The sequence below is a fragment of the Salarias fasciatus genome, chromosome 9, assembly GCF_902148845.1.
Source record: "Salarias fasciatus chromosome 9, fSalaFa1.1, whole genome shotgun sequence".
NCBI lineage: Eukaryota > Metazoa > Chordata > Actinopteri > Blenniiformes > Blenniidae > Salarias > Salarias fasciatus.
In genome coordinates this window covers 17,281,438-17,403,333 of record NC_043753.1, presented here as the reverse complement: position 1 = coordinate 17,403,333, position 121,896 = coordinate 17,281,438, and the positions used below count along the sequence as shown (strand labels likewise).

The 121,896-nt window shown below is 42.9% G+C and overlaps 5 protein-coding genes across 9 annotated transcripts; 2 read left to right on the top strand and 3 right to left on the bottom strand.

Annotated features, from left to right (window-relative positions):
• Window positions 1–1,675: 1,675 nt before the first annotated feature.
• dnajb6b (DnaJ heat shock protein family (Hsp40) member B6b) lies at window positions 1,676–26,584 on the bottom strand. Of its 4 annotated transcripts, none has more exons than XM_030099430.1 (10): window positions 26,430–26,584; window positions 18,911–19,045; window positions 16,446–16,555; window positions 15,633–15,704; window positions 15,232–15,336; window positions 12,073–12,207; window positions 11,685–11,841; window positions 11,519–11,589; window positions 4,246–4,398; window positions 1,676–2,612 (listed from the first exon to the last, which is right to left on the bottom strand). In XM_030099430.1, the coding sequence occupies exons 2-10, from the start codon at window positions 18,973–18,975 to the stop codon at window positions 2,503–2,505; spliced, it is 978 nt and encodes a 325-aa protein (XP_029955290.1). In that variant the 5' UTR covers window positions 18,976–19,045; window positions 26,430–26,584; the 3' UTR covers window positions 1,676–2,502. The 4 variants fall into 4 exon arrangements, with proteins under 4 accessions (XP_029955290.1, XP_029955288.1, XP_029955289.1 ...); XM_030099428.1 differs by having other exon boundaries at window positions 12,073–12,210; window positions 26,430–26,583; XM_030099429.1 differs by having other exon boundaries at window positions 12,073–12,210; window positions 15,232–15,333; window positions 26,430–26,583.
• A 3,972-nt stretch (window positions 26,585–30,556) lies between these two features.
• Window positions 30,557–57,286, bottom strand: ube3c (ubiquitin protein ligase E3C). The gene is made up of 24 exons (XM_030099427.1): window positions 57,165–57,286; window positions 56,482–56,592; window positions 54,357–54,410; window positions 53,884–53,958; window positions 52,670–52,816; window positions 52,446–52,561; window positions 52,182–52,339; window positions 50,949–51,102; window positions 49,522–49,742; window positions 49,146–49,297; window positions 48,860–49,047; window positions 46,011–46,097; window positions 45,716–45,873; window positions 45,349–45,575; window positions 43,377–43,481; window positions 42,496–42,583; window positions 40,972–41,069; window positions 40,042–40,174; window positions 37,845–38,092; window positions 35,120–35,332; window positions 33,565–33,753; window positions 33,428–33,494; window positions 33,189–33,319; window positions 30,557–31,595 (listed from the first exon to the last, which is right to left on the bottom strand). The coding sequence occupies exons 2-24, from the start codon at window positions 56,545–56,547 to the stop codon at window positions 31,425–31,427; spliced, it is 3,246 nt and encodes a 1,081-aa protein (XP_029955287.1). The 5' UTR covers window positions 56,548–56,592; window positions 57,165–57,286; the 3' UTR covers window positions 30,557–31,424.
• Window positions 57,287–62,432: 5,146 nt separating this feature from the next.
• Window positions 62,433–64,856, top strand: mnx1 (motor neuron and pancreas homeobox 1). The gene is made up of 3 exons (XM_030099850.1): window positions 62,433–62,946; window positions 63,888–64,048; window positions 64,569–64,856. The coding sequence occupies exons 1-3, from the start codon at window positions 62,433–62,435 to the stop codon at window positions 64,854–64,856; spliced, it is 963 nt and encodes a 320-aa protein (XP_029955710.1).
• A 2,456-nt stretch (window positions 64,857–67,312) lies between these two features.
• On the bottom strand, window positions 67,313–72,532 carry nom1 (nucleolar protein with MIF4G domain 1). Its single transcript, XM_030099968.1, has 11 exons — window positions 71,618–72,532; window positions 71,421–71,527; window positions 71,033–71,228; window positions 70,516–70,842; window positions 70,309–70,419; window positions 69,847–70,017; window positions 69,166–69,287; window positions 68,929–69,061; window positions 68,280–68,411; window positions 68,088–68,197; window positions 67,313–67,708 (listed from the first exon to the last, which is right to left on the bottom strand). The coding sequence occupies exons 1-11, from the start codon at window positions 72,530–72,532 to the stop codon at window positions 67,531–67,533; spliced, it is 2,502 nt and encodes an 833-aa protein (XP_029955828.1). The 3' UTR covers window positions 67,313–67,530.
• Window positions 72,533–72,784: 252 nt separating this feature from the next.
• On the top strand, window positions 72,785–104,063 carry lmbr1 (limb development membrane protein 1). Of its 2 annotated transcripts, none has more exons than XM_030099571.1 (17): window positions 72,785–73,026; window positions 76,970–77,042; window positions 78,718–78,757; window positions 80,054–80,193; window positions 81,130–81,233; window positions 88,246–88,372; window positions 88,527–88,595; window positions 88,724–88,788; window positions 89,090–89,162; window positions 92,438–92,527; window positions 93,882–93,958; window positions 94,451–94,528; window positions 97,142–97,215; window positions 97,465–97,555; window positions 98,237–98,303; window positions 100,741–100,902; window positions 101,370–104,063. In XM_030099571.1, exons 1-17 carry the CDS (start codon window positions 72,964–72,966, stop codon window positions 101,453–101,455), a joined length of 1,479 nt encoding a protein of 492 aa, XP_029955431.1. In that variant the 5' UTR covers window positions 72,785–72,963; the 3' UTR covers window positions 101,456–104,063. The 2 variants fall into 2 exon arrangements, with proteins under 2 accessions (XP_029955431.1, XP_029955430.1); XM_030099570.1 differs by having other exon boundaries at window positions 78,697–78,757.
• The last annotated feature ends 17,833 nt before the right edge of the window (window positions 104,064–121,896 follow it).

The following is a 121,896-nucleotide window of genomic DNA, read 5'->3' as shown; positions in this document are numbered from 1 at the left end:
ACGCACTTTCACACTTTTTTTTTTTTTTTTTCTGTGATGACTTTGGGAGGAGGAGAGCTGTAAAAATTTTAAGGCAGTGGAGGGAGATGGGCCACTGCCTCGCTGCTGTTTAATTAAACCCTTAGAGACCGCCGGCTGCATGGGAACAAGGGCTAAATGAGTTGCTGGGTCATGTGCATGCGTTCCGCCGCATGAATAATACAAAACACTGCAGGCTCGTTGAAAATAATCCCAGAATACGGCTGCTTGCGGGGTTTTGGAAATCCGGGGTGCCTTCTTGATCCTTGCCTCTGCTGTGTTTCCAAGTGCGATGCGGAGCAGATCAGGTGTCCTGACAACACCGGAGACAGCGCTGCTCTAAATTCTGAGGTGTTCAACAACATTTTGACCGTGCTGCCTCGGCAGAACCTTCCCCCACCAGCCTCTCTCCTGTATCTGCAGAGTCACTGGACGAAACCAAGGAGTGATTTTATATGTAGGATTTATATCTGAGCCGTTACCAGCATCACTCCGCCGCGATCGTCACATCTGTCGGTTCTGCGCCGTGGAGGTGAAGTCCTGTCCAAGTCTGACTGATATGACGTCTGTCTCAAACAGTCCCAGCAGTGACAAGTGATTCAGGAGGGAGTCAGCCGCGGTGCATTACCCAAGATGCACCAGACAGATTGGGCCGAGCGGTCGTATCTGGAAAGCGAACGTTTTGTCAAGTCTGTGTGAAGAACTTTACAGATTTTACCCGTACGGCTTGCAAATCAGCACCAGTGTGCGGGAGCTCGTCGAGTGGATGTAAAAGCACATTTTCACGGTGATCCAGAAGCCTCTTTTAACCTCACAAACATTTGAAAATGTGACGAGTTGGACTCTTTGTTCAGGCACCGAGGAAAACTCTGTTCAGCAAAATAGCCTCAATTATTTTATACAGTGATCAAGTTGTTTTTATTTTGATTGAGTGTGAATCTTTTTTTTTTTTCTTTACATGGCCGTTTTTAAAACTAATAAATCATTTCAAGTGTTTTGATGACCAGCCTTCATAACCTCTCGCACTTTAACAGGACCAACATGTTCCATATGTTGACAAATCAGCATAATGTATATTTGATATTTTATACTTGAATTGACTGAGTTTAATTGTTATTCATACTTAAACACCCCAGAAGTTTGATTCAAAGAGTTGAGAGGAGTTTATGAGACGGTCATAGACACGAAAGTTTAGTTATTCTTTACTTTCAGAGTTTATTCCACAGTTTGCTGAACAGCTCAGTCGCCTTATTTTAGTTTTGTCAAGAATATGGGAAGAAAAACTGGATTCATGCTGTGGAGGGAGACATGGGGCCAAACTGAGGATTACAAGTTTAAACTTTCACAAGTTTTTTTGCTCCTCTTAAGTCATTTAAGCCTTTTAAAGTCTTTCTGGTCATTTTTTTGGTTTTCTTTCAGTTTTGCTCCTCTGATTAATTCAAACAGTCTTTGCTGCTCAATGTTTTCCAGAATAAAAACAGCTCTAAACAGCTCACATCTACTGGAACATCTTAGTTCAGTGCTGCTTTTTTTATGAAGATGTTCTTGTTTGCGACTGATCTAATAAACCACAACAATCGACACGAACGTCCTCTTGGTTGTTCTCCAGGAGGAAACGCTTGATGCTACCATGCTGGACCACAAAGAGGGAGATGACTTTCTTTGAGTATTTAATAGTAAGAGTCCATAAAAAATGAACATTTCCTCATTTTCACTCCCACTCATCATGACAACAATCTGTCAAGGACAAACCAGACAAACGAAAAGCGACGTTTTGTTTCAATCGTTTACAAAAAAGAAAAACACCCGATGAAGTTAATGTGTTGCTGAAACTACTCGATACAAAGAGCCCTGCGGCAAAAGAAGCTGAGGATGGCTCGGAGTAGAGGTGAAAGCAACTTTTCACCTGTTGGAAGTCGAGGTGAAACAACAGAGGAGGTTATTAAGAATTCATGTAGGAGCGAGCAAAAAAAAAAGAAAGAAAAAAAAACATGTTGATGAATGAATCTCTTGTGCGACCGTGTATCGTTTTACTCTCACATTCCCCGCTCCTGCGTCTACCTCCTTGTGCGGCGTGAAAGGAGAATTCAGTGAATGGTTCGGCCTTCGCGTATTCTCACATGCTGCAGCGTTTTTCGCGTTTATTGGAAACAAGGCTGCCGCGATAACTCCGCCTTTCAAACACAAGAATACTCTTTCAAAGCACGCTGTGAGAAGTAGAGAAGTCCAATGAGGGATTAATTTGAAGTTGTGAATGCTGGCTGTACATGCACAGAGCCCTTCCACCATAAATACAGCAATAACAGCAGGTGAGCTGCGTCTCTGGGAGCGAGATCTCCGTTTGGCCCTCAGAAGCAGGCGGGAGCTGTGTTTTCGTTCTGCGGGCCGATTACAGGGGGGAGATGACGGAGCAGCGGCGAGGCCGTGGGGCCAAAGCGAAGAGGAACTAATGCCACATGTGATCACTGGCTCTCCTGCGTGATTTTAAAAAAAGGTACCAAGTCCACCGAACCGGTTGTAAAGCCGAGGAGCTCGTTTCTTTTTGGACTCGGCTTCCTTTAGCCACAGTTTCTTCCTCTTGGTGTCCAAGTGTCCTTCAAAAGAAAAGCAGTCGTTAGTATCATAGTGTGAAATCACTGTGTTTTGATTTATTCATGTTGGAGCAGTTTTGATAAGGAGAAACTTTTCACTATGCAGTTTTTAATGTTCTCCACTAATTTCCCTTTCGAGAAAAAAAAAACAAAAAAAACAGGCTGTTTCTCGTCAGTCTCTGGAACAGAAGTGAAAAGAATATTGGAAATGAGTTCCAAGTACAACTGCTGTTACATTGATTGAATTTTACTCAATTACAAGTGAAAGTGCTGTTTAAAAAAGCGGAAAGTGCTTGTTTCTAGTGGCATTTTAAATGAATTTAATTACACTGTCCAGAACAGCCTTTTGATTTAATTCACCAATTTACAAATCGCATAATAATGACTCAAAGAGAATTCGTTTTTGGAAAGAAACGTAGATAGAAAAGCTGGGATTTTTTGGAAAGTATAAGTTAGTTCTGTGCTTTAGACTGTATGGTTTTAAAATATCAATGACTCTTTTCACTGGGCGGTCGATCCCGACTTCAATCAGGAGGCACTAATTCAGCGAGTCTAATTTAACACCATGCTCTTTAGCCTTGTTTGTCAGCCATTAAGAGCTGTTTTCCTCTGTATTAAAAGTTGGATGATTGATCTGAGGTGGCTGACATGATTTCGCTTCGCTTAAAAGGCAGCGCGCGCTTTCTAAACCCCCAAAACTCTTGGTGTGTTTGCATGCACTGTGCAGACATGACGTGCATGTCAACAAGGCAACAAACTGAAGTCAGAAACAGGAAAAAAAAGAAAGAAAAAGAAACCAGGGTACAGTAGAGTCTGGTTAAAACCGGCTCCAAGAAAAGAAACGGCACTGTTATTCAGACTGACTAATCGAAAAACACAAAGGTATCAACATGGTGCACTGAGGAGTTTATGCTGCGGAAGCAAGAGTCTCTAAATTGGATGAAAAGAGCAAAATAATGAAAAACTAGCCACCGAAATATCCCCTTCATGATGTCTGTTCAACACTGATGTGAGAGTTTTTTTTATTTATTTATTTAAATTAACGATCAAACAGAAAGACATCCGCAGGTGTTTCTAAAGTTAGGGGTGACTATGTGAGAGCGCGGCGTCACTCTTTGCTCATATTTCCAACCTCTTGAGGTCACTAAGCGGCGCTAATTTAAAAGCACTCCCCTCTCTGAGGGCACATATTTGACTAGTTTGTATCATTATCTCAGAACCAGAATTAGGGCCTTTTGTTTGCCGCCCGGTCGAAGCTTTGCCCGGCGAAATTAAAGGTTCCCTCCTTAACTAAGAAAGCGGCTATTACAAAGTGCTCAGAGACTGTGTGCTGCAGATAATTGCTTGGCTTTTGTGCCTGACTTCCCGACCCCGCGACGGAAAACAGAGGGCGGACGGTGACCTCTGGTCGTTACGGCGACGTAGAACAGAGCTGCCTAATGAACATCTCTGTCCTCTGTGTTTACATCTGCCAATCAAACACGCCGCTCTTTGTCGCCGCGCTTTGTGCGGCCGTCAGACACAAAAGCAGACCATTAGCTGCGCTTATTAGCACTCTACTCTTTAAAGTGGGGGGGGGGGGGGGGAAATCTGCCTGCTGGTAATTAATCAGCCCGGTGGTGGCGGGTGGGCGGACCTCTCGTTAGGCTCTGCAGGCCCAGCTCCTCCTCTTCCTCGGCGGGGTTCTGAGCCGAGCTCCTCAGGTAGCGCTGGTGCAGGCCGAAGCCGGGCAGAGCGTTCTGTCGGCGGCGACGGAACTCCTCCTCCAGGGGTTCTTCGCCGGCGATGTCTGCGGGGTGCAGGCAGACCAGAGTGGGAATGAGTCACACCTCACATTCGCTCTGTCTGGATGGATCGCCTGAGGTGCTCAAATAAACACTTTTTTTTCTTTTTTTTTCTTTTTTTTTTTGCCCCCTTCCATGTAGCCTCTGTGAATTTAAGCCTTTTGACATGAGATGTTTGGTGGAAAAAAAAAAAAAAAGAAGAAAAAAGGCAGCTGAAAGGAAAACATATTGCCTCCTGATGCCCTTGGCAGTGTGGAGACAATCAGACAGGAAAAAATAGATACACACATCTATTACGGCAAGTTGAGCATGAGTCCAAAAGGTATATTGATGTAACCGGGAAGAAACAACAAAGATGATATAAAGCAAAGAGGTTCAAAGACGGCCTCGGGCTGCACAGACCTGCACCCCGCGTTTCAAAAGCCAAACATATATTTCATTCATATTTCATCTCCCCGACTTTATTGTGATTAGTCATGTAAATAAAATGAGATTTGGTTATTCTTTTCTCGAGGTAATTTACATTTATATTGAATTAGTGGCGGGCAGGGTGTGGGCGGGGGGTGAGGGCCGGGCTGGGGCGGGGTGGGGGGTGGGGGGGGGGGCTTATTATGCCGGGAGATTACAGGCAGATCTCATCGCCATTGTGTTGTGTAATTAAGGCAGCGGCGAGGAGAAGAAAGGAGGCCAGATGCTCGTCGTGCTCAACCTGGTCCCATTTAGTGGAGGAACTGCAGCAGGATTTTTAAAAAAAAAAAAAAGAAGAAAAAAAAAAATCCCCGGAAGTGTCCGGTCAGGAGCGCGTCAGGAGTCTGCAGAGCGAACGCCGCCTCCTGCACGAGCACGCCATCGTCAGCGCTGCCTCCTGGTCTCCTGTGTGACTCAGATGTGTTTCTAGCTGGAGAGCTTTAGAGTCTTTCAGGTGGAGCTCGAGGGGTTTGAGGCAATCAAAGACGACTCCAACAAAGACATCACTTGATTTTAATTTTCTTTGAACGGGCGTCTTATTACAGCAGGTCACCCGTTTTGACCCCGGCCCGGTTCCTTTGTCACCGGCGCTTTCTGATTGGGTTAAGCTTGAAATCTTGAGTAATTTCGCAAAAGTTTCTTATTCTTAAGAAAGAAAAAAAAGTCTATTTCAGATAATTTACACTCTCTCAACTCAAAACTTACTTTTCTTAGATGCGTTCCTCAGATTTGAGCATTTGTGCTTCAAGAGACTGAAAGTCAACTTTCTTAAACAGAGCTCCCTTTTAACTCGCAGCGCTGACCCCACAAGGAGAAACCAGCTCCCTGCGGACCTCCAGGCCAACAGGACAATTGGTGGTTGTATTTTCAGGGCTGCAGCAGGAGGGGGAAGGGATGGGGAGGGGAAAAAAAAAAAAAACTAATCCTAACCTGCATTCATTCTGTGATCCTATCAGGTGAAGTTAGATGGCTGGATTAAGACAAAATGCTTGTGACTTCAAGGTTGTTGTGCTTTGTTCCAGCCTCTTTTACTCCCCACGATCAATATTTGCATCTATTACAGGTCCAGTTACCTGGGCGATAAGACTCCTGCTATCAAGTTCCATAATCCATCAGCAGTTAATCGTTCAGCAGAAAAACAATATCAAGGCGCAGTGATGATAATGAGATTTCTTAATGCTCATCCAGGCAGCCTTTTATTTTCTGGATCAGAGACTTGATTTGAGTTGCTGGATGCTTCCGTGTGCAGCGGTTGTCTTGAGGGTCATTTTCCTCCAGGCCGAACAATCCTGTGTCTACATGGTAAAAGCCACAACGCTTAGAGTCTTTTTTAACACCAACTTTAAATGATCAAACTCATGAATGCCCCTTGACGGGTTAGAATAGCTGCTTTAGTAGGATTATCGGACATGACGCGACACTGAACTTAGCATCAGGTTGTGGAGAGATGCTGCAGCGAGAGCGAGCCGCTGAAATCACCTGAGCATTAAAGTCATACGATGGTGAGGTGGTAAAGACACGAATGCAGCAGAGATCCTGTCGTCTGAGGAAGCAACAGGTTTTAGTCAACATTAGTCTGACGATTTCAGGTTGTTTAACAATATTTTAATCTACTTCTTTTCATTAGAATAAAAGCTGATTTTTTTTTAATTATTATTGTATTATATGTAGCAATACTGGACAGAATAACAGCAAAAGACCACAATGCAAACACAAAGGCCAGAACGGAACTTCTCAGCAGTCGGAGGAACAGGCTTTGTTTCCAGGGGACAATATTTTCTGACGGAACCAAAGCAGACCCAAACCATGAGCACACAGATAACATGATGACAATTTCAGCACAGTGACTAACGCTGCTAATGCGGATTTCTGAAAATATATTACAACAACGTTTTACTTAAGTTTCATCAAAGTCTCCTGTAATCAAAATAGTCCGTCAGAAAACATTGTCCCCGGGAAACAAAGCCTGTTCGTCCCACGGCTGCACACTTCAGTTGTGGCTTTTTGCTGTTGTGTTTGGTTTTGTCCTTTCTGGGCCACCATAGCTTTGACCTTAGCTCAGCAATATATAGAAAATGGTTGAAACTCTGGTCAACACAATAATGTAGAACACACACACACACACACGGGTTAACACCTGTACACACTTGGACTTAAACGCTACGTGTGGCAGGCTTGAAGCAGGTTGGAAGCTTTGCTTGTCGACCAGAAAACCCCAAATAAATCACTGCTCAGAGAGAGGCTAACCCGACATGACAACTACAACTGTGGACCAGATTATTTTCAACAGTCCACCTTCCCCGGGTTCAAGACATCTGCTGCGGTGCTGATGAGACTCTGCTGAGCACACACAGATACAGCCGGCGTCCTTGTTCAGACACGGCCAGAGAGAAACTGGCAGCTTATCTTTGCCATCGCTCATAAAGTGGCCGGTGGCTCTGAGCCGAGCTGAGGTTTGGCGCTAAGCTGTCAAGAGGACGAGGCGGCGGAGGGAGAGGGAGAGGCAGAGGGAGATTAAAACCGGATGCTGCATCCAGCCAACAGGAAGCCATCTTTCACAACATGAAAAAAAAAAAAAAGAAAAAAAAAACTCGGGGACAGGAAATCACAGTGCTGTGTCATATTGGAGGAGACGGATGGAGGGGACGAGGGGCCAGACTTTATTGAACAAGCTGTTCTGTGGCCGTCTGCACAAATAAAGAGCTGATTTTATCCTGTTACAATCCACACAAAAAAAGTGTGATCTCAGTTAGATTGAATATTTTAATGCTTGATTTCACTAAATCAGATTTTTTTCCCCACTAAAATAATCAGGTATTGATGCCAGGCCTGCATGTGTCCTCTTTGGTTTAGGTATGATTGTAATACTATAGGTTTGTGTGCTTAAAGAATGATCATTCAGTCAAATAATGTCAGACAGTCATGTGTTTCCAAACAGTGACATCTAGTGGACACATGCACACGTTTCAGTGTCAGGTTAGAAACCATCCCATGCAGGTCGATGCTAAAAGATCACGTTATTATTTAGGAAGTTTCTGACTGGTGAGAAAATTTTAATGCAACTTTGAGAACCAACTGTGCTCATAAATGATTAAAGTCCTCATCATAGAGACAGAAATGTATCCAATTGCATGTATTCTTTAGAGCTCTTTCTCATACTGAGCATGTATTTCTCTGCACAATCCTCTACATGGCCCTTTTCTTGTTCTTTTCTTCCACAGAGCGCAGCACACAGCTGTGATGTATTTGTTTTTCCATTTCCTAAAGCTGTGCTGCATTACCTGATGCAGCAGTTGGACTGAAGCCTAAAGCTAATTGTTTTGTCAGTTATTTTTACATGTCCAAGAAATAAGCCTACAGATTTGTCAAAATAAGTTGCTTCCAGTTACAAACAAAAAGGAAAAACATGAAATCTGTTGAACGTATTGAGATACTCAATATTTCAGTATAGATGATGCATCATATTTGCATTGTAAATTTCTATAAAATTCCAGAGCCACATTTTAAGCCCTTTGAAGATGTGCAAACTGATTCCATAAATAGTACAGTATCTACTTTGCAAACAACCACACCACCTTACAAAACCTCAGTTTATCTGCGACACATTTGTCACTTGAACTTTTACTTTCTTTCTTCTGACATTTCCAGTGCAATCAAATATTTCAGAATTAATCAATCTCTAATAACACCATGTCAAAAAAAAAAACAAAAAAAACACACTGGATTGTCTGAAGGTGTTCAATTATCCAGAAGAGCCATTCTCATTCATTCCAACACAAAGTGGAGTTTCCAACATGAGGAATATTTATTCTGAACAATTCTAATCAAATAATTGTTTTTGATTCTGTATAAATCATCATGCTTAATCTGATTCGGAGATGTTTATTAACTCCAAAGAAAAAGGGCTGAGTAATGTGTCCTCTGTTATAGTTCTGTAATATCTTTTATGCATTTGGTTCAATGTGATGTTGTCGTAGATTAGGAAGAAACAGCCAAAGCTTTTAATCTTCATAAGATGTATCTTCAAACAGAGCAGGGCTTAAACCTGGATCTCCAGTATTAAAATCAATTTAACTGAACAATCATTGATAATTCCACTAATTTTGACAGGAACTTGTTACAGTAACTAATTACTGAAATGAATATAGTAATCACTGAAATGAAAGAAAGTTTTACAGTTTGTCTTGTTCAGCACTCTTAGTTTCAGCTGCAGCCAGTTACGGTTTCTCTTAAATCCTGTTGACTGAAGGAGGTCCACGTTACTCCAAATATCAAATATTTGATAAGCAACAGAAAAGGCTGTGCGAATGTGAATTAGTCTTTAGACTAAGTCACACAGAGCCAATGTGTATCAACAACTCTACAAAAATGCAGCGATGAACACATTATTTGAGCTGAAAGTCTCTGATCCTGTTACCAAATTATAAAGCAATCAGAACATTAGTGAGTGACCTGTTCCTCCAGGAGAGGGAGCTCTTGCACCATAAACTCAGATCTTGCTCGTGCAACATTCACAGGTGCACATGTTCTGCTCATCTCTGTAATAACTAATTTTTACAGATTCATTCGATGACTTTTACCAGTGAAGTAAGAAAAATGGTTAATAGTAAGACATTTATGCATGCAGGTCATATTATATTGATGTGTAATAACTCCTCTCTCCTCTAAGTGCATTCTCAGTGCGTAGGTAGACTCTGGCGCTCACAGGCTCGAGAGGCTTCCAGGGGGTTGAGGCTTGGTAAGAAACAGATTGGATCAGAGCTGCAGTGTCACCTAGCAACAGGACTGCGCAGCCGCAGCTTCAGCCAGCGGAGCTGCGCAGGGAGATGCAGGGACTGAGCGAGTCGGCCGGCAGACGAGGCGTCCTTCGTGTCACCGGAACGCGGGCGACCCGTTTGACCTTCGCCGCCGTCAAGAGCTGCTGCCGCTGCCGCTGGCGTCTCGTATTGCCTCTGAAGGCCTCACCCTGCCCTCCCTCCTCAGTCCCCCACTCCTGATGTGTCTCTCACCAAAATATGCAGCGGGGCTTGTGTAAATAAACTAGCCCCGAGCACATTCCTCAAGAAACACACACACACACACACACACTCCTCTCTGTGCAGGGTGACCTCTGAGTCAACCGCAATCACATAAACGACCCACTCCGACGGTCTCTAACCAATCTGCGATCTTTTTTTCTGTCCGAGATGTGTAAGAGTTCAGAATGGAGCGTGTCTGTAAAGCTGACTCAGTTCCAGGGCGTATTCGCAGGACGGTGAATGATCACCACGCTTAAAGCCTTTCACCAGCGTTCAAGATGGGAGGGGTGGCGAGAGAAACGAGCATGATGAAGGGTGCAGGAATCCTTGAGAAGGGCGTTTTCATTCTCACCTGGTTTGGGAAGGTAACGCTCACCTACCACAGGAAAAAAGGAAAGAAGAAAAAAAGCACCTAGGGGTTCGAGGAAAGATGTGCTTCTCAGATGAGGACTGAGTGTGCTTCTCTCAAGATCTCTGAGATAAAGGACAGAATAACTCAGCGGCTCCTCACACACGTTCCCGGTGGACTTCAGCCGGTGCGACCGCGCCCTGCAGCGAGCCGCCCTCATCGAGGCGTTAGTGGGTTAAAACACACACGTGAGTCGAATGATGGGCAGTGAGAGTACAAACCAAGCAGCCGCTGTGTTCTCTGTTTTATTGCCGTTGTCGTGAAGCGGGTTTAAAACTGTGATCAGGCACGAGCACACACCCCACACACACACAGTGAGAGGATCCAGGAAGCCAAAAGAAACACCACACAGACACCGGGTGACTGCTGCAGCACTTCCACCAGGATCCACACGTTTATTGACCAAATCCGCACTTTTATTGGTTCTGCTTTGTTCTGTTCTTTGTACAAAGACTGAAAAAAATTCCCCCTGTGTGTCCGGTAACAGTGTAAGGTGTTGTGGGTTTATATAGTTTAATTTGCTGATACAGTTACAGTGAAAACCAACAAAAGCAGCCTCCTCCAATCAGCAGTCATGCATACACAAACCAAACATGGTGTGTTATTTCCAAAAACACAAACAAAAGTTAAAAAAAAAAAAGAGCACATTGTTATCATTAATTTATTAATAATCAATGACATTCTTTAATACACACGCATGAACATGGGAACAGGTTAGCGAAGTGGAGTTCAAGTTAAAAACTTTAGGATGAGATGATCAGGCATTTCTCATTCGCTTGTTAAATCAGTCAAACTAAAGGAGCGTGACATGCCGAAGTCCAATGTACAGCATCTTCTTATCCTGCTACAACAGACACAATATTCACCCTAAAGAGAAGATCCAAAATATGAAGCACATACCCAGCTTTGTGCTTATAGCAGAAGTTAAAAGTACAATTCATTTACTTTGGGCAAAAACAGGAGAAAAAAAAAAAAGAAGAAAAAAAACTAAGCCAGCAAAAGTTGGTCCCCCCCAAAAAAACATAATGGAATAAATACAAGTATACAAATACTGAGAGAATGTCTCTGGCCTCCGTCACAGCTAAGCTAAAATGAGAGAAATTGTTCTTTGGAACGAGATGCAGGAGGACAGAGAGGAGAGACCGACCGCCGGAGGGTTTCCCCGGAGGCAAAATTCAATGTGGCGACAAGACATCTACTTGTTATCCAGTCTTAGCTGCTGCTCCTTACCATTCACTGTTAGAGACTTTAACTGGCCGTCCTCCACCACCTCCACCCGCTCCTGGCCGTTCTCCACAATCCTGACGGAGGCAGAAAGAGAGGGGAGGCTCATTAGCAGTCGCTCCGATTCCAGCAGCCGTACTGGCGTGGAGGATTCCTCCACGGTTTCAGGTACCGTTTTGTGGTGATTTTTCTGCCGTTGATGAATTTGGTGGAGGTCGACACGGATTTGAAGTTGCCCATTCCTCCTCCTCCGCCGCCGCTGCCGCCGCCGCCGAAAGACGAGAAGGAGGTGAATCCTCCTCCGCCCATATCTCCAAATGTGTTAAAACCTGTCAAAGAGTTCAAGAAGGATTGATGAACGGAAAACTGTTGGTAAAAATGTTCATATCCAGAAGGTGTGGACTCTCAGAAAGAATAGAGAAATGATTATTCTGCGAGGTTTGGGAAGTTCTCACAGCTTCTTCTCCAGACATTCCTGTCCAGAATGAACTCTGCTCGACACATCTTTCTGCTCTTGCAAAGTCTCTGCATCCACTTGCACACACTAGAGATGTACCAACCTGAATCAAAACCTGAGAGACTGGATCCAAATGCTGGAAAGCTACCGAAACCGAAGAGCGAGCCCCCCATCCTGCTCCGGCTCGGCCCCCTCTGACGACTGCGGCCGCCCATGAAGACATCCTCGAAGGGGTCGTCCGCTGCAAAGGGAATTACAGCTCTGTCAGGTCTCACATTTAACAAGAGACAACGTCCTACTTCCACTTAGAGAAAACGTGTTTTCTAATTCTGCTTCTTCAGGTTTTCTCCTCATTGGATGGGCAGGAAGTCTGCAGCGAGATTTTAGGTTTTGCTTTTGCCAACATCGATGGCTGCTTCTGAAAGAGGGACGTACCTGACAGGAGAGAGAAACCGATAGTGGCTGCCAGAAGCAGTTAATCATTTCTAAAGCAATCGTAACCCTGAAATGACGGCGCACCAGCGACTTCTTAACATCCTTAGAGCCCCGGTGGACACGGCACTAATTGTGTTCCGCCAATCTGAGTCGCATGGTAAGAAAGGGCCAGATAAAGGAAGACTGTTCCTTCAAGCTCGGCTTCGCTTCCTTCCCTCTGACAGGAGGCTCAAAATAAAACCCTCCTGCAAACGCAGTTAAGTGTGTTACAGTCCATTTAGCTAGACGGAGACCTTGGAGGAGACGACTGAGCTCTAACAAAGCTGTCAGGGAGACAAAGGGCAAAGGAGGAGGCAGAAGAGTGGAAGTGCTGAGCAACACTGTTAAAATACTTCAACTGAGCCGTAAATCTTGATACATTTCCACCAGACGGAGCAAAAAGAGCTGCGATATTACTAAAGAACACTCATTATGGGAACTGGTTCAGCTGGTTCAGCTGCTAAAATGACAACACGGCCCGTTTGGTTCCATTCATTTCCCTTTGGTTTGCAATAAGACACATGGGACATTTCATATATGAACTTTGAAAATTAAATATTTGTTCATTTTATGGTCAAGCAAAATTTGTTTGAGTTAGAAAATTGTTTTTTTGCAAAAATCTGGGGGAACCTGAAGTTTGATGCAGGATAACATCATAACATTAATTAGTCAGTTTATTGATAAGTTTGTCAGCTACTGGGTCCAGATGAGAAACACAAGCGTAGCAGTGTGTGAAGCAGTGTGTGGAGGAGCTCCGGTATTCGGCTGGACTCCTGCTGTCGCTCCAGAGTGTAAAACAGTCCGCTGATGTCAGCTTCAAATTCGTTTCTTCGCATGCTCATTTGAGAGTTGCTGTTCTTGGAAGACCGCTCGGCCCTCGTCGCTGTGTGACCCCCAAAGCCCCCCCCTCCTCCCCTCCCCTGGAGGCTCTGAGGTGGCCGAGTGACAGATCCACCGCACCAGCTGCCACGCACTCCCACAGATTTCACCAAGTATCTGCTCCCTCGACCACCGGTTTTTCAGTAAAACTGAAGTGTTTGTTTCGGAGAAATCCCTTTTATATCCTGCTGACACAAACAGGACGAGACGGATGACTTGATGTATTCAGTTGCATGCCAATCACGCTTGAATAAGGTTGCCCCCCAGTCAAAATAGAAGCTGAACTTTAGTCTTCCGCTCAGTGGTGCTGACAGCTTCATGGTTCCGCCTTTTCTTTTTTACTCTCGCTGTTTACTGAAAAGAGTCGTCGGCAGCAGCTGAGCTCCAGCCCTTTGTCTCCTTCACGTTAATAAACGCAACAATATTCCATGCTCCCAAATGTTCCACTCACGCCATGAAAACAGTTCCAAGTACCGTTTCCTATCTGTAATCGCCGAACTTAACAAGTCACCAAATTAGATTGAGGATTTTCAGTGTGTGTGTGTGTGTCACTGACACACACACACACACGTTATTACATCTGCTTTTGTTTTAATACGGAAGCTATTTTTGAAAGCATTCCAGTTGAGTGATGCAGACGCTCAAATCCATCCTCCGCCTGCGTCTGAGCTCCATATTTAGAGCTACACGGGGTGAACTGCACATGCCTTCCAATCAGCCTTTCGCTGAACCCAGACGGCCCGGGACAGGCATTAAACCTGTATTAGTGAAATACGTCTGACACGGCTACCAACGCTGTTCAGCACCAAAAGACACCGTCACATCAGCAGAGGATCGGCTCTGAGACTAAGAATCCCTCTTTATACAGTGGTGGTGGTTTATTCTGTGCTTCAGTTTCATTTCGAGTTTTATTGTCTTGTCGTGCAGCTTCCAAACATCCTGTCTTGAAACCCAAACAGATAAGACACGACCACACCGACAACATAATCCCTTTGTGTGTCCATCACAGCATTTCAAGCAGGAAAAGTGGAGACAGACAGAGATTCGCTGCCAAAGATATTACCAAATAAAACAGACAAGAGGGGGATTGGACGACAAAGATGAGCTTATTGAATGTGAAAGCTGCGACAGGGAAGCTGGTAACCACAGTGTCTGAAAGTGAAAAAGATAACGGCAAAGCAGGTTTAGAGCCGACACACATTCCTCATTCACACGTTACGTTAGAGGTTCTGTTTAAAGTTATCAGCTCAGAGAACAGAAACAGCGGCAGACACGTCCTTCATACAGTTACTTATCTTTCTCCTTTTAATTACCCAAAATGGCTGAATCAGCATCAAAATGTTCACTTTTTTTGTACATTTCCTTAAGTCTTCCTCCTTACCGTATATATATGAACCTTTCCTCACTCTAGATGTTGGCTGAAGCACTTTTCATGCACCAAAATATTTTTTCTATTATTACACCATTGCTACAGAACTGATGAAAGGCATTATGCAAAAAGAAAGTTCCCCAAATAAAAGGTTTGAACCCCTGTCAACAGCACGGCTGCGTCATGGAGCCGACAGCCAGCGGTGTTCTCCTCCATGTGACATTTGGAGGCAGAGCGCCTCCTGAGGTGAGCAGCGTGTCGCGCCTGTGGGGTATTAGCGCCGAGCTTTACAGCAGACCTCCTGAGTCCAGCTCTTCACCTTCCATATTCCTACACAGTGGGGCCTCTCGGCTAATGAGCAGGCCAGACTAAACACACGACAAATGGATTTAGAAAGTAGAAAAGTAAACTGTTCTTTACGTTTTTGTGCATTTTCAGACCGTGTGCATATTTTATACACTGAAATGGAGAAGCTGAGAATGGCTTTTGCATGCAGGCAACACGCGACGGCATATCTCACCAATGAGACGAGAGACCTACCAAAAAAATCTGCAAAAGGATCTCTGCCACCAAAGAATTCCCTGAAAACGTCCTCGGGATTACGGAATGTGAAACTGCCTCCGCCGAAGTGGTCGTAATAGCCTCCTGTGATTCATTACAGGGGAGAGAAAGAAAGAAAGAAACAAAAGCTCACGTGGAGAAGTAATTTCCGGAAGATCAATAAACTTTGCTTTCTTTTTTATAATCCCTGCCTTTATCAGCGACAACACTACAAGTCGTATCCATAACAATACAACCTGGTTGTACTTCAGCAGATCAGAGGACTAAAATCTTATTTTAATCCTCGTCATTCTGACTTCATAGACTTGATATTTGATTCACTGAGTTTTCTTGCAGCAAAAAACAGAAAAGCTGTGTGATTTTTAAAGTCGTCTCCTTACCTCCTCCTCCTCCTCCCCCTCCTCCTGAGAGGCCTTCTTTGCCATATCGGTCATAAATATTCCTCTTTTTTTCTGGAACACACAGTCATTTAAGAAAAGAGTCATTTCACAAAAATTCAAGATAGAAAAATGATAACGGTTTCATTTTTTTTTTTCTTAAGAGGAAGAACACATTCCAGCCATAACTTACTTGTACTTGGGCAATAATGCACAAGCCTTGTCCTGATATACCCCGAAATAAATCGCTACATCAAAAAGACATTCGGGTTCCCTATACGACTCAAATGAGTACAAACCTGAACAAAACCACACTAATCCCAACACAATGAGCCTCACTGGGAGTGAATAAGGAAGAGTCACAGTCTGCTCACCACTGAGGATGTTGGCGTGACACTCAGAGACCTACACAGTCCAGCCAAACAAGCCCGACACTGTGTCATGTAAATACTTGCAAACGCTAACTCAGCATGTGAGTGTGTGGCACAAAGCTGTGGCTGGTACAATGCTTCACACATGCCAAAGTGAAATATTCCACTGTCCTCATTCTGTCCCCGAAGGAAACAAACATGAAAAACCTTAAGTCAGTCCAGGATATAAACACTGGCACAGACATAAAAATATTCCAGTTGTGGGGGATCTATTCATCAATACAATGATTTCTGCTACTAAGAGCTGTTTTTCATATTAAAAGATGAAACCTGAACGTGCAATGACGTGTGTATAATAAAACAATAAAAGCAAATTCATTTTCATTAACAATGGAATAAAACAATAAAACAATAAAAGCAACTGAGAGAAAGATCTGTTTGTTACCATCTGAGAGCACTTCATATGCCTCTGACAGCTCCTTGAACTTTTTCTCTGCTTCCTCCTTGTTGTCTGGGTTCTTGTCCGGATGCCACCTCAAAGCCAGTTTTCTGTAGCTGAGACAGAAAGAAAATCACACACTTCCATTAGACACATAACACAGTATATTTAGAGAGGTGAGAGGTCACAGTTCTCAATGGGAACATTTCCAGGCCAAAGGAGCTGTCCTGTAGTTCCTAGAAGTTGGGGGGTCGTGACCTTTGCACCGTATGTTTGCACTGAAAGAAACCAAGAACCTGTTCGGCTCACAGAATTCTATTTGCAGGGATCTTTTTAGCTTTGGCTCGGTGGTAGCTCATTTCTTACTCCCTTTCTTTCCCTGTGGTGGACGGAGTAAAGTGGCACATGAATATAAGAAATTACTGGGTTTAAAAGTGAATGCATCCAGTTGTATAAACTTCTAGCCCAACTCAGAAAGTTCATATGAACTCCTCAGTAATAAAAAAACGTGTAGCTCGAAGCAGCAGTCACTTTGTGCAGTGGAGTGACACTTTCAGTCTCAGGAGTCATACGATTGTAACAACAGCTGTCCACAGACGCCACATTTAAGCTACAACAGGAGATCTCATCACTTCCTCTGGGATCATCTAAAACCACGGTGTGTTAAAAGATGCTGGACGGTGGATCTTTAGGACGAAAAATGTACACCTCTATCTTCGAACCTTGTAGTTCAGGAGGACCTCTCAAGGAGATGGTTACAATTAGAAAGTCCCTGGAACAGTTTGGTGTCAATAGTCCTTATGAGTAACAAACACCTCCCATCAGAAGCACATATCCACATACTGGTCTTTTTTTAGGGCGCAACCATGACTACGCCAAATACACGGACACACAGCCCAACAAGGCCAGCCTGACCTGCGCTGACGAGCGGCGTCGGCCTCACGCGGCCGCTTACGCTGCATCAGCTGTTTGCGTTCAAGCCCAGCAGCAAGCGGCAGAATAATACTGGACAAGTCAAGGGCCAGGGGGGGAGAAAAACAGCCATGCACAATCCAGGGATGGAGCCCTTACAGGCGTTTAGAGAATGGGCTTTGTAGTCAACATGTCTGTTGTAATCTGTGACATTATCTTGCTGCCTAAAGCTGCACACAGGTCAGCTCGCCACAGTAAGTCGCACAATGCAACAAGGCCGATAGCTGTGCAACATGCCAGTCTTTGTAGTCTGAAACATGTAAGGTCACTAAAGCAAACTGCAACAGCAGGAACAGCTCCTCTCTGAACGCTCGCTGCAAAGATCTCCAAGCTCAGTATCAACGTGTGAGCTTTTGGGTGTAATTGAATACCCAAGTCAGCCGACAGACAAGACAAACGAGTCTTTGGCTATGTCAGCGCTTTTGTGAGGCAGAAAAATAATGACAATAATCATCACATGGTTGAAATGATTTTATTCAACATGCTCTTAGATGTTTCACAACTTTTGATGTTGCACAAAAGTATTGGACAAATTATTTTAAAGGGAAATTTAGCCTGTTGTTTGAGCATGAAACCATTTTAAGTCATCCTGAGTGGGAAAGAGATGTTGATGCATTTTCTGATGAAAATCCATTAACAGAGACAGAACTGGTCACACGGTTCATGCTAATTCAGATCTAACCAACAATTCCCATGCAATGTTTTTTGGACCAATTGTCACTATTTTTTTAAAATACATTGCACAATGGTTTTCTGGTTGTGGTTACACTTGGTTACTTCAGATCCAACCAGAAAAAGGAAACTGCACTTTATTAAGTAATGGACTCTGCACAACTCAACCACTTCCTGAACTTCAGGACGCTCCTTGTTCACTGTCTTTCATGATAGGATGAGCTGATTAATGCAGGTGTGTCTGACCATTACTGTTGTGGTTACAGAGGTCAGGGACACCTGGATTAATCAGCTCGTCCTATCATGAAAGACAGGAAACAAGGAGCCTCCTGAAGTTCAGGAAGTGGTGAAGTTGTGCATAGAGCCCATTCCCTTTCTTTAGCAGCAATACCATAAGGCGGTACATGTTTTGAAAGAGTGGATTTCCCATGAGCGTACTTTAGTGTAACTGGCCGACGATAAGCTGCATCTTCTCACAGATCAATTTGTGTTCTCAGTTCAAGTATGACACTTTTGAATTGAGAGTAACCTCTTCACAGGTCAAAACAAGCTTTGCGAATGACAAAGCAGTGAAGAAGCCTGATTAACTAGAAATGGTGGGTGGCTGTAAGTCCCGCTGGGTGAGTGAAGAGGGAAGGTATGTGAAGGCAGCAAGGTTACAGGAAGAAGAGTGGAAACTTCATGCATTGCAGTCCCCCTCTGCTCTCTGTCCTTGTGTCAGTTTTCACTGCCAAAGGGGGATATAATTATACTATTACAACCGCAGAGTGGCCAACGCTTGACAACGTGAGGGGTAAACAGAGCAGAAAACACTTCAGGGCACTTACGCCTTTTTGATGTCGTCTTGCGTCGCATCTTGCCGGACTCCTAACGTCTGGTAGTATTCCAGCATGGCTCTGTCTTTGTGTGTGTGTCTGTCTGTCTGCCGGTGCTGCCTCTTCTGAGGGTCCCTCGCGTGGCCCCTGGAAAAAGTAAAGTTCTGTTAAGACATGTAAGCTGCAAGAGATAAAGCCCAGCACAGAACGCGGCCACGTGCAATGACAACGACACCTCCTTTCCACACTACGGAGGGGTTCATTGAAGAGGGGAGGGGAGGGGGCAATGGCATTAAAAATGGTGGAAATACCCAACAATGTAATCAACTGCACCAAAATAGAATTGGTGGGAAGAGCTAAGCTCAGCTAATACGAGCCAAGTAAAATTACATAATAACTGGGTGATCATCCCTCACCCCGGGGCTAAAAGAGAAAACGTGCTCTTTTAAAGCTTGGATTTAGCATCATAGATGAAGCATTTCGTGTAACATGACCTGATGATGGAGTTACGAAACTACAAGACAAGACACAACAGGTCTGGAATAAAAGCGTCAGAACACAATCAATAATAAAGTATTACATTTAGCAATGTCCTAATGTAATCTGACACATAGAATAACTTGGAAGAAGTTGGGAAAATAAATCATCTTCCTCAAGTTATAAACCAAACACTGTTCAGAATTTCACTTCTGATGTAAACAAATATAGTTAAATAAGATAAGATTATGATAAACTGAAAACTGATAAAGTGGTCAAACCTCTCAAAAACATTCTCAAACTCCCACATCTTTAAAACGAGCAACTAACAGTTCCAAGTGGCAGATCACCATATAAGTTATGAAGCACGTTGCTTAATGACGCTGTTGATGCCCAATAGAAAAATAAAAATGAGAGAAAGAGGATTGTGACATTTTGTTTCTTTGCATCACGTCAGTTTGGCTGATTGATGAGTCTGATAGGTGAACATAACCGTTTCAAAACTCCAAGAAAGTGTGACTAACAAACCATAAAGCCTGAGATTATGATGACAGTCATTGACAGATGCAGACAAAAATATACTGGCAATTTAAAACCAAAGCAGTTACTTATGGAAAGTATTTTAATATAGTTTATTAGATGCGCAGACTTGAGTCAAATTTCTGTGGTTATGCTTCAATCTGAATTGAATTCCTTCCGATTGAGAAATCAAACTGTCAGATTAATGTTGTACAGGTTTATAGACACCAAGAAAATCAGATAATTAAGTGAGTGGATCAAACTCTTGCACTGTGACATTTGCACATGATCCCACATCCAGAGCTACCCAGAAGCCCGGCAGCACCGAAGACGAATCTGTTAGCTCGACCAATAAAGCTTCATGTGTTTCTTCTGAAACTTGCAACACTAAAGGAAAACATTCCACTGTTTAAGAGGACGGCCAGGACGAGAAAATAATTCCGAAAGCAGTTCGGTCTCCTGCTGTGTTTGACATGTGCATAAAGCTCCAATATTGATCAGTAATCTTACTTGGATTCTGATCGGATGATGAACAAGGTTCACCTCCTCCAATCTTAAAGTAAACTGAATGGGTTATCTATATGATGAAAGAGTTTACATGAGGATTTTTTTTCCATTGGATAAGCAATGATCAGGTTACTGATGGCCGACCCAACAGCAACCTTTAAACTAATCCATAGCACCAAAGCTACTCTGCCCCTCAACAGTTAGTTAATAACAGGTCAAGACACTCTAAAAATATTGAGCAAAACACTTAGTATCATGTCTTCAGCAAGCTTCAGCTTCATGTCTTTATTTAGACTCTCTTTTGACTAACTTCATAAATAATATCCAGGTTTTTCTCCCTTTAGGCTTCCCTCTCTGCTAGTTTGTTTTCAGTCAAACTGAGCATGACAGGAAGAACAGGGTTTGATTTGTAGAAAATCAGAACAATAAAGTGGTTAGCCAAGTGGTTAACCATGTTTCTTTAGAAAATGCCAAAACATACCACTTGTCACTTCTCCTGGGTTGTATTCAAATCACTGAGTTCACAAGAAAACTTTCAAAACTTTCGACAAAATACAAGAAACCAAATATTGACTGAAACACAAACATGCCTTCTTGACATAAAGATGTAAACAACTCAGACAGCCAGGTCGATATCTATATGTCAGCAGACGTGTGACTCAGGAGGTAAAAATGCAGAATAAACAAAGATCTTTTCCTGATTGCGCAATATTTTAACTCCACTAAATGATAAACAAACCCAGTGAGCACTCCCGGGGTCCGCTGTGTTCTGTTTGTTTGCTATTTATAACCTGTGGCCTTTGCAGTTAGATTGTGTTTGTTTGTGTGTGTGTGTGTGTGTGCGTGCATGCGCTATGCAGGGGGTTGGGGGTATTTGGCACAAGGCAGTGCCAGTGAGTGGTTCCTGGTTTGGGACATGGCACAGACACAAACCTCCTCTCTTTCAGATGCCTGAGTGAGACAGTGCGTCCAAACCTCCCACTGACATTTTATCGTCATATTCCCCACCCACTGTTTAAAAACCCTTCTAACCTAAAAGTTACAATGTTCTTCTTTCTGCTCTGCATCCTAAAATAGAACGCAATCTAAATATAAGACATGACCCAGAAAGCCGTCATTTTCCATTTTTTCAAAAAACGGCCCACTATCCTGACTCATCACGTATCCTCTTTTATCCTCCTCACTTCCACCATTACTGACCCACTCCGCAGAGAAACCACTTCCCCGCAGCAGTCAGGAACTAATGGACACTGGCTGAAAACGTGAGTCGTGGTTTTGTGCGGAGTGTTTGTGTGCGTGCAGATTTGTGCCTTGTGGTGGCGTGGCTCGGCTCACCTCGGTCAGATGGATCGCTGCTCTGCTCAGCGTGAACAATGCCTTAGAGAGCAGAACAGATGTAGGTCACCCAATCCAATAATGCATCAGCCAAGTAGAGCTGGTGGTTAGAAATGTTAACAAGTCTCTTTGAAAGAACGCAGTCTGGTTTTCTGTGAAGATGCAAACAGAATTCAACTGAAAGACACCTTTTCACGAGGTTTAAGAAGAAATTAAAATAGATGTTGAATTCAAGGTTCACAAACATTTATGCCACAGAGCTCCTGCACAGGTATAACACAAAAGGCCTATTTGGCACAGATGCAACAAAGAAAACCATGGTGTCTACATTTTAAATTCAGTGGACACATCTGATTATTTAGAAAATATATATGAATTAATGAATGAGTGCATTTGTAGAGTTTTGTTCAGAAACTGTTTACACATTTGAGCTTTTAAAGTCTGTTTGACATATTTACCAAAGCTACAGATAGATGAATTGCACAGATTACTAAAAGAATGAGGAAAAGATATTTTAGTCGTAATTTATAATGACTGATACTTTGACAGCTGAACAGCAACTAAAAGTATTGCAATGGTATATTAGTATATAGCACTGACAGCATATAGGTTAATTAATGACCTATATTGTTCTCGAGTGTGTGTGTAATTATGTCACTGTGTGTTTGCCCTGTGATGGATTGCTGTATCCCTCAGCTATAGTCAGCTGGGATCAGTGCCAATCTCAACCCTAACTTACATAAAGCAGTACAGAAGATATATGGATAGTTAAATAAGTTTTTAGCTTAAAACAATCGGCTGACTCAGACAGTTAATGTGATATTTGTAGTTATGGGTCTTTGCAGCTAAAATCCTATGACTGGGACTTTTGGGATGTAGGCACTGGCAGCATGGCGGAAGAACAGAAGTGCTGAGCCAAGTAATTCTCTGACTTTAGTGGGTTACTCTAACCTGACCTTGATGTCAAAACTCAAGCTCATATAAATGTAACAAGTCATCAATTCGACTTCCCCCTCAGGGCAGAGATTCTTATTCTACACCAGTGATCAGGCCAAATACCTCCAGGATCAGAGAAATCAATATCACTGGTTCATGTTACGCCACTTCTTTTTCATCGAACATCATCTCAGAAAGAAAAATAAACCAAGTTTGTGCAGCACACACTTTCAGCCAGGCTGAGCATCAAAGAGATTACAACAACATCTGTTCAAGAAGCTTCTTTTTTCCTCTGCTGCCCTGCACTGACATGCTGAATAAGATTTCCCTTGAAGGAGTGATGTTGTGTAACAGTAGATGAGTGAGATTAACAGTCGAATTTATGCACTGCCAAAGCACAAGAAGCTTAAATAAAACCTAAATGAAAAGAGATGTGAAGATGTTCGGCGATGGGGTTCAGAAGTAATCATTTAGACCATCACCACAATTTTTATGTGGTTTTTGCGCGTCTGCAACTTTAAAAACATTCCATTTAGGCAAAGAGTGTGAATAATTGATCATTTGGGGAAATACGGCAACAGAACATAAATACCAATCCTCTGTTGGCTTCTTCCAGATTGATGAAGAGGTTTGAATTAAGCAGATTTGAAAACATGAAACCAAAGATTTCAGCACAGAGTTTACATGGAATTATTGATGACACTTTTTTTTAAAATCCAATTTCAAGAAGGTTCGATGCCATTATTTTTTAATAAATACATTCTTACATAAATTCTCTTTAAATTCTTTCCTTTTTTTTATAGTGCTATAGCCACATTTTTCTCACTAACACTGTAGTTACCACCAACCCAGCACAAACAAATCTGGAGTTTATCCGAGAGATCACATATTACAAACACATGGCTCATGGATAAAACGTCAATCAATTATTTTGGAGTCAGTGTGCGATAGGCAGTGTTTTACAAAATCATCAAGTAGTGGTCTACACTAAGCCCAATAAGTCTCTAACTTCTCATATATTTTATACAATAATAAAGGCCACTATGAACTTATCATAGAAGTATTGTAAAGTATTGAACGTTCATTATCTGCAGAGCTGCACAGGGTTTTTATCTGTTGATTAAAATCCCCGATTAGACACCATTCAGGTTTCAAAATGACACGCTCCTCAAAAAATAACAAGGACTGGAAAATTAGAAAAATAACTTTGGGTGATTGTAATCAAAAGATGTCGGCATCCAAGTGCACTCAAACACAACTGACAAGGTGGCACAGACAAGACAAAAACAGTGGACAGAAAGAAAAAGGCTGGACCAACCCAGGACTGAAGACAAATCACAGCTGACAGAGCAGAGCAGAGCAGAGCAGAGCAGAGCGAGAGAGAGCGAGAGAGAGCGAGAGAGAGAGAGAGAGAGAGAGAGAGAGAGAGAGAGAGAGAGAGAGAGAGAAGGGGCCACTCAACACAACAGGCCTGCTCCTCAACTCAAAATAGGAGAGATGTGTTTGTGCTTTTAAACACGTGCACATGATCACAAGCTCGCACCGATGCGATCTGCGGTTCAGATCACTGGAAATGCATTGTGAGCCCTTATCATCTGATTTACCATCTTATTTCTGAAGAACAACTGTGAGTGTTGTCTTGTTGGACAAGGAAACTATTGATCACGTTCCCATATACGAGATGTGATTTTGATGTACTCTTTTTGATAGTTTGGAAACATGACAAAGTCCAAATCCTACCAAGAGAGCTGCAGAAAGGGACACCGAGCACAAGCCAGCAGGAGTGTAGAGCCGTCTGTATTATGTAAACAAATGTATATGTATACTGAACCACACACTACAAGTCAGCTCATTAATCACAAAACAAGACATTCAGTACGCTCCACATCCTCAATAGGAGTGGTGCAAACACAAAATATAAAACAAAGCAGTAACCGCTTTTGATGTCAAGGCGCTGACAAGATAACACGACTTAGAGTTTTCAAGGCAAACAGCTATCAATCAAACTATAAAACTTAAGTTCAGATCATGAACATATTGGTAGGACCATAAGTCAGCATAAAGAGTCATGGTATAATCGTGAAGAAAAATGATTAAACTGTTGCAACTGCAGCAAACTACATACAAAGACCTAAAAGAAAAAATCTAACTAGCAGGTGTAGATTTAAGCTTTCATGTCCCCTTTAAGTCATAAACACAGTCAAAAATAACATTCTATAGTTCAATAAAATCATCAAAAAGTCCAGTCTTCAGCTAAAAAAGATGAGACCATGACAACATGAGAGCTGGAAGTGTGCAATATCAGCAAGAACAGGGCTCATCCCTGCACCCTTCGAAAACTACCAATCTAACCAGGCTGCAAAGCTACATGGAAAATCAATTTCAGCGAAGCTTCACCAAATGATTTTAAGTGCCCTTGACCCATTTGAACATCAGCAAAGCAGCATTTACAGAGCACACACATCATCTTCCCTGTCAAACAGAGGGGGCAGGTAAGTACCATGAAGGTGTACTGAGTAAAACCTCTGAAAGCTTTTATTTGAATATCCTGTAACTTTTTGACGTGTGATTCATCTCTTTTCCTAACAAATCAGTCAACCATTTCATTCATAATAAGTTAGTTTGATCAGTGAATATTAAGTAACACTATTTAGGAATTTAAAAAAAAAAGTCAACTGACTGGCCCACATTTCATGATTCTTCTGCAGCTGAAGGACACAAACAGTTACCATTTATTGTGAGTTACTTTGTTGTTCCTGTCATCTTTTCATTATTTACTGATTGGATGTCATTAGAGCCCAAGAAAATGAAAAATGAGAACAGAAATATTCACTTTTATATTATTATGGGATATAAGCCTCTATATCATAAAAACATCAGCAACAGAAGATACTGACCTAAAAGAAAAATAACAGAAAAATGTAATTCAGGGCATTACTATTAAATGTGATGAAATATTTGATAAGCTAAGCAGAAGAATGAATTACAAAACAATTGATTCAAGTGTTTAACTTCTTTGTACACAAATAATTTTGTAAATGGGAACTAAGATGCATGTGATATACTGGTTGTTTACTTTCTCTCTCACATCGTTAAAATATAGTTTCTGTTTCTTGAAGATCTGTTGAAAATGTTTTTAGTTTTTGGAAGGGTAGAAACAACAGGCTAATAATGGCTGTGGGGGGTAAGATACGTAGCAGCTTGTGAAACAACACACCGATCAGATTCGGAGAAACTTCTGGAAAGTCTTAGAGCGGATCAGCGGTATCAACTTGCAGCATTGAACATATTAATAAAAAGCAATAACGTTACATAACACATGAAAACATCTCTAAAAATAGTGAGGTCGTAACTTTTAATATTTGACTGCCAGACCCTCCACTGGCCAGCATTTCTTCAAACAAACAGGAGATAAACGTGTCGCTAACATTTAGGCTAGCATTCCGCTAAGTTATAATTATTTCTCTTTACAGCGGTCATGGGGAGAAAGGGAGTTCCGCGATGGTTTTCATTCGTAGCCGTTTCTCTTGTCCAAAGTAAGGGGAAAAAATGTCTTAGACGCACGGCTACACGATACAACCTGGAGGGAAATGTCGTGAAAATGTGATATAAATGTTAAGGGGAAACGTCGGGTGACGACGCCGCAGCATCCCCACATGTTACTGCGGCAGGAGGCGCTTCCACCGGCGGCCAACTGAAGCCGACGTGTCGACCCCGACGGCGGGTACCGCGTCCTTCCGAGACAAGGTGTGCTCACCTGTGAGAAGGAAATGTCAGCTCTCACGACCTTCCCGGTGTGTTGGCCTGAGTACGGAAAGAGTGGCTGCAGCCGCTGCGTGTGGCTGCCTGGTCGCTGCTGGTGGAGGTGGTGGTGGTGCTGTGGCTGCTGATACCTCCGCCTGCTGCCGCTGTGCTGTGCTGCGTTCAAGGCTATTCAAGGCGTTCGGAAATCTGAATTCCGGGGCACAAGCATACAAAATATGACAAACTGAATGTCACTGTTCTATTGTAATTATATGTCACATGTATATGTGATGCTCCTTTTGTGCGTCTGTATAAATTGTAAAAAGCAAAGCAGACAAATTGGCACACGTAAGAAAAATTGATCATTTTGTGTCCCAGTTCGGCCTTGTATTTCACTTTGTGGTGTGCTGTGTTGTAGTGATTAGCATACATACTTTGCAGCATCAGGAGGACAGTCGGGGTCTGTGTTCAGTGTGGTGTCTGCACATTCTTCCTTGGGGCTCTCCAGTGTCTTCCCATTGTGTAAAAACATGATGTATTAACTGTGGGAGTGTTTGATCTATAATGGACTGGAGAAACCATGCTTTGAATCAAATATACTCCATAATCTACATTTACCCTCATTCCCTGCAACCTCTGATCATAATTTTTGATTTAGATCAGGAAAATTATGGCTCTTGCTTTTAAAGACAATAATTATTTTGCTGAACTGTTGAAGAGATACGAATCTAGTTTGTACGAGGGCACATGAATACAGCACGTCATTGAGCGTGGACAGCAGCGTCGCTTCATTGACCTGCTCACACACACCTACACACACACTCACACACAGTGACACCAAACACTGACACACACGCAGTCTGCACTATCCACGTGTGCTCTGTGGGAGAAGGGACACACGCTGTTAGATATTCTAAATAAATTAAGTAAATCTGGCAAATTACAGCAATCCATGCAGGTACAAAAATCCTGCAGACCTGCGCCCTCTGTCGGCTGACCTCTGTCAGTACTACTCTCATTGAAATCCTGCTTTGGAGGGAGTTTCTGGCCATTTTGACATTTTAACTGGGAAACATATATCAGCAGTTTGGATTAGGATTTGAGGATGTTTCCCTTCAAGACCTTGGTGTTGTAAATGCAAACTGTCTTGCTTTAACTGGGAAGACAGTACAGTAGTAATAGTAGTGGACAGTAATCATTTGTTTTTCCCTGATAACTTGCACTTGATGAGTTATAGCATTGAGTTTGTAATACACAAATTTTCTAACATCTAGCTTATTTATAGTGTTAATTAAGTGTGACGAGGGTTTAGCTGGAGTAAACAGCTTGAAGCTTGATCTCTATAGCCAGGTTCATCAAGTATGATCTGTGCAATTGCAAGAAAAGTTCCATTCAGGTGATATGAGATGAACTGCGGTCTAAAAATTAACATTAATTGTCTTGGGTGGAAGTGACCACTGATGTGCTGAACCACCTTGAATTTTATTGTTGAAATACTATATTTTGTTTCATAAGGCCATCATGACAATACCAAATTCAGTTTTCAATTCAACATTGACAGATAAAGCATATGTGATGTGATGGACATCTTACACATCTAGCAATATGGATGTCGAAAACATTAGGATGTCCCTTCCACTTAGTCATTCCATAAAGTTCCCTGATAGCAGAAAATCAGTTCAAAGCTTCCAAACCTGGACTCAAACCGGGGACATGCTCACTGTGACGTGACGGTGCTCATCACATCACCAAGCAGCTCTGTGAACAGTTGATATGATTCACCATTTGTGTATCTTTTTTAAAAATTGTATGTACTTTTGAAGTTGTATTTGAAAACAAATAAATTGTACCCAAGAGATTCAAGATGTTCCCTTAATTTCATGCAAAATTTTGCTTATGGGCCTCAGGATAACCTTCCTGTTAATAGTACAAGGTATTTTATTTAATTGGAAAGAAAAAGTCCTTATTTTCAGGTAGTAACTCAGATATTCAATCTGCTCAAAGTCTTATAGCTGAACTCATCATAACCCTCAGAGGCAGAATGAAGCAGTGCAGGTTATTGCAGTTCTGAACCAAACCGAGCCTGAAATTACAGAGAGGCATTGATTTTAAATGGAAAAGGAAGGTCATTTTTGCAGTTAAAGCGGCTCGGAGCTCTTGCCAGCTAAGGAAGCCCCAATGAAAATGACAGATAGCCATTAATTATCCTGGACATTATGGGCTGTCAGCATGTAATTAGCCTCATTGAGCAGGAGGAATTACAGCAATAGATATCATTCTCAGGTCAGCATATATCACACAATCTCTAAACACATTCACATGGACTTTCATCTGATTGTTACGGCCCCCGACTGGATTTTATTTGAAAAGCTGTCAGAGGACCGCCGCAGGAGGGGAGATGACACGAATGGAAACTTTCAAGCCAACTAAATGTGGCCTGAACCTGCAAAGAAGCAGGTTTTCAATTGAAGAGGCAGAGGGTGGAAAATCCCTCTTCATGTCTCGACAGGTTGGAGGATTGGTGTCGGCAGCTCACTCTCACTGGCCTGAAGAGGAAATGGATACTTTCACTGCAGTCCTCTTTGAAAAGTAAGATCCAAACCAGATCAGATACATGCCTGTTTACAAACAAGAGTGTTAGACTAAACAGAATTTGGAGTGAAACTGAAAAGTATAAAAAATGTTGCAAGACAGGTTTAGGAATTCAGAAATACTGTGCAGTATCACAGACTGGCCGCCAGATGGCACTGTAGTATAACAATATTGGATCGAGTGTTCATATTTTCTAAGACTTGAGACTCTCAGAGGGAAGACGCCACACAGATGCAGTGGTGAGCACACACACCTCACACACACCTGTTTGAGTCCAGGCTCGGCTGCATATCTGTGTTGAGTTTGCATGATCCTTCAGTTCACTCGCACTGTCCAAAAAGTGGCCTCGATCAACGAACTCGACTCGAGGTCTGCAACCGTTAAGACCAAAGGAGTCATTTTTAACCTTTAAAATGGGGCTAATACAGCTTATGAAGATTAAAATATAATTTTGATGCTCCTAAAAAAAAGTATCATGTTTTATTTATTAAGTTTCAGTTATAATTCAGGATGGTGAATATTTTGTTACATTTTCCACTGTTTGTTGCACCTGATTCCACTCTCCCTTTCCAGCATTGTTATGGACAAATTTGACATTTCAGCTGTTTTAAAAATAATGGCTTTTATAAGCAGTTTTGCACGTTTTTTCCCCTTTAAGTTGTGTTTTAAATTACTGTATTTTTTCATCATTTCTTGAGGTTTTTGCTATTTTCCCCCATTTAGGTAATTGTCTTTTATTAAATCTCATTCAGCTAAGATTGAAAAAGTAAATGAAAATAAAGATGCAACATTTATTTACTTATCATTTTGTGAAAGTTACAGGGAGTCACAGGTTGCAGACCTCTGAACTAGAACTGTAATAACATGCAAACCACACAGACACACCCCAAAGCCCTTAATCCAACCAGCCTGATCTCAGGCAGCCGCCCGCCGTCTCCGGATGTTTTCCGATTCTGCTGCAACATCAACAAGAACGCTTCGGTCAGACCTTAAAAATCCTACGAGCAAGCGAAAGTGCATTACGCAGTGAAGATGATTCATAACATCCTGCATTAACTTTGTCAGTTATAATCCATCACGAGGTAATAGTCCTAAATAAATCTCATAGTAATTGAGATGAATCCCTCATTTCAATGACAAGTCTGGTTTTTAAGACCCAATTACCACTTTGAGTTCTCTGGCCTGGCGGCTGAGCGCGGTTCGGGCGCCGGGACGAGACGAGGGGGCAGCGAGTTGGCCGTTCCCGCCGGGGAGGAGAGGATGGAGGGATGGACTCGGTCCAAAGAGGGATGGATCTCTTCCTGGGCTGCACTGCATCAGAGGGCAGGTAGATTTATGACAAACGCACACAATCTTAATTTGTGCTCGGCCCGATAATGCATCTCAAGGCCAGAATAGTTCTGCTTAGTGTTTCTTAACTGGATGTTTCTTTAATTATATGTCAGAGGCCATAAAACTAAGGAGGAGATTTTCCCACAAAGCACTGTTTTATGTCCGGGCCATTACTGTAAATTACAAGCAACAAGAAAACTGGAAGACTTGTGGAAGGAAAATGCAAAAAGAAAAGTCTGTTTATTCGTTCCCATACACTCGTCTTGTTCTTTTCTTTTTTTTGCTTTTTTTTTTTCACCCTGTTGGTACACTGATCATCCCAAAGTCTTAAACAAAACAGAGCAAACGATCAACCTTCAGCTGCTGAGCAGGGAGAGAGGAGCATGTGTGAAAACATGAAGCCTCCATTCATCACACGACGGGAAAGAAAAACAAACCCGTACAAATACTAAATAAATGGAAAATACAAGAGCGGTCGTAAACATGTACATATTCACAAAACCATCATCATAGAATCCTTTTTTTTTTCTGAGTCTCTAATACAGCAATAAAAGTCATTTACACACTTCAGATGGCATGTGCACACTCACGGTATGGATGTCAGACATGGCGCTCGGTATTAGTAATAATGATAATTTTAGAAATCACAAATACTGAAGTTTTGATGATCTCTAGGTGAAAATACATACTGGCTGTACACTTCCTCTACAGTCTGTCCCCCCCTGTTGCTATATTGCCTTTTTTTTTCAATGCCATGTAATCTTTGGTGAGAAACAACCCTCCATTTTAAGTTTGCCCCAGCTCGCAATACTTATACTGTGTCGCTGAAGTATTCTGATAAGAGATTAAATTAGGTAAAAGCCACGTGGATATAAAAACAAATGATTTCCTATCTCGTTTTCATTTCATTCTACGGGTGAGCGTCTCGTCACCCCGGGGCTTGGCACTCACACGGAGAAACACACGACACAATCGGGCGGGTCAGTGCATCCTTTCGCTCTCTGTCTCTCGAGTCTGTCGCTCTGAGGCCGTCGCCGTGGCCTCGGGGTCCCGGCGGAGAAAGCTCGGCTCGGCTCGGCTCGGCTCAGCTCAGCTCGAACCCGGCGGACGACTCGATGGCGTACAGCAGCTTGTTCCTCATCAGGTGCTGGTCGCAGAACTCGGGCAGCTTCAGGAGGTTCATGCAGGTGCTGGCGGTGGGGAGGCGCTCCAGGTCGTTCCCGCCGTTGTGGATGCAGAAGGCCGGGTAGAGCTCCTGTTGGAGCAGAGGTAGACACAAAAATGAGAAAAAAAAAAAAATCTGGAGAAAAATGCTTTTTTTTTTTCTACCTAAAACATCAGGTAATAAATAAGCTGGTATAGTTAGAGAGCAAATTTGTTCTGTAAATCTTAATATCTTTCAGTGAAAGAAGAAAAAAAAAAAGGTGCGGCTCAACACGTGTCAGTAATCATCACAATTCACAAACTCATTCCGATTAGGCAATAAATGTCAAATTCCCGCGGGGGATAAATGTTAAAAGAGAGACATTAAGCGCTAAGCTGATACGGTGGGAGTATAAATTGAGGGAACCTGAAAGGTCCTGAGTGGGGGGAGGAGCCGGGGTTTGACCCTCGGATGAGCCGCTGGAGGAATGGTCATTTCATGTTGTCTATCTGGCCCGGTTTTTTTTTTTTTTTTTTTTAAATCCTACGTCTCGGCTGATGAGGACGGTGACACCGTCTCCATCCGCCGCGCCTCCAATTTTCACCCTCCTTTAAAAAGTCGGGCTTCGGCGGCCGAATCCTCGCCCGATTAAATGGCCCGTCGGGGGCTCCGCCGTAATGACCCCATTTTTCTGACAATTACCGTATTAAACTATCGTTGCTTATTGAGAAAGTGTCATTACGGCGGCGATCATTTAGAGGAGGAAAAAAAAAAAAAAAAGAGCGCTTCCATCATCTTTTTTAAATGGCTTCTCCTGACAGAGCTATTTCTCCTCTAATGAATCCTGGCCCGTTTTCACGACAGCTAATTAAGGCTTCGCTGGCTGGAGCTGGGGGCCGGGTCAGGGGCCGCTCCCCCGCAAATTAACGCCCCTTCCCAGCCCGGAGAGGAGACGGGGGTGGGAGGGGCCGAGTTCTCGCACGCCGGCCAAAGCCAGATTTATTATACGGGGAGGGAAGAGAACCTCCAAACCCCGGCGCAGGGTACAGCGAAACAATTAAGGAAGAGCATTGTTCCGGCGCTATTTTGCAGAGCTGCAATAAAGTTTTCCTAACTAATGACCGTAATACGGCGTACTAAAACCAATCATATCATGATTACAGCTTCTGGTTAGACCAAGTCTGACATTAAAACTCTTTAATGGCCCCGAACAACACTTTCTGCTATTTCTCCAATCTCAAACTACTTAAGTGTCCCACAAATCAAGCGAGGGAGAAAGTGAAATGGCTTCCAATTAGGAAATCATTTCAGAAATAGGAGGTTAGCCGTAATGACTCAGCGCTGGTGAAACCATCTTCAAGATCTAGACAGTTTCCTCCGCCGCCATTTGTCTCGCAGGAGATTGCTGCTTTCGGCGGGCGTCACACAAAAGGGAAAAAGTTGAAAAGTTCAAGCTGCTCCTGAGTTCCGAACGGAGATATTTGTCGAGCCGAGCCCACGGCACAGGAAGGTCAGCGACTATGAAGCGGGAGATAAGACCCGTCTCGCGCCTAATTTCAGAATGATCATTCTGATTTCTGTTACCGTTCTTATTATTTTCATTACGGGCTCATTAAGAGAGAAAACTCCTCTTGAGGAGCTCAAAGAGCCGCCTGATAACACCAGGAACCCTCATCGGGGGGGTTTGGTTTGGGAAGGCCTCACCTTGAAGCCCAGAAGCGGCGGTCTGGAGCAGCTGGTGACGAACTTCAGCAGCTTGCGCTTTTCTTCGTCTGTGAACCCTTCGACCACCTCCCAGAAGATCTGGATGACGGGGTGAGTGGCCGAGTACCCGCCTGAAGGAAAACACAAAGCAGGAAATCGTGAGAACGGAGTGAAAGGCCCTTCATATTCTATCACTGTCGATAATAAAAAAAAAAAACAGTCAGAACATTAAATCTTACCAGAGTAGTTTGTAAAGTTTTTAAGGTCATCCAGACAAATTGGCACATGAGCTCCAGATATCAGCACCTGTTAGGAAGCAGAGTCGCATTAGTCCCTTTCTTCCTCCGTGAGTTACTGAAGCGTGACAGGTTTTTACCTGGATCTCCTGCTGGTCGAACATGCGCAGCCACTCCAGGTTGACCACGTTGGCCAGGCCCTGTCTGAAGGCCAGGCAGTGAGGCCTGATCTGCTTGTTCAGCCTGTAGTCGGCGACCAGGTGGATGTAGGCGATCCGGTTGGCCGTGGTCACGGGGATATCTTTGCCTCCCAGCTTCAGTTCAACCACCTGCAGCAAAGAGACACAACATATTAACACATGACCCCTGTGATGACCGTTTCGGAATGTTTGCCGATCTTCATGTTTTTCTGCAGTGCTCTGATTGGAGGTAAAGCGCTCTGCGAGCGCCACGCTTAAGTGCATTTCGCTGTTCCTAAATATAGCGCGCCCGCTGAACATTTGCTCCAATACAATTTGGCCCGCGGCTCTCTGTTCATTAACTTTAGAGCAGTTAGCACTTGATAGGATGTGCTCATCTGTGTTCATAAAGCCGGTGTGTGTGTGTGTGTGTGTGTGTGTGTGTGTGTCTGTGTGTGTGACATCAGTGCATGACACAGTGTGATGTTCATCTTTTTCCTGCAACAGTTTGCACACATCTGACCCCGTCTCATCAGGGGCTTTGATAAAGGATCAGCTCACAAAAAATCAATCAAAACAAAAGTTTCTTAGAGGGCCTTAAAACTGCTGACAGCTCACTATCTTTTTAAAAAAAAAATTAATTACTGACTCCAAATTGAATCACTATTTTGACACTGGATTTGAACAACACATAAAAAAAAAAAATCTAAAAATCTTTATTTAGCAATAAAACCATTATCAGCCTCTCTGTGACGCACGCTGAACAAAAACTGATGGATAAGCTTCACAAAGGCATTCGGTGCCGCAATCCTGAGTCAGATTGTGCTATAATGGAAGGTTTCTCTCGTCCTTTGTCCGGCTCATGACTGCCGAGTGGCCTCGCACACGGCCGACCGTTTTCCCTCTCACACTGGATTCTGATTATGTGCTAATGTAAGAGAATTACCGCCGTTATCTTGCTTGCTTGCTTGCTCTGACTATCTCCTGAGGGCAACTGCGGGGCAAACTGCTCCCGGGTGTGTGCCTAATCTTCCGCAAATTGTTTTCCCTATCGTGTTTGCGATGGCCTATTTGCGAGCGGGAGGGCTACATTGTAGCGGAGCCGTTTCGGGCGCTGTTTGAGGAGAGCTAATAAGACGCGTTAAGGCCCTGAGCAAACAGGAGTGCAGGTCTGGGTTCCAGGTGACTCAGAGTGCTGCTGCTGCTGACGCCTCGTCTCCGCAGCCTCGAGCTTTGGAGGAGGGCGGCGTGCTTAAGAGCGGCTCGCCGCTTCTGTCAGGCGTGTTTCTCGGCTCGTTTCTAATCGAAAGGCAGGCGGAAGGGTCAACAGAGAGGCTGCGTTTCCTGCCGGGCTCAGGGCGACGGCGGCGACGTGCTTTATCTCCCCCAGAGCTGAAAAGTGGCGCGTCGTGGAGGGAATGAATTATTAACGCCACAGAAGGAAAGCCAAACAGGCGGCAGACAGAGAAATGGAAAATGAGCGAGTCGCTCATCCGACACGGAGTCTCGCCGTCACCTGAGCCTCTCCCAGGTCGTTGTTGACCACGGTGAAGTTGAGGCCCAGCTCCTCCACGTCGCCCTCGTAGCTCTTGAGGAAGAGGAGGTTCCGGTACATCTCGGGGTCCAGCGAGGCCAGGTGGTGGATGTCCACATCCGCACTGGTCCCCAGGAGTTTGGACAGGAAGAAACTGGCAAAGGGCAACTCCACCAGCATGTTCTCGTACAGAGCCTGTGGGCAGAAATATCAACATCAGCAAGAGGAGAAGTGAGGATTTAACAGTTCACAGAGCTAGAAAGATTCAAGAGGAATCTAGAGCACTTTAAGAACTGTGTTCCTGCTTCATAACAACTCCCAGCAGGCTAATCATGATCAATATGATGATCTGCTTGATGGTCGCCTGTAGCTTGTGTGGAAAAACTGTGTGTTGTGACACCTCGCTATCAGGACCAGAGAGATCTTCAGGGTGAATCCGATCATGTCTGGGTGACTTAAAGCTAACAAACAGACCGCGATCCGTCGCAAACACAGGCTTCTTCTGTTTCCCTGGACTCAAACTTTATAAATGCCAATTCTCACCTTGACCTTAAATGCCATTAAGAACCACAGTCGGGCAGGTGACTCATAAAGCCCAAAGCTAATGTACTGGAATAGTCCGAAAAAGAGCCCATTGGAGACATTAAAATATACAGGTCCTAATAAATGATAGCGCTAAAAACCCTGACCACATCAGCTAAATGGATTATAAATCTCGAGGATTTCCATAATGCATGCATCTTAAACACACACGCTCGCATAAATCACGGCTATTTTCTAAACACAGGTTAATTGCACAACTTCAAACATTGTCTATTTTTTATGCAAAATAATCCACTTAGTATTTCTCTGGTGGCCGCCGCTCGTTTCAGACCATATGCGCCGCATGGCCCCTTGAAACCTATCAATAACACTTGTGCCGGGAAGAGGCAGCAATAAGTATATGGAAAAAACCTGTAGCCTTATTTTTTCTCCGCCACTTACTTTATTTATGAGTGTTTATTGCCAGAAATTGTGCCAAAATGACTTGGGCTGGGAAGAATTAATTATTATGGCCCAGGCCTTTTAATATAAGTGAGTGCAGTGGCAACGCAATTAAAGCGGATCGCGGCGCCATCAGGTGGAATAAATGCCAACGACATTGCAGGTGCATTCTGTTAGCTGCCAAATAAATTCCTTAATTTACAGCATTAAGAATCAATAAAATTATAATGCCTTTCAAACGCATCTCTATCAATCAGCGCAGGCGCCTCCGAGAGGAGCTATCAGTCGCCGCGGATTAGTGAGAACAGACCGTGTCGGAGTTTTAACAAATGAAGGAGCGTTAATGCTTTCCCGTCCTCCATAGTTTACAGCAGCGAAAAGGTCACTGCTGATGAGGCTGAAGGTTTTGCGCTAATGAGAGACAGATGAAGCACAAGGAGAATCTCCGGCGGGTCGCACCACATAATGAGGGACTCCGGTTTTTAGCAGCAAAAACGCTCTCATCAAGATTAAATTAAACTTTTTTTTTAATCTTTGGGCCGAAGCGATGGAACCACAAAAGCAAAGGAACCTGTTTTTATGTTTCCCCATTTGGGGGCTTAAATCTTTCCAGCTTGTCAGCTGGGTGGACAAGTGAGGAAGAGGGATGATGACCGGCCTCTATTCTGATGTTCAATCCCATTTCAGTGAGTACCCCAGACAAGCCACTCCTGCCTGTAATACATCACCTCCACAACAATGGCACGCCTCGGACATTAATTAACAATATTAATCTCCCGTGTCCTTTGAGCTGCAACGTGCACCGTGCACGCTGCGGGAGCCGGTGATGCAATCCCAATCCATATAAACGCTTGCCTTTTATCCAGGCAATAACCGCACTAAACAAATATCAATACGCCTCTCAAATGGCCACTCAAACGTCCATTTTTATGGAGAAGAGGAACTTAAGGAAGGGTTAATTGAAAGTCAAATTCAAATTAATTTCCCCCGGCCTAATTGCCTGAACCATTAGCTATGGGGAGCACGATATCGTGGACGCAGGGGCGGCGGGCTCGTGGCTGACGATCGATCATTTCTCACTTGCACAGAATGCAAAAAGAAGAAGAGGAAGAGGAGGAGGAGGAGGAGGAGGAGTTTCAGTGCACCGATAAGTGGACCGGACCGTCCAGAGAGAAGAGACCTGGATGTTCCTGACTGTAAAGCAGATCAAAATGCTATTACCACATGCTTTGAACTCTTATTTATGTCCTGTCTCTGCGGGCCTGCTGATTTAGTGCCAGCCAAATGCAATCACTACACAAACAAGAGGTAGGAATCATCGGCTAATGGAAGCTCTAATTGAGAGGCGACCGCTTGTCATGAGGTAATTCCTCTCCGGGTTGAGATGATCCCCCCCACCCCCCACCACGAAGAAGGCATCTTGATAAACAATCACTACCCACATGCATTAAGGATGATTTAGAAACATTAGCTTCTAATAAATAGTGCCACCGGAGGAAGGAAGGGGGCAGAAAAACAATACCGTCGACAGATTGAGCGCAGTGCTAATTAACCGAACTCCGGTTTGCGTTGAGTGCCAAGTCTGGGTTCAGACCCCGACCGTAAGAAAAAACAAGTGACAGCAGTCACTCTGTCAGCCTTCAAAAAACAAAAAGGAAAATAAAAAAGAAGAAAAAAGCAAGTGCTGTGAGTAAATTTTCAAACTCCTTCACTGCTCGCTCACCTTTCCGAGGATCCTGCCCAGGAAGTAGTAATGCCTGGTGAAGGAGTCCCCCACCAGCATCTCGGCGGCAGGGCTGGGGTACAGCAGGCCCTCGTTGGTGGTTTTGAAGAAGCCCTGGTTGGGGTTGAAGCCCGACTTGAGGAGTTCGTTGAGGAACTCCCGGAAGATGCCGCCGCCGTCGATGCCCGCCTCGTCCAGCCCGTGGGCGTTCAGCAGGTGAACCCGAATCCGCTTCTTCAGGTCTGGTTCTGAATAAAGGGAAGATCCAAAAATGATCTTGTTATCAATAAACAGAATTTATTTTCACTCCATAAATGTCACTAATGGCCTCTCACAGTTTTTTATTCTTTACTCCACATCCATTTCAACGTCATTTCCAGCAGGGGAATTAATTGAGACACACCGGTAGCATCTTCCATCTAAAAGCCGATGGTTATGTTCACAGTTTATAATGGTAATAAACCTATTTTCTCCCTGAAAGGGACGAGGATGCACATAAACTGACGTCAATATTACATTTTAACAACAAAGCAGCTGCTTTTGACTCATTAAAGCTATTTACTTTAATGGCAGCGGACTATGGCTGGATGGGTGTATTTATGACAAGGGACAAAAGTGTCTTTATTGTGGCTTTTATTGAAAGGGAACAAACAAGCGTGTTAATAGGATGATGTACTAATTCTTAAACGGTGATCACATTTGTTTCCATTCTTTCAGAACGTTCAAAAAGTTTTAAAGTGCCATCAAAGTGTAATTTGACTTTTATTTTTCTTTCAGCTTAGGTTAAAATAAGAAGGATTCCTTCAATCACTTCATTCAAAGACAAACTGCTGCGTGTTGTTTCCAGTGTCCCATCGGTGCGTTGGCTCCAGCATCCTGACCTCTGTTCATAATGCGATCAGAAAGACTTGATTTTGCACCTGTTCTTTTTCATGAAGCAGCAATGTAATTTCACAAACGTTTGTAGGGGAATTGATAGTAAAAATAAGTCTGGAGTAGAATGTTATGGCTTGAATTGAATTGATTTATATGACTGTGAGAAAAATGCAAATGACTAAAATAGCAACACATCTTTCATCTCTTCATTATTTAAATTAAAAATACCTATTCAGTGAACTAGAAGAGTGTGTTTCCGTGAGCTTAAAAACCCCTTTCGTGCAGTGGGTGGCATGGCAGTAATGAGTCACTGCTCCTCAGATAGTTTGAGTGGAAGTACTCGACATGTTTCCGATATTTGATCAGAGAACCGAATCGGCTGATGAGTCTTTCAGACTGAAGGCAGGAAGAGCAAGAAAGTGACTGTCACAGGGTTACAGGGCTTCGGTCGTTCGCTTTTCTAATCTGGTTGAGGCTTCATTACCGAGTCATTTTAAACACTTTACTTTTTTGTTTTTTTTTTACTCTATTTACATCATTCCTTAATTTCTGCAAATCGAAATTTAGTTCACCTTTTAACACCGACACAGTGAACAGAACAGGTTAATCTTACAACATTAGTACAATAAGTTCTGGTAAGTAATAAGGTCTGAATTTAATAAAACAACCTCTAAAGTCACCAATAATTCCATGAAAATATAATCCCAACACATTAACGTGGAGCGTATCGTGATGTTTACCCCCAAACATATTTTGCAAGAAAGCGCTTGACCTGCAGAATATTCAGATCATCTTTCAGAATAATTAATGTATAGCGATAAATCAAGGCAGCTATAACTTATGGACACATAAATGATATAGATCATGTCTTCAGCCCAGGTCGCCTACTACTCTTTTTAATCAGATTGCCCCACACTGAAGTACCCTTTCAAATCCAAACACAAAAGAAGTGACTTAAAATAATTGATTCGGCTTTTATGTGATCCATTAGAATAATCAGAACCACAATTATGCTTTACTGAAATTCAATATTCTGAGAAGAGCGAGACCTAACCTTCATCTTTAATGTGAACTGGAACCTTGAACCTGACCAGTAAGATTTTATAGAGCATAACAAGAGTTTCAGTAACAGTGTCAACATTTATCACGCCACATTTCCTCTCCTCTTGCGCTTGTCATGTAGAAATAAACGCAGGAAATAACAGCGGGCCTGGCGCCATTTTCCACGCAACTTGTGTTCGCGTTGCATAATCAACACGGCGGATACTGCAAACATTAAAAAAAAGCTCTTTTACTCAGAGTGCAGGGACGCGGGGCTCACCGTTTTCTGGGGAGAGTTTATCGTAGGCGTCCTCATAGATGTAGTTGCGTCTGATGGTGACATTGATGCCATCGGGGAATGGCCCATCCCCCTGCACGTCCCGTTTGTCAGCATAGATTAACCTCTGGAAGATCTACAAGGCAGATGTAAAACATGGTGGCAGGGTCAGTGACAAATCCTCTCGGTTATAAAATGTTTATTCTGACCGTATGCTTTAAAGCGGACGCGTCGCGTCTTGGACGTATCTTGTATCCTGTGTCGTTCGCTGCGGGAAAGTATTGAAAAGGCCGAGCCATAAATTCTGCTCAATGTCTATGAATGAGGAAGCGGCGCATTACATAGATTTAACCAGCTGCTGCTTGACGCTGCTACGTTTCGACTAATAATGGTGATTGAAACTGTAATCTTCCAACCACAATCCTTGAAATACCCCAAAATATGAAGCTGCAAAGCCACTGAACCATCACAGGCTGGCCAGAAAACACGCAACAATGTTTTTGGTTTGTTTTGTTCACAGCAGCGGCTTCTTCTGTGGCGTCCTCTCATGAACTCCATTGTTTAATGTTTTACTTATTGTAAATTTGTCAGCTGAGGGAACGGTCAGCATGTGAGAGAGGCGTCCGAAAGATCATCCTCTTTCGCCTCATTGAGCAGTTTGCGCTTCGCTTCCAGTCGTCTTCACGGGGCGAACACTCTGAGGGAGAGTAGCAACCGTGCTGAACTGTCTATTTATAGACAATCCGTCTTACTGTGAACGCCAAGGCTTTTAGACACACTCCTGTAACCCTTTCCAGCTTCGTGCAGGTCAACAAGCTGGTGTGTGTGAGGTGTGGTTCACAACGTGAAATGCTTCTTGAGTATAACAGACTCAAAACTGGAGGGTGTTGTTTTTGCTTGTCTAACTGTGTTTGTTGGATAGTGGAGCGTTACCTTCACTCTCTCCTCAAAGGGAACCACGAAGGGGAGCTCCGTGAGGATGGCCAGATGTCTTTCTTCAGAGACGGACAGCTGTGGAGGCTCCAAACCAACTACAGAGAGAAGACACAACCGCTCATTTACTTATTTGGGACAATGTGCAGATAAACACTGAAACCTTTCTCCAAATTCTGATTAAATTAACTATTTTACCTCATTTTCAGTACAACGGCAAATGATTCCTCCTAATACTGTTACTTCAAGCCGATAAGACTTGCAAGATTTTGTAAAATCAGAATTCTGAATCTTTTCCAAGTGAATATTTTTTTGCTGGAAATCTACTTTCTGACATCAGGTCTTTAACATTGCTCTAATTCCTCTCTGCTGAGCAGCGTGATGAAGACCCTGTCCAATTTTTACTGGGCAACCATTAAGGGCATTTCCATCCTACAGCCTTTTAATTACACGCTTTTAATTAGCCCAACTGTGAGCTGCCCGTCCATCCGCCAGGCTTCATCCATTAAGCTGATGTTTGCTTTGTATTAAACTCAGAGTTTACCCTGTTTAGCGCTCAGAAAAAAAATGCCATAATAGCTAAACCGCTGCTCGCCCTCATCATCTGCAGCCACTGCAGCTCAATTATTCTGCTCAATTAGTCAATCTGATCTGCATTTTCCCATCAGGTTTCCATCTTTGAGGAGAAATATGGCCTCCAAGTGGTCAATACGTTGCTCGTTCATCAACCAGGGGCCTGTCCATTTAAGGAAATGAGAAAAGGCCAGACAAACACAAGCACCAGATGTGGCTGAGTTCATCAGGTACTCTCACACTAATTGAATTTATCCAATACGGCCCCCTGAGCGGCATTAGGTAGATCATACACACATTGTTATCTGCTTGTTTTCACACCACACTCCACGGGAACCCGGGATGGCTCGACGCGAGCCTGATAGAGCCCTGCCTGCGTCGGTGTTTTATCTTCAGACTGCCTGGTCGAGTCAATGAAGAGAGAACGCCGTTACGTTCTCTTAGTGTTAATGGGGAAGTTAAAGACTTTTATATTTTCTTTTGTGGCTTTAGTCGTAAGGAGAAAATCTATCTATATATTTTTTTTTAAGAATCAATTGTTTCAGTCTTTAAAAAAAAAAAGACTATTTTAAAGAGAAACCGCTTTCTCAGCATTTCCTCTGTTTTCTTCCCCTCATCTGTTGCAGACCGAATCGGGAGATGACTCCTTTCTCCAGAGGGAAAATCACACCGATGCACCGCTTCATCGAAAATTAAAAGCAAACACAGAGAAGGTGACATTGGGCAGCAATTACAGTGATTTCTTGGGCCATGTATCAAGCTGACAGACGCATTATACGATTCTAAATTTCCGTCCACTGCCAAATGGCGATGGAGCAGCTCTGTGGCGTACATTAAACACAGCGCAGTGGACATCCAGTTGTTTCTGCTGATGACAAACACAGTGGGCCGTTCTGAGACATGGATGACTAACCTACAGCTTGAGGAAGGGGGAATTAGAAATGGGAGTACCGTCGAGCGTTGACTGGAGCGGCCCGATGCGACCCATCCTGCGTGCCCGCCACACATGTCTGGCCGAGGGGACGTAGAGCTGCGTGACCTGGGGGAGGGAAGGAGGAAGCGGTGAAGACCCGGCAGCTCCTGTCTGTGCTTCTCTTCTGAAGTCTTGCTGCATACGCACACAAGACAATCGGTTTTTAGAATAATTGCTTCATCTTAATGCCAAGGGCTTTCACGTTAATAACCAGGTGCAAAATTAAAATTGTCAAAAAGTATCCTGATGTTCACATCCTGGTAAAGCTCATTAAATCTGTTTTTTTTGCAAGGACAAAGCCTTTTCATGTTGTTATATGATATTATCGATCACAGATTTGAGTTTCACCTGAGACAAATGCTCAAACAGTTGTGCATAAACAGACAACATCACGTGAAGCGTAACCTGAACGCCAAAGAATCAACCACAGACCGGAACTCTTGTTATCAAGAGCCTGCAGTCTGCCGCTGAGGAGGCAGACATCTTTATTGTACATAAATGTCAAGTGGAGAGGATAAGAAAAGGATTTGAAGAAAGTGGTGACGTTTATGACAGGCCCAGGTTCAGCAGCACATATCCCGTATGATGTGTATGATGGCGTTGACCTTTTTCAACTGGTCAGGAAAAAAACCCCTGAAATCTACAAGAACTACACATCTGAAAGTCCGACAGCCTGCAGAAAGGACGGACAGTGGGAAAAGTGGGAAAACGTAGATTCTTCTGGTGAATCGTCCATTCCACCGCATGAAGTGCTGCTACTTCTCTCACTGCTCCACACCGTCTTTCATTTCTCACGCATGCTAAAAGGTCACCATAAATATTATGCCGACAGATTTCAGGAGACATGACGGTGACGTACCTTGTCTGCTCGGATGTTGACCTCCTCAGAAAGCCAGTGACCTGCTGGACAGAAGGGTTTCCTGATGTCGCGAGCTTTCACCATCTTCACCAGGTTAGTGATGACCTGAGCAGTAGATCACACGCGCAGACAGACGCACATTCAAATCTTTAACCCCTGCTAATCACAGAAAAAGGGCATCCAAGAATATCTCAAGCAGAGAACAAAAGTCTGTGCCGAGGTTTTTTTTTTTTTTTTTCATGCGGACGCCGTTCAACAGGATGAGGTGCTTTCTCTTAGAGGGAGGGGGGGGGAGAAAAAAAAAAAAAGCAATTTGAGAATTTAGCCATTAGTGGGCCATTTATGGGGAGTATAAAAGAAAAACGACCTGCGCCGTCCCTCAATGTCCAGCCCTGTTAATTACTGGCGAGGTCTGCTGACATCAGCCATCGGACGGAGGATGCAAACGGCTGAGCAACACGGGTTCAGCGGCGCGGCGCGGCGCGGCGCCCGCCTGGCCTGCAGTCTCATGGTAACAATAATATTTCACGTTGATGCAATGTTGTCACTCTGTAACCTGCGCGCGTATATTTCAGCTGTGAAATTCTCGCAGTGACCTGACAGGGGAAGCCTTGCTTTCTGTATTATCTGAACATTTCTGTGCTTTTACAGCGCTGCAAAGAAATAAAAAAAGATGAATATTCGACATTTTCATCAGTGAGGAGTAAAAGATTCGACCAATGAGCTTTTAGTTTCCACAGCAGGCGATTCTTCATGAGAAGCTCCGCTGTTGCTGTGGGCGAGCGGCGTTCAGACATCTAGTGAATAATACAACGCGCGTCATTGAAGGACGCTGACATTTGTCAGCCGTTACGGTTACAGCCGGTCCATTTCCATATAATACCCCCAGCCAGATTATTTCAATCGAAGTGTTCTTTTTCTAAAGCACGCCATTTTCATAGAGCGACAATCAATCTGGGCCAATCACCACCTAGGCAACCACAGTCCGCAATAATGGCGAGTGCAAAATGCTGTAAAAGGCGCGTGGCGATGGGTTTGGAGCGGACCTACCCCCTGACTCTGGGAATGAATAAGCATTCCTTAATTAGCCCATCGGGTTAAGTGCAAACCTTAATGGGCCTTTCCCAAACTCCGGCGTGACATCGTTCTCCAAACATGGCCAAGAAGAAAGTTCCATTAGCAATATTAATACAAGCTTAGTTGATCATTTTCATTCAATTAACTTCTTTCAATTAAATAGATAGCTCGACAATGGGGGTGATAAAAGATGGGGAGGGACGGCTGATGACACGAACCAAACATTAGCGTGTTAGGGGTCAGCAGCGTTAAACTGACTGTAAATCCCAACGTTCAATTTGGAAAATGCATTTCCCCTGCTCCCCACTTCTTTAATGGGTCGTTTTAGCTGACAAGAGGCCTTTGAGCAGATCTTTTATGAAAATTCCAGACGCGCTCTTTGCGTATTCGCCGCCTTTCAGAGAGCAGCCATGTTCTCTTTTAAATCTGTCAGTCTAACAGCCAAGAACAAAGTCACTTAAGTACCGTTTCCTGGACGGAGAAAGGAGGAGAGGGGCGAGACAAGCTGAAAGGAAGACGAAGAATGAGGGGAGAATTAACCTAATGCTGTTTTCTGCCTCATTTCCTCTGGGTAAATAACCAATGGGTCACCTCCACCGTGCTCCAGCTTGTCTTCAGACCCTGGATTCCTACTAACACTGCAGGACGATCAGGCTCAACCAGTCAAGATCTGTTTATTTAAATTTTTGATAATTTGATAAGAGCAAACAGATTTATTTTTAAAAAGTTTTTTTTTTTTTTTTTTTAACAGACTTACAGAAAAATGCTTTGGGGGAAAAGAGTCAATTAACCACGAGAACGTTCTGATTTGAGTTTGTAAATCATCAGAAAATTGTCCTGCATGTTAGAGAGAGAATATCAGGTGTTACTACTGATGAAAACACAGCGCACTAACCTTGAAAAGCTGGACCCAGCGCTTCTGCTCGGCCTGGATTCGCTGCTGAACGGCAGTGTTGGTCTTGACGCCCACGCTGCGGAAGGCGGCCATGTACTCCTCCCTGTGCTCGGTTTTGGTTTCGGGGTAAGCCAGCTTGATGATTCCCAGGCAGGCGTCTCTCAGACAGCGGGACAGAGTCACCAGCTCCGACAGAGTGAAGGGCATCATGAAGGACTGCGTCTGACCTGTGGACAAAGAGGATGTTTTTTTTTTTTTGTGTTTGTGCTTATGACTTGAGCACGGTGAGTTTTGAGAGAGAGAGAGAGAGTAAAAAGAATAAAACTACGTATTTTTTCTTTCAGTTTTTGCAGAGGGATGCTTTTACCTTCCATTTCATGACCGAAAAACTCGCTGTCGTGCACAGAGATGAGAGAGTGGCTGAAAAGCGAGCTGAAGAGATAGAAGAGGGGAATAATGCGGTTGGAGTCCTCGAATGACATGGGCGACCCCCGCGAGATCAGCTGCAGCAGCGGCACCATGGACCTAAGAGGAAAGACACACACAGGCTGGAATCGAGCAAATCTCATATATTATACTAATGAGGTGCATAAAACCAGGAGCAGGTGTATAAAAAGCTGTGCACACACACACGTGCTCATATTTGTGTTCAAGCAGCTCACCCCGTGATCATTTTAGTGGTCATGGAAGTGATCAGGTGCCAGAGATGCCTCAGGAAACGTGCGTTGAAAGCTAAACTGTACAGAAGTCTGCAGCCAAAAAAGAAGAACATAAACGTGAGACGTTCATTTCCATTCAGGATAAAACTCTCATCAACAAGAAAGACGGCATTAGTTCAGGAGGTATTTCAATCAGACGACACAATCAGTGTGAAGAACAATCAAATAATTCCCCTCCGCCAAACTGTCTGCGACGCTGAGACTGTTAAGTTTGTCCTGCGGAGCAGAGGACGCGAAAAGAAAGGAGCGAAAAAAAAAAAAAAAAGAAAAGAAACGACACTGTTAACCAACATTTCCCTCAGAGAATTTTCGTGGCCTTTCTCTGTGTTTTTTATACCTTGCGAGGGCCAAAAGGAGATTAAATGAGCCATTAAGCTTTATTTAGGCGAGGCACCTTCCATTAGTAAACTAGTTGCTGGCGAGGGTGCCCAGCCCGGGTCATAAACAGCCCTCTGGCTTCCTGCTGGAGCCCCATTTAACTTAATGGCCAGGGGAGGCAAGACAATGGAGGACGGCGGAGGAGGTGGAGGAGGAGGAGGAGGAGGAGGGAGGAGGAGGAGGAGGAGGGAGGAGGAGGAGGGAGGAGGGGAGCTGGTCCTTGCTGTGACCCCGCGGCACCAGCATGCTTCCACACTCACAGTGAATTACATGATAACACTGAGGAGGGCCCACATACTCTGTACTCAACGGGGCTGTGGCACCAAGGTGTGAAGGTGCTCTTTGTTCGTGTGTGTGCGTGTGTGTGCGTGTGTGTGTGTACTCCTAAATTGCATGGCTTTTTCACACAAAGGGTAAGTACAGGTGACAATAATGTGGTAAGTAAGCTAAAAAGGAAAATAAAGTGTCCCTGCATATAATAGGTCCCTGTCTGAGAGTGACAGTGGTGACAGCAGTAAGGATGCAGCCTTTAACGCGGCGGCATCGTGTCTTCTCAGATGACGAGCGGATTAAAAAGGGTCAAGGGAGAGAAAGAAAGGTGAAACAGGATACACAAGGAAAATTGAAATCCCATACTTGCTGAATATTCTCATGTCTGAGTTAACGTTCAAACTCCCATTCCCCAATCCAATCAACCGAAAGCCCGCTCAAAAAAAAAAAATCCTGGAGTGGGAACGACCATTAGGAGCGGAGCGTCAGACGAGCCTCAATACGGATTGAGGAATGGCTCGGGCCGAACACGGGCCATCTGTCAGCGCAACAAGGCCCGGGAGAGAAGCAAAGAGTAGTGCTGCGGGCTCATAACAAGTGATGCGGGTGTTTGATTGAAATGGGAAACAAAGCACTAAATGCCAGCTGACAAGCTGATTTACAGCCGGAGAGAACCCAAACCCCCATTTCAATCATGGAATGAACCACTAATAAACAAAGTCAAGACATCAAAAGGGGTTGCGTGTACGAGTGTGTGTGTGAGAAGCAGCTGGATGAATAATGCCCAGATCATTTCATTTTGCGGTAATGAAAGAATCTTTGTTCAGCAGAAAAGGGAAAAAAAAAAAACCCAGCTGTGCTCAGGTCAGATTTGAAACCGTAAAGCCTGAACGAGTTTCCGCCTCAGCACAAATTTGTTTTGCGGACTTGCGTATTAACACGATCAACGTGATTATTTCACGACAACGCAAAACTCGCGCCAGCCTCTCAAAAGCAAATGGAGGTCGCTTTCATCACGGCGGGCCCGTTAGCGGCAGAGCGCCGCGCTGGGCGAGCGCACGTGATCAAAGTGACGGGACGGCAAACACACAGCCCCGACAATTAAAGGGAAATTACAGCGTACGCTCTACAACTGACACATTTTGGTCCCAGCTGATCGTCCAAGCTTTCGAATTATTCTGTGAAAAAGAGAAGCCACACTGTGAGCAGTGAAATATTTTAAATATTTATGGAAAAGGCAGAGCGCTGGGAAGGCTGCACGACTGACCGGCCTTCCTTTTTTTTTTTTTTTTTTTTTCTTTTTGCTGTAAGAGCAGTAAATCAAGGCCGGGATGCAATTTGCTCCCCTTAGCCTCTTGTAAAGCTATCCCGTCCACTCCTGCAGTGATTAATCTTTCTCAGTGAGCTAATTATTTTGTACAGATATCCGATAATGATGGAAGACGAAGGACGCGATTTATGGTAAAAGCGGAGGGAAGGTGGAAGCTGCAAAAACAAATAAATGCGGGTAATTTGGAGATAGAACCTGAAATTCCTCTAAATTCTACACAGTGATGTGGAAGTGATACTTTGCTACCGATAACAGCTTTCGTGACACAAAGAAAAAACTTAAATTGCTCTTATTCGCATTATTTCTGTTGCGATTCATGCTCTGAAATAAAAGAACCGAAAACACAGGTGCAAACGTGATGCTCCTGTGTCTTTAAACGGACACATCTCCAGCCACACATGCAACTGGCATGACAGCAGCTGCCTCCCCCAATAATTAACTAGAGCAGGTTGAGCATCCATGAAGCTCAGGCTTGATCACCTCCTGTCAGTCAGTGCACCACCCGGCCCCCCACACTACCTCTGACATCCTGGCCCTAATGTAATCAACCTGAGAAGGGGTAATTGCCCTCATCCACAACTGACAGCTTCCCTGACATCCCTGCTTCCTCTGCCGGTTGTAAATGCCACTGGGCGCAGGCCGCTGATAGCTGCCTGCCTCGCTCCGCCGTTATTTACATTAACTGCTTACGGCGCGGAAACACATAAAGACACAGTTTTGCTCTCGATCAGGTGGGCGTGTGAACACGGTCTGATCCTGACAGGGCGCGCACGACGCTATGAAATCAGCGAAAACAAGTTGAGGATTTTTTTACCTGACTTTTGGCACCATGAGGCGGTGCTGCACCATGAGCGTGTGACAGATGGACGCCATCATGGTGAAAACCTCCTCGCTGGCCGAGTCCCGCCACACCAGGTTGAGCAGAGCGTTGGTCTGCTGCTTGGTGTCCAGCTTGTGGACACACTCCTCTGTGATCAGCTGCACAGAAATCCTGCTGTCGTCCTACCGGGAGAGAAAGTGGAGCAAGAGTTTGTGTTGATAAAACAATGAGTCAGGCCTGAAATTTACCCTTTGCATAATGTGAAGTTGTGGCTCTGTACCTGCATGGGGAGAGGATGGATGTTGGCGTCGTCATCGTCCTCCGAGTCGCTGCCCACTTCAGGCCTGCTGCTGCTCTCTGACACCGGCAGCAGAGGCAGCAGCGTCTGCAGGGCCCGGAGGTAAAGCAGGAGACCCTCCTCCGATAGTGAGCCTGCCGACACACAAGTCAGCATTACTGTCAGTTCCTGTTCTATATGTGCAAAATAGATACGAGCAGAAAAGCGATGATCATCTTTTATTCAGTGAGTATCGGGGAAATCAAATAAGTCTTCAGCCTGTTTTTGTGCAGTATGAGTGAATCGCTCTCAGTAATCTCCAGCCTCCTCTCTGCTCATCTGGCATCAGAACCGAAGCAGACGGTCTCCCCCCACCCACCGAGGCAGTTCTCCCCGGCCGAGAGGACGAAGTAAAACAGCCACGGTGCCTGGCTCTGTGCCGCGGAGGAAGAGTCGACGGTGGCCTGCAGGGAGCTCAGGAAGGCCTCGAACGGGAATGAGAGACGGAAATCTGACAGCGCAGGGATGAAGAAGTGAAAGATCTGCTCGGTGAACGGCGCAGAGATGAACTCCTCGGTGAAAGCCGCAAATACAAACTGCCTGTGGGACAACAGAGAAATGAAGGAATTAAGACACTGCTTGAAAAACGCATGAAAATAGTGAAACGCAGAAATGTCCTGAGAGGACATGTTTTCTAACATCATCCTGCTCTCTCTGCTGCCTGACCTCTCTCATATTGTCTCTCCAAACAGGGCTGCTTTGTGTCGGCCGGTCACACACATCTGGCGGGCCCAGTCAGATAATTAGCTGTGAGCGGCCGTGTGTACACAAGTTCTTCTCACTCCCGCCTTGCTTTTCTTCAAAGAAGAAAAGGAGTCCTCTCGTCGTTTGTTATTAAGAATGTCTCGGAGTGAGGACAAACAGACTGATATTCTGCACTTCGGTGAGCGAGCGGCTCTGCTCCACTTTTACAGCTTGTTGTAAATTGGTCTCAGGAGCAATTACTACTTCACCACCGACTCCAGGGGACAAAAAAAAAAACCGCAGTAGTTTGTCTGATCGGCTTCATGGGTGATCTTAAAAGAATTCACTCGGGACAAAGACTTTTCATTCCTGCTATTACGCAGTTCACTTCTGCACTGTTTATGGTAGAAACCAGAACATCTGCAGACAATCGGAGCACCTCAGACCTCGTAAATCCTTATCATACGTTGCCAGTCATTCAGGTGTACTCTTATCTGTGTGATAATCAGAAATGGCACGATGATTGCTGTTTTGATTGTTTTTTTTTAAGCTTATTTAAGAATGTGGCATGGGTCACTAAGTCAAGGCCCTTAATGCTCCCAAACTGTTCCGGTGCAGGCGAGCTAGTGAATCTACATCCAGAGCAAAGACGGCCCCACACACCGAGACAACGTCTGTTTTATCAGAGAAGGAAGGTGCAAAGATAAAGAAGGAAGCGCCCTGGAGCTCTGGTGAAGCTCCGTTGAGCTTTGCGGAGGCGTTACGGGCCCATCGTCAAAATACCATCAAGTCGGTGGTGAAAACAATTACACACATCGCTACCTCTCACCTTCTCACCCTGGTACGTGAGCCAAAGGGAATTTTACCATCAAATCTTAGTCTTAACCAGACGAGTCTGGTCAGAACATTTCAACTCTAGTCAATTTTCACATCGGTCACAAGAGACACACAGTCTTTATGATATAATGTAAAATCTCATTAGAAAGCCTAATAGCAGAGCCAATGTCAACATATTTTCCTGCTGTAACTTGATGTTTTAAACTGTTTTCTGGGACGCTGTACCTTGCGCCTGTTGTGCAGGAGGAGTAGGTAAAGTGCAGAGGTTTGAGGATGTGCTCCAACAATGTGCTTGCCAGAGGGACAGAGGGGGCGTCGCTGTACTCCAGACTGGAGGGGAGTCTGTGATTCACCAGAATATACAGCGACCTGTAGTATCCTGAGAGAGAGAGAGAGAGAGAGAGAGACAGAGAGAGAGAGAGAAAGTCATTTAATACAGGAGAGTTTCGAAAACATGGAATGCAATTATTTTGTGGGACCATGAAAGGAACAAATAATTAGTAGTAATAGTCAATTATTAACAGGGACAAAACAATCAATTACTTTTTCGAAAGTGTTAAGAACACGAGTTGGGCCTCTGCTTTTAACATTCTCAAGCATGGAAAATGCTCTGACTGAGTGAAAACTTCATTGTTTTTAAATATGTAAAGATTAAGAGAGAAATGATTGTTCACATTGTAACTAGTATCTGAGACAGGTTAAATATTTTATAAGTAGAATAAAGAAAGAAAGCTCAATGTGGTTTAAAGAGTTGGGTAACACTTTACTTTAAGCACCCGATATAACACATTATAAGTAGTTACAAACACTCATACATGATCACAATGCTTTATAACTCACTATACAGCATAGGATTAGGGTTAGGGTTAGGTCCTGGCATTGTGATCATCTATGAATGTTTATAACTATAGCTACACGTGTTATAATGGCATTATAATGCTTTATAAATGTACTTATAATGTGTTATACAGGGGGGCTTCAAAAAAAGTGTTACCAAGAGTTGATTTGATTTTAAATATGTGGATAGTAGTAAACACAGAATCAAACCGGTTTATTCAGAAAACGCTGTTCGATAGAAAATGTGCCGAAGTTTGAAAACAAAGATTTAAGTTCTGTCGGCCAAACGTTTAGTCATCTTTAAAAACAGTGGCGAGTCTGACATGTGAAAATTTAAAAAGAAAGAGCAGCAGCAATGTTCAACACAAGGTGCAGACTATAATTCAATAAAACCAAAAATGTCTCACTTAAAATAAAGCCGTCTTTGTACGGGTAAACTGATGTTGACAAATGCTCAGAGAAAAGCCTATAATTGATTAGACCCAGAAGATTTGTTTCCATCACAGTAAAATGTAGAACAGACTCACTATCTGGCAAGTATTAATTCAGCTACATCTAGAGATCGCAGCAGATTGAATAATAAATGATGTAAGGAAAAGCAGAACGGCAGCATGAACTCACCTTTCTGTACCATATAGTGCAAAATCTGCTCAAGTAATGAAGCTACACAGTTAGCATCTGGAATAACGGGAAGATAGGTTCTCTCTGAAGAAAAGATTTCTAACATCCGCATGGGAACGGCAACGTTTAGACTGTCGTCTTTGCAGTTTTGCAGGAGTCTGAAAGACAAAAGAACAAAAAGGAAAATTAATATACCAGTTTTGTTTTTTTTAAACATCAGCTCACTGTGTGGTTTGAAAAAAGTTAATTATTTGTGTACTCCACCTGCAGCAGAAGCCGAGGATTCTCTTGATCTGAAACATACATGTCTGCTTCTGTGGGCCCACCAACAGCGTCACAAACTGGCCGTTGTGTTTGACCAGGTTCTGGCAGAGCCATATCTTCACAAACACACAAGCATGCGCAGAGGTTCATAAAATAGACTTTGGCGTGGATATTTGTAAAATGATCATTTTTCACTACATCGGCACAATGGGACATGTTCTTACCAATCTGTGTGCGTCCACACTCTGTCTGTAGAAAAATATGAGCTGTCTGGATAAGAGGCAGAGGCCAGCGCCGTCCAACACCCGCGACGCCCCCCCGGCCTGAGTCTGGTTAACACAGTCATCAAATCGAGCCCTCTGGATGGAATACTGGGGGTCAAAAAGGTCCGAGGTCACTTAGTGCTAAAAACTCATCTGAATCACATGTTTGGACAAAGATGCACACACAAGCAGTTCAAGCACGTGTTATTTCTTCAGCGTAGCGCCGCAGTTTTCTGAGTTGTTGGCGAAATGCAAAAATTTTTTGTCATCAATTAATCATATTATAAAGAAGTCTGAAACTATTTGCATCATCATAAAAGAAATAACTAAAAAGGTTTACCTGTGCAGAATTCTTATGGCAACTATAATCAACTGTGCCAAAATCACAATGTTGAGATTACAATAAATATCCACTTCAGAGGCAAAATGTACTTATTCTGTCAGTGGAATGTAAACATTAATCATGGAAATGGAAAAAAGTCTAAATCAGTCCCTCACAACAATCTAAGCCTTGTGATTGTAAACATAATTCAAACTGTACATTAAAAAAAAGGCTCTGCAACGTTCAACAGAAGTGTAAATTTCACCACTGCTGACTAAATAACCGTGAAAGATTCAGCAAAACAACTTCTTGATATTTATTACAAAGACACAGGATGATGACAGTTATTTTTGGGAGATTGAAGTCAAAAAATGAAAGTTTCTAACCCGGGCTTAGAAATTTCTCTGAAGCTCTTGCAATTTAGAAGCAAAACAGTGTGTTAAAAAGCAAAAATGACACTGCAATTTTGAGAAAATTAGCCACACACTGAGGTTATCTAAATTGAATGATGAAATGTTAATTAAACACTGGCTGGCCTGTTCACAAATATTCACCAACACAACACTGACTCAGAATGTTATTTTATAGCATAACACCAGCAGGCTTCATTTCATAGAATTTCAAGTATCAAAAAACTTTTCTCTTTTTAGAACATGAAAATACGGTCACCCCATTTTCAGATAAAAGATGTCAATCCCTCCTCAATGCTAAGATATCAGGTGAGTCTTCTTTAGCCTTTTGATCCCCTAAAACATCCAAGCTAAATGTGCAGGTGCGGCTCAGGATGTTGAAGCCGCACAGTTCCTAAAGACAATGTGCAAAAATGTCAGACAAACAGCACTCGTAAACATACTTGATGTTTTAAGTCCTGGTAGCCACGTATGTATGACTGAATAATAATGGCATTCTTCAGTCGCTTCCGTTCGTCCTGCATAAATAACACAAAGGTTACAAACATAGTAAATCATCAAGGAAAAGCAAAGAGCTTATTTCTCTCAGTATTAATTATTTATATTTATTTGTTTCAGGATACTTTTTAATTCAGAATACTTTTCTATTTTCACCAGATCCTTGAGAACCTAAAGCAATACTGGCACATGACCCTTTCCGTCTTGAACGATTTTGCCCACCTCTTTTCAGAGATGGACAAGTCATGATTTCACAGTTTTTCTGCAGATCTCATTACAATGTTTTAGTCACTAAATAGAATCACATCAAAGCTGTTTCTCAATGGAGAACTAAACACATTTTCATTCATACAAATTCTATAAAAGAGTAGTTCCTCAACTTTTGTACCAGTACCAGTGTGAATATATGTGCCTTTACCTCTCTTTTCCGTCTCTCTTCTTGAGTGCGGTGCAGCAGAGATGCTTTCTCCTCCTGGAAAGACACAAAGCACATTGAAAACACTTGAAAACAACACTCTCCTTTTCGACACAAATATGCAACTGCACAGTGTTGAAGTGCACTGTAGCCCTACAGCAAGATATCTGTGGTTTGACTCCAGGCTTAGGGGCCTTTTTTTTTTTTAATATAGCGCTTTTCACAGATCAGCCATCAAAGTGCTTCACAGTGGTAAAAAGTCATATAAAGATCAGAGACATAAAGACAAAGGAACATTCAACAGAGCATGTAACACATAAGATAAGAGATCTTAAAACATTGCGTAGTACATAAAAACAGTGCGATAACAAATCAAATAGATATGGTACTGCCAAGACAATGCTGTGTCAGTGGGTCTAGAATGCCTTTATGAAACTGATATGTTTTTAAGTGTTTTTGAAGGCAATCCACTAAATCCAGGGAGCGGTGGTCTAGAGGAAACTCGTACCACAGGCGAGGCGCGGTGGATATGAACGAGCGGTCATCCCTAGTTTTAAAGTGAGTCCGGGGGATTCTCAGCAGGTTCTGTTCAGGTGACCTCAGGCTCAGGGCCGAGCTGTAGGGCCTGATTAAGTCTCTGATGTACATGGGCCCCTGACCGTGTAGGGCTCGGAAGGTCAGCCAGGATTTTAAACTGGACGTGGAACAAACATGAGATTTTAAAACAGGTGTGAGGTGGGACCGCCTGTTGTTGCTGGTCAGTAGCCTCGTAGCGGAGTTTTGGACGTACTGAAGACGAGCCAGCTCTTTCTTGTTGAGGCAAGTAAACAGGCTGTTACAGAAGTCCAGCCGTGAGTATATGAACGCATGAATGATCATTTCAAGCTCGTTCTTTGATACCATGGGTCTGAGCTTAGCGATATTGCGCAGCTGGAAGAAACAGTTTCTAACTAGCTGCTTTGACTGGTGGTCTAGTGACATGGCGTTGTCAAAGATCACCCCAAGGTTCGTCAGAGGAGAACCACTGAAGCACTGGACCTGACAGTCCAATCAGGTTCAGCAGCCTGTTTATCAGGATCTGGTGGTCAACTGTGTCGAAAGCTGAAGACAGGTCCACTAGGACCAGCACTGTGCACCTTCCTGAGTCGGCAGACATCAGCATGTCACTGGACACTTTCAGCAGCGCAGTCTCTGGAGAGTGGTGTTTACAAAAGCCTGACTGAAACGTGTCATAGATGTTATGCGATTGTTGAAAAGATGTGAGCTGTTCCACCACCACCTTTTCGAACATTTTGGACAAAAAGGGGAGTTTAGATATTGGTCCAAGTTAGGTTACTTAAGTTTAAGTTCTAGATCTGCATGCTTGAAGATGGAAGAAAACACACCAGAAGAGAGTGACAAGTTGAACATTTTGGTCACCCATGGTCAGATTGTGTCAAAAACACTCAAAAAGGTCTCAGAGAGTAACACATCTACAGAACTGGAAGAGGGTTTTGTTTCAGCCATCAGTGCTGAGATGTCTTCAAGGCATACAGGAGTAAAGGAGGACCAGACATGTAAAGGCAATTCAACACGACCTGGACTGCACAAGGAAGGTGCTGGGATTTAGTCTTTTATGGCTCTGAATTTATCGACAAAGAAGGTCGAAAAAAACATTGCTGTCAGCCTTACAGTGCACAGGGGCAGCCAGCGAAGCAGGGGACACAATGGAGTTTATGGTGTCAAATAACACTTTGAGATTTTTCTTATTTGATGCTATCAGTGCAGCAAAGTAACCTAACTGTAACATAGTTTCCCCCCACATTCTAAAAACATGAATTTGAGCCTAAATTGCACAGTAGTGTCAATATAAGTGTGGTTATATGCCTCTCTATATCTTCCTTATAATCGATTGGTTAAAAGTGAAGCCCGATGTTGCCCATAATCAGGTAGGAATGACTCAGACATTCTAACTCAAAGTTGGATAAAGTGGTACAGAAGATAGATGAATGGATGGATAGGAACGTCAGTGCACCTGTCAGCATTTGCCCTCTGATGGCAAATACAGATGGAAGGATGAATGAATGGATGAATGTGAAGGAATTAACTTCTTGTTCATCTGAGAGCAGTAACTCTTTATCAGACTCACCTTCTTACTGGCTCCTCCAAGAGACACCTTGGGTCTTGTTTTGAAATCTCCTTCAAAGCTAAACATTGTTAGATTTTTCCCATTGACTGATTCACACTTTGCTGCAGGTTTCTGAAAGAGATAGTGAAAAGAAAGTGGAACTTTAGTCTTAATCCAGCAGTTAAAACAGCACCGAGAAAAAGAAACATACTGAAGCGATGACTTGTAAATCATCTGGCCCGACTCTCCAGTCTTTACACTAGATGGCTACGTTTGTGGTTTAATTCCTCAGTCGTGAGATCACATTACAACACTAAACAGGATCTCAACACTAAAGAAAGTGAAGGTGAGGTTCACTCTTGGCTGACACTTTCAGTTTGGGTTCACAATAGTTAGCTCGCCGGTCAACTTAGCTAGCTAATGACTCAGCAGCTGTCAGGGGCTCAACAAGGCTGTTCACGCTGTCTGACACCGGACATCAACGAAGAAAAATAAGTACACAACGTTTATTCATGACGTGTCGAAGTGCGGGGTCGCACGGATGTCAGTAGCATGACTTTGTTGATGTTAGCACAGTAGCTAACTAGCAGGACAGCTAAGCATTCAGACAGGCTAACTTCACGGGGACATGTCCTCTTTAAAACGTCGTCTTTTACAGGGCACGCGCCCGACTATCGCCAATGAACAACCTCTGAGTCTTTTACCTTCGATTAGTGAAATTAAAGTGTGAAACACACACAATAACAATGAGAAGTCTGCTGTGGTTAATCCAAACGTCAAGTCTTCTTTTCCTCTTTCTAGAAATCAACACAACACAGGGAACAGTCAAGTTGTCTACTTCCGGATCCTGTGAATCCCTGCCTCTGATTGGACAGGACTCACATCAATAAAGCATTAGACCCGCCTTCTTGCTAGAGTCATTGAGAAGCTTCTGTTTGCGTAAGAAGGTAAATTGCTCATTTTCTGGAGAATCCAAAGTCAAAATATTACTATCTATCAGTTTTCAAGATATTAAACAACACTTGAAATATTTACCACCTCACGTTGTGACAATTTCTTATTTTTTATTTTCATCTTAATAATATAAAGAGATCATATACACCTAAAAAATACACAAATGTCACTACTGAAGCAATTTTCAACATGTGAACTTACTTCACAGGTCAGACGGTTAACTACAACATACAATAAATATACATGTATACAAATATCACAGCAAAAATGTTGAATAATAACCCTCCATCTCAAAACTTGGCTGAAATCCAACCACTAAGGTAGTTCCATTAAGTTGACTGTCATCATTTAATGACTTCTTTGACAGCATGTCAAACTTAGCAGTTTAGAAATGCTTTGAAAGAAGACACATTGCTTTCAAAATGTGGGTTATCTAATTCATAATAGCATGCCAATAGTTTTTGATAACCTATAAGAATGTCAGTCAAAATACAAGACTAATTAACCTCGACTGACTTTTGTCTATTTTAAATACACAATATATATAATATAATGGGGATTCAGTGTCCTTATACAAACACATTTGAAAACACGTGGGAGGACATAGTTATGACAAATATTGTGCTTGAGTTACATTTTATAATTTGTTCTTAAACACTGTATTGCTACAAATTATTTATAACAAAAAACTTTCACTAACTTTCACAATAATTTAATCCAAAGTGACCAAGAGTAGCAGGTCTACAGAATTATTTGATTTGCTGGAAATTGTTGAAAGTATTACTTTTGAGTTGGATATCATTGAAAGATGCTTTGATTTATATCAGTTACCATTCTCTCAACATAAAGCAGTCCAGTAAAACACCACTGTAAACTACGACTAAAAACTAAAACGAAAACAAAAAACTAAAACTAAAACTAAAACTAAAACTAAAACTAAAATTAAACTAAAACTGAAATAATAGTCTACAGTCCAATTTGATTTCCTGATCATTTCACGCAAACGTGAACATTCGTTCCTCTGTTAAACCCGACTTGATGGCTGAATCATTCGCATCACACTGAACTGAAGTGGCTGACTGATCAACTCACATTCCGGCTGCAGTACTCTGGAGCACCTCTAGAGGCGCTGTCAATCCCATTTCAGGAACAGTGGGGACCAGAGAGCACCTGCTGTCCCTTCAGGGGCAAAAAGCTCCTCATTAACTCCTACCATGAGGGGCTGGGTTCTGGATAAAGAGGCGGTGTTAAGTTTCATGCCAAAAGCAAGATAGAAATACTTGATATATTTGATTATTATGGGATAAAATTCATGTGTTTGCTTTGTTATATTTTTTTTCAATACAGTTGTCATATTTGTACACTGTTTATTTCTAGAGTCACTTAAACATAACTAATGCTTGTACTTGTGTAAAATCATTTCTGTGTGCTTGATATTCCAGACTGACAATTTGGTAAATATGTTGCAAATAGGCTATTTTATTTTTTTAAAAGGTAAGTAATGCAGCTGATATCTTTCTGACTTTTCATGTACCTCGTATATATGCAGTACCTCAAAACAATTTCCTCTTGGTCAATTAACTGATTGATCACTTATCATTTATTTTGACCAAAAGAAATGTAATTTAAAGCAAAATCCTTTGTGTTGCTGTCCATAGCTTTTGTCCTAAAAAAAATACATAAAAATGTGTTCCTACTATGCAAGCTTTCCCCATCCACAGGGTGTGAAAATATCAAATTGTTTGACAGTTCAATCTTCTGTGCAACCATTAAAACTAACAATCTTCCCAATGTGTGAAACTATATATGTAATTAAATTAAAGCTTGTCCAGTATGGCATCTAATTTATTTTTAATCTTCTTAACTCCCAACTTTATTATTTTAGTTGAGTCATTTCTCATCTTCTTCTTAAATCCTGATTTCAGAACATGTGAATTATTTCAGAAATCTTCGCTGACTGACAAAATTATTACTGACTATATCATTGTTAATAATTTTTATGTTCCTACCATGTCATTATTACATTTAGTCCCACTTTACAAAGACTGATATTTTATTTATTTATTTATTTATTTATTTATTTATTTATTTATTTAAGGACTCAGTTTAGATTCAATAATAGTCAACTAAGGACTTTAGATCTAAGAAATGTCATTATAAACTATGCTAAAGCATGGAATGAACTAAAACTTCACTTTTTTGCAACCTTTTATCATTTTCCTAGATGTTTTCTTGATATGTTGCTGTTCAAAGTCCATTAAAACAGATATCGTGATTCCTCATATCATGACATAACGCATTAAACATTCTTCTTCTTCTTATTCTTCTTCTTCTTCTTCTTCTTCTTATTATTATTATTATTATTATTATTATTATTATTATTATTATTATTATTATTGTAGTAGTGTGTTCTTGATCAGGTTATCCTCCATTTGACCAGATGAATGAATGGAGGCTGAGAGCCTGAACATGAGGTATGTATGTATTAATCAATAACATCTTGGCCCTGCATATAATACTGTGCGCTTAACGTGTCTCCTTTAAAGAACATTATTTCTGCCTTTTTTCCTGTGATCTGTGAGATGGGTATAAATTGACTCTCCTCTGACACAGATCGAGTAACTCAAGAGATGCCACCCTAAAAATAATCAAAGACCCCCTACAAAAAAAAAAAAAAAGATTATGAGTCATAAATGTTTTTAAAAGCACTTTTGCACATTTCATAATGAAAGGCAGCGTTTGTGCCAATTTAGGAGGATTGGCTATTTATTGCATTCGAAGAGACAGAGCAGGTCCCTTTAAACTGCCTTTTCATAATGAACACATTTACCGTAGGTAATTAATATATAAACTATCCCGATTTGTCACTTTGATTTGTATTTTAGTTAATTGTGAAAGTAATTACGGAGCAAATTAACAGCTTTCAGGAAAGAAAAGGGTTTTAAGGTTCGGCTCCATCTCGGGTGCCTTATTAATTTTCTCTCTTCTGGATGTGATGAAAAGGGGCGATAAATCTGGGTGATCGGCGAAGGCCAATACTAAATGGCTCCATATTTCACCGCCGCTTTAATAGAAATATTCATGCGGCCCCTTAATGAAATTAAAGCCGCGGTGCATGGGGACAAGACGAAGCCCGGCTGTGGCGATCGGGAGGCCGGCTGCTCCCATCAGCAGCCACGGGCCTGAGGAAAAATGTCTTTAAATGGGGGTGGAAACGCAGGAGATCTCTGTTGTTTCAGTGTCCAGAGGTGAGGATGTTTACGCAGCCCTCCACCGGGCCAGGCTCGCTCTGCTTCTCCCACAGATTTCACGGTCTGTCGTCCAAAATCTGGCAATAGATTTCCCTTAAAACAACACACAAAACATATAGTAAAAACATGTTAATTGTTGTCAGATTCTCAAATTATGTCTGATAAAATCACTCTGTTTTCCTTCAGATGTTCGGTGGTAAAAGCAAAAAAAAGCGCACGGTGACGTTCTCTCTCTCCCGCACAGCTCTCTCTTTCTATTTTTTCCAGGTTTCCACGAGGGCACACATCCCACCCACATCAATCTCCCTGTTATCATTCTGTAATTGGTCATGATCATCAGGGTCCACAATTAAATGGCGATCCTTTACTTGGAAACTACCCGGTGACTTGTTGATTTCCCCCGAGCAAATAAACGTCCCAGGAGCGCGGTTAGCTGATGAATTGACAAAAACTAATCAGCTTTATTGGTAGACAGGTTAAGGGCAACGGGGTGTCAATAATTCTCATTTTGACCTCCTCTTCCATTAACTTTAAGTGGCTTATTAGACCGAAGTCACCCGGAGCCAGGGGCCTATACGTCTCCCTCCTCATCACACTTTGAGGCTTTCAATTACTAAATTTTTGCTGCGCGCCGGGCCTAAATGTGACTGATTCTGACAGCTGATCGCAGATCTCCAGGAAAGTAAAAAAATATCAGGATTTTTTTAACAAAAAAAAAAAAAAAAACAGATTGTCAATATTTTTTTTAAGAATTGTAGAAACATTTTTCTTGAAAAAAAAATCCAGAAAACTTGACAACACGTCCACATGGCGCCATAATTTATCCGCTTCATTATAACATGCCAGCGCGCATCTGTCACTCCTCACACCGAGAGCGACAGAAGGAGGGCTTTCACTTCAATTTCCCTGTTGGCCTCACGTGCTGCACGAGGTTGTTCACTTTTGCACATGTTGTCATTTTTCCTCTGAATTCAGTAAGTGGTGCTGACACCCCCCACACATCTCATCATTTCACCTGCAGGTCTGAAAAATGATTGGACATACTGTGTATGTCATTAATTTAACCTAACTTGATAGATATGCGTGCGTGATGACTGTACAGTTGGGTAGCTTTATTGGGGATATCCTTTTGTTATTTAACTATAAAGTTTAAGCACAAGTTGAAACAATAAAACAGCTCTTAACCTCAGATGAACCTTAAGGAGAGATCAATCTGACTGCAACAAATTTAACAATACAGAAAATAATTTTTATACAATAATCAAGATAAACAGATACATTTGGAAAGTAAATTCATTTATCTAGTTGCTTAGCAAATTGTTGATGAGAAATGCAAACTATTTCCACAGATGTGGGGCACCTTCCTGTAAACACACAACTGAAATTTCTAAATAAAGACACGTTGCTGGGAACACACCGCCCTGGACGAGTTATTGTCATCCAATAATAGGCCCCCTTGACCAAAAAGCGTATGTTTTCCTTCAAAAGGACTGCGTCATTTTTCCTGTAACAGCAGTATTTTGTGAATGCTACAGCGCGGCCAGCCGCTTCGCCCTGGCGGGAGCGGAGCGGCGCTGTTGGCTGCGTCCTGACGCGTGGGACGGCCCCCCGCCGGACGGCTGCACCAATCGCCTCCATCTGACAGGGATTAAGTGTGACACTGAGATCCTCTCTCACACTCCGGATCGCATCATAACTTTTGAGAGGTGGGAAAACAGCACCGACTTTCCCCTCAGTTGAACCACACGGACGCGCACCGGGCGACCAATGGAGAAGTCCAAAAACTTTCGCATTGACGCGCTTTTAGCAGTCGATACACCCAAGGTGCAGACCTCGCCGCTGGCGCTGGTGACTTCTCTGTCCTCCTCCACCTCCTCCTCATCCTCTTCCTCCATCCCGTCGTCCGGGAGTGTGACGGCGCCGGAGCTGAGCGCCAGCGCCGAGTCGTTACGCACAGAGACGCCGTCTCCGCCGCGGATCTCCACCTGCGGCCTGATTCCTAAACCGGGGTTCCTGAACGGCCCGCACAGCATGGTTGGATTACATCCGCAGAGCACCGCGGGGATCCCCGCTCAGGCTCTCTACGGCCACCCCATGTACACATACTCCGCTGCTGCACTCACGGGCCAACACCCTGCCCTGTCCTACTCCTATCCGCACGGCTCCCATCACCACCACGCCAACGATCCCATCAAGCTGACAGCCAGCACCTTCCAGCTGGACCACTGGCTCCGGGTCTCCACGGCCGGGATGATGCTCCCCAAAATGTCTGACTTCAACTGTGAGTATAGCAGCAGCATCACTGGAGAAATCTTCCAGATAATGTCTCCATCTGTGTTATTACAACGAACCCAAAATAGGATGTGGTTTATTCACCGTGTGTGCATGGATCTATGAGATTTTGCTTTAAGGATAATTTATCAAGTGGGAAATTCTTAAAAATAATACTGGCCTGTGTGATGCACCAAAATCAGTGAAAAAAATAAATAAATAAAAAAAAATCCATCGATAACGCCACTAAAGCTTCACATTAATTCAGTATTTTACATTTTGCATGGAGGTGCGTAATCTCCTTGGATAAATGTGGGCTGAATGAGCAGGCTGTCACACTGATGCTTTTTTCTGAGAGGAACTAAAATGGACAGATAATGGACAGTGGGAAAGTGGCAGAGGAGTGTGAAACCCACAGGCGACATGCTATTTGCTCACCAGATACTGCCTTTTTGTTTCTGCTCGTTTTAACAGATTTGTTCAAAACGAAGTGGCAAATAGCTTTTCTATGGACATATTCATACATAAGCGGAGAGCCCGCAAAAAAATGCGTTTTGTATTGCGGTGTTTCCCCAACCCCTGGTCCAGGGGGACCCCCTGCTCTGCATGTTTTAGATGCCTCCAAACCTCGCCTGGTTCAGGTGAATGGGTCTTTATCGTGGCCTCTGCGGAGCTGCGCGTGTGGGCGCATGGCGTGGCGTTTAAAAAAAGGGGGTCCCAGGGCTGTTTTTGCCAGTCCAGAAATTTTTTTTTATCCTTTTTTTAGAATAAGTATTTGATCGTTTATAATATTTGCATCCAATACACACACGTGACATTATAATAATAATAATAAAAACATCAACATTAAGGTTTATTTCTCATACGCATGAATGTCTGTAAGTAACTCAGAAAATAAAAAAAACGATTCTATTTGTTTAAAAATAATAATGATTTGTCCCATACTTGCAGCTCAGGCGCAGTCCAACTTGCTTGGGAAGTGCAGAAGACCCAGGACCGCATTCACAAGTCAGCAGCTGCTGGAGCTGGAGCATCAGTTCAAGCTGAATAAGTATCTGTCGCGGCCGAAGCGCTTTGAGGTGGCCACGTCCCTCATGCTGACAGAGACTCAGGTAAACATGCCTGCACGCGCTGCTCTCATATTCGCACGATTTTCACTATATTGGATTTAGATTTGGTGTCATGCCACAACTCGGAACACCCGATCCGGCCAATGGTTGGATTTGAAATAATGAACTGGCCAGTGTATGGTATCTCTTATGCAAACTGGAATGGAAGTTCTAGGTTCCACATCCCATTAATACAGTATTTTACTTTATTCGAAACGTGTTGAAGAATTTGGTTCAATATATTTTACGGTAATATAATAGAAGTCAGAAGAAGTACCAGGTGGATGGTGACCTTTACGCATAATTACGCACCACGGATCTACTTATTTATGCGATTTTTTTAGTTTTCTAAATACTTTAAACTTACAAATGGTATCAAAAAGGAACCAGAGCCATACGATATCAACTAATTTTCTTACGTTAAGGAACAGTGAACACTGCTGCCTTCGTGCGCCCTCGCCATCACCAGGCGCCTGTCTGAACCGTGCGTCATTGAAGTAAAGCATATTTCCTGTTGTTTCAGGTTAAAATCTGGTTCCAAAACAGACGCATGAAGTGGAAGAGGAGTAAGAAGGCCAAAGAGCAGGCCGCCCAGGAGGCCGAGAAGCAGAAAGGCACCAAGAGCGGCCAGGAGAAATCAGACGGACTCGAACAGTCGGATTATCACAGCAAGACGGACTCAAAAAACGGCAGAATAAGAGACTTCAGGGACAGTGACGACGACGAGGGCGACAATTTCCTGTACAACTCCTCAGACTGCTCCTCGGACGACGAGAGGAATCACAACAGTGACATAAGTCCGCAGCCTTGAAGCCGGGAGGGGACAGGCGGGGTGCGTTTCTAAAGACTGTGGGGGGGGGGGGGGGGGGGGGGGGGGGGGGGGGGGATTCTCGCTGTAAAACGCAGTTGCATGTAATCAAACCTCTAATCATGGAATTATTAAGATTTTTGTTTTTGTAATTGAAAAAAAAAAGGTCAATAATAGACCCCCATAAAGAAGCAATAAAGCAGCATCCAGCACTGGGCTGTGGGCGAACTGTCACATGTTGCATGGGTGTATGCAGACGCTGTAAACTGCCTCAGGATTTTGCAACCTTTTACCTGTTGCGCTGGTTAGTTTCTCAGCAACAATCTAACAATAACTCCCTGTAGCTCACACACTCCATAGTTTGCTGTCATCAGTCTTATTTTTTTAATGTTTTTTTTTTTTTTTTGTGGTGTCTGTATAGTGCGTCTCACGCTGGGGTGAAAAAAAAAATACGTTCAGTTTATTTTTCTATACTGTATTTATAAAATCGTCGTGAAAGTGCATGCTAAATTATGGTTTAGCGTCTCTCTGGCTGGAAACAATGTGAAATAAAAAAAGTGTTTTCTATATAAAGGCTCCACTGTGGGTGTTTCGAGGGTGCACGCGCACTGTGCAGGCATGTGTTTTTCTGCTTGCTCTGACAGCTCGGGTCATGGGAATTACTGTTAATAGCGCTGTCGGATCCGTGCAAACGTGCAGTGAGAGCAAACAGCAAGCCGGCAGTCAGACGGAGGAAACATTTCACACCACACTAGCAATGGGCTCGTATTAATAAACCATTTAAAAAGGCGTGTTGAGCCACAACTCGGCCGCTCAGCCACTATTTTCAGGACTGACATGCTCGCCGAACTCTTCACCTTCCTCAAACTGGTCAGATTTGAAATGTTTTTAAGTTACATTTCTGCAAAATATTACAGTTTTTAGTTTTACTTTTCGAGGGATCAAAGGATCAAGCTGGAAATAAAATAAAGCACATTTTTAAAGTATAGAATAAAAAAACATCAGTGTTTCCAAAACGCATGACTAATTTCACTTGTCAAACAAACCAAACACTACAAAACTTTTATTTTGAGGTGCAGTGAAAAGCCCCTTGTCGCACCTCAACTCTCATCCTTTCTCAGACCATTTTTTTTGCTCCAAATGCTTTTTACATTTTAAAAGTTGTTTCAAATCTTATAAATTATGCACTTTTCAGTCTGAAATTTGTCATCTTCTTTGGTTTTGTATTAAATGTAATCATTTATATTTCTATTAAACTTCAACTAAATATATATCAAGAAAATGTGTTTTAACAAAAAGGATCACATTTATCATTTATCTATCTTTGAGTGTTCTGAAAAATTTATGAATAAAAATGGAGCTGAGAAAGTCCTTTCCCCTGATCCCCAGATATTACAATCTTCATCACACTTTTAACACCACTGCCTTTTCAACTTTGTTGCATTTTCTTCTTTTGTTCTTATCAAATTATCTACATTCTATCTAACCTGCTTTCGCTCTCTCATGATCAAACGCCGTTTCTCCATCAGATCTATTTGTACCAGGGTTACTGTTGGTTATCTCCAGCTGTTTGCTGCCAGCAGGGTTCATCTGGAGGTCGGATCCTGCCAGAGTACACCAGGTAAAGTTGAAGGAAGCCCAGCCGCTAACAATAGATCCTGTATGGACGGCACAGAGAACCTATTGATCTCACTGACTCCTCCTTTCCCAGGTCTTCTTTCTCACTGACTCCAGCGCCAGTCCATTTGAGTCCTCATGCTGGAGAAGCCATGAGCTCAAGAAGTCCATTAACTACCAAAGCGTCATATTAAAGTCGCCTGGAAATCCCAGTGGCGAACATTTCAGTCGGCTGACCTTGGTGGCCGATTCCTGACCTCGGGCCGCACTCCGGCCTCAGATTGATACGGGCTAATTAATATTAGCAAGTATCAAATGTAACAGAATGACTCTGCTATGCTGACCATCCCGGAAGACACTGGTGTCAGCGAGCGAGCAGAACAGAGCACACTCGATGTGAATGAACGGCCCCTCCTTCCTCATCGCTCTTTGTTTGTGTCACGTTTACAGCTGCCAAGTGGAAACAGCAACACAAGAATAGAAAGGCTCAAATATTCTGGTATCAGCCGAGTTTAACACTCTGCACAGGCCAACGCTCTCTGCACATCCGGGTGGTTTTTAAAGAACAATAAAAGATTCAAGTTTCCAGTTTTTTCTGTATTCTGAATTTTAAGCCATTCTTCAGTTGAACATTAAATTGGGGACACTTAGTTTGAAACAAACAACAAATTTTGAAAATATATGATCACTTTTCAAAAAAAGAAGTTGATCTAAACTGGTTTTTGATTGATGTAAACACGGTAAAATATTTGTTGGTATTTTAATACTATTTTTGTCAAACAAGTCTCCAATGAATGCGAATAATGCCTGCAGCCATTAAAAACACACTATATTCATGAGACTGCTGTTAAGTCGGCGTTGAGGTTAAGCTCAATATTTATTAAAGAGCATGAAAGTACTGTACAAAGTGCTCACCTGGGTGAGTGTAAAGGAATTCATTCATCCGCTGAAAATATTAAAATATCTTCATGTTAACTATATACAAGAGCGTCTTGAGACAAATATGAAAATCAGCAAATGTTTTTGTGTTCGGGGCAGTCTGTACACACTCTGGGCCGTTTTACAGCTTGAGCCCGGCCTCCTTGGCCTCCATGGCTTTGGTAGCGACCTGGGCGCGCTCGGACAGCGCCGCTGCTTGCTCAGCTGGTCCCTGGGACTGGCCGCTCTTCAGGAGGAAGTGGCTGATGAAAAGCTTCAAGCCTTCCCGCAGCATTCCGAGCTTGGGAATTCCTGAAATCCTGGTGGATAAGGAACAATGAGGGACATTGATTTCCAGACGCTAACCGGAGTGAAGCAGAGGAGCGGAGGGGCTCAGCGAGGGGGATTCTCCTGAATACTTCAAAATACATGTTTATTACCTTCAGCAGCCTGTAATCAACTTATTTATTTTCACATCTATTCCTTACATTTCTTTAAGGATAACACTGAATTTCCTTGATTCAAAACTAAAAGACTTTGACACACAGATGTACTGATTTTGATGTCAGGAATTTCCCAGTTTCTCAGGAAAAATCCAAGTTTGCAGTCACAACATGGTAGTTTTAAAATGTGTGACAGTTTTAGAATGTGCGTCAACACAGTATTCCTTTAAAAACACTGCAAACTTTTTAAGCTCACCTTCCAAATATGCCGGCCAGCTCCTCGGGCTCGGTTTCTTTCAGCAGTTTGGTTAAAACCTGCCGCAGGAAGCGCACGGTGGGCTTATCCAGCTCTCCAAACTCTATGACCTGCGCTGACCGAAACAGAGGTGAGAAATAAACTCACAACAGCCCAAACGTCAGACCGTCGCATCATGAACGGTGCACTTACCTTGAGTATGGCGAGCGAGAGACACTTCTTCTGAAGGAAGCATGTCACCAGCTGGACCAGATTGTTAAAGGTGCTGCTGGAAAGGTTGGGCAGCTCCCTGAACTTGTCCCATATACTAAACTGGAAAGTCATCTGAAATGAGACAGAAGATGTTCGCTGTAAACCCACAATCTCAAAATTAGAAAGTAATGAATTCATTAAAGGAATTGCTTCTCATTCTCACATCCTAAATTACTGATGCCACAGGTAAAAAAAAAACCAAACAACTCCTCATCAATGCCTGGCTGACATGTGAATAGCAAACGTTCCCACAGGTCCCCTTCAGCCTTTGATGAGGACAATGAGCATCAGTTTCTGATATGAGCTGGTGGCCCACATGGCAGCAGAGTAGGAAGTGTGGTCTCAGCCCCATTGTTTGCATGAAATCAGAAGTGAGAGGCGTCGCAGGCTCCCACACCGCAGAGGTGAAACACAGGTCACACACAGTGCAGGAGACTGGGTGGTCACACGCAAATACCAGGTAATTAAACCTTTTCTCCAAATACGGCCAGCGCCAGAGCTCTTGTACGATGTGACCTCAAATACAGCAATCATACAGTTAAGTGATCGGCTCTGTGTCCTCAGCGGTGAGCGAGCGGAGGAGGAGTACCTGGAAGCGGCGGTCGTGAGAGCAGAATTTCTCCCCCAACACGGCGTAAAAGGCGTTGAAGCTTTTCTCCTGCAGGCAGCAGTCCATCAGGACGTGAACGATCTCTCGCTCCTGCTTGTCCTTCAGACCCATTCTTCACACAAAGAAATAAAAAATAAAAAAACATCTTTTAAATCACAAGAGCACAAATCCTACTGATTTCATCTGTGCTCAGCTGCTTGAACAAAATCTCTGAACCTCAGCAGCTTCTCAAACGCATCCAGGTAGTCTTCACTGGTCATGAGCACACAGAAGATGTTTCTTCTCACGTCAGTGTTCATCCTCTGCTTCCTCGCCAGCTCTAAAACTTTGGCGCTGAACTGAAACAGATGAACACAATGAAAGATTATTTTCTACATTGCGCGTATTCTTTGCAGATTCCAAAACAACATATTATCTTGATGATATAAAAAAGGTTTATCTTTTTAATTTTTACTAAAGAAAAGTGAAACTTTGCAAATGTATAATTGTTATCATTTGTGGTGCTAATTCAGTATGTATTTTAGTTGAATCAACTGCATGGATTTCTTTATTTAGCTTGTTTTTACCACCGTTGAAGTATCAAAGCATGACGGTGCAACAGTTGTATCAACTCAAACAAATACAGCTCGGGGGGATTTGAACTATCAGTCTTAAAAACCTTGTGACCTTTTGATGATCTACCCAACAACTTTGTCAAAAATTTGATTTTTTTTTTTTACTATTAGACTATTATATTTTTAAGAAATAATTAAGGAGGATTATTTTTAATTTCTCTACTTCGACTGCCTGCTATGCATGAAACATAATCTATGAATAAAACTAATTACTTCACAGCATGGCGACTCGGACAGCGGTCTGTGCTGAAAGATCCCACGCTCTGGAATTCCCGTCTCATACCTGTCCTTCAGCGGTGCTCTGTTTAGGATGTGTGTCCCCTTGCTTGCTGATCATGGGTGCTCCGCTCCACGACGAGCCCACGATCCACCAGCGTCCCACCTGCTCTGCAGCCAGGAGGTTTTCCAGAGACACCCTGAGTTTCATGTCCCTGCCTCCGTCACTTCGCTGGATCTGAGAATAAAACAGAAACCAGTTTATCACAGTCTGAACATATTAGCAGCGCTGATATATGTTGAAACATCAAAATACAGATGTGTTCTGAAGCCATGCTGAAAGCAGTTTTCTAAAGCTGTCCTCTGAGGCCACCTGGTGGTGAAAGGTGATGCTACAGAGAAAAAAACCATGATGCCTCAAGATCACTGAACTGAGGACCGACATGCTACACATTATCAGTATAATATGCGTTTTACAGCTGTGAAGAAATATGGATATAGTTTAAAAAAAGATATTGCTATCACCCACAAGCGTCCTTTGCAGCTTCCTCAGTTTCTCCACAGGTTCGGGATTGTAGCCAGGGATCTTCCTCATGTCATTGTTTTTCAAAGCCAGCATAGTTTCCAGCATAAATCGCACCTGAGGACAAATTTACACACATCGGGTGAGACATGAATTCTCTGTAGCAATGTCTCACCTCTAAATGAGTGGAATGAGTAATTCTCCTTGCTGTACCCTCGTCTGATCCTGAAACTTCGACCCCGCGTCGTTGGCCTTGCGCTGGGCGTCGGAGATGAGATCCTTCAGAGCCAAAGGGTTGTCCTTCCTCAGGGCGAAGCCGACGTTTCTCAGCAGGAAGAGAACGAGCTCAATGTCTTTCTCCGAAAACGTTCCCACCAGCAACTTCAGGATGTCAAAGATGAGGGCGCAGTGCACCACTTGAAAGTTGTAAAGGTGCGCAATGATGGCGACCAGGTTGTCACACTCTTTGCCATCACCATCTTGGTTCTTGTAAAGCTCATCAAACTGTCGGACCACTGTTTCCAGGAAGTGAGCCCCCACCTGGCAAAGAGCAGTCACATTAATGGGCGGTGGTCCATAAGGAATAAGGGTCTGATGAAAGCTTTTAAAACACTATTATGAACAAATATTTGACACTTGGCCATGAGTATCTGCCTTGTATTTTTACTTGGTGAAACCAGAAGCAGCTTGGCTTCAGCAGCCACACGTATTGGCGTAAATGTGTCAGTACCTCCAGCCCCACAGCGTAATGGAGGACGCTGATAAGCAGGACGTGCTCCATCAGTAGTCTGTCCGGCATCAGGCTCGGGGTGACGCAGGCAGCCAGCAGCAGCTCCGTCAGCGTGTCGCTCATGTCCTTCCTGCTGCAGGTCATGTACAGCTCCTCCAGCTGACCGCAGATGAAGGCCATGTTGGACTCGCTCAGCCTGTGGACGTTACATTGATCATCACATTTAGTCTGTTTTTATGACATATAACTGAGACGGAACAGCGGCAGTCAGCAAAAACTAAGAACGAAAGACGGACAGGTAGAGAGATGACAGACAGATAAATGTTTGGTTAACTAAATATTTGCAGATTTTCCTTGTCTCAGCATTTAGTTGTGCAGCATTTGTTACCTGTTCACCAGGCCCTTCACATTCCTTTTCAGTTTTTCCAGCTCAGCTTTGCGTTTATCATCTCCGACATTTCGTAGTTGAGGCGGCACGTACTTTGCAGAGGTGGCCTTGACATTATAAAGACAGATTCATGATTATATGCATTGTGGAGCATGCAACATCCAAATATAACCATAAACATACACATCTAAACTCACAGTTTCTGGTGTTTTTGTGTCAGGATCATCTGCTTCCTGTTGGTTTTCATCTTCCGATTCAGCCTCATGACTGTCATTAGGCGCAGCATGATCGTCCTCCATGTCTTCCATCTCCTCCTCTTCTTCAACCATTTCATCCGCATCTTCCCCTTCATCTGAATCCTCATCCTCCTCATCTTCACTGCCATCACTCATCATCTCATCCTCAGGCTCTTCATCTTCATCTGAAGGCTGAGAGTCACTCTCATCAAGCTTTTTAAAGTTCTCCCTGGCCATGTCCATATCATCTTCATCATCATCGCCATCATACATTCCTGCTGCTGATGAAGCAGAGTCCAGCACACCCAGGATGTAATCAAGTCCATCAGTTACAAAGGACTGTGGGAGACTTTGCTTGTTTTTCCTCTTGTTTAATCCAAGCTGTCTCTCCAGCTTCTTTATTTCTCTGTCCTCTTGTTCATTTGCTTCTTTAAGCGCCATTTTTCTGGATTCCTGAAGCCTGTTCACCTTCTTGCCCTTCTTAGAAGATGATGGTTTTTTATTATTGTTTGAGCTGCCCGGAGGAGGATCAACAGGGATTTCTGACGCTTCCGTCTTTGATTTACCCCTTTTCTTCTTCTTATTCTTTCGTTTATCATCTTTTGTCGCAGAGTTTTCTCCCTCAACATGCGGCACAGGAATATCTTTTTTGCCTTCGTAGTGACTTTTCATTTTGACCTTTTTCATCTTTCTCTTTTCTTTGCGGAGCTCCTTTCTGCTTTTCTTTTTCACAAACCTGAGACCACGATCACTCTCTTCTTCTTTTTCTTCGTCTGCGCCGCCTTTGCTTTTAATGAATTCGTCCACAGCCACCCTGTACTTCTGTAACACTTCATTTTTCTTCTTTTTGTTGCTCGACTTCCACTTCCCTTTCATTTCTGTTAACTAATACGATGCCGGGTGTTTGCGCGGAAGCACAATACCGTGAATTCTTCTTCAAAGCTCAGAATTGACACTTATTTTTTAGTTTTAACTGCACGTGTCTCCCTCTGCGTGCGTTGTTGACGTGACCCACGAGCACGTGACCGTTCACTTCCGGGGCACGCTGCGGACTGACGCTTGGTGATTGCGTAGTTTATTTTGGGGCGTGTTTTATTCCCTTTTTCTTTTTTTTTCAAGCACAGAGCGGTTTGGCTTCGATTCTAAACTGTCTTTTAACCAGTCACGGCAGATATTTTTTTTTTTTTTTTGTGCGGAGGGAGGGAATAAGAAGCAGAGGAGGCTGGAGTTGTTGCTGTTTGTTGGTACTTGAGCGAGCTAGAATGTAGTGAGTCAGTAGTCCTTTATATGCATTTGCAATATGAAGAATGGAAGAAGACGATGTTTCTATCAGAGAGCAGAATTTTCACAGCCAAGTTCGGGAGTACATCGTAAGTACCGGAGCAGCTAGTCGAGGCTAGCGTGCTAACAACGTCCTCTAATGTTGACGGTGGCTAGCGTTAGCTTCCCCTGTCAGTCTGGCTCGACTAATACCTCCTTTTGCCATGCACACATATGTAATATGACATCTAATATGTCGATGAGTCACAACCGAAGTATTTACTACAGTGAATGCCACGTAAATTAAAAGGAAGTTGTGTTTACGGTGTTATCTGACGTTAAGGTGTTATTGACAATTGGGAGAATCAAGGTGACGTTTCGTTGTTTTATAATGTTTGTTTATATTTGATAAGAAGTCTTTATAAAAGTAATAATTGAGATGTGGACAAAATGTCCCAGTTCTCAGTAGTACGCGGAGCTTAAATCTTCACGTTGTTTATTTGTAGCATTTTAGATGTCTGAAATAGTTCTTTCTGTATATTCGTGTAAACTATGTGTACTAGTGTAATTTCCTTGAAAATAAATAGATAAACACATTCAGCACCCATGGCTACAATGTTATAAATCCTATTTCCGGTGTTAATAAATCAGATTCAAGTCATTTTCATCATTTTAAAGTGTATTAAATTGATCTGTCAGTTGGTGACAGTAGAAAGACTTGAGGTCTAAGATGTAAACATTCGTCCCTCAATCTTCAATCAATTTTATTCAAATTTGAGCTGCAATGAACTACAATCTTTGCTGACATGAGTAAAGACAGGATAAACCATTTAAAGTTCTCCAGTCCATCACAGGGCAAATTTATAGAGAAAGACAATCATAGTTAAATTCACTGAGAATAAAATGTTTATTTGTTCAGTCTTTATTTTGCATGCTTAATTTGGTATACAAAATATAATTTAATCTTTGAACTTGTGATGGAGCCAGAATGCTTCTTATTGTGAAGGAAGCCTTCTACAATTGTATGTTTCCTCTCACACTGTAATGTTTGTGAAGTGTCTCTTTACAACACTTTCAATTGAGTACATGAGATCTTTTATTCATGACTAATGAATTTAACACTTTCACTCTGCTACTTTGTAACACACCTAAACCTTTGATTCAGCTTGTTAATAATTTCTTATGTTCATTATTTATAAATGTGTTGTTTTGTTGTGTTGTACGCAGAGGACAACTTTGCAATATGTTATTCGGAAAGCAAAGTTCCTTTATTGCAGTGCAGTTTTATTGGCACGTAGTTCTGTTATTAACTGACAAATACTTCCGTGCTTCACCTGCACTGTAGTTGTTTTGAAAGCTACTGTGGGTTAGTCTCTCCAGAGCAAACAGCACAATAAATAACATACGTAATTGTGCCTTGACAGTCGCTGTTGTTGAACATTTTTTAAATCATAAATTACATTGCCTGTGTCTTTGTGTTTACTCAGTCTGCAGTCTGTCTGCAGTCAGTCTTCTTAATGAATCCTGACAGACACTTTGGAAATGGAGAAACTATCAGATGTCTCACCAGGAGGCAAGCGCCGCATCTGAGCTTTAGCTTGCACATTTTGTCCCAGGCATCTCCTTCTACATTTGGCTCTCCCATATAGTATCCTATATCAGCATTCTTTACCTCAGATCCTTAAGCGTGACGCTGAAAATTCAGTGTATCGTTTTAACCTTGACGTATATGGCATGTCAGCATATGGATGGATTTCTACCGTTGCAAATGGGCTCTGATACCTCTCAATGCCTGTGCTTCATTTGAAGGCAAGGTGACTTCGGGCTCGGGTTAAAGTTAGTAAACATGACTCATTACTCGGTGGCAGGACAATACACTCTTATCAGACCTGAAGACTGGGAACCAGTGTCCGTTCCACTGGGCCCCACTGTAAATAATCGTTTGAAATATTACAAGAACTTAGAAAATCAGGTTTCCATGAATAATCAGGTTAAGCATCAAGTATGAATGATTTCCATGTGATGTTGTCTCCTTTCTACCTCAACATCATTCTCACTCTTGTATGCGCTTACCTAAAAACAGATATGGTCTTAAACAAATGACCGCAAGTTTTCTGTTAAAACTACTGTTTGTTTATCAAATGAATACAATGATCCATATCACAGACTTTATGTCAGAACCAATGACAAATGATCTATAGTACCTTTCAGGTGTTTTGTTTGTTTTTTAATAAGGGATTGTAGCTCACCTGAACAGGTTATTTAAACGTCAACATGAAAATGGAAGTCAGATTTCATGGTTTAGCAATTTAAAATGTTGAATAGTGTGCAGTCTTTACAGTGCATGAAAACAAACAGACTCACGAACTTTCAGGGAAAATCAAAACGCTAAAAATGAGACTACTCTCTTAAAAATTCAGCTAGCAGCCATGTGTGATGTGTGAAATACTATTGGAAAGTTATTGAAGGTTTGCCTTCACACTGACAGCTAAAAGTATGACTAGTTTTTTGCGGCTGTTTTTCCTCTGCGGGGTGTATTTGTGTGTTTGTTATTCTGAGTGATTGAGAAAATGGTGAGGCAACAAGGCAAGTAGTAGGTCATCAATGGGTGTGCTTGAAAGTTGCGATTATCTCTCTTCTACAATGTTGTGTGTGTGTGCTCACACCTCGTTATCAGCTCTGTCCACTTGATTTTGTGTTATTTTTGGGTTTGGCCCTCTGTGCGCTGGACTTCATTTGCCTTGAGCCACTACAGACTTGAGGAATATTTCTTCTTCCCACTCCTGTATTTCTTCTTCCCATTCCTTTTCAGGTATCATTCAGGAAGTTTTGATTATAAATGTGTCAATTTTGTGTTAAATTGTATTGATATGGCCTGAAATAAATAAGAATAAATAAAATAAATAAAAAAAAAAAAGAATATGAGCAGCCTGTCATGTGGAAGAAGACTAGATGTGATCCGAAAATTTCTTTTTGCTACAGCCGTCACATAACAGCTTGGCATTCCTTTTCAAGCGAGTTTGTCTGAAGTGGGTCTGCTTGGCGTCTGGCTGAGTCATCTCGCAGTCCCAGCTCGGCCACGGCGAGGCGTGCAGCGTTGATGGGGTGCAAAGTGCTGAAGTGGGAGCTTCTAACATTAGTTACATCCAAGTCACTGTCACTGTAGAAGAGGGGAATGTGGAATGTGATCTTTCTGTCAGAGTGTCCAGCTTGTTTTGAGGCCATGCTTTCATAGTTTCATACCTGATTTTTGAACCTCTTCGCATGTAGTTTGTCCTAAGTCGTCTCCACACAGCAGAAAGCAATGATTTCTTTGTCACCTTTCTCCAGTTCTGCACTGATATGGGTCAAATTGCACTGTTTTGTTGTTCCAGTGATGTAACAAGGTGCGAATAGTTGTGTATTCACTTCGTATAGCTGACCTAAACCAGATATGTGCTTATCTGTTACAGGTACATACAGTATTACAGGGACATTCCTTTTAGAACATGAGAACTTATTAAGATACCTGAGGAGGAGCGCGTGTCCCTATGAACCTTGCACCCACGAGCAATTCAGATAAAATGATATTGTAGCAAGAGTAAACATGTAATTGGCCCTAAAGGTGTGTGTTCCTTCCAGGCGTGACTAAACAAATTGGTGTGGCATGACTGAAGTACAGACTCGGCACCGACCAGTGCAGATTCCAAACAGACCATTCACCGGTCACAGCAGATCCACTGACAGTCTGGAGCAGTTATTCATTGGTCTTTGCAAGAACTGCTGCTATTTAGACATTTTAAAATAAAGTTTATACTAGGACAAGTAACGCCATTCACTTTGGTAAATGGAAGTTATATTCACATCTATCATAAATGTTTCCAGTTTATTTATAGTTTATATTAAAGAATTTGGGACAAATTAGGTTTTTTTTTCTTCTTTTTTTTACCAAGAATCTACACAAGTGTGTACATAGTTGTAAAAGTCATCAATGTTGATTAATTTAGCAGTATGATGATGGACATGAGGGAAAAGACTGTCTTAAAATCTTGAATTCTTTTGTCATTGTTTCAGATTTGTTTCCTCCTGTTTGCCGTCCTCTACATTGTGTCCTACTGCATTATAACCAGATACAAGAGGAGGAGTGGTAAGTGTTGTATAAAATATGATCTCTCTATCTCTCTCTGTGGGAACAGAATCCCTGCTGTAACGTCTCTCCAAAGCATTTGCACCACTTGAAGAGCAGAAACATGTCCGTAGTGAAGCAGGTTTCACGTCCGACATGGAGGAGATTGGGTTATCTCTGCTGTTTATGCGGCCCTTCCTCACACACACAGCTCTTCATTGTGTTTAGACTGTGAGGAAGTCATGACCAAGAAGGACTGAGGTGTTTGCATGAGATGCCACACCTTTGCGTGTCGAGCCTTCTGCCACTCTGTATCAACACGGTGTATCCACCCTGCATTGCTTTTAGGGCTGTTGTAACCTGAATACAGGAAACCTATTATGGAAGTGTTAATAAAGCCTGTCTTATGGAATGATGTCCACACAATGACGGCAGAAATGAAGAATACATTTTAATAAGCACCTTAAGAGAAGGCTCAATCGTGTCTTTGTTTAAGATCCCTGACACAGCAGCAGGAAAGAGTGAATGAGGAGACAAAGGGAGGAAAACAAAGCAGCTTGAGCAGACATTATGAACTGTACCCCAAATTACCGGGACAAATTTAGCATGTCCGGGTCACCGAGGCTTCCCTTGTCTCATTTTGAAAGTAGACCACTTTGCAAAAGTAATCCCCGCTGGATAACGGGACAGTAGAAAACTAGGCTGCTGCGCCGAACATCCTGTGGTTTAGAAGCTTAATCTTTTCGCTTACAGTGCAAAGTAACTATCAAATATAATGTGACATTATGAGTACTCTTCTCCGTAAGAGGATATTTATTTTGTTTATTTTTAACCTTTTAGAAAATTCATTTCTTTCTCTTTGTTAAATGTGTGGTTTTTTTTTTTTGTTCTGCTTTTAGAGGAATTTTTTGGCCTATGTCTGTTATTGGGTCTCTGTTAAAATAGTATCTTCTGATATTCTTTTGATTCTTCAACTTGCATTGTTCTGTATTTTTACAAACACTCAATATTGTGAGTTGTTCTCAGATGGTGTAGATAGACCGTAGTATCCAAATCAACTGCAACAGAAAATCCAGTCTGCTCTGACGTTTAACAAACACTAGCTGCGTTTGTGTGGACCAGTAAGTAATCAAATCAAACACTGGTTCAGTTAAAGCACTTACGTCAGATTAGACTGGCCTTGTTTGATTCAAACTGGATCAGTAGAGGTGGTGTCACCTTGTTTATGATCTGATCCCAGTCCATGTAATTGGCATATTGGGTTGTTTTCCATTGTCGAAGCTTTGCGTGCACATCTGGAACAAAAAAAAAAAAAAGCCAAATGCCGCTGTGAAACATTAGTCATGCGCACAGCGTTTGAAAGGCTTGATTGGTGTAAAGTTTGCATGTTCGATATTCTTGGGGGCTTCTGGGTAAAGCTGAACGTCTGATCATGTGCTTTGGTCCAAAAAGCTAATGTCACAGTCCAAAGCATTATGGGAATTTTCTGCACAAATGCATCTGTAAATCAATCTGATTGCTTCATTTAGCGTTCAGGTAGAGAGGACAATCTGATTTCTCAGTCATATGGAATTCCAGTTGAAAAAAAGTTGACCATGCAAACGCAGCTCGTGAGTTTTTTTCTGTACCAAGTGTGATCTTCAGTGACTCACAGCTCGCTCACCTTGGGGTTAAGGTGATTTTGTCTCCTTTATAGATGACCACGAGGACGAGGATGCTGTCGTCAACAGAATATCGTGAGTGATTTCGCTTCATGTTGTGTGTAACAGTGTCATTAAAATTTCAAAACGTATTTACAAAGTACTGTTTATCACTAGTCATACATCCAACCAGACAATTTTTTAAAATAAAATTAACACCAATTATCTGGTAAACAGTACATTTGAACCTCCTGATGGATGCTTTTTTTTTTTTTTACTTCCTGTAATCCAAGCATTTAACTGCCTCATTTAGAATAGAATCAAATGATTACCGTAATTGATGAGATGTATAACAAGTAGTTGAAGAAGTTTCATACTAAACCTGATCTACATCACTTCACACGATCTTCCTCGGGTTCCTGTTTTCTTAACACTCACAATGTGTAACTCCTCGAATAGCGGCGGTAAACCTCTCATGTTGCCTCATCTTCCAAACGTCACTCTTAAAGGATGACAGCAGTGTCCAAGCTCATTTTGCTTGGGGAAAAGGTTATCCAATGTCGAAAAGCAATGGCAAACATTTGAACTGAACGAGCTCCTGCAGTGATTTGGTGATGAGGCGAGTTTCTTTTTGCCGTCCCGCTGAGCAGATGGCCTCTCCCCTGGGCCCAGTCACGACAGCCACTGCCTCTGAATCCCTCACACTGCAGGCTGCAGACATAAAGCCAGTCTGCAGCTTTTGTTCTTGAACCAAGGTGGAAACAGAGTGAAGGCTGCAGCGTGGCTTTTCAAACTATGTGAAGATTGAACACCCCTCCCACGCCAGACTTCCTGCTGTTTTTCCACATTATGAGATATCATTGTTAACGGCTTTGAGGAATGTATACACCTCTTAGCCTGCTTCTTAAATGATTCAGAGTTTTAAATATAGTCTGCGGCTGGCATAGCTGTAAAATGTATGGTTTTTCATCTTAATTAATCTATACCACACTTGAATTAAATTCAGCTCTGGAAATGTGTTTTGATAAAACACATGTTTTTATCCTCATTCCTTTTCTATTACGCTAAAAGAAAAAATGATTCCCTGACACAGATTTTTCTGGGTTACGCCCGGGGCATGGCGGCCTCACCCTGAACTACATGGATGGATGACGCTGTAGATTGTGCTCACAGTTTAAATATCTGTTGTCAATAAATTAGTGAATGCGTGACTTGCTGTTGTCACACTGTGCAAACATCCAACTCCTTTAAAACAGAACATGTAATCCTGAGTAAACAAGTAAGAAAATGATTGTAACATATAATCTAATATTACTTTTTCATGTTGACTGGCTAACACGTGTGTGTGTGTGTGGGTCTGTGTGTAATCTGTGTCTTTGATTCCATTTGCAGATTATACTTGTGCACTTTCACCCTGGCCGTGTCGGGTGGTGCCGTCTTCCTACTGCCTTTCTCAATCATTAGTAATGAGATCCTGCTGTCCTTCCCCAAAAACTATTACATTCAGTGGCTCAATGGCTCCCTCATCCACGGTCAGTGGTTCACACTCTTCACGTGTCGATTACGCTTCCAGAGCTAATCAGCTCCTTCTTCTCCCTCTGGCTTTAAATCTAGATATATTTTTGCTCTTTGCTAAAACAGAAATCAGGATCGATTAGTAGTAACTAATCATAGTAATGGCAGTCTTATGCAGGGGGACGCTGGTGTTTAAAATCTGTCAGTATTCTGTTGTTTTGTTAGATTCTTATGAATTAGACACCCAAGTAATGTGAAGTAGCTTGTTTTTTTCAAACTAAAAGTAATAATTCAACACAAACAACACGGTCAAGTATTTTTAATCATACTGCATAAATGTTAACAGATAAACCTGAATGAATCAGTGAAGTATTTACATATTAAAAACAATTGGCAATTGCTTTAAATACAGGGAAAATTAAATCTAAATGATTTAGTAAAATCATGTTAATGTCCTATGTAAGTGGTTGTTTACAACAGAGGTTATAATAAATATAAACAAATTTATACAATTTCTATGCAAAGATATTTTTCATATTTATTACAGTGACCATTAGTACAGCTGGTTTTCTTGGTATGTTTTTGGTCATGAACTATCATTAAAACTTGATGATGGAAAAAAATCACTGACTACAGGCTTTGTAGACAAAAGATTTAAACCTGAACTTGTTTCATAGGCTGTTTTGCTGAGTTAGTTGTAACACTCATATGTTGAAATCACAGTTTCCAGAGTCCAGGTTTCATCAGGCAGGTGGATGTCGTAATGTCCACCAGATGGCAGTAGAGTCCATGACTTAGAAGTATTCACAGCATGCTTGACAGATAAACCATGTGTTGGTATCTCACATTATACAATCACATGATATTTGACTAAAACCTACCACTTCAGCATGATAACTCTTTTTCTAGTGAACAGCAGTGCGTGTTTCCTCTCATATCTGGGCTCTCTGCAGGCTTGTGGAACCTGGTGTCACTGTTCTCCAATCTCTGCCTCTTCGTCCTGATGCCCTTCGCCTATTTCTTTTTGGAGTCTGAAGGATTTGCGGGATCAAAAAAGGTACAAATCAACAATCTGTTTTTACATGCTAATAGCTGGCGTTCCAAAACTGCTGCTGCATTGTGTGAAGTTATGTCTACCAGGCAGTTTTCTTGCAGTAGTTTTGTCAATAATCGTCAAAAAAATAAGAAGTGAATCCTTTTTTTCAAACTTGGTAGCTTTTTAAAATTTGGAGCAAAGTTATGAGAATGATTATCGAGCATTCGGGAATTACACGGTTGTGTAATTTTCCGGTGATTGCCGCAGTACTGTGTCATGATGTTTTATGAGTCTGAAAGGGACTTTAAAAGGGATGGTTTACTGTCTTTTGGGGTTCACATATTTAAATGCTTTGCTAACCATTCAAGAGTTCTCCTCTTTACAACCACAGCAGCAGCAGGTGCCTAGTCCGTGGCCTCTCCCTGACTCATGCCACTGACCGTAACTGCCACCGCAGAAAGCTCATTAACCATGAAAGTCTGAATCTGGTCTTCGCCCAGTGCCACATCCTGACAAACCCTTTCAATAAGGCCATAGGCTGCAAACGCTTCAACACTGCTGATTTAAAGCCTGATTCCTTGTCACCCCCTCCCCAGCCCCCTAAAATAAAACTTCAAAAGGACAGGCTAATAATCGAGTTGTAAGGCTCAGCGAACTTCCTTGTTTAATTGATTACCCCCCCCCCCCCCCCCCCCAAAAAAAAAAAAAAAAAAAAAAAGAGGCTGGGGGCTCGTGTTCCAAAAGTCCATAAAGTGGCAGCAACATGACAGCACAATAGAGCCTTGCAAAATGGAGGGGAAAAGATTTAGTTTTAATACACCTCTATCCTGTGTCACAGTTTGAAACCCCTCTGGTTTATGTCCCTCCTGGCAAAAGCACATAAAAATTAGTCTGTACTGTAGTGTATGCCCACTAATTTGTTTCGGTTGGATTTCTTGAGCAGAGGGCAGGCCCTGATGTGTAGGAAGCAGCATGAGGGCCTCTTTCAAATTTCTCCTTTTTTTTTGTTCTTTTTTTTTTTTTTTTTTCATTTCAGCAAATGACTGTTTCTTGCTCTGTAGCTTCAATAAATTTGCTTTGAGGAAGCCCTGTTCAGTGTTGAGGTGCACTTTCAGGTATATACTGTGTGCTAAGTAGGGACCGGGGGAGGTGACACTCCTGTTTCACCCCCCCTCCAAAACAAAATCCCTGCTGCCTGTCGAGCGGTTCATACGGCCAGCAGTGAGGAGAATGTAAAACACAGATCCCAGTTTTTATAATGTGATGTTATCCCTTTATCCAATAACAGCATTAGACCACAATGCCGTAAGGTTTTATGTGGCATTTTAACCTCCCAGGCTAATGTTGTGGCACTGCGAGCTCCCCTTGACTGCGGAAATGAAGTGAATGATGAATTTGACTACTAACGCTGTAAGTCAGCCTTTTCATGTGGCTGTGTTTACTTTTGACGATGTACTAAAAGACGCCAACAGAATAAAGATGGAAATGTGGATGCTTTTTTAAATGTTTTTTTTTTTCCTCTTCCCTTTAGAGGCTCTGTCACCTGAATGATTGATAGTTTCGCAAATTGTCCAAATTGTGGATGAATCGGCGTGACTTAGGGTCCTGATGTCAGATGTTATGATGTAGTTTTACTCGCAGCTTTAAAATGTCTCCAACTTTACTGCTGTGTTCTCAAATCTGCAGAAGAGCTGCATCACCGAGGCCACTAAAGGTCATTATTTAGTTTTTAAACTGCGATCATATTTATAGACCTATATGCACTGTGGTATATTTGTATCCTACATATGGATTGATATTCTAAACGCCACTCATTATTCTTACGGTGTCAAATGTTTAATTTTGAGGCTTTAAAAAGTCCATTAAATGTGGCTGTTTCAGTTGTCGATACATCACCAGTAGATGGCATTGTAATGATGAGAGCCGTCCACGTCAACTTTATTGAGATGAGTCTTTTGCAGCAAAAGACTGTGAAGATGTCATGATAATCCTTTGTTCGGCTTTCTATTTTTATCGAGGAACTTAAAATGTCTTAATAATCACATGTGATGAGTATGATATCTGGTGGCTATATTTATTCCCAAACTATTTGATCAAGGTAAACATTTTTGACAGTGACTGTTTGTTGACCTATTTCTGGTGTAGTGGAGACTGATTTTTTTTTAAATTTATTTCCATCTTCACACAGTCTGAGTTCCTAACAATTCATAGTGCATTTAGCATCGAAAAGTTACCGTGAATAAAAATTTTTTGTCTCGGACATGGGTTACTTGTGTGTGTAGGGGGAAAAAAAAGAGCAGAAATTGTAGATAACATGCTTTGCAGTGAATAGTCTTTTGGCTTTATCCACAGTATTGAAGTGTGTTTGATCCTGAAACGAGTTGGAACGAGTCTGACCCCCCGACTGACCCAGCAAAAGGCCAACAGGTTTCATCTGGTAGTTAAAGAAACTCCTCATCAATCTCATCCTAAGCCCTAACCCGCCGATGATGAGAAGTGTGTTTATTGTGGAGGAGGAGGGGGAGGAGGGGAGAGAAAACGTCTCGCCAAGCAAACCCGTGTGGTGTTACTAAGATACTCCTCTTTGTTGGCGCTCCACAATAGGGGCCTGGATATTTATTTCAAATCTCCTGCACATGCAGACATTTTTCCCAGGCCTTCTTTCGGGCAGGGCCAGCCGGAGAATATAAAGTGGTGTTTACATACCTTCCTTTAAGGTCACAATGTCTCCCTAAAGCTGCCTGTTACAATGTTCGTTTCCATGGCGATATATTAGTTTGAGCTGGGAATTTCAAAAAAGAATGAGCGAGATTCTCCCTCACATGACTCAGTTTTTCTAAAATAGGCAAAATGTGCTCAGTTTGTCGATGCTAGATTTATTTTTCATCAATTTCAAGGAGAAAAAAAAATAAAACAAACACAAAAACTGATCAGTTCCTTAACCTTAACCTAAGTGTACCATTTAAATTTTATTACTTTCTGAGGGGTGAAGTGCTATGTAGTTAAGCGACAAGGATATTTGGGGACTTATCAGTCTGATGGTGTTTTGGAATCAGAACAAGCTGTTGACACATTATCAAGACCTAAACCACATAAACAACTGGACCTGTGTGTGATCTTTTTTCCTCATTCCATAGCAAAAAAAAATCAGTAAAAATGACCAAATGGTGACTTTCTGTGAGTTTGAAATGACACGACTTGATACCAATCATGTTGCATGCTCCTGTGGATCAAGGCTTTATTAAGAAGTCTTAGGAGTCTTTAGAAGTTCATTGTGCAGCTTTACAAGGGAGTGTCCCTCTCCTCTGCTTTCTGTCTTTGACACGATCATTGCACTGTGGCCGACTGGTTGAAGGATACGCTAATAAGGTCTCTGAGCATCTGGCATGTCTTTAGCAAGAAGGGCAGGGTTTTTTCTTTTTTCTTTTTTTTTTTTTTTCCTCTTTGCTCGGGAGTGAAAAGGACCCTGCCCCCTTCCTCACTTCTTACACTCTTGGCCCCTTGTTGCACACGTTCCTGACAGTGAGCAGAAGGATGGTCTGGGGTATGATCTCTGTCACCACCTGCTGACCTGCCGAGGATTGATAGCAGCAACAAGGAAGCTCAGGCACCAACAAACTGTCTTCCTTTTGGTCTGAGTTTGCTTCTTTTTTTTTTTTTTTTAACTTTAATATAACCCTGCACCGTCACTAATATCCCGTCTCGCGTTTGTCTCCCCCTGCATTCGGCTTCCAGAGGTGAACTCTGTGCAAACGCGACATCAAAGACGGTGGCAGCTTGTGCCTGAGTTTGTTTGCAGCTCAAGCTTAGCGGAAAGCTTGTGAACTGTTTCCAGGCCCTCTGTGGCTTTGTGTAATTGGGCGGATTTGGAGGTTGGTGTGTATGTGTGTACGCGCATACATGTATTTATGAATGTTTGTTTGCAAGCTGCCTATGAAGTGGTTACCCTTCTCTCGCTCCCTGGTCACTACACGCATTTCTTGGAAATCTCTCCAGTCTTGTACAAGCAAAGCCGCAGTTAACCAGCCCCTCGCTCGATGTCGGTGTGAGGATCGGGGGATACTGAATATTTCAGAGCTGCTATATTTAGAGGTAGTTACACATTTAGAGTTTCAAGAATAGAAACTTTCAGCGGGCACTCTGGATGCCAAAGCACAAGTCTTTTTCTATTTTTTTCCCTCATTGCTCCCTTCACCAGTTGACAGCTTTACCTTTGATCACTGGCTATTACTTTTTTCTATTTTTAAGCTAAAATTTCCATCTTACCTTTTGTGGCTAAGAACAAAGGACTCACATCTTCCCTTGAAAAGTAAGTCGGCATTAACAGAGCGTTCACTGCCCAGTGCCACTCATTTCAGGGGATCAATGAAACCAATCAGGCCTTCCAGTTCACTTTCCTCTTTCTCATGTTCAATCAAATCATGTCTGACACAGTGGCTTGTTCTTCCACTGAGGCAAGAATGGGGGATGATAGTAAGGGAGGTGACAAGCATTGCCTTTGCCCTAAATGATCTGAATGGGTAATGATTTGAGTCTTATAAATGATTGAGAGACCTATCTAAAGGGAATACACCTTCAGTATGGCATGGGCAGCTTGTTAAGGTGGACTGGTGCGCTTGAGCGGACGCCGCCGCCTGCCAGCACCGCTTGTTCCGCAGCATCCTTAAGAGAGCGCGTGTGGGACGTGGCTGAAGTCCCTGAAAGCATTCCTCTCTCACCTCTCTTACCTCTGGGGACGGAGATGTGCTCAGACGTTGACTCCTTTCCTCCACCAGTCTCTCACTGTTGTTCCCCCCTCTTTCTCCCTCCGTCGTCCAGCGCCTTCCCTTCTGCCGCCTCTTTATTCAGCGGCGCTGAGCGTTTTCCCCACTGCCAAGTTAAACAGAGCAGTGAGGCGCTTGATTGCAGCATCCAGCTAACGTGCACAGCGTGCGAAGCGGCAAAAGAGCATGACAGTCCGCGAAATATATTCATGTCAGATTTTGATGATGCGAGTGTTATTCTGCATTAATTTGGGGCATTCTTAGTGTGCAACTTTGCACATATAGCTCCCTATAATTCATCATGGATGATTAGTGTGTCATGCCAACTAAGGGTTTTATCCTACCTGTCAAGTGGCTGCAGTGTCCACCTTGGCCACACTGGGGCACTCCAGACCCTGCCCTCCTCTCTATGTTGTGCTAGAAAATTCTATACTCATTCTCTGAAGCTTTTTCAGAATAATACTGAAGGAGGAGGCGAGAGGCATGTAATTGCTCAGTAATAGCAAGAGGATGCTACAGGGGATTTTCAGCACTGAAACCTGAGAATAAGTGAGAATGCCTTCAAGACGATCACAGGTACAAACTGGAAAAAAAAGGCCATTGACAGTGGGCAGACGATACATTTATCAAATGTATCCATTACATGTGCGCAATCATGGAATCATGCGTACCTGCATATTGGAGTGCAGATGTTGAAGCACAGGTGCATTAAAACTGGTGGAGTTAAGAGACGAGCCTTGATTCAGTTGCCGGAATTTAATCCGTAGCCTTTCTCTAATGTGACTCCGTGATTAACAGGGGGTGTTTTCAAAGAGAGACCCCCGTCATGTACCTGTTGGCAAATACTGAACAGCAACCGCACTGCCATTATGTTAGCTGGTAACAAATTGCTCATATGTACCCAATTTAAACAGCACTCAAAAAAAAAAAAAAAAGAAAGAAAGCTGAGAGCCCTTGTTCTCCCATGCCTGGTAGCCTACCTGATGTGTGCATGTGAGCGCCTATCTGTCTTACTTTGCTGCAGCTCGGCTCTCCAGTGGGGGACGGAGGTTGTGGAAAGTGTGTGAACAGGTAGAGGAAGACTTTATTAACCACTCAGCAGTTTGTGACCCGGAAAACCCAAATTACCCCAAAACCCTCCAGTCTGCTCAGCCAGGGACATGACCGTGGCGCTAAGCGAGCTCCTAATCGTCCACAGATGGGAGGTCTGCTCATGATCGCAGACAGTAGCTGACCCAGCCAGGCTTTACGCTCCTTACAGCACCCTCTACCCACCCCTCCCCTTTTTAATTTCACCTCTGTCACCAACAGCCCCCCGCTGGACCCATTTTATAGACCACAATATGTGTGTATAAAAGAGCTGTTTTACACAGGGATCTATGGGAGCGTTAATGTCATGTTTGTGTGCCGTGAATGGAAACAACGCTGTCAGCTCTGAGTGAGGAGGATGATCATTGGTTCCTTGCTGTTTAAAAATGTAATAAGAAATTTGAGCCCAATTGGAATTGCACCACGTCTTTAGATTAGTATTACTTTAATAATTTAAACCCAGAATAAAGAAGTATACGTTTTTTTTAAAGGAAAAGAAATGTCTGCTTTTCAAATTGTATGCTCTACATCCAAACGAGCAATGATGGTTTACACGCACATGAATATGGAAGAGTGGTTCAAAACTTAATTGTGTTTATAACTGAAGTAGTTTAGTGTCTTCCGATCGTATACCTGCTGGTTAACGGATTACAATCACCACAAACGCTTGTGTTACGGTGGCCTATTTGGCTGCTCCCCTTTTTTTTTTTTAGCTGGCGCAGCAGTTTCAATTGCTGTTTTGTGTTACTATGTGCGCTATGGTGCAAATTGCACCAAAAACATGTGATTTTTTTTTTTTTGGTGTAATTTGGTTTGTGAGTTTGGTGTTTGGATATAGCCCTTAAATAGTACATATTTTCGATCCATCCGTATTTGAAACTGCTCCACCCAACCATGGGTCTCAGCTGGTTGAATCCACCTAGCGCACTACTGGGTCAAGACAAGATCAATCACAAGCTGGAATATTTTCTTTCTGGACACTTTTTTTTTTTTTTTTTGCTGAGTGCTCAAAGTGTTTAAAAAGTTGAAGACATCCAATGCTTTTATACCAACTTTTTTGATCTTTACAATACCAACTTTTATTCTGTCGCTCTACAGTTTGCATGTCATTGCATCCATCAACAGTTCAATTATATATGATTGTTTCAATTTCTACGTGTGTGATTGTTTTCTTCTTTCAGGGCATTAGGGCACGTATTTTGGAGACCTTTGTGATGCTCTTCTTGCTGGCACTGCTCATTCTGGGAATAGTGTGGGTGGCCTCAGCTCTTATTGACAATGATGCAGCCAGTATGGAGTCGCTCTACGGTAAGTCAGAGATAGCATTTCTGTCACTTATAATGCCAAATCTTGTGCTGCATGGTTAAATATTAATGGTGCATTCTTACCGCAATCACTGGCAATGAACGATAGCCCCATGTATGCATTTTTTTTTTTTAAATCAATGTATGTTTTTCTGTAGACCTCTGGGAATTCTACCTGCCGTACCTGTATTCCTGCATATCTCTGATGGGAGGATTGCTTTTGCTAAGTAAGCCATTTAATGTATTTCCATACCAAATATCACAGCTTTCAAGATGTTTAACTACCCTGGAATAGTTTGTTTTATGAGAGCATAAAAGCTTATCACACTTTTTTTTCTTTGTGTCTCCTCTGTAGTGTGCACTCCGGTGGGACTGTCCAGGATGTTTACTGTCATGGGCCAGTTACTCGTGAAGCCAACGGTAAGACGGAATTTAGATGAGGTGTTTAAACTGTGAAGTCAGAGGGGAAAGTTTATTGAATGGCTTTAATTCAGACTTTGGAGAGAGAAAATCCACAGGCCGGAGCCTAAATAGATCCCAGTCGAGCTCGAAGCCACTTTGCTCCTCTGTTCTGAAAGACGTCTCAGTCGGCCATTTAAATGCATGACAGAGGACTACAAATACATCACCAACTCATCCTCCCATCTGCCATCGCTCCAGTCCCACTTTGGGCCTAATTATAACCCATTTCATCTCTTCCTACTCTGCTCCCTCCCTTCAGATCCTTGAGGACCTGGATGAGCAGATTTACTGCATCCATTTGCAGGAGGAAGCCCTTCAGAGGAGATTAAACGGTATGTCTGTGGGAGACGTGTTGGCACATTATAGGGGAGAGGAGGGGTTGACTGCCCTATTGGGTGTGATGGAGCGGGCCACACTGGAATCAATTAGCATTGAAAATTCTGTAAGGCACACACATGTGCACAGGCATCCGCAAAAAAAATTCACACACGCTCGACACCGGCTTTTCCCTCAGACTGTCTTTACTCTCATAACTTTCCGCTAAAGGGCAAGGAACATATTTTATGTTTAGGAAGTTTCTCCTCAGGATCCATTTAAGAGCCTCCGCTGCCACTGTCACTGCTGGTGAAATGATTGCCTCATTTAATGTCAGCCCTGGAATGGTGGCCTGGTTAATAGGATGGAAATGAAATCTTTGACTTGAACGTTTGGCTCGCTGCTGTGGACATTTGAAAGAGCTAAAAATTTTTTAGTGCTTTCTGAAAAGATAGAAGGCGGCTTTGCCCTGCTCCATAGACTGATTCAAAGGTAAAGTTTAAAGAGTTTAGGAATGTTAAAGATGTTATTGTTGTAGCCAGCATTTCCTTTCACAGACAAATTTCTGTTTGTAAATTCCTTTTTTTTTTTTCCAACGTTGAATAAGCTCAAAAAAGCAGGAAGTATTTGGGCCAGGTTCCAAAACCTACTTTAATATTAACTCAAGCACGCAACCAAGTGTACAGATGTGAGTAAATGAAGAGGATGAGCGTCCTTTCAAACCAGGGAGGTAAGGGAGATCTCGCCCTGATAACTTATGTTTTCAAACGCTACGCTGGCCACCTCCATAGAGCGCCACCAATGCGTACGGTTCTCTAGGGCTCATTCCACACTGCCATGCTTTGAACTAACTGATAGAATAATTGTAATCTGTTCCTTATCATCTGCTGGACTTGTTTGATCTTTACAAGTCACTGTGAGGCCCAAAAAAAAAAAAAATAACAGTGGTCAAGATCTCGGCGTGTGTAATGAGGCCAAGCTGCAGTTCACTTTGCTTGTTAAAGAGGTGGGAATTGGGGTTGTGGGGAGGATGTTGTTCAGTGGAGGATAGACCTGGGCTTATCGGACGTGAATGTTTCGATGCACGTACTGTACACACATGCAAATAGCCTCGGTTCGTGGTCATACAGAGATGAAACTGAAAGCTGGAGTGGCATTCTTTTGATCTGCTCAGAGCGCTAAGTCGGAGGCAGTTCAGGAACAGTTCACAGGACACACTCCAGAGACGACCAATGCCGTGTTCTTGCTTCACCTGTGTCCGTGCTGCTTCAGGCTTCTCTCACAGATTATCCTCTTACTCAGTTTGTGTTTCTAGATGTGGACCGTTGAGCCTCGTCAGTAGATGCAGCTCTTTATTTACATGTCTGGTCCTTTGTTGTCCCCTCTCCACATCCAATTACCCATTTGTAATGACATGCAGTTAGTTTAAGTCTTGCAGATCAGTGCACTGTGGCTTAATGGGCCGATGACCCATGTGTTTCTGCTTTCTTTTTCATTGCACAGTTAAGTGAATAAGTGGAATATCGAGAGATGAACGTCCAGCTGAGATGCATTGCATAATTTACAACAACCAATTTTTCCCAGAACAGGGAAAAATGGGCCGTTACTCTCATAAAATTTTGTTATATAAAATATGCTTGTGTGACGTTTGTGAAACGTTTCCGATTTTTTTTCCTGTGTAGTGGATTAAAATGGAACATTTTGAATATGCAGTAGTAGCAGTAAAGCGTAAATATTGTACAGTGCAGACAATGCGATGCACATTTGCAGAGTGCCCCCCTCAAGACCCTGATTTGCTGAAAACGGAGCGCTGGTCCAGATGCTATGCGGCACAGTGACCTTGCCAGTGCCTCTGTTGTCTCAGCATGGTGTTTAGCATATTTGTGGATGACGTAATTTTTTGACTGTAGAGAAGGTTGGAGAGGATATGTTGAATTACTCCGGGCTCTGCTGGCTGCCAGAAGCCTCACTCAGCATCTCTGCCTCGCTGTAACTCAGTCTTTTACTTGATGCTGCCAGCCGAAGGAGGAGAAGGATATATTTAACTTCAGTTTGAAGTGAGGTCATTGAAGACACTGCAGTTGAAATACTCACCGCTTCACTTTGCTGCTTTAAGCGAGCAATGATACTGTGTTTGTATTTAGTTTGACGTATCGATTATTGTGGCCGTCGAGAATCTGTTTTTCTTTTGAGCCTTGATTTATCGGCCCGTGACGCGGGAGGCGCTCTTCGCCTACGCTACGCACAAAGACGATAGATTAGCTTACTTGAAGTGGGGCTGATTCAGCCGCCCCGGGGGCAAAGCGTTTAGTTCGTCTTTAAGGAACGAGAGCTGTTGAACTATCTGTGACATTTCCTGTTGTGTTGTGACTGCGTTTGCTCGGAGGGCTCAAACTTTCCCTCGCTCTGATCCTCGGGACAGGTACCTATGAGGGCATAGACGCAGGCGGTTAACCCTCTCTGGCTGTCTATCTCACCTCTCCCACCCACTTAAAGTCATCCAGACAGGGTGTGTCATAATAACAGAGCGAAGGAAAAGGTCTGATCAAAGTGATTGGTCTTTCACTCCTGTAACGAAGATGAAAGATGGTATTTTTATTGCACGCTAGTAACAGTGTAACACTGAACTAATTGGTCTTGATCTGCCAATCACCCCTGGGGGATGCAAATGGATACTCTTCCACTCTGGCTCCGAAGGGCCTCTATGCTAGTGCGTCAAGCTGGAAGCAAAACAGAGTAAAATAGATAAATTAGCCTTAAATGAGCTGGCCTTGTGGTTTTCCTGGAGAATCCCTTACTGTCTTATCCAGCCCACTCAACCAGTTGTGGCATGTGCGAGACGGCTCCTGACAGAAGAGATTATTTTTACTTGTTGGGGATCACATTGTTATGTTCTGAGGAGCATTACCTATTTTGATGGGACTGTTTATTACCGATAAATCATGTTCGGTGTGAGGAACTGATGCTACTTCCCAACGTAACGACTGTTTAAATAACATTGTATTTTAATGAAGTTATAGATTTTTTTTATCATCTCTTCATCATTTACTGAAGACAAAAACCCAATTTTTATTCTGGTATAAGCTTTTCATATGGGACACATTTATTCTTTTATGAGCTTTGAATTGATTAGAATTGAGCTACTGTTGGGTTTCAGACTATCGAACCAAACCCTGTTAATTAAAAGACACTGGCAGATGTATTAATAATGTTAACAGTCGTCAGCGCGGCAACCCGACGCACGCGATTGTCCAACTAATTGTATTGATTTCGGTTGTCTCCGTCTCCACAGGGTCATCCTCACACACTTACACGCGAGGAAGCTTTACACACCAGCTCAACAAAGAATTGGACAACGTCAGAAATCAACGGAACAAACTAGGTAAGTGTTTGTATTTTGCGACAGGACTAATGGATTTTATCTTCAGACCTTAAACTGCCAAGGAAATATACGCCAAAGACGTTAGCTTTTTACATATTGCTGACAAGCAGCCGCTTTCCCTTCATCTGCCTTAATTTCTTCATTTGGACTGGGACCAGAACTGCCTGATAATTTTCCATCCATTTTAGGATATTATAAATGAGGCCTGAGCCTTTTGGGGAGCAGGGCGGGGAGGTGGGGGGAGAGGAGCACAAAGGCACTTAGGATATTGGACAAGATGCAAACTTTATATTGTAGCAAGCCTTTTAGTGATGTCATTAATTTAGAAGGATGGTGCATATAAAGTGCACTTGGCAAACTTCTCAGGCAGGCAGGGTGGATGCACTTTGAGAATAAGAAGGCCTAACAAGGTTGGAAATAGAGAAAGAAAGTCAATAAGGCAAAGACTGGACGGCAGTCACTTACACACACACACACGGGGAGGACAGTGCACGTCTGGGAGATGTATGCATGTGGTCCACGAGGCTGTCAGTAACACCGACAAAAGCATGATTGATGTGCTGCTGAAGCACGACGATGACGTGAAAGTGAAATGTTTCATCTGGACGAGGAAGAGCGGCACACATTAACTGCTCAACACACCCTCACACACACATTCGAAGACGGATGTAAACAACAAAGCTGCACAGTGGAGTTTTTATGGTGTTTTGGATTTGCTGGTGTCCATGGTAACTGCTGACCACCGTCCAACAGCATGGATGTTTATTGTAAGGTACAGCAAATGTAGAAAACAAGAGAAAAGTGTGTATTGATGTAATCTTTATCCTCCATGCAGCTCACGAGTTCATCAGAATGAAAATATCTTATGGTTTATGGTTTGATCACAGTTACTAATTATCATTAAATTTATTGTTTTACTTTTGATATTTTGGCACCTGCTGGTATTTCTTTATAATGAAAATTGCGCACAAGTCCCTTATACTAGTATCGACTATATAAATCACAAACTTAACATTACTGAATTTTGTCTTATCCGGGATTTATTGTTGTTTCCACTAATTAAAGCAACAGTAAGTGTTGTTAATTAAATAGAAAGAGGACGTTTTTGAAGGTTTATGATTTGTATGTGACCCGAAGGTGAGGTGGTTGCAATAAGAGGTGAGGTCGTGTTTAGTACACCATACCAAGCTGTACAAACCCTTCAAATAAAGCCGGAGGGCTTTTGGTTTCAGCAGCTGTCTTTGATGAACGTATTAATTTAGCCAGTGGTGGAAAGTGGTTTGCGCTGAAGGAGTCCACCTCGTCTCTGAAAGGAATTCTTAAAACACTTTGCTGCTCTCTTGTTTACTCCTAGAAAGAAGAAAGAAGGCATCAGGATGGGAGAAGAACTTGCTGTATCCCATAGTGATGCTGATCCTGCTCACAGGAACGGTGAGTGTTGGGGCTGACCTATAATTAAGCCCCAACTGTTTACTCACGGCGTATACAGCCTGGCTGGTGGCCATCAGAACCAACACTGTACCTCAGCGCTCATCTTTTCCCACAGAGCCTGGGTGGGGAAACCGCCTCTGTGTGTAATGGCTGTTTAAGACAATGCTGAATAGCCACCTGCAACAACTGTGATTTTGAATGAATTACGGTGTGTGAATACTGTTTTTGTTGTCTGATAGTGTTAGATAAGGCACAAAGGCCATGTGCAAAGCATGGCACGTGCATCAAACCCACATTGTTCGTGTTTTGAGAAGCTTTATGTTGGGACAATTTACATTTACAAGGTGGTTATTATCCATCACCATTCTCACAGATCAGCAAGTCTTCTGCATTTGAGTGATATCATTATGCCGGATGCTTAGGAAGATTTCATCAATCTTTTCTTAATTATGCTGTTTGGAGACAAATCTTTGTCTTCCTGTGTGTCCACAGACAATCTCAGTTCTTATGGTGGCTCTGAATATCCTCTACCTTCTCGTGGATGAGACTGCCATGCCCAAAGGATCCACAGTAAGCCTTCTGTCTAACATTACACACACACACACACACACACACACACACACACACACACGCCTATCAGACTTCCCTGGCGGAGACATAAATCAAATTCCGGATATGCTCAGGTGCTCGTTGGAAGAAAAGGCTCGACCAGATGTTAATCAGGGTCCAACCTTGTGCCTCTGGTTTTGTTTTGGAAGCTCATTCAGAGTCATTTCACAGCAGTGTGCAGATTCAATAAGCTTGCTACGTGTCTCATGTCCACGGCGAGCAAATAAGCTGCTTTTCCTCCCTTTTGCAAAAAGGCAGGCAGCGCCAGGTGACGGGCTTTTCGCTGTGATGCAGACCAACCGGGTGTAGAATAGCCCTCAGAGATTCTCATCTCCGCCTAACATGCAATGTGTTTTAAGCTCACTGTATCTCATCTCATCTGCAGCGGCAGAGGTGCGTGCATGTGTGTGCTTGCATATGTGTGTGTGCGCGCTTGTGGTTGCATTCTTGTCTGAAAAGGGGCAACATAATGTATCCTATTTCTCCCTCATTTCATTTTGCGTCTTGCGGGCAACTGACAGAGCTGTCCTCGACATTCCAATTATTTTATTGAGCAGAGATGTTTTTTTTGGCATGACACGTCGCAGAAAATCCCCCAAATTACACTTGTCATGTAGCTTGAAGCTGTCCTCCCTGACAGTATGGCCCCACTAAATGGTTTATGCGTTTCTCGAGCTGGATGGATGCCGCACCTCTGATCTCATGCAAGGACAAGGAAGCAGGGGAGGTGTCGTCCTCTAAAACAATCGATACCGATATGATATCAATGTACTCCTCCAACTGTCAAACTCTGCCCCTCCGGCACTGAAATTCCCTCTGCCCGCTGTCTGGGAGAAGATAAGGACGGCGGAGCGAGAGTGATATAAGGGAGCAAAGAGAGTGTGTGGTTTGATGTCTGGACGAGGTGCTGCCAGAGCCGAGAGACTCAGACTGTGGGAAAGTCAAATGAGGCCCTGATGCACTGATTGTTATAGGAGGAGACCACAATGGAAGTGCCCTGTCAATGTTTATCTTCCCTTCCTACTCGGCATCCTGCTGTAGTCCTCAGCATACTGAGCAGCGTCCTGCTCAGCCCTCCAGAGCAGGGGAACGGTCCAGAGAAGGAAGGGGGAGAAGCAGGTGAAGAGGTCACTTCTGCAGTGTTTCAATGAAGCCACCAGACAAGACAATATATTTGTAAAATGAACCATGAGCTGTATCTCGGATTGAATTCTCTCAAATGCTGCAGTTCCTACAATGTAAATAGTAAAAAACTAATACAGTTTGTATGTAAGATTCTCTTTATGCTGTAATGAGCAGCCGAGTTGGGTTTGTAGGTAGAATGATTGTGTGAACAAGTGTGAGGATGTGGGACAGCGTCTCTCTTAATGGAGGAGCCAGGCTCGTCATTATTAAAGGAACTCTTCGTATATATTGAGATGGAAGTCTGCAGTCAGTGGCGACCCCACAGCTTCACATGTTGGGACCAACCTCTACCCTCCGAGGTGACGTTGCCCACAGAGCGGGGTTCATCAGAAAGCTACAATGGAAGCCGGCTCCTCCGAGCACGCGCATCTACACGTATTCCAAATGGAAAGGTACGGACGTGCAAAGTTAATGCCCGCCCGCCCGCCCGCCCTCCCTCCCTCCCTCCATTAATAAATGACATCAGATGCTGTCTGCTAATTCTGTGTAAGAGAGAAAGAGCACTGCGCCACGGCTCTGCAGTGAGCTTCAGAGGACGACAGTCGCATTAGAAGGCATGAATCTACCTGCCAGGCTTTCCTTTTTCCTACAGGCTGTCACTACAAACAAATCAGAACGCCTGAGGTGGTGAACAGGACAAAATAAATACAACCCTAACATAAATATTACACTGAAATTACAACTCCTATTAATATAGACTTGGGTTATAGTAACATTTCTGTCAGAACTGCATATATATGTAAATTATGCACTGCTATGTATATATTCTTAGGAAACTATATAAAGAATGATTGGTATAGTGCTGTACAGCTGTTGAAGCGTTTTCATACTACTTATCTGTACTGTAGGTGTAGAGCAGGATCTGCTTTAGTGCCAAGACTGACAAAAGCAAATATTTATAATGTGACAACACAGATGTTTGGTATGTGCAGCATATGTAGATGTATGTCTTGTGCTTGCTCAAGTTTCAAAAGGCCTCGGGGCTTCGGGGTTGAGGGCAGGCGGCAGGGTGTGCGCCTCTTGTATTTGCTGAAGTATTTGTTTTGTTGTTTTTATGTTTTTGGCATGGTTTCAGTCTGTACACTCGTCTTACCGTAAGCAATGTGCCGTTTTTGTTTGAACACCTGTTCACATATTGTATGATCGACAGTGATTTGCAAAGAGCCTCTTTCATCTCGTTCCATTCATTACTTAGCCAATTTGATTCTGTCTTTCTCAAGAGGGGAAATTCTTCGTGCACCTCGTACTTACTTTTGCAGGATTTCTATAATTGCATGTGTGTAGCTACACACAGCTCCAAGTGTTGTTCCATGAGAGGTATTTATGTAAGATTGGTGTCCAACTTTGTTAAGTAATCATCCTTCTTTCATTTCTGTTTTCATCTCCCAGGAGCGAGGCATTGGGAACACCTCTTTGTCCACATTTGGGGTGGCTCAGGCGGCGCTGGAGATCATCCTCATGTTGTATCCTTTCAGTGACCTTCCTCTTTGTATGGGCCGGTGTAGCATGCTCCACGGCCAAGAGCAACACTGCGGAGGCAGCTCTGTTTACTCAGGACATAGTTTAGGTGGACATCTTCCGGAAAACATGTTGAGCAGTTTCATCACCTTTTATCATCTCTGAAGAAAAAAAAGAAGAAGAAGATGAGTCGAGGAAGCCGCTATTCTTCTCACAGCAAAGTGTTTTTGGTCCTTGATTGATTTGTCGAACAGCTACCTGATGGTGTCTTCCGTCGTCGGCTTCTACAGCCTGCGCGTCTTTGAGGGACTCACTCCCAGGAAGGATGACACAACCATGACAACGGTAAAGATGGAGGGGGGGGGGGGGGGGGGGGACCAAGCGGGGGCATAGGTGCTGAAATTGCTCCTGAGGTGATGATGTATTTGGGCTCCTGTGTTTCACCTATTTCCCTTTTTTTTCCCCCACCCGTCCATCCCAGCCTCCTCTGCAGCGAACCCCCTACTGCTCACTAATGTTTTCCTCAGGGCCCCTCTATGGCTTTAGTTGATCTGTCCAATATTTGTTTGTGGGTTGCGTAAACACTGGCAAAGTGCAAGCTCCTTTCTTGTACATCAGAGAGAGAGAGAGAGAGTGGGGTGTATGGGGAGGTGGGGGGGGGGGGGGGGGGGGGGGGGTTAGCGGAGGATGTGTACTCTGTTCAGCCCATAGTGGGACCTATTCACTTGGTAATGAGTTTGGGAGTGGTGAGGCTTGTTAACTAGCCATGACGCCTCAGTGAAAGGACTTGAAAGGACAATGGAGGGAACCTGGTAATGAGCAACTTCAGTGGTACTAATTGTGTAATATGTGGAACCAATTTAACATCAAGTGGTGTGTGCATATGTGTGGGCACATCACCGCTCAAAGGGTGGTGCTGAGGGTGGTTTATTCTCGCCACCATTCATAGTCCCCCCCCCCCCCCCTCTTTAAAACACGTACATTGTGTTTTAGTGAGTCGCTGTCCGTGTTTGGTTTTATTTATAGATCATCGGATGTTGTGTGTCCATCCTGGTCCTGAGTTCCGCTCTACCAGTGATGTCCAGAACGCTCGGTGAGTTTGAGGTTTTGTGTTTTCTCATTTGCTGATTCGTATTTAAAAATAAGACAACCTTTTGTGTATAAAAATGTTGAAAATGAAACGAATTGTTTGATTTGAGTTGACATCTGAGATTTGCGACATTAACAGTATTATTTCTAACTAAATCAAACTTGAAATTAATGATTTAATGTGTTGTCCGTATTCAACAACCTGATTTTAATGTTGAAAAGTTTTACTTCTGACCTCAACTATGCATGTACCTTCAACATTTTGCAGTGTGCTAAAAGAAAAAAATAAATTTACTCTTTAACATTTCCATACTACTTTCAAAATGTTCACCTAATCCTTTATGCTGCAACTCAAATATGTACAGGTGTATTTCTTCCTTAAAAAAAAAAAGACCAAATTCTGTTATTTTCGTCAAATATAATGTCATCAAAATCTACATTACAGCCCTTTTTATTTTCCTTCGACCTTATTTTAGAACCAATATGTACAGTATAAATCTATATCGATCAATTAACACCTTAAAGCAAAGTAAGAAATAAGAATGATTGGGCGAGGCAGTTTAAAAAAAAATGAAATGTGGCCAACAAATATCCCCCAAACGATAGAAATGGTAACAAAGAAGATTATTATTATTCGTCAGTTTTGCAGAAGCTGCTGTGTGGATCTTGGTACCTTCAGACATGTTGAACATAAACCCAAGGATATCATAGCAAACAGTAAATCCCTCTCTCACAGAGTTTTTTTCATTGCCAGGTCAAAAGAGTTTTGTTTTTCTTATTGTTTCCTAGAGTGAGATTAGAAAGGAGGGCAGTGAGAAAGGGTAAAAATGACAGGAGCAGCACAATCACAATAGTGCTAATAAACACAGCAGAGTGCCGGGCACAGCTGTTTAAATAGCTCTACACTGTGTGTGCATGTGTGTGTGTGTGTGTGTGTGTGAGACCAACAGAATGGGAGAATGGGCCGGAGTGAGAGCTTTACAAAATATCAACAGGTTCTGCTTTGTGACGCTGAATAGATAAAAAGGAATAAATGCATGAGACCGAGTTGAAGAAAGAAAGACTTCCCAGCAAAAGACCCACGCAGAGGATGACGAAGTGAGACGTTCAGAGACGAGACAGGGTTTTGTGTGCCCGTGTGAGGTGTTTGTAGTGTGTGCCAAGGGGAGGAAAAGAAAAGCAGGGTTTCAGAGAATAGGGAACTGTACCGCGGGACAAAAGCATCCTTAATGTATGTGTGTTTGACTGGGCTACGCTGAATGCAGAACTCAAAAGCAGGTCCCATTGAGGTGAGTGTTGTTTGGAGAATCCCAGCTTAAAGGCTGCCGAGTGGCTGAATCTGATGCATGGCTTTAATGTACACCTTTCGTTTTGGTTTTACAGGCAGACCCTCTGTGTTTTTCTTCAGAAAAAATAGAAATTCATCTGATTTTTATTTTATGTCGTGATAGGAGTTAAAACTAAAATAATTCGACCGTCCTGCACAACCTTGATCGGATGGCCAGCAGCACGCTAATGCCTGCTACTTTGTATTACCACCGTGCCACTGACGTTTGAAAATTTGGACATCTTTTTTTTTTTCGACAGTCAATTAGATTTGATGAAATTACCAAACCAAGATCAAAACCTTTAGCATCAGAAACGAATTTAGCCGGATCGCAGCGGCTAGCTGGATCGACTGGGGTCTCCATCATCTCCCTCGCCGTCTCTTCACAGGCAATTTTGTTAAAGGTCTTTCATGCTTGCCAAACTGCTTACAGTGGCTGTAAATACTTTCCTCCAGACACCGAAATCGATTGCCCAATCTAATTGACGACAGAGGTTGTGAAGATGTTACGGGAGACGGGGGAATGTCGAGAGGCCAGCGCTTCCTCGGTCTGACACGTCTGAGCTTCCAGAGGGAGAAACTGTTGTGGCACTTAACCTCAAGATATCAATCCAGTCATTTCCCTGATTAATATTTCACACAAACTCGGGAAAACAAAAGAGTCGTCAGTCATGATATGAAACTGAAACGCACACATCAGCTTATCGAATGTTTAATTATCTCCTCCGGTAGTGAGTGGACGGTGCAGCTCCCCCACGCTGGAGTGTAGGAACACATGGATTAGCAGGGAAACAAAAGAGTGCTGATGGCTTTCTGAGCAGCGTGCGATCAGCTGCGGCAGATGGTTTGAAATTGGTGGAGCAGTGTGGCGCTAAGCGGGGCCCGCAGGAGTCACTGCTCCTTCAGGTTTGTCTGGACAACAGACGATTTAGAAATTTTGATTTCGCACAATGAATCATTTACTTGTCCGTACTTTTGACACAGATGATACTAATGCCATAGGGTTTATAGCAGGCCTGCTTGTTATATACATCTGTATCAGAAATGATCTTGAATTGTATTTTTGTAAGTCTCTAGTTAATCCAGTGTTTTGTCGTGTCCCCGTCCTTCACAGGTATAACCAGGTTCGATCTTCTGGGAGACTTCGGCAGATTTAATTGGCTGGGAAACTTTTACATCGTGCTCTCATACAACCTGCTGTTTGCGGTCGTGACGACACTTTGTCTCGTGAGGAAATTCACTTCAGCGGTACGAGAAGAGCTCCTGAAGGCTTTAGGTACGTTCCCCATAAAATCACTGCTTTTATTGGAATTTTTTTTTTTTTTGCAAACACCTTTTAATATTCAACTGATCAGGCAGCCCTGCTTTTGGACGCATTAAATCTTATGTGGACTCTAAAGCAGTCCGAACTCTTGACAACTCAATTACGTCAGAACTTAGTATCTGTCAAGGTTCGTGGCATTGGAGACGGTGTTTATTCCGCTCACATTGCCCAACCGGCAGTGACAAACTGTTGAGGATTGCGGCGATATCGGCGCGCCGCGGACCTGACGTGTGCCAGAGGACGGGCCGGTCTCAAAGGCTCGCGGCGACAGGCCCTGGATGTTTGATACACAGGGTGGGATGGGGTTAGGAAGTGTCAGACAGAAGCACTGAGGGGGAAACGGGACATCAATACCTCTGCCTAAGTGAAAGTCTCAGGCTTTTTAATGAGATTTTTCTGCCTTATCTCCCACTGCCCAGGTCTGGATAAATTGCAACTGTCAAACAGCCCCACAGACCCTGAATCTGGGAAGCTCTCGGCCAACGGGCATCAGAAAACTCTGTGAAAGGGACGATAGATCAACACACACACACACACACACACACACACACACACACACACACACACACGCACGCACACGTTAGCACAGCCAAAGGGAGATTTCGACAGTACTGCCTGACTGCTGAAAGGTGAAAAGGATTGGAAGGAACTTAATAAACCCAGGCGGTGTCTGACGGATGCTGCAAATGGAGGCTGAGAGCAATTTAGCTTCGTGACATTCCATCCTCTGCGTCTCGGATGGAAGCTGGGACCGAGCCAGGACTGAGACTGAGGAGTGAAATAGACTGGCATCACTGCAGTGACCTTGATGTTGACCTCAACCGCGACTGTGACTTCGAACAACCCATCTCTTCCTTCGGGGGCGTTCTCACCCCCACCACCCCCCCACCCCCCCCCCCCGGCATCGCTCCCTGGTATCCTTTTCCAGCCTTCGCACCGCCGCACCACACAAACGCAGATGAAACAATGCACCTTCTGCTCGCTCTCCGTTTCAAAGTCTTACACCGGCTCCGCTCTCTTACTTAAACACAACCGACACGATTCACTGAGGCATATTTTAAACGTCAGTCTTGCAGGTAACGGTCTTTAATCGTTGGGTTTTCTTTTGATTTTTTTAGGTGAACTGATAAAAGCATGGCGAAGCATCAAGCTGTTATTGTTAATCAAAGCTCAAAACATGGAGGGGGGGGAGAAAAAAAACTACAAAATGAGCTTTGTTACGCATGAGAATAAATGATTTCTTCACATTCATCTCATTCAGAACATAAAAAACAAACTGCACTGCATCATTACAGTTGAAATTATATGCATTGGTGCTGTCATTGTGAATGACAGGCCTCAGATTTTAGCACTCCTGCTGTCATTTGTCTTTTTATCGGGCTTCGTTCAAGTGCGCTTCGACTTTATTGATGATGTCATTAGTTTGTACGAAGTAGGGGGAGAACTTTCTTTAGGCGCTCCAGATTTGATGTGAGCTAATCTCCAACCGGGAAACGACACCAACACCTAATCCATCTCACTTCCGGTGAGCAGGTTGCTTTAGCACATCGGAGCTAATCCTGAATGGGGGGGGGGCGGGGTTTCCAAAAATCTTATTATGCATATTTTAAAAAAAAAAGAAGAAGAAGAAGAAATGTCCTTAATATTTTTGCTTGTTTCCCAAAAAAATTACAGGATACACACACATACACACACCCACACATCACATTCATTTGTAAAATTGTATTCACATGTACATAATAAATTGTGTTTCATACCTCTTTCGCATTACTTGGATGTAAATATTGCGCTCTGTCTGAGCCCGCCGAGGGTCTGACTCGCTAAGCATTTTTTTGGTCTTCTTTTGTACGTAAATCGTTTTAACAGATAGTTCATTTAATGCAAACATGTAACAGCGTTCACACACACACACACACACACACACACCAAATGCATGAGTGAAAACATCCAGCTTTGCAGCAGCTAGGAGAGAGAGACTTGGTGACTCAGGCCCCCCCCCCTTTTACATGTTGTCGTATTGCTGCATAATCTCCCGAACTGTGATGTTCTTTGTCTTCAGAACCACCTTAAATGCCTTAAGCGACAAGCGTGATGCAGGCTTGATGTTAAGGTCGTTTCTTGTTCTGTGGAGTTCGTTACGTACGTGCGTCTTGTGAGTCTCTAGACAGTTCCACTGTGACCCCCCCCCCCCCCGCCACACACACACCGCCGTAGGCCGCCGAGTTTCTAGTCCAAAGCCGATCTGTTTGTGTCCTGACTGTCACAGCGAACCCACAGCCGACACTCATTCATTACCCAGAAAAAATGAGCACTTGCTATAAGAGTTTGGTGATGTTAGGGATGTTTTCATGCCAACTTAAGTCACACAATGGTGAAGCAAGAAGAAGAAAAACACATGTATCAAATGTATCCAAAGCAATTGTGTTTGGATGTGTTTAAAAAAAAAAAAAGATGATCTCAGTTATTACAAGAAGTTCATAGACATTTTGCTGACTGGGACGATATTGGAGCAAATTTACCCGAACTGTCCACTGATTGAAACATTTCGTCAATATTTTACCACAACAGTCTTCGAATGATGTGAAAAATCAAGATGGCACAAAGTGAAACTGACTTGGAAAGAGAACTGGAGCAGGGTGAATTAGAGAATTAAAAGGGATGTTATTTATTAATCTGGATGATGTTCAAGTATTTTGGGATAAACGTAGTTGTGCTGCAGACTGCAGTGAAACTGGACTGTCTGATACTTAGCAGGGAAGTGTCTCACCTCTCATAAAGTCTCGCAATCATACTCCTGGCATTAAATTCTGAGGTGAGGACTGACAGGACCGTTTTCTACTCCAGCAGCTCTTCTGGTTGCCTTTACAGTACATGTCTGGGATGAGGAGGCATTTTCAGAGTTTGGATTTGGCCTGTACTGTAAATGAAGCAGCTTTTATTTTTGTCTGTCTTTCCCAGTCAGTCTCTGCATGTCCTTTTTGGTACCTTTATGTGAATGTATTTTTTTACAATTTCTCAGTTTGCTAAGTGTTTGGTTTTTGTTTTTGTTTTTGTTTTGTTTTTTTTGGTTATTTTTGATGTCTGTGTGTTTGCAAATAAAAACAAGAAAAAAGCTTGAAACGTTGTTTCATTTATTTCATGGTGCAGGCCTCTGCAGACATGGGAGGAATACACCAGCTCTACAGCAGAGTGCAGATATTTGTTTGCCTCTTTGTTTTTGAAATGGTGAATGAAAACGTCCACCGATGATTAACCGAGGGCAGCTTCCTGTGTTTAGGGGCCAAACTGCCCCGCCGTTGAATGTTTCATTCCGAGCCGCACGCCGCTTTATAGAGTTTGCACCCGCGAAAAAGGTGCAAGGTATGTGTTGAAAGCACATTCACTGATACTTCATGTCAAGGCTGAGCCACTCCTGCCTCGCGCTCAACCTTTTCACACCAGATAAAGAAAGGAAAAAAAAAAAAGCCATCTTTGCACACACACACACACACACACACTCCACCCCCCTCTATGGAAAACGGTACTGACTGCTGAGAAAGCCAACAATGGAGGCTTATGGAACAGAAAATCTTAATGTCTCCTCTGTTCCTCTGCAGCATTGAAAAGCCTGCAGTGTATCATCAGACATGTTTTTTTTTGTAAACGTGGAGGCTTATTTGCTTTGTTGCTCGCACTCATTTGGTAAAGTGAATGATCATCTGTGCACAGACGAGCCGCCGTGACGTCGTCCACCCTGTGAATGCATTCATTAGTTTTGTTCCAGGTGGGAAAAAATCAGGACCAGATTATTAATGTAGCCTTGTTTAGTTGTGGGAGTTGCTTCTCGCTCGGCAGAGTGCGTCTCGATCCTGACCCGGCTTTTTCATTTGCTCCCAGTCATTCTCCCGAGGCTCGGAGACGCTCTTTCTCTGGAGCTGCTGGAACACTCGTCTGCTTGATGACAGCGAGCGGTCGATATCACTCAGAAAAGCCTCCATGTCGGTGTGACAGTATCGGACAAAGCTGTCATTCAACTCCTGCAACTAATTAGAAAAACCATTTTAGTGGCACAAAGGATGCGAACGTTTCTTTCAGATACACAATAGAGTCGTGTTTTCGGCGAAGGCTAATTGTGTGTGTGTATTGTAGTTGCTGAGGCACACTGACAGGGTGCAGTTGTTAAACAGCCAGATCAATACAGTCACATCTCCCACTAACATGGAGAATTAATGGAAACCAGTAAAGAAGACGAAAAAAAAAAAAAAATGGACGACTGCTGGGAAACATGGAAACACGCACATTACTGACACTTGTCTTCTTTGTGTCTGGTACGCAGCGTTCGGACATGGACTGGGTGGAAAAGCATTACAGAGGCACTAATTTGTTTCCTCCAATAAACTTTGGATCATTTTTGCCCAGGTGATGTACAATTCTTCCCTCTCAGACACGACTTGCAGCTCGAGGTGGTATTTCTACCTCTCCAGGCAGAGCTGCAGCAGTCGGACTTCATCCTTTTCGCTCGGAATACGGGCAATTTAGCATCCTGCTGAGAGCTTGCACTGCACATGGTGGGCAATTTATCTCCTGAATCTATTATCTTCAACCAAGTCTGTCTAGATTTAACAGCATTTTTTTGAGGAAATACACTAAAATGATACAGCTTGGAAGCAGACTTGAACAATCGATGAATAAATGAAACACAAAGAAAGCCCCGACTGCACGAAGTCGATTGTAAATACAGAGGTTGAGTCAACCATCAGATCAGATACTCAAACAGACCCTTTCATGAAGACTTACTTCTGCTCTCGCTATCAAACAACTCATCTGTCTTCACCCATTTACAGCAGCTGTTGCTAAGCAACAATTAACATCAAAAACATGGAAAGAGACAATAAGGCGACTGTGTACTCAGTTAGCGCACGGCGTATAATTAGTGTATATTTATACTTGGAAGAAACAACACTCTTGACCAGTGAGGAGTTTTGCACATATTAAAATCAACACGAGAAAATAACAATCCTGCAACCTTGTCTGCAAACGGCTGAACGCCTCGTGACCACATTTTTTTTTTTTTTTAGTTACCCTATTCAATAACTGTGATGTATTAATGTAATTGATTAATCTGCTTCTTAATTAATTAACTGGTCAGTAAAATGTCAAGAAACGGTTTTTCAAAACCCCACAGCTATTAAAAAAACCAAAAAACTCCTGTTTGGCTTGATCAATATTCTAACAGGGATCAATCAGACGGCAGATCAATTAATTTTCAATTATTTTGTCAACATTCGTGAAGGAGTATTAGCTCAAGCACCTGCAAGTACTTGTTTTTGCACACACACACACACACACACACACACTCACACACAGAGCCCTAGCCCCCTCAGCCTGTCACAGTGACATCAGAATTGCTTTACAGCCAGGCTTTTATCACTAATTAAACAACTGTTAACCATTTCGATGGAGGGTTTTATGTGCCTGGCTGACTTCTCGACAGTCAGGGCAAACAGTGCAGCCCGTGGTGAACTTTGCCTCGCTCCACGGTAGACGTGCACGGGAGAGGACGCAGAAGGGGGAAGTGGCGGTGGCCGCAGGGGCGTTATCTCGCGGCAATCCGTCTAGATGTCGGTACTGTCTCCATTAATGTGTTGACTCAGGGCCGGACCGCCGAAACAGAGCAAAAATTGAAAGCTGGGCATCAGGATAAGCTGATAAGAATTCCGAAACCGACCTGATATGTGTGTTTTTTTCCAGTGAACACCTGTGGCTCCATGGTACAACGATGCTTTATTGCCATCTGCTATCACGAGCAGGGCTAGAAGAATAACGTTTCCCCCGTCTCGCGCAGGTCCCAGCTTCGCGCTAACACGCCTGTTTGCATTACAGTCAGCTAAGCAAATAAGTCTTCCCCTTGAAAATCAAGTCAATCAGACCTGTCAGCGCCGTGCTGCACAGCTCTTGAGGATCATCCACGGTGTGACAAAAGATATGAGACAATCTCATGACCACCCACAACCAGTGAATCACACAAGTTGAATGTAAAGCGGCGATGACTCCAGCCTGCGTCTGTGGACACGGGCATGTGGTGGAACGGAGTTAATTGGCTCAGGAAATGCGTCCGTCTTTGTTTACATGACATATTAAGACTGGGTTTACGGGTGAGATGATGGAGGCAGACGGCGGTGCGGGGGATGGGCAGGGACACTCTGACCCTTCCTACATGTTATAAGTGTGGCCTTCATGCGTTTGTCGCTTTTGCTTAATCAGCCTCTTTGAAGAACAGGAGCACTCTACATGATTGCAACGCCGCGCACGCAAATAAATACGGCCGGCTCTTCACAAGACACTGGGACACACACACGTATGTTGGAGGGTCAACAAACGAATTTGCATGACAAATCTATCTGCATTTCAAAAAAAAAAAAAAACCTGACAGGAAAGGAGAGCTGGTGACCCTTGCAGTTTTTGGTCATTGTAAGTCAGCTGGGAGAGGTTCACTAGGTGGCAATGTTCCCTTTTTCTGAGAGTTGCCATGAAGACATAGTCTGAGTCAGATGACCCCTACTCTGGCTCCTGAGGCCAGGGGCCAGGTCGAATATTTCCACCATCACATACCGTCGTGTCGGAGTTTCAGGATCCTAAATGAAAACCAGTGTCAAGGATCTCAACGTCCAGTCCACATCTTCACCTTTTTACCTTCTTCAACATCAACCAGCAACAAACAGAAAGACAGACGACCAAAAGCCAGATCCAAATTTGCTGAGGAGACACATCGCTGTGCTGTTGACCCTGGACCATCCAGACTGTTTGACTAAACCACAAAAACTCTCTCAAACCTTTATTATTCACAAAGCATCAAAGGCGGTTGAGAGGGTGCGGGCAGGCGGACGTTTGTGTGCACGTAGGTAGGTTAGCGCTGGGGTCAGTGAGTCCCTGAAGCCAAGGCCTTCACCCGTGAGACGTAACACTCCTCACAGACATCATTTTATAGTAAAAGTCTTAAATTGTCAAAATAAAAGTCAAATATTGCAGTGTGATCTCACGTATGTTTAGAGATTTGGACTTAACTCACTTTTGTTTTGAAGAATATGCATCTGGGTTATTTGTCTGATAGTGTATTTCTTTACCGTTTTTGAGCAGTATAACCACGTCAGTACGCTTGAATCCTGTCATGAAAAGCATTGCAATAAACAACTGAAAGATGCATGCAAATGTAACAAAAAATCAACACAGACTAAGTAAAATCCCAGCAGGGTGTGACGTTTCGGTCAAACTGTAAGCTTGTAGTACCAATCAAAACGCTCCACTAATAGATAAAGTTGTCATAAATTACAATATATATAACTTGAGCATGACTAATTTGTCATGCAAACTTTATTAAAAGTAACATATTGGATTTAGCCTTGATGTGCCATATAACAAATACTGCTTTTAAGCCAATAATTATAGAAACATTGGCTTGTTTCAAGTAATAACCGTGTATATATATCGAGATGTCTACATTTATACAGATACTAAAATGTTAAAGCACATATAAAATATTTCTGGTTTTTGAGTCTGTACCTCGTTTTTGTTTCACATTGTTTTTGTTGCAGGAGAAAACACAGCTTGCTATGTTTTATGTCACCTATCCTGCATCTGTGTACATTCATGCACATATGTGAAAGTCCGGGTCTCCCTTTCAGCGCTATTTGCCGAGAGGATAGAAGGAGCCAGCGTGAGCCGGGACCCGAGCCGTGGCCTCCTCCTACCTGGTCGAGGGGCTCTTTCATCGTCTGAAAGGAGACAGCCGAAGCGATGGCGCTTGGCACACAAACCAGTTTACTCAGATCTGCGGAGGGCACGGGGGAGGCGTATTGATTTCCCATTGTTTTTCTGGTCTGACCAACACACTCCATCACCGGTGAAAGGGCCCCCCGCTGTGCACAATTTCCAGGAGCTCAACAGGCCATTAGGCCGGGGAGAATTTTCACATCTCTCCACACTCCAGAGCGGCCAGCTGCGGTTTACAGTCAGACACATTAGATACAAATGAAATACGGAATTTTAAATATAATTCGGATTTCAGAGAATTTCTTTAAAAAAACAGAGAGAAATGGACAGATATAACAATAATTCAACATGACAGTGGAGTACACCAGCACATTTGCTGCTGTAAGCATTTTATTGTTTGACTGTAGCACAAGACCGGAGCACAATCGCTTCTCGTATGATTGGAAAGTGCCACATCAACAAAGATTCCCTCTTGTCACTTTCCCTTGTTAGCAGGCTCTAATTAACTTTTTTTCTTTTTTCTTTTTTTTTTTTTTTTTCACCGACTCAAACTAATATTTACACGTGCATCTATGGCAACTGTGCTTTGTGAGGCCGCCTATTCTAGTCCCGCATTCTTGAGGAGATTGGCATCTTAAAAGGGGATCGGAAAGGTGTAAAAGCCTGAATGGCTCTCACAGTAACACACTGATTGCTACATCATCACGTCACAGTTGAGTTCCAAGGCAGTATGGGTAAATTTGTACAGTTGTCTACACAGATTAGAACATACAGGAACTGCGGAGGAGGGCGATGGGGGGTGCTTTGTGTGTGTTTGTGTGTGTGTGTGTGTGTGCGGAAACACGTTTCCCTGAGAATCGTCACACAGGTCTGAAATCATGTCTTTAAAAATAGAAAATAGAGCCTTCTTAGAGAGGATGAACAGTAGCTACTGTGATGGGGAACACCTGAGGTTGAAGGTGAAACGCCACCTTGAAAATGGCTCTCGGGTGAGCTGGTTCCTCCTGTTGGACAGGGGACTGAGGAGATCATCAACTCAACTCTCATTTCAGACACCAAGCTCTGTAAAATACGTCCATCCACACAGTTACAGCCTGTAAAGTAAAAACCTGGAGGGACAGGGATATATAGTATGATTCATCACACTGCGGAGAACTAAACAGGCAATAAATAACTGTGAAAGCATTCACTTCCACACTGTCCAAAGCAAATGATGACAGGAAAAATAATGTATGCTCACAAAGTAAATGCTTCCTTTGCTGAAAGAATTCACTAATTCAGCAAATCAAGGTGTCAAACACACATACAATGGCAAATATAGCTCTTCTGTCATACCTAAAAGCTGTTTTGTATAGAAGTATAATTGATGTTTTGTCATTTACAGTAACTCATTCTGGATTCACTACTATGAAAGCCACTAAAAGACCAAAGAAATTGTTTTGTTATTATATGACGAAGTATGAAAGGTTCTATCTAAATTATTTTAATGCTTCACCCTTTCCTTTCCCGTTCTAGTATATGTTAAGATAAACAGTATCAAAGAACAGTGTCTGTCGATCATTTTGAATAGAGGAAAAACAAAAACATTCAATGCATGTATGAATTAGTGAATAACATCCTACAAAAATCAATAATTCCAATGAGGTGAGATTGCAGATTCACAAATTATTATTTCTTATCCACTTCATCTCCATGAAGGATGTGAACACGTCCTCCACCACTGTCCACCTTCTGTCACCAAGCTCTCTGAAAACGACACATCTCAGTCTCACTAATGATTATTTTATTGTCAGGGAGTCGGCAGTGATTAGTTGGAACCTCAGCAGAGGCAGTTAGTCTGCGTGCGTGTGTGTGTATGTGTGTGCGAGTGTGTGCGGAGGTGAGTCACTGAGCTGTCGTCAGAGGAGACGCCGAACAAAGCTAAGCTGCTCATACCTGTGCCGTGAGCTCAGGGATCCCTCCCAGGTCAGCCGCACATGGAAAACCATACGCGCCGACTGTCTCTTTTTGTGCGGCCGATGAAAAGTTTGCTTTATTTCTCGCATGCAGGGGCGGGGGCGTGCGAGTTTTTAAAATGCTTTGCAGCCTTGATTGACTTTGATGTGCTCAGTCAGAATCGGCGAAAACAGATGGCTGGGGAGAGGGCTCGCGGTGAGGCCTGTCAATCCGGCGACTCCTCTAAGAAAACAAAGCGAAGACCCGGCTCTGGGAGAGGAGGAAACCCCTGAGCTTCTCAAGAGGCTGCCACATTCTTGAGATTAGGGCAAGAAAAACGTAGACCACTGCTGTTAATGCCCCAGACAAAGGCATGGAACAATTTATTAGTTAAGAATTCAAGCCCAGGGCTCAATCAAAGGCCCGTCGTCCACAATGCCAGACTTGGAGCTTTGGTTTGTTGTTTTAAGTAAATAATCATACTTAAAAGATACTGCAAAGATGGGGCTCAAGTCCCCCATAAAGCCTGCATTCTTCCAACTGTCATCAGAATGGATTTCGGAGCGCGCTTTTATTTTCAACAGGGACACTGTTTGTCTTTTTCTTTATGAATACCATTTTAAAGAGCTTTTTATTTAACTTTCTTCCCTCTAGGACCTCTTTACCTGATCTGTGGTATTTTTGAAAAGACAACTAACCTTGACGTGCAAAGAGCCGATGACTTAAGCAAAAGGTTAACAAAAAAAAAAAAAAAAAGCTATGCGGAGGACGACTCGACTACTATCTGCAGGCTCTTCAGCACTGACGCATGAAAGATCTGAAACCCAATCAGGTCCATCGGTGTTCAGAATTAGCATTTTCACAGTACCGAGTCAATCTGTGCGCGTGAACCCGGTTTGTGTGCAAACATACACGGTGATATACGACACCGTTGCCACATGAGTAATTGCTGTGAGATATAGATGAGAGAGGGCAGCCCATAATGGTTAATTAACAATTATGTCAGCCAGTGAGATGACCGGGAGACCAATCACTTTGATAGGAGACAGTGGAGGGGGACAGAAATCAAATTATTTTATGACTTGACCCATAATGCTTCCTTAACATGACTTTAATCACTCCACGGTGGATAGGAGTCCCCCGTAGCTCTCTGGGAGCGAACCAGTCAGGAGTGGAGCACGGCGAGGCTTCACCATTTGCTGTTATCTCCTGCGTCATTGCTGAGTAAGTAAGCTATAAAAGAACACAGCCATCATTACAGCCATTTGGTTTCTTTTCAGAGAGATGGAGCTCCTAATGATTAGACATGTCCTTTGTAAATGAAATACAAATCACCCCAGGCTTTTGGTTTTACTTCATTTACTAAGTGCTACATTACCTCATACTTTGGACCTAACAATGGATTTCCTATAAATCTCCCGGTAGTTGAAATGATGAAGGGGCTCACATATCACGAAATGTGCCAGTGCTTATTAGCACTTGAGAAGTTATTGATCGGGGATTTTGATTAATGCCCGCTGGGGGCTACGGTGGCATTCAGAGGCCCGTAGAGACCCCCCTGTGCAACTGGGACTTCTCTCAATTACCTCCAGTTTGTGCTGACTGCCAGCCTGAGCTCAGGCAGGACGACAGCCAGCTCCCCGATGCCAGGAAGAACTCAAAGTCTATTTCCCGATTCTTCTCCATTATTTAGACATAAACATATTGAAAGAAAGATGATGAGTGCAGAGGGTTTACGTACTCACCAGAGGTCAGAGACGGCTCCCAGTAAGTAAAGCTGATGGATAATTAGCAGTTTGAAATGATGATATTGGCTGATTCCCAATATATATATATATAAAAAAAGTCATTTCTGGTTGGTAGCCTTTTGTTATAATGACTGCATTGGCAATGGTATGTTCTACCCTTTTTCCTGTAGTTTAAAAAAAAAGCCAATTTATTTGTCGATTCCACATTACTGTCGAGTGTTTCAGGAATAGAGAAGGGATATTTTATTGTCCACATTTATTCAAAAAAACTGAATAAATCAGATGACTTTGATAGCTGTCTTTGCACTGTAGGCCTGAAGAATAAAACAAATATCAAACAGCAAAAACCTGGAAAAGGTAAAAAGCATGTGAATTTATATTACACAGGTCCCACAGTGGAAAACCTCCAACAAAACTCCAAAATAGTGCTGCATAGCCACGCCTCGCCCTACAGTGAGCCGGGATCCTGGGGGAAGACGCAGACCTAATGATTCGAGGTAAAAATATAACAGTGCGGAGAAGAATCCACCAACTCATCAGTCTGTCCTGACCTACTGAGCGGTCCCCTGTAGTCCCAAACGGTTATCCAGTGAATATATATACCTGCCAGTAAACAACAGATGCAGCTTTTCAACCGTTAGTCCAGCTGGACTCCCTCACACTCACTGCAAATAAGCAAAATACGGCATCCAATTACACTCCACACTATGGATTAAAAAATAATAATAAATGAAACAGCCGAGTAGAAGAGGGTTTAAGTTGAAGTAGCTCACCTGATTTCACAGTGTATGACAAATCGAGAGATCACACGAAGCAAGAGTTTGAATGTTGATTGATCACAAAACAGGAGAACTTCAGCGTAGCTTACGTATGACTGAGACGAACATGCAGAGATGATTTCAATGTAATGTGCAGCAGAACCGGTAATTTCTGGCATGGCTGTGCGGCCATCGTTCACCATAATGGACAATAATTGAGCAGAATCCATCACTATAGCTGGAAATAGACCACCATAATGGCCATAAATTGTGGCCCTGTTGAAGGCAGAGAAAATCCGGTCACCCCTGCTGTGTGTGAGAGGCATTGCATCTTCTGTGCATTTCCATTCGTCTTTACACTCTGACTCCATGCTGGCTACATACAATGCACACCCAGTAGAGGCAAATCATACCTTTTAAGCACAGTTTGCCGTCAATTGACCTTTGTGGAGCATTAGAGGCGCCACGTATGGCAGCATTTCAGTAAAAAAAAAAAAAAACATTCCCTGATTGAAAAGGTGACATAAAAATTTATGGGATGTAACACGGAAAGAAGAAATGAAGATATTCAGCAAACGTTCTTGTTCAACTATACATGGAAAATTTCTTTACAACTGTGGAACAATTGAGACATATAGCCATAAACCTTCTCAAACAGCAGCTACAATAAATGAAATTAACTTATTTGATTTCTATTTTTTTTTTTAAAGGATGACCTGAATTAAATAAGCCGGGCCTTTCTTCTAAACTCCGCCATAAATCATCGGCAGCAGCTATTTCATCTGATTGAGCCGGTGCAAGCGGCCTGAAGTTTGCCTGTGCTGTGGGGAATGTGCTTGTGGTGCGTCTCATAAATGCCAAGTTCTTTGGGCAATAAGAATAAATATCACAACCACTCTCTAGATTTACCACATAATTGGGGACTTTCCCCGTCTGCACAAGACCCTGCTGTCTCCTCCTCCCACCCTGCATGTCCTCCAAGTGAGGAATCCATATTTAGGTTGATGAGGGGCAGAATTATAGTGGGGTGGGGAAAAAAACCTGTTCAGCATGTTAATGTATGCAATGCAAGACAATTTTAAGAATTTAAGAAGTCGAAGTAACCAGTCGATATCCAAAATCCATCCCTCCGCTTCAGTGACCAAACAGAATACAGCACACTTTAAAGCCCTTCTTCTAATAGGCACAATGTGAAGGAAGATAATAGAAGTTAAAAAAACTAAAAATATTCAAATAGTCAAGGAAGATTTACCAGCATGCTTCACATTTTCATCTCAGTAAAGGCAAAAACACATAACTTATCTTGGAAAAAGGGTAAAAAACTCTCACCTTTTGTGCATAATTTGAAAATCTACAGCCGTAAAATAGAACGATAGTCCAGTTTTAACACGTTCATATCAAAACACAACGGAGAAGTAAAGTGTTCACATACAAACTGATTATTTTGGTCTCTGAAATGATTAAAATTCATTTTTGCACGTTGGATTGCAAAGTTACGTAGTGATTAAGATTCTCTCATGGTTTTAATTCAGGTTTCAGGGCTTTTGCATGTTCTTCCTGTGCATGTATTGGTTTTTTTGTTTTTTTTACAATCACTGTGGTTTGAAGTCTGAAAACTTAACTAATGGAGAAGATGAGTGTGAATACTGTTGTCAATGGGTGAATCACACCATCACACTAGTGCTTGACAACCTGGCAACCCTGAGCTGGATTCCAGCGATACAGAGGAAGGTGAGGACGGAATTTTGTGAATTAACATCTCAAGTTACTTATTATAATATTATACACAACTTCCCCGGCGTTCTGCCCCCTGTGCTCTGAGTCTGTACTTTCCCCACGCACATAAAAAGAAACCCACCAAACAGCATGCCGTATGGTATGGCTCGTGTCTCATTCCCTGCATGCTATTCAGTATTTAGCTGTCATTTGCTGCAGTAAAACATCCAAAACTTTTTGATTGCCAAGTGGAAAACCAATCATTAAGGAAAACGAGAAAAAAAAAGCAAGTCTCTGTAGTGAAATCGACACATGTTGCTTCGCCATTCAGTGGGAAGCTCATTCACCGTCACTCAGCTACTTCAAAGCGCGCTGAGTTTCTGCCAAACGAGCGCAGTCTCTTGGTTTCTTGTTGTAATTTTAACGTGTGATGAAAGGTGAGGCAGCAACACTTTATTTACACGTTCCTCAGAGCGCCTCAGGTAGTTGCAGTCGCAGATGTTTTTGTTTCCATCGTATGTCTGATGGAGTGTGATCCTCCGATCAGCCCACGGATGTTTGTTTGTGAAGAGATCGGAGCGTCAAATACCTCGATGCACAACTCACCTGAAACACCTTATTTTCTATTTACATACGATCACAGGAAATGAGAAATTACTGTAAATGTGTTTTCTTCCTGTCGCACTGAATGAGTTTGAAACTTGTGAACCCTGGAGTAGTTATTTTAATGTTTGACTGTCACAGCTTGATTGCATTTCCCGTGTTGCATTCAGGGGCACACAAAGAGAGTAGGAGAGACAGAACCTCAACTGCAGTGGAACGACAAAGGAAAAAAAATGGAAATTGGAAAATTTAAAATAAAATGATCTGACATACAAGAAGATGAAAACACAGCTATACTGATATTTATCCTCAGTTCATTTTAAATTATGCTATGCTGCACAGTCAGTTATTCCACAAATGATTGTGATTTTTTTGTGTGAAAACAGAAACTCCTGATAATTTACATAAGATGCATGAGACGGATGCAGGAAGGTTCCCCCGACCCCTGACCCCTGCTCGTCATGTTAAGTGCGGTGCCAGGTAACATCTCCGCATGATCTGCATCGATTCGCTCACATGCGAAAGGGACACAATCCAGCGGGAGCAGTGACAAGCTACTGGCTGTTTGCCTGCTCCGTCTTCTCTGCCAAAGCAAACAGGTGAGCTTCTCATCTTTTCTCACCTCTGCCTGCTCCTGACAGAGAATCACAAGCAAAAGAATAAAAAAAAGAAGCGCGTGGCACAATATGGACAAAACCTTGGCCTACTTACAAAAGTGTTTTGATAGCCTCAGACCAACTATTTCAGATATGTGATTTTGCTTTGAAAGAAAGGAGAAGAGCTACTAAGGTTTCGCGAGATGATATTAGCTGCTAGACTTTTCTTAAAAGGTAAAAAAAAAAACCAAAATGTAAAACTATATCCAGCTGAAAGAAAACCTGAAGATCAAGGCTTGCGAGACTCAGCGCCGGCTTGTTGACATTCTTCCATGATGTCCCACTCAGCATCTGTCATTTGACACCGCAAATCAATTTCACCAAGAGATGAAGTGGAGAACTCATGAAATTCAAACAACTCTCTGATGCATATCCCAAATCTCTTAACCTTTAGAGACGGTCAACAGCCCCGCGTCAGTCACAAAGCCAGGCGGCTTTCTGTTTACCCCAACGTTCGCCACATACTTGTGCTGAAAAACAGGCTGCGGCAGCTGCCTGCCGCGAACCCAGGATGTCATACAAGCAGCACAATACCAGGCCATCAGAAACTGACAACCTTTGAACTGTCAGTGCTCCAAACGGCAGAACTCGCCGGGGCTGAACAAGACGTGTCAGGCCGGATACTACGCTGGCGTGTAAAGCAGACGTTTCAGGTCATGCAACATGGGAACCACAAAGTCTTTATCGAGACGCTCTCTGACCATGCAAAGGTTTACTCACACTTGTCTACTGTACACACACACACACACACACTCACACTCACGCACGCACACACACCCTACAGTGCACACTCACATCTTACCCGTGCGGCAATAACTTCAAAAGAAACAAGGAGATAAAACAAAATGAATTGCAGACACATCAAGCCTCCCGTGCCCTTTAAAGCTTAATTATACCTGTTGGGGTGATGAGAGACACATCACAGAACCTAGTGATTAATAAACAAACGCTGCATCCCATAAAGCAACTGACAAGTCCCTGCTCATCGCCCCTCGCGCTCACAGTCTGGGCTCAGGTGGCGTGCGCAAATCAAAGTGTATCAAACAGGAGTGACGCCCCGTTCGACCTTGGCCGAGGCCTAACCTCCCCCCACTCCCGCCGTCCCCTCTGACCCCCTCCGCTGGCCGTCCCTCACCGTCTTCTTCCTCCACCTGTCTGATCTGAAGCCCCCGGGTGAGAGCATCACCCAGGCACGTGCTCGGCAGCACCGGTCCCCCGTCTTCGGCTTTCATCTTTCACTGCCGGGCCCGGATCACTCGGCTGGGGCTTTGTACCCGCCGACGCAGTAAGTGTCGCGTTTGCCGGGGTTTTGTAAACAGACACACCTTTTTGTGAAAGATGATGTGATGAGATGAAGTTACTAACTGCTGGAGCTCCCGGGCTGCTGCTGAAGGAAGGGGCTGAGGGCATATTAAATTGCCCCCCGTCTTGAAAAGGATACGTGTCGAGTGAGATTCAGAGTCGCAGAGGGAGAAAAACTGAGGGAATGTCAGCAAGGAAAACCGTGATTTTCCTTGAGTAACACGTGATCCAAACCATAGAATAAAGTCCTTTACCTCGTCTTGAATTACCTTATTATAAAATGCTCCCATTGAAGATCAAATGTACCTGATAGAGTTCAATACTAGCAAGATCTGCATGAAAAAACGTGTTTTTGGCCAAGGAACAGCTCATTTGATGAGTTGGGATCTTTAATCAACAAATAAATAAAAACTCCACACTGATATCAGTGAGCATTAAGCTGAAGCACAGACAGAATGAGGCCATTGAGCCCAACTGTTTGTTTTTTTGTCAGACCTTTGGTATTTCTAAAGCCCCTCTCTAGTCAACGTGTTATTACACTGTTGGCGATGAATGCTTCTTGCTTTAAGCTGCTTTAGCCAAACAAATGTGATTTAGCCTAATCATTTCACTCAGACAAGTTGGTATTGTTTAGGGTGTTTTTCCACTGGCCATTTTGCTTCATTTGTATCAAAGAGCATTTTAGACGTTTACAGTCGATTTATTTTTTTTTTTTGCGTGTGAACTTTCAGCCTTAAAACAAGACTTTAAACGTCACAAAGTGCTCCACTTGAACAGCACAATGTCTTTATTTTCAGAGTGAACCACAGGACTTTTGGAATGAGAGGTGTTGTAATGTGTACCACAGACTGCATTCAAGCACGACAAGTGTTTTTGTGCATCATTTACAATTTCACAACACTTTATGACAGCATTAATGTTATAAATACAGCAGGCAGCTGTTTTCTTTGAAAAAGCCTGTTAATTCTATTGTAAACAGTGTTCCCACGACAGTCCACCACAGCTGGGATCAAATACGTTTACATGTGAGTTACTGAAAAATACATGCATGTATTCAACCAAAATTATTAAAAAAAAAACAACTATGGTATATTTTAAAAGCAGTGTGCACAAAATGGATAAATGAAGATGATTATCTTCATTGATCATTGTGTATTGGGATAGTTACCAGTTGGGAAGGTCCCATTTTCAACATGGCCGCCTCCGTCGACTCAGCTTCATTACTCAAGTCAGAGTCCAGAAAAACAAGAATCAATATCTTTTTTGTCGTTTAGTATGAAGCTTTATAATATTTAATACCCTGATATCTTGTGGATAGACGGCTCTAAGAAAATCAAAGATATACTGATAGTTTGATTTAATTCATGTTGCTTCAAGTGTTTAATCACTGCTACAAGCGACTACATGCAAATGCGATTGAATTTCTGATAGGATCATCGATACAAAACAAGTTGCGGTTTGGAATTTCATGGTCAGTCGCCTCAAACGCGGCACTCAGAGTGTCGTCTGACAGCTCCTGTCATAACCGCTGTCTATTAGCAGGGTGTGTGTGTGTTGCACGGCTGCGGACTGCTGATAGACTTGGGCCAAATGAGAGGGCTGACAGAGACACCGGGAGTGCAGCAATGTATAAATGATCATGCCTTACCATTGATTTAACTAATGATGAGTGCTCTGAGTGCAACAATAGTAATTTTGTCATAAAGCTGTCAGCAGTTAATCAGTCTGTTAAGGGTTTTCCTCCTTTCGGTGTAAGATTTATTAAATGTTCGCGGCGGCGTGTTCAGGCACGCTCCCGTCTGTCTACACAAACTAAGTCTTAATGTTTCACAAGAACTTTGATGTTCCTATTTGTCACAATCTCCATTATTATTTCATAGCAGCTGCTTACTAAGTGGCATAAAATTCTGGTGACATAATTGTGTTTTTTTTTTTTTCTCACCCTCAAGAGACGGTTTTTCTTCTCTCACCTGTGTGAGAACCTTTTTTTTTTTTTCTTGTCTAGGAGTTTGAATATTTTTTTGCCTGAGCTCCTCAGGCTGTGTCTCATGAAGCCAAGACTTGCACAGTCGATGCCTAAAGGACTTCTGAAGGCCTGCTGGTACATCTGCCAACAATAGGAATTTCCCCGGTCTGCAGACCTTGAACACAAAGTGAGGTTATCTGCAAAGATTTAGCCTCATTGTTTCCTTTTTCGCAGGGCTCACGCCACCGAAGTGTTTGACTGATGTTACCTCAGAATCTTTTAACTAAGTCGACTTAATCTGGCCTGATTAGTGTTATGATCATTACTTAAAGGACTGTTTTGTAATTACAACCCTTTAAAATAATAATAATAATAAAAAAAGGTTGGTAGCTTGCCTCCCATAAACCTTTAAAAATGTTTGACTTAATAACATAGATTTTTAAAACTTCATTTGCTCAAACGTTTCTCCGATATGTGCTTGTTTTGCTCAAGATAGTTAGCAAAAAGGAACAAAACGAAAAGACAGCAGGGTTAATCTGAAGCTGGGCTAAGCTCAGTCTGGAAACAGGGCAGAAACAGTCTGCCTCTGTACAAACAAAACGGAATCTGCCTCCCAGCTTCTGCTTCACAGATTACCACATTATGACATGTTTGCTCGCTCTCCGCCGTGTGAAAACAAATATCTGCAGCCTCCGCTCGGCAGAGGTGAGCTCCTACCTGTAAACAGCGACGTTTTGAAATTCTGGCCGTCTTCCAAATACCTGATGCTGCGTCCCTTAAAATTAACACCTATAAAACAAACTACACATCCAGTTTCATACAGAGCTCTGAATGTACTTTGGATTTTGTTTATTGTGGGATTTTTCTCAGTTTTTTTTCATTTGGCTGTTTTTGGGTTTTACCTTTAACTAACCAAAAACAAAACTGTTGAACATTTGAACATATAAGTCTGGTGTTTAAAACCCAAAATATCTTTTTATTTGGTCAATCATAACAAATCAAGAGATATTAATCTGACACTTTCATCACTGAAAGCCTTCATAACATAAGATAAACACACAAAAAAAATAAAAATCCCAGCTAAGCGCAGTTTGGATTTTAGCTAATATTTATAATGACGTCTGAAATTATTGTTTTTGCTCTCAGTCCTTGCTCCCGGTGCTCTTACTCTGTCACTTTGAAGTCACATATTAAAGTGCTGTTTAATGTGGTCGTGGGCTTCATATATTGCCTTCCGACTGTAGTCAGATCCTCTTAAATACACAGCCAGGGCTGTAATTTTTACAAGTTAAGGCAAAATGCACTCTAAATACAGTATCATAGTTTCAAATGACTGGGATAACCATCTCATTTTGTATATATCACCATTTGATATTCAGTCAGTCATGCTTTCTCTCATCGAGCGGCACGGTGTTATTAAAATGTATAATCATAGATTTTGTGAATGAAAAGACTCAAAATGGCAGGTATGAAACATTTACTTAGAGTATTTTACGCTTGGCGTCAATCCAAACAGAACTGTGTCATTTTGAATTTTTCTTTTTGGTTACAAACTCCAATTTGAAGCAAACAATATACGAACTGGAGGTGAAGTCTTTTCTCTTGCTGATTGGGTTTTGTCTCCTGGTTCCATCGGAGGCGGACCACCGCGTGCCCCCCTCTCCGTCTAACGCGGCGCCGATATGAAGCATTGTGGCGATACGAGAACGGGACAGCTCTTGAGACGCTCGCCTTTCACTCCTGAGATGGTGCGTAAACAGAGCAGGGGCCGACAGATGGGCCTCGGCAAACTGGTCCCGTTGACCTTTCAACCCCACTGTCCGGCACTCCCCTCGTCTCTATAAGAAAATGCAGAGGAATTCCAAGGAGATTATCATCCTTTATGTCCCTTGGTTTACCACCCAATGCACGCGGTGAATATACACCAGGAAGAACACAGCACACGTTCCCGGCAGCGTCAGGAACGTCATTTTCCCCCCTAATGTATTTTATTTAAACATAAACAGAAAATTAAGTATTAATACAGTGGCTGTTTGCCTCAGGTGCGGCGCTAATTAGGGATATTTTCTGCAGAATTGCTAATTCAAAGCCCCAAAATAGAAGGTCGTTGTTGAAAACATGCAGCTTTTGTGCGATCGTGACGCGGCGGTGTCGAGTTTTGATGCAGATTGAAATCGCAGCTACTCTTTACCTGTTCCCATCATGTGAATGGAGCGAGCCGTAATGAGAGAGTCGTCTGTCTGAGCGAGGGATTTGAACTTGCACGGTGAGACAGAAGAAAGGAGAGACTAGCAATTTGGAAAATTATCACCTCAAGTTGGCCTGAAGCTATACTTTTGTATATTCTTGTTCCTATTTTCAAACCTATTTCCTGGTATAAGCAGAACCTGCCACATGGTTTTAAGGCGTGAGTAGCTGCTGGAGGATGTAAAGAGGTGCTTTCATTGATCATTTCCTCTGCGTGGTATTATTTTGGCTACACTTTAAAGTGTTCACACACACGTTCACACAGT

What these genes read in the sequence shown, in the direction of transcription:
- dnajb6b (XM_030099428.1), bottom strand. Translation starts at nt 18,975, where the DNA reads ATGCTGGAATACTACCAGACGTTAGGAGTCCGGCAAGATGCGACGCAA. An exon ending in AGGGGGAGGAGGAGGAGGAG is followed by an intron (nt 15,337 to 15,632) that starts GTAAGGAGACGA and finishes AATGAATCACAG; the next exon opens with GAGGCTATTACGACCACTTC. An exon ending in AGAAAAATCACCACAAAACG is followed by an intron (nt 11,590 to 11,684) that starts GTACCTGAAACC and finishes TGCCTCCGTCAG; the next exon opens with GATTGTGGAGAACGGCCAGG.
- ube3c (XM_030099427.1), bottom strand. Translation starts at nt 56,547, where the DNA reads ATGTTTAGCTTTGAAGGAGATTTCAAAACAAGACCCAAGGTGTCTCTT. An exon ending in ACCAGGACTTAAAACATCAA is followed by an intron (nt 52,817 to 53,883) that starts GTATGTTTACGA and finishes TTTGACCCCCAG; the next exon opens with TATTCCATCCAGAGGGCTCG. An exon ending in CGCCGCTTCTGGGCTTCAAG is followed by an intron (nt 31,596 to 33,188) that starts GTGAGGCCTTCC and finishes CTGCTCCAACAG; the next exon opens with GAGCTCTACCCGGCCTTCTG.
- mnx1 (XM_030099850.1), top strand. Translation starts at nt 62,433, where the DNA reads ATGGAGAAGTCCAAAAACTTTCGCATTGACGCGCTTTTAGCAGTCGAT. An exon ending in CAAAATGTCTGACTTCAACT is followed by an intron (nt 62,947 to 63,887) that starts GTGAGTATAGCA and finishes CCATACTTGCAG; the next exon opens with CTCAGGCGCAGTCCAACTTG. An exon ending in TCATGCTGACAGAGACTCAG is followed by an intron (nt 64,049 to 64,568) that starts GTAAACATGCCT and finishes CTGTTGTTTCAG; the next exon opens with GTTAAAATCTGGTTCCAAAA.
- nom1 (XM_030099968.1), bottom strand. Translation starts at nt 72,532, where the DNA reads ATGAAAGGGAAGTGGAAGTCGAGCAACAAAAAGAAGAAAAATGAAGTG. An exon ending in GTGAAGGGCCTGGTGAACAG is followed by an intron (nt 71,229 to 71,420) that starts GTAACAAATGCT and finishes TAACGTCCACAG; the next exon opens with GCTGAGCGAGTCCAACATGG. An exon ending in CTCACGACCGCCGCTTCCAG is followed by an intron (nt 68,412 to 68,928) that starts GTACTCCTCCTC and finishes GTCTCATTTCAG; the next exon opens with ATGACTTTCCAGTTTAGTAT.
- lmbr1 (XM_030099570.1), top strand. Translation starts at nt 72,964, where the DNA reads ATGGAAGAAGACGATGTTTCTATCAGAGAGCAGAATTTTCACAGCCAA. An exon ending in CCATGCCCAAAGGATCCACA is followed by an intron (nt 94,529 to 97,141) that starts GTAAGCCTTCTG and finishes TTCATCTCCCAG; the next exon opens with GAGCGAGGCATTGGGAACAC. An exon ending in CTGGAGATCATCCTCATGTT is followed by an intron (nt 97,216 to 97,464) that starts GTATCCTTTCAG and finishes TTTGTCGAACAG; the next exon opens with CTACCTGATGGTGTCTTCCG.